The sequence below is a fragment of the Monodelphis domestica genome, chromosome 1 (assembly GCF_027887165.1).
Source record: "Monodelphis domestica isolate mMonDom1 chromosome 1, mMonDom1.pri, whole genome shotgun sequence".
Lineage (NCBI taxonomy): Eukaryota > Metazoa > Chordata > Mammalia > Didelphimorphia > Didelphidae > Monodelphis > Monodelphis domestica.
Window position 1 is genome coordinate 515,823,952 of NC_077227.1, and position 144,179 is coordinate 515,968,130.

General features: G+C 41.9%; 1 protein-coding gene across 1 annotated transcript; it reads left to right on the forward strand.

Moving 5' to 3' along the window:
• The first annotated feature begins 8,564 nt into the window (after positions 1-8,564).
• Positions 8,565-69,831, forward strand: KCNK3 (potassium two pore domain channel subfamily K member 3). The gene is made up of 2 exons (XM_001370929.4): positions 8,565-9,151; positions 65,654-69,831. The coding sequence occupies exons 1-2, from the start codon at positions 8,869-8,871 to the stop codon at positions 66,529-66,531; spliced, it is 1,161 nt and encodes a 386-aa protein (XP_001370966.1). The 5' UTR covers positions 8,565-8,868; the 3' UTR covers positions 66,532-69,831.
• The last annotated feature ends 74,348 nt before the right edge of the window (positions 69,832-144,179 follow it).

The following is a 144,179-nucleotide window of genomic DNA, read 5'->3' on the forward strand; positions in this document are numbered from 1 at the left end:
TTTCTAAGTCAATATGTGGCCCAAAGGGATCCTTATGTGCCCTTCCACACTTTGCATTTGAATTTAACACCACCGACAGCATAACAATAACAAAAATGATATGAAGTTCTTGTTTCAGAGGACCCTTCTAATATGAAAGGCACAGGAATGCTGGTGGAGTTGTGAACTGATCCAACCATTCTGGAGGGCAATTTGAAACTCTGCCCAAAGGGCTTTAACACAAAGAGTACCCTTTGATCCAGTAATACCACTATTAGGTCTATATCCCAAAGAGATTTTTTTAAAGGTGGGGGGGAGGGGGCTTACTTGTACAAAAATATTTATAGCAGCTCTTTTTGTTGGAAATTGAAGGGATGTCCATCAGTTGGAGAATGGTTGAACAAATTGTGGTATATGATGGTGATGGAATGGTACTGTAAGGAATGATGAACAGGATGATTTCAGAAAGGTCTGGACAGACATTCATGGTCTGATGCAAAGTAAAATAAACAGAACCAGGAGAACATTATGCACAGTAACAGCAATATTGTGGAATGATCAACCGTGACAGACTTCGCTACTCTCAGAAATACAAAGATTCAGGACAATTTTGAAGGACTTATGACAAAGAATGCTGTCCACCTCCAGAGAAAGAACTGTTAGAGTCAGATGCAGGACAAAACATACTATCTTTTGCAGTAGTTTATTTGGGTTTTTATTTTGGGGCTTTAGTTTTATATAATTATTTTCTTACAAAAATAAACAATATGGAAATATGTTTTGCATGATAATACATATACAGCTCAGATCAAATTGCTTGCCAGTTCTGGGAAGGGGAAGGGATAGAAGGAGATAATTTGGATCATATTACTTCAGAAAACTTACATGGAAATTTATTACATGTAATTTATAAAATAAAATATCTTTGCTATTAAAAAAAAAGCCATGAAGGATGTAGGTACACTTTATGGACTTGCAAGTTCACAGAGAATCAAGAGGCACCTCACTTAGGTAGACCACCATCCATACCCCCAATCTAGAATCCTTGTTACTACTATAAATGTGGCTACAATTAGGAGGAAGGTGCTTGGCTGCTACCTGTGTTTTCTTTATTCAGTAGTTCTCTGATCATTGTTCCCCAGTGTCTGGTGGTCCTTTAGCAGACTGTGCCAGTTCTCAAACAACTAGACCATGGAAGGGTTATAGTGGAGTTTCAACTGTTCTTTCCAATCTCTGCAAATAAATTGTCTATGGTCTATTTAAGCTTTCTTTTGGGTTACCATCACATGGTCCAACCCTTTCCACAAATGGTTGCTTTGGGTGTCAGTAGGAACACCTTTTTGGTCTGTTTCAAATGGTCCTCTGTTAACCCCTCCAGAGTAGCTCATGGTAATGCCATAGTCATTTATCTCCTCCCTCTTATAGTACCTGGACCATATCCTGATCATCTCTCAAATGAGTCAAAAGTTAGGAAGGCGCTCCTACTCCTCCACTTGCTTTTGCTGCCCACCCATCTTCCTCTAGGGCAGCTGGGTAGAAGTATGCAAATGATCCTGGGATACATCCCACAAGATCTCTAAAAGGGAAGAAAAAGAAGTAGAGCCAGTTCCTCACAAGATGAGTGTCTGTGCTTAGGGAAAAGGAGATTTTATCATCTTTGTTAGCTACATCAGAGGGTTGTTTTAGGTTTAAATGAGATAATATATGGAAAGCACTTTGTGGATTTTAGACATTACATAAATGCCAGTTACTTTCATTATTATTAGTAATGATGATAATAATGATTATTATTAGTTATATTTTTAAAAGAATATGTTATGATGTCATGGCAGTTAATAATATCGATAATTAACATTATTATAATTAATAATAAAGCTCCACCAAATTCCTACCCTCCAATGTCATTTCAAGAAAGAAAGGTGGTCTTGGGTTCATGAAGCAGTTAGGTGGCACAACATATTGAACTGGTGGTGAGGAAGTTGTTCTACAACTTTTTTTTTTCCTTGACAAAGATACCGAAGTGGCTTGCCATTTCCTTCTCTAGCTCATTTTCCAGATGAGGAAACCGGGGCAAACTGGGTAAAACAGTTTACCCAGGGTCTCACAGGTAGTAATTGTCTGAGACCAGATTTAAACTCAGGAAAGTGATCTTCATGATTTAGGCTCAGCATTGTGCCATCTAGCTGCCCAATGTAATCAGGAAGACCTAGGTTCTTAAGACCTAACTGCCTCATTTACTAGCTTACTAAGCTTACCTACTTACCTTTCTCAGCCTCCACATCCTCATATATAAAATGGGGTCAATAATAGCACCTACAGAGTCATTGTGAGGAGTGTATGAAATAATATGTAAAGTGCTTTGTAAACTTGAAGCATAAATATTAACTATTGTTGCTATTATTAGCAAAGTTAAAGCATGGAAGATGCTACAAAGATGGAAAGTGTAGTCTCAGTAATGGGTTGTGTATCTGTGGTCTAAGGATCAACCTAGCTAAAATTGAACAGGCTCCTTGCCAGAAGTCAGCTACTAAGAGAAAAGTAACATGGACCACTGATTAAAGAATGAATTTCGTCTCCTAAGATGCAAAGAGCGTTTGATCTGCAGCATTCACTGATGATCATGGATCTTTTGAAGTAAGTTAACCTTTTTTTGATGAACACCATCATTTAATTGGTGTAAAGAATTCCTGGTGAGCAAATTCCCACTGAGAACTCACATGGATAATTCTTAAGAACCTAACAATCCTAGAGAATTGCCTGGAAGCTTTGCAATATTAAATGCCTTGTCTAGAGTCATCATATACAGTCAGGATGTGGCAGGGGAGGGTTTGAACTCAGGTCTTGAGGAATCCAAGGTTCATTTTTTATCTCCTGATCCAACCTGACTCACTATAGGTAGTTGATATAAGATTGATCTTTTTTGTCATATTAACTTTAATTATATCTCTTGCTCCTTTCTTCCTAAGATCCCTTCAAACTATCAGAAGCTTTCATTCTCTGTTTTGAGGGAATTAGAGTTAATCCTCAGACTTACAGATGGAAGGTGACGAAAGTGAATAATCAGGGTCAATGACTACCAGAAAATGACCTCTGTCTCTCTCAGAGGCAAAGAAAGTTTGTTTACTTTCTCGTCAAACTTCTGTCTCCATAGGGTGGGTAACATCACACACACACACACACACACACACACACACACACACACACACACACACACTTTTCACCACTAGCTCTGGAAATAATCATCAAATCAACACTACCATTTCAGGAAATAAGGAGGCAATCAATTGCTCTATGACTCCACTCATCATCCCTTTGACTTCCCTGACAAAACATCTTTTCCTGGCCACCACTCTCCCCTACATGTGTTGTCTTCCCCTGATAAAATGTATGCTCCTCAAAGACAAGATGTATCTTGCTTTATATATCCCTGTTGGTCTTTAACAAATATCTGGGGCAAGTTAAGTGTTTAATAAATTCTTTGCCACTCATTCTTTCATGCTTAGGAATGGGGTCTAAAGAGAATAAGTCTAAACAGTGGTAACATATGAAAGATCTGAAAAGTCCTGCCTCCTCCAAAATCTTTCTCTCACCTGCCTAAAAATCCCATTACAGTTAATAATCATGGATTGGTTTGAAACAGCAGAGGTCTGGAAATGGTCAGTGTTCCATCCACTGCATCATCTAGTTACCTAGCAAAAAATGACTATCTTCTCCCAGTGAAACTGATATACTTTGAGGCTCAAGGAAATGAAAGAAGTCTCTGTATTGGATGATGATGACCACAAGGATGATGATAACAATGACAACAACAATGGCAATAACTAATGGTTTGCAAAGTGCTTCACAAATATAATCTTGTTTTATCCTTGCAATAGCCCTATAAGATAGGTGCTTTCATTATCTCTATTTTATTGAATGAGGAACTTGAGGCTGAAAGAAGTTACATAATTTGCCTAGAGTCTGATAGCTAGCAAGTGACCGAGGTAGGCTCTGGAATCAGGTCTTTTTGACCCCAGACCAGTATTCTCTCCTTGTCCTATACTACCTAGGAGAAAAGGAAAGAATTGGCTCTGGACCATAATAGAATAGGAGGGAGAATCCTACACTGTCAAGGGCAGGCCTTAGATGATAATCACGGAAGGGAAGAGACAATGAGTCTATTCCATTATACAGGGCCTGGGTTAGAAGTCATGTTGTCTCACCCTTACACTCAGGTCCATGTTGGAAGTACTAAGAAGATGCAAACAATGGCAAAGACCTTAGATTTGTAGAATCTTGGAATTACAAAGGATCTCAATAATCATATAATACAATCTATAGAGGAAACCCTCTCAGTTCCTGTGCCAAAACCACATCGAAAAGAATAATTTTTCAACATTTACAGCTAAAAGAAACTTTAGAGATCATCTAGCCTTGTTCCCTCACTTCACAGTCAAATAAAATAAACCCTGATTTGTCCTAAGTCACACAGCTAATTGATAGCAGAGAATCCAACTCAACTGAATGGCAATGGAGTATTTTTTCCTCTAAAACTATATTGCCTTTGAAGACAAAAGACCCAAGAGGATGGGAATAAACAGAGGGAATGGAGGCAAAGCTAAAGAGGAACAGGCAGTATTGACTGAAAGAAATTTCCCACTGAGTCCAGATTCACACTATATTTCCAAGAGTCTATTCCATTATACAGGGCCTGGGTTAGAAGTCATGTTGTCTCACCCTTACACTCAGGTCCATGTTGGAAGTACTAAGAAGATGCAAACAATGGCAAAGACCTTAGATTTGTAGAATCTTGGAATTACAAAGGATCTCAATAATCATATAATACAATCTATAGAGGAAACCCTCTCAGTTCCTGTGCCAAAACCACATCGAAAAGAATAATTTTTCAACATTTACAGCTAAAAGAAACTTTAGAGATCATCTAGCCTTGTTCCCTCACTTCACAGTCAAATAAAATAAACCCTGATTTGTCCTAAGTCACACAGCTAATTGATAGCAGAGAATCCAACTCAACTGAATGGCAATGGAGTATTTTTTCCTCTAAAACTATATTGCCTTTGAAGACAAAAGACCCAAGAGGATGGGAATAAACAGAGGGAATGGAGGCAAAGCTAAAGAGGAACAGGCAGTATTGACTGAAAGAAATTTCCCACTGAGTCCAGATTCACACTATATTTCCAAGATTAACCTGGTGAATATTAAGCATATAGTAAAGTCACTCTCCTTGGCCATTCCAGGAAGTTGGTTGGTGACCCACTGGTCTCTAGTGGAAGTCTGGTTATATTTGAAGCTGTTGCCTCTGGCCAGTATCCAAGTACTTCATTCACATAACCATCATAAAGGTTAATAAAATATTTTCACTAACATAGTCCTTTTCCTCAGCCAAAGTGCTTTCTCATATAATGTCTCATTTTCACCTCCCAGCAACCCTTTGAATCATAAATGGCATGGAAACCATGAGTTCATGACCTTTTCACACTGTACCATTTCTTCTAAACCAACTTCTTACCCTTTGCAAGTTTCAGGTAAGCCTGGCCTCTAGAGAGTGCTGCAGTAAGGAAACCATAAGTCTATGAGGGTGTGCAAAAAAAAAATTCCGTGTGCAGTTTTGCACACTTCTTGGACTCCCCTACACCCCATGGAGGAAATCATGTCTTTCTATATCCTGGAAGGAAATGGGTAGAGACCTTAGCAACTGGAAGATGGTATTATCTCCATGTTGGGGGGAAGGGAGATCATTGAATTACTGGCAGAAGGTGAAAGCCAAATATGATTGCCCAAGTAAATAAATCAGTCTGAGATATTCCTACAGTTGTGTAAATGGCTCTGAGTGGTGGGGAATAGTCTTTTAGAAACATTGTATAGCAGAGCTATATGGTACCTTAAAGATAGTCTCATCTAGTTAGAGCAGTTTATTTTTATAGATGAAGAACCCAAGTTCCAGAGAGAAGTAACTTACCCTAGATCACCTCAATAGTAATGAGATTTAGGGGCAGGTAGGTGGCTCGGTGGATTGAGAGCCAAATCTACAGACAGGAGATCCTGGGTTCAAATGTGACCTCATGCTCTTCCTGATTGTGTGACCCTGGGCAAATCACTTAACCCCAAATGCCTAGCCCTTATTCTTTTGCCTTAGAACCAATGTGCAGTATTGATTCTAAGATGGAAGGTAAGGTGTTGGGGCTTTTTTTATGGGACTTGGAATAAAAATCTTTTGATTCCTAATCTTGCCACTATACCAACATGACTTCAATTCTCAACCCTCTACCCAGACCAGTTCTTTTCTATGCCCCCTGGTAATGAGATATGGACAAGGGAAATCAGACTCACCTCATCTTTATTGCATTGGGTCATGGTCAGGGAGCTAGAACTCCAATGCTCTTTTGAATTTGCCCCTGTGCTCTACAAAATTGGGGATCGTTTGGTATAGAAACAAGAATATTGAGCTCTCTGAGTACTGAACCTTGGTTCCAGTCCCAGTTCTGGCACTTGCTTAGCTGTGTGACTTGGGACAAGTCACATCATCTCTCTGGTCTTCATTTTACTCATCTATACAGAAGATGTTGGACTTGATGGCCTAATAAGTGAATAAAGTTGGATCTGAACCCAGATCCTTTTCCTTCCAAATCCAGCACTCTATCTACTACATGGACTAGATGAACTCTAAGGTCTCTATGCTTAATGGTCTATGATTCATAATTGATAGAGTATCATGATCATAGTAGCAGATCTTGGATTTGGCTCTTCAATATCTGACTCCAAAACCACTCCTCTTTCCTCTTTTATGGAATATTCAAGGATCCCTGTAGCCTCTGTCTGCCCTGCTCCATGGGCCAGGACAGAGAGTTTTCTGAAAAAGTATGCTTCTTTACTCAGCACTATTCCTCCTCTGTGCACTTACCCTGTTAGCTTCCCAGGACCTTGCCTCATCCTCCCCAAACTCCCAGAAGCAGGGCTAACACTAGAGAAATTGTGAATATGGTATGTTTTTACTCCATGTCCCTTTACTCCCTTTAATCAGCTATGGTTTCAGAGTTCTCCTAGGTAAGTTAATCTGATAAACTAATTCTAATAATAAATAATAAACTAAACACAATAAGGTATTAATGGTAGATTTTTTTTAATTTTTATTCCCAAAAGATAGTTTCAAATACAGATCCATGTTGTTAACTCAAAGGAAATGTAGTAAATTTCAGTCAGTGGCTATAGACATCAGAAACAGAATGCATTGTTGATCAAGGGATCCATTTCCCTATCCCAGCTCCAAGGCAATGGAGTCAGTAGGTAAACTCATCTCTTTGACAAAGATGACAGATCATAGAGTTTAGAGTGGAAAAGATTCTTGGATATCATCTAGTCGAAACTCCTCATTTTACAAATGATGAAACTGAGGCACATGGAGAGGAAGTAAATTTCCCAAGGCCACACAAGTAAATAGTAGAATCCTGAGTCAAACTTGAGCTTTCTGACTTCAAAGCATATGTCTCTTCCACCATAATGCATTGCCTCTAAAAGTACCTAGAAAGTATTGTCCCCATCAGGGATACCTCAAACCCAAGTCTTCCTGGCAAGTTCTCCATCTGCCATACCAAACTGTCTCCATCTGCAAAATATCCCCATTTTACAGATCCTTAGAGTTCAAAGAGTAGTTTACTAAAGGTCATATGGTAAATTAAAAACTGGCACATCTGGACCTTGAACTACCTGACTCCAAGTCCATTTGAGTCTTTTCATAACATCATAGTAATTTTCAGTCGTTCTCTTAACACACAGCCCCAGGAAAAGCAAGTAAAGGGGAGACTATAGTGTTATATGCCCTACCTTCAGACATTTGAAGAAACTGAGACACAAGGAAGGGAAGAAGAAAAGCAAGAAATTCTTCAGGAGCCTTTTCAGGATGAGCAGTCCTGGTCCATGAGTTTCTCTTGCCTGTTGCTAAGTCGGCTATTCAAAGTTAACTTGGAACCTATCCCAGGCTCAAGTCTAGCTCTGCCCAGAAGCCCCAGACCAGTCCCATCTTCCACAGAACCTTTTGAACCAGTTATCCTGGTAAATGGTATATATACTCTTCCCACCAAGACAGGTTCAAGAGTAGAAAAAGAAACATGATTTGCTGGGAATGTGTCTAAAGGCTTGTTCTTGTCTAGGGTTCCTTTTCAGACTAATGGTTCTCGGTTATTTACTGACTGAGAGAAGCATAATTTTATAGAAACAGGGTTCTCTTTGGGTGCTGGCTTCTGTGTGCACAGGGCCATATATGCTAGTGTGCATGTACTTTCATAATTCCATGTGTATATGAAAGGGAATATCTCTCTCTCTCTCTCTCTCTCTCTCTCTCTCTCTCTCTCTCTCTCTCTCTCTCTCTCTCTCTCTCTCTCTCTCTCTCTCTCTCTCTCTCTCTCCCTCCCTCCTTCCCTCCCTCCCTCCCTTCCCTCCTCTCTCTCCTCTCCCTCTCTCTGCCTTCCCCTCACTCCCCTTCTCTCCCACTCTCCCTTTATCCTTCTTTCTCTCTCCCCCTGCCTCCCCCACCCCCCTCGCCTACCTCTGTGCGTCTCCCCAGTCCTTATTTGGCTGGACGGGAGGGCTGGCGGGAGCCAGGGGGGCAGGGCCGAGAAGGGAGGGTGGGTGGTGCTGAAGGGACAGCTCCGACGCGGCCGCGGCAGCAGCCACAGACAGATCGCCGAGCCCAGCAGCGGAGGAGCCACTGGTCCCCTCAGCGCTGGAGAAGCCTAGCGCAGCCATGCCCCAGGCCGCCAACGGGGCAGCGGCAGCAGCAGCAGCGGAAGCGGCAGCAGTGGTGGTGGCGGCGGCGGCGGCGGCGGCAGCGGCGGCTGGAGCCGGGGGAGCCCGGCGAGGCCAGGGCTCTGGGTCCGCTGCTCGGGCGGGACGATGAAGCGGCAGAACGTGCGCACGCTGGCGCTGATCGTCTGCACCTTCACCTACCTGCTGGTGGGCGCCGCTGTGTTCGACGCGCTCGAGTCGGAGCCCGAAACCACGGACCGGCAGCGACTGGAGCGAAAGCAGCTGGAGCTCCGGGCGCGCTACAACCTCAGCCAGGGCGGCTACGAGGAGCTGGAACGCGTGGTCCTGCTGCTCAAGCCGCACAAGGCCGGCGTGCAGTGGCGCTTTGCGGGCTCCTTCTACTTCGCCATCACCGTCATCACCACCATCGGTAACCCAGCCGCGAGGGGACGGGGCAGAGTGGGACAGAGCCCTGGGGGAACGGTCGGCTAAGGACACCGAGGGAAAGGAGGAGGGACCCGAGAACTAGCCGCTGGGGAGTAGAGGGAGGAAAGGAGAGAGGGACCCTGGGAACGGGAAGGGTGAAAGAGGCTGAAGACCTTTGGGGTCGTGGGGTACTAAGGAACTGAGACCCAGAAAGAGAGAAAACGAACAAGGAGAGGTGGCGCCGAGGGCAAAAGGGGTCTGTAGGCACTGAGTGCCGAGGCGAGAGAAGGCAAAAAAGCAGGGCCACTAGGATAGTTCAGTTCTTTCTGGACATAGGAAACCTCCAGTCCCAGGCAGGGAAGCTGAGAGTCCCTCCCTCAACAAACGCCTCTGCATAGCCAAGACCCTTCCCCTTTGGCGCACGCATAGTTTACCAGTATGCTCCCAGGGAGCCCTGCCTGCTGGGAGAGCAAAAAGGCAAACCCGCACGACTCTCGGTAGTCTGGAGAGAGCCGGGCAAGACTGTCCTCTTGGTCCTGGGCTCTGAGCTCTGCTGGAGGACTTCGAGAGCCTCACTTTTCGACCTCCCTGAACTTGGCTCAGGTCCAGCAAGGGAGTTCATGAGGCCCGGAATTGGGGTTGCAGAAAGAGAAAAACTGTCCCTGTGTTTGAGAGACACTATCCCAGTGTAGGTACCACCGTTAGGGGGTGTGAGTGAAAGTGAGCGTGTCATGGTGTGACTGTGTGGTTGTTTCTCTATATGTCACTCTATGTGTGTGTGTGTGTGAGTGTGTGTGTGTGTGTTGGGAGCTTGGAGTGGACGTGGGTTTCATTTATTTAGTGCTACTGAAGGTGTGGGAATGTCAGGGCTGTAACTAAAAAAAGCAAAGTGACAGGTTTCCCCTTAAGGTTTTGTAATCTTAGACATGGCACCCAGCGCATCTGGAAGAATAAGGGACTGCGTGGGACTCTGTATGTGCTAAAGGGTGTGTGACTGTATATGTATCTGCGTATGCATGTGTGTGAAGGAGAAATGGGTGGATTTTTTTTTGTTTTGTTTTGTTTTGTTTTTATCTCTCCTGGGATTGACAGCCTGGAGCTGGAATTCCCAACCCAACCCTACTCGCCTTTTTCTGCTGTCCCACAAGAGAATCACCTTGTAGGATTAATTAGAATTAGAATTCTACCCTTCTCAGCTAGTGCAGACTGACAGACCCACACCCACAGTCATTTCTCCCTCTTGGAGGTTGGTTCCAGAAAAATGTTCTTCAACAGGGCCAGACCTGCAAGATAGTGCAAGGGACTGTGATGGGAGAGAAGGGAGTTTTCTCTGTGGCAGGGATACTCTGAGGAACACACTGCATGCCCAGCCTTTTGCCAGCCCTTCAGCTCCCTCCACAAATCATAGAGAAAGAGTTTATGCTTGAAAGCAAAATCCAGGGGGGTTCCAGGCTAGAAAAAATAACCCCTGCAACTCCTCTTCCTACTAAACTCTCCAGTCCATCACCCTCATTCTCGTCTTTTATTACAGGTCCTTTTCCCTGCCAGATGTTGATCTTCCACTAACTCCCATGTCCAATTTCCCATTAGTTTGGCCAGAGGAGGGAGGTTGAGATATTTTCCTTGGAATCAAAAGGAAGGGGCAGTGTAATATGATGGGTAATTAGCAGGGCTCAGTAACTGATCACTGGTCTGTTTTCTGTTTTCAGCTTAGCTTTGGCCTGCTTAGGGACCACAGGCAAGTTCTGGTGCCCCAACATTTTCCCTTGTATAATGGGGCTTGGTAGTCCTTATTTTAGGGGAAAGATTGTTTATTTTGCTTCATTCTGGAGGCTATGGGTATGTCATCTGGAGCCAGTATAGTCATATGGGAAGTAAATACCATTCCACAATTCTGGCTAAATACTAGGGTAGGTTAAAATAACTAGTAGAGGTGTTATTTGGTAAGGAGGCCACCTCCATCAGAACTGATAAGGCCAGGTGGTCTAGGCCCCCAGCTTTTTATTCTTTTCCTTCTTTCTGCCCCCACCTATATTTGGAGACCACCCGGCCATCTGGTCCTAGGGAGTTTAAAATGTCTTTGAATCACCTCTAGATCTAATCATTTGTCATATCTGATCCATTTTTCCTTTCAAATGTCTCTCCTCTCTTCCCAGCCCCTCATTTTTTATTACTACTACTCCCACCCTGGTCTAGCCTTTCATTCTCTCACATCTATACTGCTGCAGTAGCTTCCATCTCCCTGGCTCCAATATCCCTCCCTCTGCCTTCCAATCCATCCTGCATATGGCTGCCAGATTAATCTTCCTAAAGCACCGCTCCCCTGTTCAGAATCCTTCAGTGGCATCCCACTGTCTCTGGATGATAAAGTTATAACTCTTTATCCTGGCATTCAGGATCTTCTGCTATTTGACCCAGACCAATCCTGTGAAGCTGTTTTCTCCTACTCTGCTTCAGAAATTCTCCACTCTAGTCTACTTAATGCTCATCTAACTAGCCATACAAATTCTCAGCCTACTGCTTATAGCTCATGCTGATTCCTATGCATAAATGTTCTTCTCTCCTCTCTTCCCATCTAAGTCTTACTCTACTTTGGAGGCCTAAATCAAATCTCAAATCTTCTTCCCAGAAGCCTTGTCTCTAGTTCACTGGAAAGATCTCCTCATTCATACTTCCATAGCTCATATCAGATAAACCATATTGTTTCTGTCCAATTCAACAAATATTTATTAAGCAATTGCTATATACAAGATATCATGCTTGGGGGTCCAAAAGCAAAAGCAAAAAAAAAATGCCCTGGCCTCAAGTAACCTTCATTCCTTCTACTAGGGAGATAGTATATGGAAACAAATAAGTCGATACCAAATACATACAGGGAGTCTCATAAGTCTTGATGCAGTTTTAAATTTTAATAGTTTAAATCTGCCTCAAGACTTTTGAGATATACAATATAAAACAGTTTCAAGGGGAAGGGGAAGCAGCATATTGTTGTGGATAGAGCTAGCCTATGACTCAAGAAGATCTTGGTTCAAGTTCTGCCTTTGGCACCAGCTGGCTATGTGACCCTAGGCAAATCACTTAACCTCTCAGTGCCCTAATATTATTATACAGTGCAGAGAAGATCCTGATTTTTGATAAGGGAAGTGTTTCCTGGAAGTTCCTTAAACCAATGTAATCACAAGTTCTGTCCCAAATTTACTTTCAGAGAGAGTATACATGTTAAATGGGAGGACTCAGGAAAGGTTGCATGTAGGAGGTTGGAACTAGGGCTGTGCTTTGAAGGAGCTAGGGATTTGATGAAGGCAGGGATGAAGAGTGAGTACATTGCAGAATCTGGGAACCACTTGGCAAAGGCACCTAGGCAAGAGATAAAAGGTGATAAACAAGTAACATCTGAAAGGTCAGTTTAACTGAAATGGAGAATACATGAAGGGGGAATAATAGATAGCAAGATGGGAAAGATATGTTGCATATACATGGTATATTAGGGAAGGGCTTTAAATTCCAAGCTGAAGGTCTTGTATTTTATCTAGAGACTATTGAGGGTCCTTGAAGACTGGTGCAGGTGACATATTTAGCTAGTTGTGGAGAGGATTGGAAAGAAAAGGAAAAGGAGGTGGGAAAACCAATTAGAAGACTTTTAAAATAGTGCAGACGAGAGCTAATGAGAGCCTAAACCAGGGTAGAGAATCTCTGATTGGAGAGAATGGAATGGATATGGGACAGAACTGACAAGACCTGCTAACTTAAGTGAAAATGTCAAGGATGCCTGAAGTAGGGAATCTGGATGACTAAAAGGATAGCCAGAGCTCATACTGACATTTGACCCTTAGCTTATGCTACTCAGCATTGTTATTTATATGTTGTGTTCCACAAGCTATACTATAAGCTTCTTGAAAATAGATTCATGTTTCTTGGCACACTCAAATCCTGGCTGACTATGTGGTATAACAGGAAGAATGCAAGATTTCAAGTCAGAGAGCCTGCATTTGAATCATGTCCTACAGTTTATTTTCCCAAGTAGCTTTACTTCTTCAAACTGCTGTTTCTTCATTTCTATAAAATAAAGGGGTTAAAATTTGGTCCCAGGATGAGAATGTATCTCTTTCCTGTCATTGGAGAGGTGGGTGTCCATGGGTGTGGTATATTGCTCTGCTGTTAGCTAAGGTTAATGCATCAGTTCTGTTTTAAAATCTTTGTTATAAGAGAAAAATTCACTGGACTAGGGGGGAAGGGGATGTATTTGGAAAAATACAACCCCCCCCAGAAGATATCAATGAAACTTTTAAAAAGAAGATGAAATGAGGGGATTGGATTAGATCACCACAAAGGTCCCATCTAGCTCTAATTCTATGATCCTATAACTTTACATATAATATGTGCCCATTTTAATTCAGCAAGAATTTATTAATAGCCTACTAAACACAAAGGACTGTGTTAAGTAATAGCAACAGAAAGACAAAAGTAAAACAGAATCTGCCCTCTAGAAGCTCGACTGATATGGAGGGAATACTCAGATAAATAAATACAAAACAAATATTAAAAATGAAAAGTAGTTCAAGACAAAGAGGAAGTTAACATGATGATAATGAGGAGGAGGAGATATTCACACATACCCTGAGACTAGATCCCCTTATTACTTTCCCCAAAAAACTTTGTACTCCAGGAAGTAAAAAGACTAAAAGCAGCCAAAGGGAGACAGACAATATGTGGTTCTGGTGATTATTAATTTATGATGCTTTTGGTAAGAAGAAAAACAGCATTAGGGCAGTGTGCCAGCACTGTGGTTGCCCCACGCTCCCCTTCTCAGTCTTTAGTACTTAGCTTTAGCCCCTTAATTATTCCTCCCCTTTCCCTATTGGATCACCAAGGCCCACTGCACCTGCCATCTTGGGTCCGATTAGGAGCTTCCTTTGTTGCATTAAACTCTCTCAGAGCACCTGCAGCTCTCTCTGAGGGAGAGGGGAGGAGGAGGTGGAAAGTCCCCTTCCTCAAAGGTACTGCTATTGAACGTTTGGATCCAGGAGCTCCACTTTTGACTGAGAGAAAACTCAGGAGCAGCAGCTGCTTCTGCTTCAGGGCCCCTTTGACAGCCTGGGTGGGCCACCTTCTAAAACAGCAGGAGTCAGATCTATGTAAAATGATCCTTCCCTTTTCCCTTCTGAGTGTCCCTTGGATGGCCCCAGCAGCCTTCTACATATACTACCACACCCAGATAGAGCCTGGGCTCACACATTGTGAGATGAAACTGTTTATGGATAGCCTTGTGGCTGGTAGAGACCGTAAGACCTGCACTAGCTACTCTTCAAGTTGTTCTTAGGGTTTTAGTCTAAAAAGAAAATTCCAAGAAAGAAATTTTCCTTTAGCCTCATCTATGGGCTTTCTTTACCCTGGGGAACCTTAATTCTATTATTTCTGAATTATTAAACTCCCTGAGGATAGTAACTATGTATAGAATAATCAACAGTTAGAAAGTGAAAATCATTACATCAAAACTCTTGATTTTCTGTAAAATAAAAAATCCTGTGGCCCATCCTCCTAATTTTGTAGGAGGGAACCTAAACTCAGAGAGAGGAAATTGCTAGACTGAAGACAAAAACCATTGCACTTTTGACTCTATCCGTTGGCATACAGTAGGCACTTCATAAATTCTGGTAAATTGGTTGCCCAGACTTATAGATCTCAATCTGGCAGAGCTCAGGCTAAAACCAGGGTCTCAATGGCTTTCTACCATACCAAGCTTCCTAGCTTGGAAAATTAGGCTGGCACCAGACCATAAAGCATGTTAAAACACCTAAAGGAGTTGGTCCAGTGGACCAAATGTCTGATCTGGAGTAAGAAAGACCTGAGTTCAAATCCCTCTTTAGACAGCTTACTAGTTGGGTGACTTACTTACCTCATTTGTAAAATTGGAGTGACTGATAATAATAACACTTCTTCATAGAGTTGTTGTGAGAACTGAATGAGATCATATGTGTAAAGAATTTTGAAAACCTTAGAGTGCTATAGAAATATTAGTTATTACTATTATTTTATCTTAAATGTGATAGGGGGCCACTGACACTTCTTTGGGGGGGGCAGCATGGTTAGATGTGTGCTTTTGTAAAGATCAGAGGCCCCAATTTCTAGCATATATATGGAGCCAGTCTCACTTGGGGCTGGTGGGCTATGAGGGGGAACTTTTCCTTTTTGTTTGTGCTTTTGCTGAGGAAATGAGGTCATTTGGCTAATCTGTTACCCAGTCACAGTATTTTTAAGGTCAAAGAGGAAGCTTAGAGATCCTCCAGACCAAGTTCTTCATCCAACTGTCTACAAAGTTCTTGCCTTACAACCACCCTGCAATGATAGTCAGCAAGTAAGACAGTGTAGTCAAGCAGTCAGGCTCCTACTCAATGGATCAGGAGAGATCTGGGTCCAAGCTCTTAAGTCCTGAGTGGCCTTAGGCAAGCCAAAGGACTTTGATGGGGCTCAGCTTTCACATTTATACAGTAAAGGTACAGGACTAGATGGCCTCTAAGCATTCCTTCCAGCTCCAGATTTATGATACTGGGGTATAGTTTCTATCCCTACATTTTCTCCCCTACAAGACCATTGAACAATGTCAGACTGGGAGGGCACTGGAGGATAATGAATTGTGGATGAGATCATAGGATTTAGAGCTGGCAAGTAACTTAGGATCAAAATCATAATATAGACGACATTCTTTTAGATTTTACAAAGTGTTCCACGTATGCTATCCCATTTAAGCCTCTGTATCCTCAGTACTGTGAGGTGTCTCCTAAAGGGGGTTCTATGGTCACCCCCATTTCACAGGGGCTGCCTTTTGACTGGTGGACAGTAAGACCTGTGTTAGCCATTCATTATGTTGGAAACTGAAAGCTCCAGAAACTGGAAGATCAGAGAAGGTCTCCGTGAAGTGATTGAATGAATGGCAAACTGGGAATCTGAATCTAGGCTCCCTGACTGAAAGTCCTATGCTCAATAACACATTGTCTCTTGTTCAGACCTTCTTCTGAATGGGTCAATAGAGTATCATCACTTGTTACTTCAAAAAACAAGCCAGTCTAGTGTTATGAATGGTATAGGCTCAATCAGTCAGTCAACAAGCATTTATGAAGCACCAGGCATGGTGTTAGGTGCTGGAGAGACAAAGATAAAAGTGTCAGACCCTGCTCTCAAGGAGTTTGCATTCCTATATATATACATATACATATATATGGATATATAGTTCCCTCCATATATATGGAGTTTATTGAGTGGGAAAATGGCATGATCAGATGTGCTTTAAGAAATTCTCTCTGGCACCTATGGGTTGAAGAGAAGAGAGCCTTGGCAGGGAAGCCAATTAAAAGGCTAATAGATTGTGAGATGGAAGGAATCTTCGTGCCCATCTAGTACAATCTCATTTTTCAGATGGAGGAACTGGAGCCTACAGAGGTAAAAGCTTGACTGTGGTTACCAAAAGAATCAGTGGGAAAGTTGGAATTTAAATCCAAGTTCTCTGACTCCAAATCCAGAGCTCTACCTCCCCTTCATACCAAGTTGCTTCTCAAAAAGGAACTACATGGTCAGAGGAGATACAGTCCCCAAGCCCAAAAGGGAGACAGGCAAAACACCAGACAGAGACATTAAAATGCTCACAAGGGAAACATAAACAAGTGCAGATGAATATAGAGTAAATTGCCACTAAAAATGGTGCTCAGCTGGCAGCTCGAATGGAAGATCTGGGTGTTGATTTATTTTAAAGAAAAAAAAATTTTTTTTCTCCAAACTCCAAAGCTCTTTCCCTGGACCACCCCTAGGTCAATCTCTAGCAGGCACCAGAAGAGGAACTTCTGGGGTGCTGTGGTTGTCACATTAGGCAAGATGATGTACTCCCCCATCCCTAGGGTCAGTTGTGGCTCTTGCCTTCTGGGCTCCTCTCTTCAATGACATCTCTGGAACAATAACCCTGGAACAGAGCAGTCATAAAATTTTACAGCTAGAGCAAGCTCCAGCCCAAGCCCAAGGTCGTACAGTGTTAGAGGTAGAGCTGAGACGTGAACCCAGCTTTCCTGACCCTAAGCTCTGCTCTACCACACTACCCTTAGAGAAGAAAGACAGCTATTTTCCTGGACTAATTTCTATCCCTACCTCTAACTCCCAAACCCTTTCTGGCATTGCTTGATACCATTGTCTACCATTCTGTCTGTGATCTCCAAACCACATGAGCCCATCTCAGGTTTGGAGCTGATCTTACTGGTACCTGATACCACCATCTCACCCAGCTTGTTCCAGGTTTTCTAGCCAATGCCACCATCCCCCTCAGAGGGACCCACCTGACTGCATCTTTCACTGTTTCTAGATGTAGCATCTGTTTCTGATGCCCAGAAGATGCTGCCTGAACTCTGCCAGATCTCCCTTCCCTTCCCCCCACCTGGGGTTGCTCCTGTCTTACTAATCCTTCCCTTTTCCACTTTGGGGCACACTGCAGCTGACCCTTTGCTTTCTTTCAGTGTAGAGGAGGAGATCATAAAGGGGGAGTCTAGTCCCTCAGCCCCTCTTCCAAAGGCACTCTTAGTGAGAATTGTGGGAGCTTCTAAGAAACCAGAGCAAGAGAAATGGTCTGGCTCTGAGCTACTGGGAAACAGGGTAAGCCAGAGTAGGAGTTACCCTAATTATCACCAGTGATCCTGGGCCCAGAGACATCTGGTTCATGTTTCGTGGTCATCCCCACCACAGCTGCTCTTGTTCCCAGGGCTCCATTCTGCACCTACCCCTGACCAGCCACCATATGATCACAAGATTTAGAACTAGAGAAAACCTTAGAGATCATATAAATGCAGCCTCCTTTTTTACAGATGAAAAACAAGCTAACTGGAGGAGGAACCAGGTTAAACCAGAGAAATGAAGTGACTTTCTCCCAGTCACACAGGTAGCCAAGTCAAGATTCAAACTAATGCCTACTGGTTCCAAACCCAGTGTTATTTTTCACATTCTGCTGCCTCCACCCCACTCTGGCACCCCTCACACCCTCCTAGGGCTGAAGCAGACAGGGTGGCTGAGAGTCTATCTATGATGCCAGCTCTGGTTTCATGAGGCTGCAGCAGTTGTTCTGAAGCTGGGGAGGAACAGTGGGAGTTCTAAAATGCCAGGAGCGAGAGAGTGAGGAAACACCAGGTTCCCAGTTGATACTTAAGCCAGAGTGTCCTGGCAAGGGATTTGCTGCTCTAACCAGAATGAGACCGAAGAAGCTGGAACTGGAGTGGAAGGGTGGGGCTGGGAGAGGAGGGGAGCCAGCCATATTGCAGGGGCTTTGCCCAGTCACTCAAATAAATCTGGGAGGCTTTACCACACCACAGGAAGAGAGGGAGAACAGAAGAAGAAACAAGGAGAAGGAGGGTATCAACCGGGTATACATATTTGCTAGAGGGCACAGAAATGTAATCCTTATGTCAGCTACTCTCGTGACATAAAAAGTCCATGATGTGCTCCAGGAAATGTTCTCATTCTCTTGGCTTATAGCTCCCACCTAGGAAAGCTGGAACAATCTATGAAGGTACCCCCCAGAAAAATGAGACCAACTCCTCACTCATGAACTGAAATCAATCAATCATTTTAGTCCTACTATGTGCCAAGAACTGTACCAAGTTCTGGTCATACAATTTCAAAAATGAAACAGTCTTCCCTCCAGGGGTTTATATTCTATCAACCTTTACAATATGAAAGTCAAAATTTTGCTAGAAGGAAGGAAATAAAATGAAACTAAAATGAGGATCACAGATTTAGAGATGGAAGGGGCCTCATTCCAGACTAAGATAGAAGAAAAATCTTCTGAGCCACAGACCCCAGGATGTAGACTCCCCAATCTGCTTAGTATCAGGTGAGTCTACTACTACCTGCTGTTTAGAGGAGAAGGAAGGTGCCCTTTCTTCTCTTCTCTTCTCTTCTCCTCATTTCTCTTCCCCTTTCTTCCTTTTCCTTTCTTTTCTCTCTCTTCTTTTCTCTTTTCCCCCTTTTTCTCTATATCTTTGTCTCTACTTCTGCCTCTCATTTCGTCTGTCTCTCTGTCTATTTTCCCCCCTCTCCCTCCCTTCATCTCCCCCCTCAATATCTCTCCTTGTCTCTGTCTCTGTGTGTCTGTCTATCTGTCTGTCTCTTTCTCCACATTGCCCCACTTCTGGCCATTACCTGTAACTATAACATAGCCAACCAGGTCTCCAGTTTCTCAGGCACAATTGATCACCAAGCATTTATTAAATTTATTGTGTGCCAAACAATAAGATCAAACACATTATATTTTTCCCCAGTTACCCAGACTAGAAAGATGGAAGAGAAAATATCCCAGCACTGACTATGGAGTCAACCAATAGTATAGATATCTCATAGAAGCTTAGAGATTATCAGATATACGTGAGGATACTAAGGACCAGGGATCTGAAATAACTTGCCCAAGATCAAGGTCACAGAGTGAGTCATGGGAGAGCCAGAGCTAGAATCGAAGATTTCTGACTCTCAGTACACTTGCCCCTACGTCAATGGGGTTTTATTGATGTCACTTCCCTGTGGAATATGCATAAGGTAGGGTGGGTTGAAATACTACCTACCTCTCTTCTAGAATTATAGGTTTGGGATTTAAGTAGCTTCTGGCTTAAGGAGAGAAGCTTCATGAACTAGTCCCTGAGTTAATTTACATTATCATAAATTTAGAGTTAAAAGAAACTTTAGCAGTCATCAAGTCCAAACTCTTAATTTAAAAGATAACAAAACAGAGAGACCCAAGAAATTAAATGACTTGTCCAAGGTCTCATAGGTAAGTAAATAGTATAACTCAAATTTTAACCTACATCCTCTAACTTCAGATCCATCTTTTTTTTTTTTTACATTTTATCTCACTGTCTCTTGGCCTTGGAAATGGTCCCTGGGTGGGGAAGGAGCAGAGGAGGTAGGTTGAGGAAGAGGAAAAGGAGAGGCAGTGAGATAGTCCAGATGTCCCTGGTAACAAACCTTGCAAGAAAGGCTGGTCAAAGTCTTCTCCAACTTGTTCTTTCATTTATTCATAGTATTATTACGATTATTATTTGAAAGAGCCTGGAGACCAGTTTACAACACTGGTATTTGTTAAGAATCCAAAGGATATCCTATCATATTTACATACCCCTTTAAGGTTTATTTAGTGTTGACAAGTACCCTGTGAGATATATGTAGAAGAAATATTATTATCCCCATTTCACAGAAAAGTAAAGAACTGAGACTAGAACCCAGACCCCTGGCTGGATCTGGATCTACCTGTGTGACTTTGGTGAGTCCCTTAATTGTTCTATATCTCACGTACTTCTGTAAAAGTACCTAATCTATAAGATGAGAAGGTTGGCCTATGTGGCCTCTGAGGCCTCATCCAGCTGTAAATCTTTGGCCCTGTGACAATATTAAGAATCCAATACTCTCTCTACTGCACCACAATAAAGAAAACCTGCCCTTCTTTTCTCTTTAAAACAATGTTTCTCAACTGTGGTTGGGGGAACCCTAGGACTCCTCAAGACCTTTTCAAGAGGTCTGAGAGGCCAAAACTATTTTCATAATACTGAAGCATTTTAATTTCTAATATGGTAAATACCAATAGTTAAGCCCTTTGGCTATTCCTCATACCTCTATAATATAGCCACTGAGTCCTCCAGGTTCTCAGGAACAATCAATCAGTAAGCAATTATTTTATTTTATTTTCAACCAACAGAATCAATACTGTGTTTTGGCTCCAAGGCAGAAGAGTAAAAAGGACTAGGCAATGGGGGCTAAGTGACTTGCCCAGGGTCACACAGCTAGGAAGTACAATCAGTCAGTAAGCATCTATAAACAAAAGCTCTTTGGGGTCCTGAGACAAAAAAGTTTAAGAACCACTAGACATAGGATTCAACCTAGCCCTGGGCGAGAGCCCCAGCCTGTCTGGAGTCCTCTTATCCTAGGAGGCTCCAGGACACCAGGCTGCTTTTATATTTGGTTCCAGGGTCCAGTTTGTTCCTTATATCCAAAGGTGACCTGGGGCTGGTCTAAACTGCTCCAAGAACACTGTTGCCTGGAATCAAAGGATACCTTCCATCTAGAATAGAGCCACACACAGTCCAGCCTCAGATGAATAAAAGAAACAAAGCCTTGAGAGGCAGCATAGAGTATTATAAGTGATTAAAGTTCTAGAGTTGGAGTAAAGAAGCCCTGATTTCGAATCTTGCTGCCTCTGACACTTAACAGTTGGGTGACACATTACCCACCTCTTTGAGTCGGTTTCTTCATTAAACTAACAGAGGTGAGGGGGCAGCTGGGTGGCTCAGTGGATTGAGAGCCAGACCTAGAGACGGGAGGTCCTAGGTTCAAATTTGGCCTCAGACAGGTCCCAGCTGTGTGACCCTGGGCAAGTCACTTGACCCCCACTGCCTAGCCCTTACCACTCTTCTGCCTTAGAGCCAATACACAGTATTGACTCCAAGAAGGAAGGTAAGGGTTTAAAAACAAACAAACAAACAAACAAACAAATAAATGAATAAATAAATAAATAAATAAACGAATAAATAAATAAATGAATAAATAAATAAATAAATAAATAAATAAATAAATAAATAAATAAATAAATAAAAAACTGACAGAGGTGGGCTAAATGCAGTGGCCTCTACAGTCCCTTCCAGCTCCAGATCTATACTGTCAATAGTAATAACAACTAGCATTTATATATCAATTTGAGGCTTGCAAAGTGCTTTGTCATATTATCTCCTTTAATCCTTATAATAATCTTATGGGGTAGATATGATTGTATGGCGTCCCAAAAGTCTTAGTACAGTTTTAAGCTATTGTTTAAAAATGCACCCTTTTTTGAAGCACCTTCTATTTATTCCCATTTTACAGAAGAGGAAACTGAAATAGGCAGAGGTTTAATAATATGCCTAAAGTTACAGAGCTAAGGAAATATCAGAAGCAGGGTTTGAACTGAGGTTCCCTAGATTGCAAGTCTAGAACTCTATTCACTGGGCTACCAAGCAGCCATACTCTTCATCTGATGCTTCTGCTGGCCTTCCTTCACATGTGCAGCAGAGTTGGGCCAAGCCTGAGTAAAGATCCGTCTCTTCCCCAACCCACCCCCTTGCCAACCTTCCCTCTCCCCATCCTGCCCCACCTCTGCCTCTTGGCATTTCCTCTTTTGGATGGAGGGTCACCGTGCAGCACCAAAACAAGAATATAAAGAGAAAAAGTATCTAAATAGTAGGTGTGTCTGTGCCATGCTTTCTTCAGGTACAATACCCCAGACCTTATGCTGGGAATCCAAGTGGTATTTACATGTGGTTTTCACTGTGGACATGCCTCTAGCCCTGCCCTCAGGCCTATGGGTGCCCCTCTCCCTATTTTGAGTATCTCTGCTCTAAACCCTTTGGCTCAGCTGGGGACACAGCATCCCTGCCCAGGGACGTACTTAATCACAACCTTCCTTCAGAAAGAAGTGGATCAATAAAGTTTAAGAGAGGCAGGTAGGTGACTCAATGGATAGAAAACCAAACCTTGATATGGGAGGACTTGGTTTCAAATCTCACTTCAGATACTTCCTAGATGTGTGACCCTGGGCAAGTCACTTAACCCACATTGCCTAGCCCTTACCACTCTTCTGCCTTGAAATAGATACTTGTATTGAATCCAAGACAGAAGGGAAGGGTTTTTTTAAATGGGTATAAGAAAAATCATTCTGGCTGTTTACCTGCTAGGTGAAGTTTGGGAAGGGAGTGGGCTGGGGAGGAGATAGGTCTTTGCTCAGGCTTGGTCCAACTCTATTCCAGGGCTCCCTTCAGACTTTGGCTTCTAGGCTCCAGGTGCCCCCAGGAGAAGGGAGAGGCTCAAAGAGAGCTGTCCAACTACAGAAAATGGAGGAGAAATTCTTCCTTCTAGGGACAAGGCTGTAGGTCTTCTCAACAGAATGATTACAGCCTCTAAGCTTCCCATCTTCTGGAGATCTGGACAGGTTTCAGCTTGAAGGAAAGTCTTCATCCTTTCTCCCCTGGGAGCAGGAAGAATGGGTGGGCAACTTCCAGACATAAGTACAAATGCCAGACTAAAACCATCAGATATTTATTAAAGAAAGTAAAGGGAACATCAACTCCATACGAAAAAGTCTGAGTACACCAGAGTCAACTCAGTTAATCAGGGAGCTGCTACTGGTCACTTACTGCTCCTCCATACCCCAAATTAGGGTGAGAAATGATAGAATCACACCTAGAACTGGATAGGATCTCGGGGGCCAGCTGGTCTAGCCCCACCTCATTTCAGAGGTAATGAAACTGGTCTGTGGAAGTTGAGTGATTTATTCATGGCCACACAGGTAAGATTTGAAGCTACATTCTTCAAGTCCAGAGGCAGTGTTCTTTCTACCACAGCAAAAGGTCTCCCTAGTCGCCCACCATAGTGATTCAGGTACTTCTGAATGCATTGGTTTCAGATACCAAAGCCAGCAGCCTTGAATTCAATAAATATTTATTAAACATCTGTAATGGGCCATGTGCTGTGTGCTAGGTGTTGAAGCATAAGCCCTAGAGGAGCTTACATTCTACTTGGGCACAGGAGGGAGCGCTCACAGATAAATATAAAATCCATACAAAATATATATAAAATATGACTGGAAGGGAAGGACCCTAACCAACAACTAGGAGGATCCCTGGAGGCTTCATGTAAGGAGCAGCTCTTGAGCTGGTACTTGAAAAAAATTAGAGATTCTAAAGAGGGAGGGGAAGGAAGAGGTTGTCTTCCATGCTAGGCATGGGAGACGACCTGCACAAAGTCTCAGAGACAGGAAATGGAAGGTTGTTTAGAGAGATAGGCTGGAGCCAGACTGTGAAGGGCAATAAATGGAGGGCAGAGGAGTCTACATTGGATCCAAGAGGCAATAGGGAGCCACTGGAGTTCATTGAGCATGGGTGGGGGTGGGAGGGTGACATGGTCAGATCCCTGCATTAGCTCTTGCCTACAGAGTGATCTGAATAGGATAAAGCTTCTCCCCCTGCCCCCCCCCCATTCCCCATCCCTGTCCTCCCTCCCACCCACCACCACCCCTAGCCCAAGCAGGAATCCCTCAGTATTCACTTCCTCACAACAGTCTCATGGGGTTGCTGCTGAGGAAAGGACTTTGTCACCTACAAAGAGCTCTGTAAACATGACCTCTGAAGCTCCCTGGGGGAAGAGACTGCCAAGCCATGGCTGCCCTTCCCCAGCTTCCAAAGGATTCTCTAGTGGCCTTGCTACAACACCTCTGTGCATCCTGGACATGGGCAGACCGTGTTTGGATGCCCATGGGAAACTTGCATGTTCTCGAGGGACTGATACTTGGGTTCTCGTTATCCTGAAGCTTGCCAGCTTCCTGGAAGAACTCTAAGTGAGGGACACATCCCACCCAGCCCTCCAGCCATCTCTCATCTCAGCCCTTGAGAGAGAGGAAGCTGGGAGCTGGTGACTAAACCCCAGACTGTGCTTCCTTTCCCATCTCACCCTCTTCATTGCAGAAGCTTACCGGAAGGGGAGCTAGGCTGGAGTTAGTATGGCACAGTGGTCAGAGGAACTGGGTTCAAATCCTGTCAAATCAATCTTACCAGCTCTGTGACTGACCCTGGGCAAATTATTTAATCAACCTGTGTGTCTCAGTTTCCTCTTCGGTAAGTAGTGTGGGTGGAGAGGGTGTATGGCACAGCCTCTAATGTCTCTTTCAGCTCTAGAGCTATTATCTTATGTACCTGCAGTTAGGAGACCTAGGCTGGAATCCCAAATCTATTACTGACTTTTGCCCCTGCCCTTAATGCCCCTTTTGCTATTGTGCTATTATGCACACATATTTCCTGACACCTCCCTTTTCCATCTTTAGCTTGGGAAAGAGAGGAAGGATGGCAGGAGAGAGGCCGGATAAAGTTCTGTTTGGCCCCGAATGTGAGACATGAGACTTGTTCACTCAGAACATAACAAATGGAAAGAAACTTGGCAAGGCACTGTTCAGTGTGACCCACTCACCCCATGGCTCTGATTCATAGATTTTCCATTATAAAGGGCAAACAGGAAGGGTCCTGAGCAGATCTTCCAAGGACTCTGTAATAAAGCAAGGGCTAGGCCCTGATCAACAATTCTCCTACATCCCACCCCCACTTCTACCCCAGGAAGGGTCAGGGAGAACCTAGGTCTGGGTGGAGCATGTCTAGTCTATGCTCCAGACACCTCTAAGCAGAATTTTAGCCGTAGATGTTCCCCTTGGCTCTCAGACTTGGTCTCTGAAGTCTGCTTAAGTATCTGCTCCTCACTAGGGTCTGAGCACCCCAAGAAAGCCCAGGAAAGACTGCCATGCATCCCTCTTGCCCTCTTTGGCACCTACCCCTTCTTTGTGTCCTCTCATTTTCCACCTCTCATACAGATTAAGGTCCATGTCCATATTTCCTTTTTTTTTTTTTTTAATCTAGAAAGTGAGCATATTTTACTGGGTGCTCTGTGGGCACTTCCCTCCCCTGTCGGCTTTACCAAGGTCAAGTCCTATGGTTGGGCTGGGCTACACAAGGCTAAGCTCAGTTGGATGCCTTCTGCTCTTACTGACTCTCCCTCCAGTCAATTATTATTTTTTAAACCTTGCCTTCTGTCTTGGAATTAATGCTGTGTATTTATACCAAGGCAGAAGAGTGGTAAGGGTTCATCAATGGGGGTAAAGTAACTTTTTCAGGGTCACCCAGCTAGGCATCATCTGAGGCCAGATTTCAAATGAGGACCTCCCATCTCTAGGAGGCTCTCAATCCACTGAGTCATCTAGTTGCCCCTGCAACAAACATTTATTAAAGGATTACAATGTTCCAGTTACTGTGCTAAGTGCTGAGGATACAAAGAAAGCCAAAAATAACTCCTGCCCTCAGCTAGATCACATTCTAAAGAAGGAGACTGACATAGAAATAAGTATATACAATATAATATACAGAATAGATGGAAAGTCATTTCAAAGGGAGAGAGCCAGGTGGTACAGTGGGTTGAGTTCCAAGCCTGGAGTCAAGAAAACCCATCTTCTTGAGTATAAATCTGGTCTCATATGCTTACTAACTGTATGACCCTGGGTGAGTCACTTTACCCTATTTGCCTCAGTTTCCTCATCTGTTAAATAAACTGGAGAAGGAAATGACAAACCAATCCATTATCTTTCCCAAGAAAATCCCAAATGGGGACATGAAAAATTGGACAGGACTCAAATGACTGAACAACAACAATCTCCAAGGGAAAGACACTAGTGGTTAGGGGATAGGACAGAAAGGAAAGGCCTCCAGAAGAAGGTAGTTCTTGAGCTAAGTCTTGAAGAAAGCCAAGGAAATTCAGAGGTGAAAGTGAGGAAAGAAAGCATTCCATGGATGCAGGACAGCCAGTCAAAGGTACAAAGAGATGGGAGCTGGAGTACTGTGTTCTAAGAACTACAGATTAACCATTTCTCATTATAGATCATAGAACACATGGAAGAGAGTAAAAAAGAAAAAGAAAAAAAAAAGAAATAAAAGAAAGCTATAAAGGTAGGAAGGAGCCAAGCAATAGAGCTTTAAATATGAAGCAGTGTATTTTCTATTCAATTCTGGAGCCATTGAAATTTATTGGAGGAGGAAGAAGAAATAACATGGTCAGACCATTTAAGAGAGTCACTGAAGAGGGCTTGGGGAGAAGATAGAAACAGGGAAACCAATTAGAAGTCTATTGCAATCGTTTTAGGTGAGAGGTGCTGAGGTCCTGAACTTAGATGGTGGCTGGGAGAGTGCAGAGAAAAGGACTTACTTATCCTAGAGATTTTATGAAGATGGAAACAAGAAGATCTGGCCTTCAGATTTTGGCAAGCCTGGCCCAAATGATGCTCTCCCCTGCTCTCCCCTTAAAGAAGTTTTCCTCATTCCCATTATCCTCCCACGGCCCCCAACCCCAGTCACAGGTCAGAACCAAAGTTTCTCAGTTCTTAACCCTGCACCCTTCTTCCAGGCCTTCCCAACCAACCTACAGTGGGCAATGTGCTGGAATTAGTTCGCATCAGAGGACAGAATTTAAATTCTGACTTGCCTTCTTACTGCCTGGGTGACCTTGGGTAAATCTTAAACACTTGGTGTCCTCATCCTTAAAAGGAAAGGGATGGACTAGGTCATGGATCACATGAACATAATTTTGATGCTTGAAGGGAACTTAGAAGCTATCCAGTGTTGACCTCTTCACTTTACAAATGAGGAAACTGAGGCCAGAAGAGGTTATCAAATGAGATAATCTAGAAGGTACTTTGCAAGCCTTAAAGGCTATATACATCCTAGCTATCTGTCTAGTCTAGTAGCAGAGCTTTAGCATTAATTCTTCACAGCTCCAAATTTATCATCCCATAACTTCTCCCTTTGTCCCCCTGCCCCCACAACCCCCCCCCCAAAGCATGTGGGCTTAAGAATAGCACTCAGGACCTCTGCCCAGAACCTCCTTCTGGAAGAAGTCATCCCTCTGGGGGGGGGGGGGGGAGTTTCTAATCTAGCCCAAGGTCCCATTAAATTAGCAGAACTGTTCCTCCCTTCCTCATATTCCTAGGATAGCCAGGATTCTATGATCTCCCACCCTGCAATGGCAGATCTCCTGGGGGAAGGCTGATCTCTTTGAGAGGGGCTCCTATGGTAATTCCAGAAAGGGAAAGCAGAGGCTGGGGGTGGGGGCAGAATGAGAGTCAAGTGACCCCAGGGCCATCTGTCAACTGTCTAACTTCCCTGGAAACAGGCTTGAGGCCAAGCTCTTTTCCCTAGTTGACTGATTCAGGACCGGACAAAATGTATCAAAAGCAGGCCCAGGAATCCTGAATCCATCCTGAGCTTCTGTTCCTGGGATTTCATAGACTGTTGCTTTCTGGGGCTCTGGGATTTGAAGGGCTGAATCAAAAAAATCATCCAATGTAGAGAGCAATAAGGTCCTTCAAAGTCATCTCATCCGAGCTCCTCAATTTACAAACAAGGAATCTCAGGGCCAAGAAAGTGAGGTGGCAAGGTCATTGAATGACAGAAGCAGGACCCAAATCCCAGGACTTCATAATCCCTAGCCCAGAGCTCTCTCAGTCTCACTGGGTCACTGAAATAATGAGAATTCTATATTCTGTCAACCCCCTAATTTAGCAGAAGAGCAAGGAAACTAGAATGGAAATCCTCATTCCTGCTCAGTCCCTGGGCCTGAACCTTACAAGAGCTAGGAAAATCTAGAGACAAGGGGTCTAGGACACCCAGGAGAACCATAGCTAAGAGCCCTAGGTCCCTAAATCCTAGCTGGCCTGTTGGTCGTGGGGTCTTCTGGCATACCTGCCAATGTTTAAAAAAAAAAAAAAGAAAGAAAAATGGAGGCTTTTACTTATGGAAGAGTGCCAACTGGGTACAAGAAATGGAAAGCTCCCTGAATCACTCTCTCAGGAACTGAAGTCTCTAATTTTAAATGTCTATACTTCCTATCTCTATTCTTCTGTCTCCATTTCCCACCTTTCTCCCCTGTCTTTCTCTCTACTTCCCTAGTTCCTCTCTTTCCCCTTTCTCCCCTATCCATATCCTATCATTTCCCCTTCTTGTTGCCCTTTTCCCTCATTCCTTTCTTGCTCCCTAGGGCACTGGAGTTAAGAGGATCTAGGTTCAACTGCTTCAGACATCTATTAGTCATGAGACACTTTCTGAACCTCAGTTTCCTTATGTGCAAAATGGGAGGAGGAGACTCCATGACTTCCAGGTGTAAGTCTTTGGAACTGCCTCTCTTGCTCCTCTTTTCTTTATAGTCTCTACTCTACTTTCTCTTTTTTCCCTTTCATTCCCTTTTCCCACTTTCTCCTCTTCTTTCTTGCCCTCAGGTCCCAGTCAACCTTCTTTTGATCTTTTTATTTAAGCTTACCAATAGCTCTGCCCTCTGCCCTCTCTACCTTCAGGGTCAGCTTTGCAGAACTTAACCCTCTTCTAGACCTGGTCTATGGTCCCTTTTTTAATGTGAATGAAGGACACTTTCCAGCTAGTAAGGGTATGAGACCAGATTTGAACTCAGAAAGATGAATCAGAGAAGAGATCTGTGATTGCTATGAGCAGCTCCATCCTCAGTCTGTTCTACCAGCTTCAAGTATTTGAAAAGTTCTCACTCCAAAGAGACATGAGATTTACAGGATCATAAATGTAGAGGTGGGAGTGGTCTTAGAAGTTGTAAAGTTCAACCCCACCCACACACCCCTCATTTTACAGAGGGGGAAAACTGTGACCCAGAAAGATCTTGCCTGAACTAACTTAGCTAGCAAGTGTCTGAGGCAGATTTGAACCCAGGACTTCCTGACTCCTAGACCAACACTATTGTCTCAGAAGTTCTATCTCTGTTCTCCTTGGCCCCAAAAGGAGCAGAACAAGAAATAAAGGATAGAAGCTAAAAGAGGGGAAGGAAGGGAGGAAGGAAGGAAGGGAGGAAGGAAGGGAGGAAGGGAGGAAGGAAGGGAGGAAGGAAGGGAGGAAGGGAGGAAGGAAGGAAGGAAGGAAGGAAGGAAGGAAGGAAGGAAGGAAGGAAGGAAGGAAGGAAGGAAGGAAGGGAGGAAGGAAGGGAGGAAGGGAGGAAGGAAGGGAGGAAGGAAGGAGGAAGGAAGGAAGGAAGGAAGGAAGGAAGGAAGGAAGGAAGGAAGGAAGGAAGGAAGGAAGGAAGGAAGGAAGGAAGGAAGGAAGGAAGGAAGGAAGGAAGGAAGGAAGGAAGGAAGGAAGGAAGGAGAAACAAGCTTTTATGTGTTAAGTGCTTTACAAATATTATCCCATTCATCCTGGGAACTCTGGAGGTAGTTGTTATTATCCCCATTTATAGTTGAAGAAACTGAGACAGCAACAGTTAAATGATTTGTCCAGAGTCACATAGCTAGTAAATGTCCAAGGCAGCATTTGAACTTCTATCTTTCTGACTCCAGGTTTCCCTCTCTTCATTGTGCCACCTAGCTGCCTTTCAGAAAGGGCTGGATGTCCACTTGTGTGTATTGTAGTTGGGATTTTTGTTCAAAGGGATTGAACTGGATAGATAGCCCTTCCTCCTCTGAAATTCTGTAATCCTGGATTCTCCTGGTGAAGAACACTGGATCCCCCAATCTAACCCATTGCACAGATGTGCAGGATCCTAGCCAGTCCCGTTCTTCCTGGATGAAAGCTTGAACTAGTTCTACATTCAATGACCTGCTCTGCCTTACTTTCTAGCTTCTTGTACTACAAATCCACATTATTATCCAAATGCCTCTAGTTCTACCATTTGATGGTGTAAAAGTTCTTAGCACAGTATAAGGCATGTAATAAGAATTTGAGAAATATGCTTCTTTCTTTCCTTCTCTCCTCTCCCAATTTCCCTCACTTCTTCCATCTTTCCCTCTTTTCCTCTCTGTCTCCTTTTTCTTTCCCTCACTACCTTCTTTCCTTTCTTCCTTTCTTCTTTTGCTTCTTCCCCCCTCCCTCCTTGTAGCTTTTGCTCTCTAACCTTCTTTCCATCCAACATGAGATAGATATAACTGTCAAGATATAAACATTACTTAGGGCACTCCCAAAAGTGACCACCTGATACCTGATTGGATCACTATCTAGCATTTATATGGTTTGCAAAATACTTTACAAATATTACTTCATTTGATCCTCACAATAACCCTGGAATTATACCCATTTTACAGATGAGAAAACTGAAACTCTGAAATACTAAGTGACTTGCCCAGGATTACACAGCTAGTAAATATTCAAGGCAGGATTTGAACTCAGGTCTTCCTGATTCCAGGTCTAGTACTCACTACCTACCTCAGTGTAGCAGGTTAGATAACTCACTTGATCATTATAAATTAAGTTTGATTCAGCAGGCAGTACAATGCAATAAGGAGGGCAAAATTTGGAGCAGAGACCTGAATTCAAATCCTTATTCTGGCACTCAAACTGTGTGATTTTGAGCAAATCACATATTGAGGTTTCAGTTTCCTCATCTGTAAAATGGGAATAATAACACATACACTGTCTATCCCATCAAGGCTGCTTCAAGGAAAATATTTAAAAACCTTAAGTTACTACCTCCATCATGTGAGTGATTACAAAGAAAGGGATTTTCTCCTTCTGGGGTTGTATTCTTGAGATGCTGCCTTCTTGACTTTCCTCTTTCCTGGTTAATATGCCAGGAACCCATTCCCACTTCCTAAGTACACACACACACACACACACACACACACACACACACACACACACACCCTTTTGTACACACAACCCAATACACACACAGTCAATTTGGCGCCAGGCTGAGCTTTGCTAGAAGGGAAAGAGAGATCAGGAAGCAGACAATATTCTCAGAGATGAGCAATATCCATCCAGGTCCATTCTTTAGATTAGTATTCAGGTTTATAGAACCAGCCAGTCTTTCCCTGGTCTAGCCATTTAGGGGCCTGTGCCCTCTGGAAGTGACCTTTGGCCTGGGACTTCCTCTGCTGGTCATCTCTCCCTCTCATTTTCCCAAGGCTCCCCAGGAGAGCATTACCCAGTTACCCTGTTACCTGGTAGCTGAATGAGAGGAGGCACCTTATCTCTGGGAAACGGGAGAGAGTCTAACCTCTCCCCACCCCCAGGATGCTGACAAAGGGTTTGCCATAGTAATTAACTTCTCACACATACCCACCCCCAACCCCTTCAGCCGCTGCTTTATTTTTAAGCTGCCTTCTATTCCCCTGGTTTATTTTTAAAGTGAAAGTACCACATGGTTGCCCTTTACAGGTGCCAGATCCAATTTGGATGGGTTAAAAAGAGTGTAAGTTCAAGGGATCCCCTTTGCTAGAGCCCGCTCTTCCATCCCACATGCTCTTAATGGGCAGGTGCCCCCAACATCGTAGGGCTAGTCCATGGAAGATGCTAGGGAAGAAATTAGGGATCAATGAGGGATGCAGGATTTCCATTACTTTCTTGTCAATCTCATGGAGCCCATATGCACATATCCCCAGCCAGGGTCAACATCTGTCTGCTCTAAATTAAAGATTATAGGATCACGGATTTGGAACCGGAAGGGATCTCAGAGGTCATCGAGTCCAACCCCCTCATTTTACAGACAAACCTCAGGAAACTGAGGCCCTGGGAAAATTAAGTGATATTTCCATGGCCACATGGGGAACAGAAGTAAGAGTTGAATCCAGGTCCTTTGAGTCTTGAGTCAGCACTCTTTCCATTGTGCCATTCTGTCTCCCTGTCAGTTGTTTCTGGAGAGTAGAGGGAGGCAAGAGTTGTCCAGTCCATACCAGGATAAGAATCCTCTGCAACATCTCTGACAAGTATTTATCTCAGGTTGGTTTGGAGATCTTCAGCAAGGGAAAATTCACTACCTTCTGAAGCAGCCCCTTACACTTCTGGATAGCTCTCATCATTAGAAAGTTTTCCTTTCATCAGGCTTAATACCTTTTTGCAGCTTCCACCCATCTATCATTCCTACATCTGCCCTTTAGGGCCAAGGAAAACAAGTATAATCCCCCTTCTGACTGACAGCTTTTCAAATACTTAAGGACAAATATCATCTCCCTCCTCCGCTTCTGTTCTCCAAGCTAAACATCTCCAGTTCCTTCAACTTTTCCTCATATGGCATGATCTCAAGGACCTTTACCTCACTGGCTATCCTCCTTTTGATGCGATCCAATGATAAATAGACTGTATGTCAGACTATGACTGGTTTTTCTCTTTCTCTAAAGTGAAATGATCTCTTCCCTCCCTCTTCTCTAGATCCAAAGTTCTCATCCTTTTTAAATCAGGAACCAGTTCCTAGTTATTCAGGATCATGTTCAGAATAGCAGTTCTCCTCATTGGTTCCAGAAGATGTCCAGATCATCAGAGTTTCTTATAACTACTCAATCATGTCTCAGTGCCAGGCTTGTGATGATATGTTTCTTAAATTCTTCATCTATTTCTTCTTTCTGTCCAAGTGGTCTGTAGTATATTAGAACATTATTCTGTTTCTGCCTCTATTAAACTTGATCTAAGTGTTCTCCAGTCATGCTTGTCTCCTCTTGCTTCTGTGTTTTGCCACACTTGTATGGCTTCTCAATATAAAATGCTACTCCAGACTCATACCTACCCCTTTAACTAGAGATAGTTTTACTTACACATTGTCCTACTAGTGACAACCTCTCTCCCTACAAATATTCTAATCACTTAGTCTCAGGATCCTACCTTTTGAGTTAGAAGTGTTGGAGATTAGCCACTTTGTTCCTGTCATCCTCATTTTATAGTTTGGAAGCTGAGACCCAGAAAGAGAAAATCATTTGCCAAAATGTACAGAATTATTTAGAGTTTTATAAAATAGTTTTTCATAATAATCCAGCATGATCAGTGGCTCTATTATTCATACAACCTGCCTCCCACCCCACTTTCCATTCTACAAATGGTTTAGAGGACTGAAGTAACATGCCCATGGTCATATAACTAAGAAGAACAAGAGCTGGGGCAAGAACCCAAAGCTCAAAGATCATATATTGAGTTAGTGGCAGAGCTAAGTCTCTGTTATGGGAGTTGAATTTTATGTGAAATAACAATAAGACTCTCAGATTCATTGAGTGGCAGATTTAGAGTGGAAGGGACTTTAAGATAATCTCTTTTAACTCCTTCACTTATGAATATGAGGAAACTAAGGCCTAGAGAGAATAAGTGATCAAGCCCAAAATCTGGGTTGGGATTTGAAACCATTCCATCTGGTTCTTGTCATTCCACTACCCTGACTGCCCAGGAATTAATCCAGATTGGGGTGACAGAATGGAAAACAAGGAAAGTAATAATTCCAGTGGATTCTATGCTGATCAGGATACAACTTGAGTTTTGTCTAGTCCTGGATACTTTACTTTTAAGAAAATTAAGAAGGTGAAATATATCCAGAAGAGGGCAATTAAGATCACCAGATGAGTCTGAAAGTCATGTCAAAAGAGAACCAGCTGAAAGAACTAGAGAAGATTAGCCTGAAGAAAACATTCACAGGTAATACGGTCAATGTCTAAATAGATGAAAAATTATCATGAGGAAGAAGGATTAGAATTTTTCTAGAGCTAAAGTTAGGACCAATGGTTGGAAGTTACAAGGAGATAAATGTATCGATTTAAGGAAGACTGTTCTAACAATTAAAACCGCCTAACATCACATAACTACAATTGCCTACCCCTTACCACTCTTCTGCCTTGGAACCAATACCTAGTACAGATTTTAAGGCAGAAGGTAAGGGTTTAAAAAAAAGAATGTTTCAACCCAGATAGAAGTTGCAAGAAATCAATACCACAATTTTAATGACCAATTCTGGTCCTGGAGAAGTGATGAAAGTGATATCTCTTGTTCTTTAATGGAAATGGGAGACCATCAGTATCCCACACTGATGGTTGGGATTTGGTTGTGTTTGCTTAACTTTTTTCTTTGTTATGAGGGAAAGAACAAAGAGTGAAAAGAGAGAATCATATCTAGAAGTCATTGCTATATAAAAACAAAAAACATCAATAAAAATGACTTTTTAAAAATAAACACATGCTTATACCAGGAGCCAGGCAAACAAAACAACAAACTGGAAAGAAAAACAAAGGAACTAAAAACTTTAGATTAATTTAAAATTTAAACTGAATTAATTAAATTAACACTTTAAACTAGAAATTTAAAACAAGGTTTAAGCAGGCATGTAACGAAAATCAATATATGTTTCAGAATTTATGAGTTTGTTCCCAAAGACAGATGACATTTTGAGCAATACAATGAGCGTGGATTTAATTTGTCAAACTAAAAGACTTTATGGGCAACATGACTTTTTTTTAACCCTTAATTTCTCTCTTAGTATCCATTCTAAGACAGAAGAGTGGCAAGGACAAGGCAGTTAGGGTTAAATTACTTGCCCAGGGTCACACAGCTAGGAGGTATCAAAGATCAGATTTGAATCCAGGTCCTCCCAACACCAGGCCTGGAAGTGTATCCATTGTGCTACCTCGATGCCCCAGCACATATGACTTTCAAGTCTGATTGAGGAACAAGCTCATCCTAGACTTCCATGTCTCTATCAGCTACGGGACTTTTTAGACTGAAATGACCTCTATGAATCTTCTTGGGATCTCATGGTGGGAGCCAAGGGAGGGAAGTGGTGGTGTTTAAGCTTGTCCATTCCAACCAATGAACCTGAAACATGGAAAAGAGGATTGACTCTGAGGTGGTAATGGAAGTAACCAGGAACAATTGCCCTTATGTTCCCACCATTTCCCCCATTTATAAAGGGAAAATAATTAATTCAGGTTTAAGCATGTTGCATGTGAAAAGAGGGTAGAACATCCAAGAAGAGATGTCTAGCAGCCAACTAGATGCAGACTACAGCTCAGGAAGCATTTCAGTTGGAGGTGTAGATTTGGGTGTTACTGCACAGAGGCAATAATGAAGAAGCTGGGCAAATAGATGAGATCTCCCAGGGAGAGAGTGTCAGTCAAGAAAACAGCCAAGAAATGATCCATGGCATATGCCCACAATGAAAGGAAGGGAGAAGGAAAGTGGACAAATAAAGGAAAAAGCAAGGGGCTAAAGAAGTAAGCCAGAAAAGTGGATGAATAAGCCAAAGGAGGAGTGCTTTCAAGAAATAAGAATGGATCAATAGCCTTAAATGTTAGATAAAGATAGAGGAGAAAGAAAGAAAGAAATAGAAGGGGGGAGGGAGAGGGAGAGAGGGGAGAAGGAAGGAAGGAAGGAAGGAAGGAAGGAAGGAAGGAAGGAAGGAAGGAAGGAAGGAAGGAAGGAAGGAAGGAAGGAAGGAAGGAAGGAAGGAGGGAGGGAGGAAGGAAGGAGGGAGGGAGGGAGGGAGGGAGGAGGTAAGGAGGGAGGGAGGGAGGAGGTAAGGAGGGAGGGAGGGAGGAGGGAAGGAAGCAAGGAAGCTATGCTGAAAACTTTTAGTAACTTGTCCCCAGGTACATTGATCTGGGACCCAACTATGGATCCCTTTGGGCAAGAAGATTCATAAAGGCAGTTTTTAGGAATTTGGCCAGGAAATTCTAGATATCCAAGGAACTTCATGGCCTACTGCTTTCAATCTCCTTACCAATGGCTTTCAGTGTGTGTGTGTGTGTGTTGTGTGTGTGTGTGTGTGTGTGTGTGTGTTGTGTGTGTGTGTGTTTCTGCCTGGACTTCTTTTCAAATTTCTTGACAAATGCTTCTATCTAAAGGTATATTTTTAGTAAAAGGATTGTTTGACTGGAGCCTCAGGCTATGAGTGATCTGTTGCATCAGATACTGAAGTCTTACCCCTGGAAAAGAGAAAAAATAGGATTGGCAACTCAAGGGACAGCAGGATCTAAACAGAGTACATGGGTCCCCCAGAAGGAGAGAGATGGAATATTCAAGAGAAAAAGAAGATATGCTGAGATCCCAGAATATATGGAAAAGGGATAAGATGGGAAAGGAGAAATCAATTTTAGAAAAGAACTATGGCAAAGAGAGAGAATTCTTGCTGGAGCAAAAGAGACATCTTTAGAGACATCTAAAGAGGCATCTTAGAGACATCCAGTAAATTTAAAAAGGTCCAGTGCCATGAAACCAAATTTCCCAAATGCAAATTTGAGCTACATTAAGTATAGTTATATATATATATATATAAAACCCTTACCTTCTGTCTTGGAGTCATACACAGTATTGGCTCCAAGGCAGAAGAGTGGTAAGAGCTAGGCAATGGGGGTTAAGTGACTTGCCCAGGGTCACACAGCTGGGAAGTGTCTGAGGTCAGATTTGAACCCTGAACCTCTCGTCCCATCTCTAGGCCTGGCTCACTATCCACTAAGATACCCAGCTGCCCCCCAGTTATATATATATATATATTTTTTTTTTCAAATGGTTTGGGGATTATGGTGGATGGCAAACTTGGTAAAAAGAGTTTCAATCTGGTTGAAAGAATTTGAAGTCACATTGTAAGGGATATAGAAGTAAATAACTACTTAGGAAATGGAATTCTCTCTCTAGGAGTTTGGAAGTAGAAAGAAAGAATATGGGACTATAGCTTAAGGAGTGGTTGGAGCAAGTGAACTTTTTTAAAGGATAAAGTAGATCTGCACATATCTAGACATCAATGAAAGGATCTGTAGATAGGATTGGATGAACATGAGAGGAAACTTATAAATTCCTGGAAGAGACAGAAAGGGGGAATGGAATAGAGGAAAGGGAAGGTACTATGGTGGGGCATGGTGTCCAAATCCAGAGAGTCAGAAGTAGACTGAGAGGGCATCGAGGCAGCACAGTGGATAGAGTGCCAGGCTTGGAGTCAGAAGAACCTCATTTCAAATTTGACCTCACATACTTCCTAGCTGTGTGATCCTGAGTAAGTCACTTAATCCCATTTGCCTGGGTTTCTGTCTTAGAGCCATTTCTAAGACAATAAGGGTTTAAAATTTTTTTAAAGAAACAGAGAATTAGAATGAGAGAAGAATGAAAGAAGTCTGGCTTACATCCCTCCTAAAAATGGAGCCACCGAGAGGAACTCACCAATGGAAGAAGAGAGTTGCAGGGTCAGAGGGATGTTACAGAGTAGGAAGCAGCTGAGACACAGTCCAGGTCAAGTCCAGAGAATCAGAATAGAAACTATTCAGGTCTATGAAGCATCCATTTGTTGTTGAGTTTTTTCCCTCAGCTCAGGTCCTTCTCCTCAGTGAAGCCTTCCTCCATCCCCCAAATTGTTCATGCTTTTTGGTTCTGCAGATTACTTTGAATTTATTTTTCTGTGAAAGCTCTGGTAGAATGGAAGCACCTTGAGGGTAGGTTGATTTGTTTGTGTCCTCAATGACTGGCTTGAGTTTGATAAATATTGGGATTCATTAAAATTCTTAGATAAGATACACTTTCATCCGCAGCATCACCTGATTTAACAACCCTTTATTTAACTTTTATTGGCTTTAGCTAGTATGGTTTAGAAGAGTCTTGGAGACCAGAAAATGTGATTTTAGGTCCTGCCTCTGACAAATACTGGTGCCAGCCTGGCCTGGTCACTCAACCTCCTCCTACTTTTAAGTTCCTCTCTAAGGCTATGGGTTACAGAGCAGGGATTTGTCTGCCTTCGTAGAAGGAATTTCTTTAGAAGTCTTTCCCCACAGCAGTGAAATCACAGATCCAGATTCCTCCCCCAAAAGCTGATATGTCTTTGTGAAAACTAATTTTTATGTTGATTTAAGAAATTAGTAACGTGTAATTTGCATTTTAAAGATATTTAGAATGGGGATCGGATTGGGAATTCTTCAGTTATGACCTGTCCCAGATGTCTTTTCCATTGTTCTATTAAATAGGCGATGGGAAGAAAATACATAATTTAAGTATCCTATCATTTCTCAATGGTGACAAGTTAAATTGTTCCTCTCCATGGATGGGAAAAATATAATTTAAGGATTCACTGTTTCTCATTGACAAATTCAATTGTTCCTTTCTACGTGTTCCAACTAGATGTCCTATGAGGGCAAAAGACATTTCACTGGGTTGCTACTTCAGTCTGCCAGACTCTTTCTCCTGGCCCAGACATGCCAGCTGTGTGACCCCACACCCACCCCAGCAAGTCATATAGCCACATTCAACCTCAGTTTTATCATCTGTAAAATGGGACTAATAATAGCAACTACTTCACAGCATGATTATGAGACTCAAATGAGATAACAAATGTCAAGAGCTTTGTAACCCTTAAAGTACTTACTACATGTTAGCTATCATCATTATCATAGTACCCACTGTACTCCTCCCAGCCCCACCATTTCTTCTTCCCATCACCAGCTGTACCTTGGCTTGACTAGGATAGCCTACTAAGACTTCCAGATAGGCTAAACTCTTTTGCCACCCACTCCTTTGTGCCCAGGGTTTTTTTTTTTTAACCCCTTACCTTCTGTCTTAGACTCAATACTGTGTCTTGGTTCCAAGGCAGAAGAGTGGTAAGGGCAAGGCAATGGGGGTTAAGTGACTTGCCCAGGGTCACCAGGCTAGGAAGTATCTAAGGTCACATTTGAACCCAGGACCTCTGAGCCTGGCTCTCAATTCCCTGAGCCACCCAGCTGCCCCCCCTCTTGCCAGAGTTCTTTAGATTCTCAGTTCACCCCTTCTTGACCAGCTATGGGCCTCCACCGAGACCCAGATGGATAGTTTTTTACCTCCCTCTCCCAGCTTCATGAGTTAGAGTTGGAGACCAGGGCAAGTGGAGCTGAGAACCAACATGTAAAAGCAAATACTCTTTACTTCTTCCAGCTGATGTAGACTTTAGCTGTACCAGCCAGAGGGCCAGTCTCTTTCATCACAGGAACCAGAATAAAAAGCCATCATGTTTCACCTGTGCAGTCATCCTTGACTCTTCCCTCTCTGCATTCAATCAGTTTACAGGTCTTGTCAGCCGGACTGCCACAACATCTGTCACACCCTTGGCCAGCCTCCACCTCTTTCCTGAATTCCTGCAACATCTTGCTGTTTTCTCTCTCTGCCTTCAGTCTCCTCCTTCTCCAATTCATCCTCTACAAAAGGATATTCATAAAAGCACAGGTCTGATGGCCTCCTCCTCTGCTCAAAAATCTCCCATGGCTCCCCATTGCTGCTAGGAACAAATATAAACGTTTGTGTTTGGCATTTAAAGCCTTTCACAGCTTGGTCTCAGTCTACCTATCCAAGATTCTTTTTTTTAAAATCCTTACCTTCCATCTTAGAATCAAAACTGGTATTGGTTCCAAGTGGGAATGGCTAGGCCATTGGGGGTTAAGTGACTTGCCCAGGGTCACACAACTGGGAAGAGTCTAAGGTCGGATTCGAACCCAAGGTGTCCCATGTTAAGGCCTGCTCTCAACCCACTGAGCCACCCAGCTGCCCCATGAAGGTTTCTTACACTTTACTCCCATTCATGCCTTGTAAGGCCCAGTCAGACCTACCTCTTTCCTCTTCCCCATAAGAAACACTCAATCTTTAATCTCTGAACCTTTGGTTGTGCACTCCTGCTTCACCTCTGCCTCTTAGAATCCCTATTTTTCTTCAATATTCAGTTCAAGAACCATCTAATTACTGCAAGAAAACGTTCCTGATCCCCTTGACTGCTAGAGCCCCCCATTAACTGTAAGTCCTTTTAAATATTTTGTATTTACTTATAGATGCACAAATTGTTTCCCCTCAAGGAGAGTATAAGGTCTTTGAGGGCAGAGACCATTTTTCTTTGTTGGATCAGTACCCAGCACAGTTCCTGGCAAGTGGAAGACGCTTAATCAGACAATTCACAAACATCTAGATTAAGTACCTACTGTGTGCCAGGAAATGTACTAGGTGCTGAACAAATGAATAAATGCTTGATTGACTGATTGAAATCAGTCCAAGAGTTGGCAGTGGTGTTACCAGAGTTGCTTGATTATATAAAAAGTCAGCACAGTACAAGATTCAAGAGTGCTATAAAAAAATAAATAGAAAAATCATGAAGTCATTCTCCCAATATATCCAGCGCTAGGGAAATCCAAGGTCCAATTCTGAGCTCTGCAGAGTGGTGCAAAGAACTCGGATGGATAGTTCGGGGTCACAGAGGTAATTAAAAGCCTGGAAATTAAAGCCTAACGGGAAAATGGAAGGAACTAAGGTTCTTCGGCTTATATAATAGCAGCTCATTTTTCCATGAACCAGATACGCAGTTGGAAGGGGCCTTTGTGGACATCTAGTCCAAAATCTTAGTTGTTTGGTTGATTTTTAGTCATGTCTGACTCTTCCTGATCCCATTTTGGGGTTTGGGGGGCAAAGATGCTATAGTGCTTTCCTTCTTCAGCTCATTCTACAGATGAGGAAAGTGAGACAAACAGGGTTAAATGATTTGCCCAGGGTCACATAGATAGTGTCTGAAGTCAGATTTGAACTCAGGAAGATGAGCTTTCTGACTTCAAGCCCCCTTGTGATAGATGACCAAACCAAAGCATAGAATTCAAGTGACTTGCTTGAAAAGACGTAGGTGGTAGAACCACAGAGGTGGATTTTGAACTCAGGACCTCTGATTCTGAGAGCTTTCTTCACAACAATTCTGTGAAGCAAGTAGTAGTGTTACCATATCCATTTTACAAATGAGGAAACTGAGGCTCTGAGACATTAATCTTGGCCAAGATCCCATCGCTAGTAAGTGCCTGGAAGAAGATTTCAATCCTCTGTGATCTCCTAACTCCTTTTTCATTCTACTATGGTATCCGACAAGAGGCAAATGTGTCAGTCTTCCCAATGGTTGAGTTGTCCCAACAGAGGTTGTTGACAAGCCATTTTCCACTTCAACTGAGGACAAAATAGCAAGGATTGAAGCCAAAGGGATCTTAATTTATATCACAGGAAGGGTTTCCTGATAGTGAGATTCAGTTAGTCAGTCAATAAACATTAATTAAGTGCCATATACCAAGACAAGTTATGGAAACCCGTTGATCTCTGAGTTCTTTTCATAAGATTATGAACTTAGAGCTGAACATGATCCCAGAAGTCACCTAGTTCCAACCCATTTTACAAATGAAGATCATAATAAAACTCAGGCCAAAGAAGCTTAGCAATCTCCCCAGGGTTACTCGGGTCTTAAATGCCCAATTCAGCTCTCTTACCACTGTACTACATTATGAATCCAAATTCTCTTCTGATTGCTATAATTTAGACACAGGATCACATTCCACACAGCTGGTGGGGAAGAGTTATTAGATGACTTCTCAAGGTTCCATTCGATATTATCTCTGTTCCTCTGATTTGGATTCCAGAACACCACGGCCTTGGGTTCACTGTGAGCCCAGAGTCTCCACCCACTAGGCCATGTAAAGGGCACTGTTTTGGGGGAGGGAATTAGGGGGCAAGGAATAGGAGGAGGTTGTTTTTCAGGGTTTTCTATGTTCTTTGGCACATCAGGCAGTCAAAAAAATTTATCTAGTACTTACTATGTGTAAGTGCTAGAGAGACAAAAAAAGGGGGAAAAAAGAAAAAAAGAAAACAGTCCCTGACTCCAAGAAGCTCACATTCTAATGGGAGAAGATGTGTAAATAACTCTTTCCCTGCAAGATGTACACAGGGTAAATAGAAGATAATCTCAAAACAAAATCCATTTGTAGCACGAGAAGACATGGAAAGGACTCCTACAGAAGGTAGAATTAATCTGAATCTTGTGGTCCAGTGTTTGTTCTACTGGTATCTTAGAGGTATCAAGAAAAACTGAGCAAGACTTGCAGCACATTGGGGGGTTCTTCCTATGTTGAACTTATGGGGGCAAATGGACAAGAACCGTACAAGATGGAGAGGAATAGATGAATTGTGATTTGCCGTGTTTTAGGGAATATCAAAACCATCATAGAACCACTTGCCAAAAACCCCCCCCAAAAAACTGAATCTTGAAGGAAGCCACAAAAGAAATGCAGAATGGGTGAGGGGACAGAGCAAATGCATGGAGGTCAGAGACAGACACAGTTCTGAGGCATTGGATTAGAGGAACAGAAAGTATGCAAGTAGAACTGGATGAAAGATTATAGAAAGGAGAATAAAGGATCAAAAACCCAAAAAGGTAGAAAGGGGACAGATTATAACGAGCTCTGAATACCAGAGGATTGTATATTTGATCCTACAGGTAATAGGGAGCCATTCTAGTTTATTGAGGGAAGAGAGGGGCAATGCCATGATCAAACCTTTGGTGGAGAAAAGTCAGTCTGGCAGTAGAGTGAAGGATGGATTGGAGTGGGAGAGAGTTAAGGCAATAAGATCATTTGGAAGTCTGAAACAATAGTCCTGTCAAGAGAAGATGAGTGCTTGAACCAGGATGGTAGCAGTGTAAATGAAGAGAACAAAATTTGGCAACAGATTGGATGTTGGGGTTGAGTGAGAGTGAGGAGTTAATAATGCCTTAGATTTCAAGCCTCAATGACCAGAATGATGGTGATGCTCTTGAAGAAGAGGGAAGGGTTTTGGGAAAAAGAGAGTGACAAGTTTGGGGCATGTTGATGTCCTACAGGACATCTAGTCTGAGATGTCCAAAAAGCAGCAGGCTAACCTGGTGATGTTCCCTCATTTATCTGCTATGTATGTGTACTCCTTGCCTTAAAACCTAGAAATAGCTTTGGGGTGTGTGTGTGTGTGTGTGTGTGTGTGTGTGTGAGTATGTGTGAGAGTGTGTGTGTGTTCTCATGCTCATATATTGTTAGAAACAAGAGGACCAAACCCTAAGTGCTGGCACAGAGGGAGAGAAGGTCCTGGTCCTCTAGGCTTGAATCCCTGTTGCCTGGAGTCCCTTTCATCCCAGGCACAGTGCCAGCCAACACCATCTGAGCTCCTGGGCCCTGGGGAGGGCACTGATCACAAGAAAAGCCTCCATTCACATCTCCTGGCATCTGCTCCCAAAATCCCTGCCAACACAGGGTTGTCTGGGCCACTGCCCATGACCAAAAGGGAAAGACAGAGGAGAACAGCAAGCAAAGGAACTCAACCAGTACGAGGGATCTTGATATTGCTAATTAACTGGGGAGAGAGGGGATAAAGGAGTTATAAGCTAAGGTAAGACAGGGGTGAAAAGATGGGAAGCAGGAGGGAATGGAGGGAATAAGGGGCAAAGAAGAGAAGGAGTGGATGTGGCAATGCATCTGTTAATGAGAGATAAAGCAATGGAGAGAGGATGAAGGGATGAAGAGAAGAGAATGAGGGTAAAGGACGAAGAGATTAGGGATATGGCAAGGGAGGGGGTAAGGCAATAGAGGGAGTAAGAGAATCAGGAAATGAAGGGAAGAGCAGGAAACAAATGACTTGGAGAAAAGAAAAATCCCCTTTTTCATATTTAAGGTTCCCTCTTTCTAGACTGTGCTTCTTTCTGGAGCTAAAACTCTTCTGGCATAGAGAATAGGTTCTGGCCTCAAGAATGCTCTGAGTATATCTCTCCATATTCTCTCCATAGACAGGGCCATAGCTCTCTTTCTCCACAATTTTTCTCAGACCCCCCTCTTCCCTATTCCTAGGAAACAGAGATGGACTCCCCAGAAAACAACCTGTTCCCTGGTTGACTAACCTGTGAGTCCTCAAAAATGTAGCTCTCCCTACAGAAAGCCTTGGCCTTAGTCTCCCCAAGAGGCCTATATCCGTAATCACTGCCTCTCCTCCAGCCCTGGAATTACCAACCTCCATGGAACTTTTGACAATACTGAGGGGTAAGAATGTTGGACTCTGACTATACCACCCCTTAAAACACACACACACACACACACAAAACAAAACTCTTTCACACTAAAAAGAGTTTTATTTGTTGAGGTATGAAGATAAAAATTAAAATAATTTGATCCTAGGTTCAAATGTAACCTCAGACACTTCCTAGCCGTGTGACCCTGGGCAAGTCACTTAAATCTATTTGCCTAGCCCTTCCCCTTCTGTCTTAGAGTTGTTACTAGGACAGAAAATAAGACTTTTTTTAAAAAGTGTTTTATACAGATCAGGTAAGGTTTCTGGGTCTGTTTTGCTGATTTATTTTTGTTACTGAGTAAGGTTCAGTGGAGTAGGAAATAGGATGAGGAGAATTTGAACAAAACTATGATTTTTAAAACAAAATGTATGAATGAAACTTTTTAAAAGAAGATTAATTAGGAACAATTTTAAAAGTAGGCCTAAAAAGAATGAAAATCAAAGGATTAGAGCTATAGGGCTCTAAGGGGCTTCAGTGTCCATCTTAGTCTACCCCTCCTTCATTTTACAGATGAAGAAACCAAGGCTTTAGAGGGACTAAATGATTTGCCCAAGGTTACTTGAGCAAAAAAGTATTGGTAGAATTTGGACTTGAATTGGCTCCACTGGCTCCAAATCCAAAACTCCAACCCAATCTCTTCATTCTATAGAGAAAGAAACTAAAAAAGCAACTGGCTTGTCCATCCCTCTTTTGGGAAAATGAGGACTGATGAAAAAGTATAGAAGGGTTAGCTCTGGACAAAGCACTCAGGGATGTCACGCCGTGCCCAGGGGTTGGGTCTTCTATCTGGTGATCTCCAGATGGACCCAAGAAATTCACTCTAAACTGAACTGCTAAGGCTAGCTCTGGAACCCAGCCACACGGGCACCTTCAGAGCAAGGATGCCCAACGCCATCTTCCTCTATCAGTCAAGAAGCATTTATTAAGCACTTACTATAGACCACATACTATGTGCCAGGCATCATGCGCCACATACTATGTTAAGTGCCCTGTTAACCTCACACTTTTGTGTCTGAAAATCAAGTCCGTCTTTGGCCTCTTTTTCTGTTTTCAACAGACAATTTCATGTCCCTCTGAAGTGTTTGCTAGCATGCCGCTGACTCCCAGATCACATGCAGGGCTGTTACACAGAGCTGTGACCTCAGCCCCTGCTCCTGCCCTGCCTGGACAGAAGGGCTGATGTCAGCCCTCCCCTGCCCTTGTTCCGGATGGTGACCTCACAAAGAGGCTGGCTATGGGGGGGCTGACTGACTGGCCTGGAGAATGGAGCTGCTGTCTTCATGATGGGTTCAGCCTTCTGTCCAGAGGAGGAAGAGTTCCCTCTGACCAGCCCCCCACCCTCCTAGCCAATTGGGACTGAGAGTTCCCACTGGGTGACCAAGCAGAGTTCCCTGGGGAGCAGAATTCACCCTGCCGGACCGTTTTTATTACAGTCTGGGACCTAACTTGTATTTTCTGTGCCCAGCACAAGCAGTCCTGAAGCTGGAGAAGCTGGAAGGGAAGGAACCTTTATGAGCTGGAGCTGCTTGTCCCACTTCCTCTGGGTTGGGCACAAGGAAAGAGTTTGCTCAAACATCAGGGCATTTACAGAATCTACTCACCACGACACCCACAAATCTACTTTAATGCTGGCTGTGCTACTACAAACTAGTTCTTCAGAGCTGAAACCTCCCCCCAAAAAATCTACCCCTCACCTCTCAGGATCTCAGGTCTCCCCTTTCCCCCTAGTTTCTCTTCATCCCCTGCCACTCTGTCAATGGCCCTGTCCCAGACCTCTGAGTCCCTTTTTAGTTCTCTGAGATCCTACTCTTTGGATTCCAGGCCCTCTCTTCATCCCCTTCCCCTCCATCCATCTCTCTTCACCTCCTTTCTCTAAGGCGTTGTTCCTCTAATCTGGGGTCTTCTCTGGCACTTCTGAGTCCCTCTCTATTTTTCTCAGCTCTTACCCCATCCTAGCACTTCAGAATCCCTAAACATCTCTCCCTGGGTCTCTCTCACCTCTAGTCCCTTCCCCATATTCTCTCTGATCCTCTTCCCCTAACTTCACTACTTACCCTCCCTGCCAGCTTGCAGGAAGACCCTGACCTTACTCATCAGTCAAACAAGCATTTATTAAGGGTTAACTATATGCAGGGCACAGTGCTAAGAGCTGGGGTTGCAAAGAAAGGCCAAAAAAACACCTCTTTTCCCTCAAGGAACATGCCTGCTAATGCAGGAGACAACAGATTGCAAGGTTGGAGATATCTAGAGCAGATACAAAGTCATCTTAAAAGATAAAAAATAAAAGATCAAAAGCCTTCTCAAAAGGGAAGGCTTCTGGCTGAAGGGTGGGATTTCAGCTGAATCTTAAAGGAAACTAGGGAAGCTGCGGCAGAGGAGGGAGAGCATTCCAGGGGTGGGGACCCATCAGGGCAAAAGTATAGGGTCTGGATATGGAGGTTCATGTTAGAGGAACAGCAAAAAGGCCAGTATTGCTTGTTCTGGGAAGAAAAGTGTAAGAAGACTGTTAAGTTTTGAAAGGGCCAAGATATGAAGAGCTAACCCCAAGAAGACTTCACAAATAATGATCCTGGGAAAATGGCCATTGAAGGCTAACTCCTATCTTAAGACCCTTGCGTATAGCTTTTGCCCTAGCCAAGCCTGGGAGTATTTCTGTTTTAGTTCAGTCATTTTGTAGTTTTGTAGTTTTTTTTGTTTTTGTTTTAGTTCAGTCATTTTGTAGTTTTGCAGTTTTTTGTTTTTGTTTTAGTTCATTTTGTAGTTTTGCAGTTTTTTGTTTTTGTTTTAGTTCAGTCATTTTGTAGTTTTATAGTTTTTTATTTTAGTTCAGTCATTTTGTAGTTTTTTTGTTTTTGTTTTAGTTCAGTCATTTTGTAGTTTTGCAGTTTTTTGTTTTTGTTTTAGTTCATTTTGTAGTTTTGCAGTTTTTTGTTTTTGTTTTAGTTTAGTCATTTTGTAGTTTTTTAGTTTGGTCGTTTTGCAGTCTGACTTGTCATGACACCATTTGGGAGGTTTTTGGCAGATACTGGAGTGGTTGGCCATTTTCTTCTCCAGTTCATTTTACAGATGAGGAAATGGAGGCAAACAGAGTGAAGTGACTTGCTCAGGCTCACACAGCCAGTAAACATCTGAGGTCAGATTTGAACTGATGAAGATGAGTCTTCCTGAATCCAAGCCCAGCGCTCCATCCGCTTCGCCCCTAACCAGCTGAAAGGGTTTAGGACCTCCCAAAGCATCCTCTAAAGAAGCAGCAGCCCCCAAACCAGGCTGCTGAGCTTTGGGGCACCCCCTAATGACCCAGCGGTACTGATTAAAAAAAAAAAAAAGACCACCGAGGAAGACAACCGGCTTCCGGGGCTCTACCGGACTGGACATCCGAGCAGTGGCAGGCTAGGTCTGGGGAGAAGCCAGTGAGAAGTTAGAATCTGATCTGAAACCAGGAAGAGCAGGTTGGTCTAATGGAAAGAAAGCTGGCCGGAGTTCTTGAGTGGGCTCAGCCCGGCTGACCCGGAGCACACTTTTCCTTCCCCATAAAATGAAGAGGGCTGTGTATCTCCAAGGGCCTCCTCCTGCTTTCATACTCTCAGACCCCTTCCCGTCATCCCCTGGGCAAAGTGGGCCGGCCGTCTGGATTGCCCTGAGGACTCCAGTGCAAATTGTGAATCCCAGACCAGGGGGAGGTTTTCTGAGCTCAGCCGGAAAAGAAAGGGCTTGGAAGGAGCTGGGTGGAGAGAGGCTGGGCCTGGCGCAGGGCCAGGCTATGTCTGCAAACACTGACCTTGGCTGCTGGAGGGATTTTCCATGACACCAGCACCGTCCCCTCACCCTCCCTCCGCAGCCCCACATGGGCTCGGGGAGGGTGGGTGATGGGGGGAAGGGCTAGCCTGCCCCCTAAGGCCCTGGCAGCCTGGGATTCGGGACACCTGTAGATGCTGGAGAGATCAGATCATTAAAGGGGGCAAGGGAGGAAGGGAGGGGGGAAGGGGCGCCACAGCCAGGAGAGGAGGGGAGCTGAGGACGATAAAAGATGAGAATGGAAAGAGAGAAGAAGAGGCCTTAGAAAGGGGTACTGTATTCACTGAGAAAGGGGGGAGAAGAAGGAGGGGGAAGGTCTCTGGTAATGAGCAGCCGATCCCAGAGGCTGGGGTGGGGAAGAAATATCAGGCTTGGGTTCTCTTGGGCCTTTCTTCTGGCCAGAACAATCACTAGCCCAAGGTTTCCCAGGGCATGGGAGGGAAGGGGTCAAAAGCCAAAGGGGTGGGGTTTCAGGGAAAGAATGTAGGCAGCCGGATAATTTAGGGGAGTTGAGCTCAGCACATAGTCCAGGGGCCTAGTTCAGGAGCCCATAGAATGAGGGCACAGCACCTCCCAAACAAAAAAGCTGCTCCGTTTCCATTTTGCCTTTAGAGCCCCAGTGCCTGGCACACAATGGGCACTGTGGAGGAAAAACTGTAGCCACCACCAGCATAGGACTCAAGGAATTCTCTACCAAAGCCTGCCTTGGGAAGTTCTACCTTCCTCCTTTATTCCTCACAAGGACCCTGGCTTCATATAAGTGGGGGGTGGGGTCCAGATCTAGATTGTTCTTTTCTTTTTTTCATTTGTGAATGGAACTCCCAGGTGGAGAATTCTCTTCCGCAATCCAGATGGCAATTCCTCTATAGTTTATGATCTTAGAGTGGGAGTGAGGCAGAGGAGGAGCCTAACTGGAGGATCCCACATGGAGTACCGTCCCAAGTAATATGACAAGGCAGAATCGTGCTATAATATATGATATAAAATACTATAATAGTAACTGCTAGTTTATAGTGCTTTGAGGCTTGCAGGCATCATCCAAACTTCACTAGCGATCCTAACAAGTAAATACTGTAAGGTATTATCATCCCTATTTTACAGAAAGGACTCTAAAAGATCAAGTGACTTGCCTTTCCTTGCCTACACAGCTATTAAGTGTCAGAAATGGAATTAGAATGCAAGTCTTGAGGCCACATCCAATGGTCTATGCCCTTTACCACTCTGCCATTCTTGGGAGTCAGCCTGGACAAGATGGCACCAGTTAGCCATGGAGGGTGCAGAGCTATTTTGTTGCCTTCTATGGAACTGACAGTGGGGAGGAGGGGCCCAGCCTTCCGTCCTAGATGAACCCCTCAATTGGGCATTTATAAACACCTCAACCTGCTTTTCCTTCTTCGCCTATGCTTCCCGACCTGTATAAATGGAAGTTTTTTCTAACAATTTCGTGTCATTCTCTTAATAGCAAACACTGTTGTCATATCTATAGACAAGAACATTGAGACTCAGAGAAATCAATGAACTCAGTTGTTGGAGGAAGAAGGCCTCAAAACCAGTTCTTATTTCAAATCTACTTCTCACCCAATTATACTACTATCTTCCACCCACAGCCTCTTTTTTTTCCAGAGAATTTCCTGTCTCCTGAAATAAATTTTAGATTTTATTCTAAAATTAGGTAGACAGGTGGCACAATGGATAAACCACTAGGCCTGCAGTCAGGAAGACCAGAGTTCAAATACAGTGTAAGCCACCTACTAGCTGTGTGACTTTGAACAAGTCACTTATTCTCTAATCTCAATTTCCTCTGCTATAAAATGGAAATAATAATAGTGCCTACCTTCTAAGGTTGTTATTAGCATAAAAAATAAAAGATATTTGCAAAGCTCAGTGTAAACTTTAAGATGGGCAGGGTGCCAGACCTAGAGTCCCGGGTTCCAATTTGGCCTCTGACACTGATTGTGTGACCCTGGGCAAATCACTTAACCTTATTGGTCTCAGTTTCCCTTGTCTGTAAAATGAGCTGGAGAAGGAAATAGTAAACCACTCCAGTGTCTTTGCCAAGAAAACCCTAAATAGGGTTACCAAGATTTGGTGAAAATGGCTGAACAACAGCAAAGCTTTAAGCACTTCATCATTGCTAACTGCTATCGTTATTGTACATTTCCCTGAGAGACGTCTTTTCTCACCTCTGATAAGTTAGTACCCTCTTTTCAACTGTTCCTGAAAACGAAGGAACCAGAGCAAGCCATCCTCATCCCAGCTCCCCCTTCTCACACCTCTTTCTAATTTGTCCTAATCAGGTTCCGTTTTCACTCAATCATGCCTCACACTCCACACCCCAGTCCACAAAAGCCAGTTAGCTCCTTGCTTTTCAGGTAGCTGCTAATCCCTCTTCACTTCTTAACTTGAACTGAGCTGAACACAAACATTGGCATATCTAAAGAGCACTTTTACATTTTATAAATTTATCTTACAAGTTAAGAGGTTACAGGACACAATCCCAAATGATAATAGCTACTGCTTTTATAGCATTTTTAGGATTGCAAAGCTTTTTACAAACATCTCGTTTTATCTTCACAGCAACCCTAGGAAGTGGGGGCTAGTATTATCCCTATTTTACAGATGAGGGAAGTGAAACTGAGAGGTAAAGTTGCTAGTCTAGTCACAGTATTCGAGGGGAGATTTGAACTCTGGTTTTTCTGCCGTCAGGTCCAACACTCATCACAGCACCACCTAGCTGCCCAGGACTGAGAGAGAGCTTTTTCAGAAGGGAATCCTAAAGAATCACCGGATTATAGAGCTAAAAAGAATCTTAGAGTTCTCAGTCCAGCCTCTTTATTTTTTGTATAGGAGGCCCAGAGAAGGAAAGAGATTTGTTGGGTCACCCAATCCATTCACGGCAGGCTGGAATTAGGGTCCTTGAGGTAGGATTGAAGGATTTCAGAAGTGATCTAGTGCAACCCTGATCTGAAAAGGAATCCCTTCATCATGCATCCAACCTCTGATGGTGTCAACCTTAAAATGGTAGATAGATGTCAGCCATGATTATCTAGGAGTTACTTGTTGTCAAATAGGATGCTCAGTAGTCCACTCGACCATCTACTTGATCTCTAGTGCAGGACCCACTATCAATCAATCAGTCAACACTTATTAAGCACCTTCTATGTGCCAGTTTCTGTGCTAGAGCACTAGGTTGCTACAAAAAGAGGCACAAACCAGGCACTGCCCTCAAGGAGCTTACAATTTTAGCCTTCCTAAGGTTTCCCATTCCAATTCTGGGCAACTTGGTTAGGAAAAGTTTGCTTTCACTGAGTCAAAATCTGCCTCTCTCCAATTTCCACCCCATTGCTCCTAGTTCGGCCCTCTCTGGGCTAGATTTCTCTGAGCTTTAATCTGATTCTGTTTTCTCCAAGATGACTCCTCCCCATCTCCAGCCCATCTTCTAAGGCTCCCTCAAAAAAAAATTTTTTTTCACTCACTAGCAGATAGCAGTAGCTAGATTCTTTCTCTGCACCATACATTTCTACAGGATGGGGCCACAGTTACCTTCTGTCTTAGTATAAGTTTTAAGAGAGAAGAGGGACAAGGGCTAGGCAATCAGGGTTAAGTGATTTGCCCAGGGACACACTGTCAGGAAGTACCTGAGACCACATTTGAACCCAGGTCCTTGCAACTCCAGGCCTGGTGTTCTATCCACTGCCTAGCTGGACCCCAGCTCATTTTACAGATGAGGAAACCAAGGCAAACGGAGCTAAGTGGCTTGCCCAGGGTCACACAGCCAATAAATATCTGAGACTAGATTTGAAATAAGAAAGATGGGTCTTCCTGACTCCAGACATAGCACTCTATACACGTCACCACTCAGCCACTCTATGATTCAGAATGAAACAACTGGAGTTTTGAACTTAGATAACCAGGTATCTTAATTGATTTATGAGAAATCACAACTTTTTTTTTTTAATATCAATATCCTCCTCTGTAAAATGAGGCTAATAGGATTGACTTTACAAGATTGTAAGTAAATCATTAATAGGTCTGGAGTGGAAGAGAAGGAAAAACACAGGACCTGGAGGCAGGAGATGGGTGGTCAAGCTCCAATTCTACCATTTAGAGTATGAACATGGATAATTCACATTATTTTTCTAAGCCTTACTTTCTTCATCTTCATCATGCTTCATGTCTCAAAGAACAATCCCTCTGACCCATTCCCAGAGCTTTGATCAAATGTCGTGGCATTTGGTTGCTAAACATTCCAAGAAATGAGTTTTCAAATGTAACAGTTTGAGAGAAATAATCATGCTAACTTCAGAAATACTTGTGCTACCTACAATACCATTGTATACATGTGAGCCATCCATAAGGAGCAAGAATGAGTACCAAGGTCAGGGGACAGAAGATCAGACAAGCTAGGCAGCAGAGAAGTGTTCCCTGGAGCTTGGCATGAAGGATGAAGATTCAGGATCATGAAGTCTGGAGAGAAAATCTCTTCACACCAGAGATCAGCCCCTGGGGTAAATTTGCTAGGTCCCCCTGAGCTTTTTACCCAATGGAATGTAGGAGTAGACAGGAAGGGAAAGGAGTGGGGGAAGTGCCCTGATCCCTGAGTGACCTTGACCCAAGCATCTGGTAGAATGTCCTGGGAGCCACTCCTCAAGCAGAGACCATGGACACCCTTCATTTGATTTGAGCTCATAAATCTCAGTTCTCTGTGTCAAGAGACCAAGGAGGCGTCCGTCCTGCTGGCAGTAGAGTGGGATTTGTCGCATTCCCAGTAACTTCCCAGAAGTTCCTGAGTCCCCACGGGAGTCACTCAGGCCCAGCTAGAGTCATTCTAGGCAGCAAATGGACGTCAGCAACTCCTCATGGCTCTCCCTCAGACTCTTCCCAAGTGACCTGCAGGGGCCCAGGAGGAGGGAATGTAGAACGCTGACCCTGACCCAGATCCCAGTTCTGGCAGCTGGTGGAATGTCCCAAGGGGGACTTTGTATCCAGCTACCACCATTTCTTTCTTTCCTGCCTAGAAGAGGAGGAAGCCAATGGTCCCTAAGTGAATGAGGCCCAGGGCTGGAAATCAGAAGTAGCTAGGGAGCTGAAGGGAAAGATCCTGTGATGCATGCCTAGCCACTGCCCCAACCTGTGATCCTGAATAAAAAGAATGTCCCATTTTGAAGACTCACTTTCTTGTGTGGGGAGACTTACATTTGAAAACTTCTTTCTTGGAATGTTTAGCAACCAAGTGTCATGACATTTGATCAAAGCTCTAGGATTTGGGTCAAAGGGACTTCTCTTTGGGGCATGAAGCATGATGCAATGGAAAGAACACTGGTCTAAGGGTCAGACAAAGACTAGGGTCCTAGCTTGCTGTCATTTTCCAGCTGTGTGACTTTGGGTAAATCACTTAACCTCTGAACTTGTTTCCTCAGCTATAAAATGAGGATAATAGTCCTTTCCGGGTTTACAAGGCTATTGTGATGATCAGAGGAGAGCACGGTTGGTGGGAGTGCTTTCTGAATGATAAAGAAATGTGTAAATATCTGTGAATAATACCACCAAGGAAAGTTGGCACCACATCCCAATTATACTTGGGAGAAAACTGAAGTCTTTGCTGAGGCATCTGCAGTAGCACTAGCTAAGGCTGAAGTTTATAGCTCCCACCCTCTCTACCCAGGGCACCCACTGGAACCCTGCCTCTGTTCACCTCTGAGGGGGTAGGTGCTCTAGAGTGGTCTGACGATTTTGTTCTTTTTCCTTTGTCATCCCAGAGCTGTTCTTTTCTCTGGAGAATGGCTCAAGGCCAAGGTCTGTGTTTAACACACAGAGAGAAGCCCTGCCAAGAGAAGGGAAGGATGGATATAGTGAGCAAGGGCAAGCACTGGTCTGAAGGATGAAGTAATTACAAAATGGGCTCTGAAGGTGAGGGACAGGTGTAGGGGGCACCATGGGCAGCAATAAGAGTAGCAGACAGAAAGTCTTTGAAGGTGATATGGTGAAGGGGGAGAGCCATTGGACCTAGAGTCAAAAGATAAGGGTTTTGAGGTGCAGCTCCCCATTTATCAGTGTGTGACCTTTGACAATTCACCTTACTGCTCCGAGCCTCAGTGTCCTTATCTATAGGACTATGGGGAGGATTAAGTAGGGTTTTGTGTGTGATTTGTTGTGTTGGTGTTCCATCATTTCAGTAGAATCTGACTTTCTGTGACCCCATTTAGGGTTTTTTTAAGCAAAGATACTGGAGTGGTTTTCCATTTTCTTCTCCAGCTCACTTTACAGAAGGGAAACTGAGGCAAATGGGGTTAAGTGACAAAGCTAGTAAGTGTCTGAGACCAGATTTGGGTTTTCCTTGTTCCAGGACCAATACTCTATCATGTGCCACCTAGCTACTTCAATGTATATAAAATGCTTTGTAATCATACACTGGTAAATAATTGAAAGTATAATGGTTTCTGCCAAAGAAAAATTATCTTCCCTATACTGCTACCATCTCTCTAATTTCTCATCCACCTTCACTTCAGCTATACACATACCCTCTGTCCATAGCTTCTTCCCTTATGTCCTCTGGAATCCCTTTTTTATTATTAGCACATTTCCCCATATCCTCAACCTCCTGTTGTTACACACTTTCCACCTTATTATATTCATGAAAATCTGGCTCTCTCTGGAAAACAGCATCCCTGGTTATACTGGTCCATACCAGGTATTGCTCTCATATAACACACTGGAGAAGGAGGAAACTGGCTTTCTGTTCTTCACTGACACTGCCAGACCCATCCTCTGGGGGCATCACTTAGCAATTTCTCCTTTGAGATTCACTTCAACCCTATATGTCACCCATCCAGAAGATAATAAAAAATCAAAAACTATGATGGTCTCAGTCCATAAATATTTATTAAATGCCAACTATGTTCCAGGCACTATGCCAAGTGGAAAGGAAGGAAGGAAGGAAGGAAGGAAGGAAGGAAGGAAGGAAGGAAGGAAGGAAGGAAGGAAGGAAGGAAGGAAGGAAGGAAGGAAGGAAGTTAGGAAGTTCTTGCCCTTAAGGAGTTTATGGTCTAATGAGGAAGACTAAGCACAAAAAGATGCTGAGAAGAGATCCCTGATACTATGATGGGGTTCAGCCCAAATGCATATAGGTAGGTAGAAAACGAAGAGAGCACTGGTCCAGGAAATTTCTTTAAATGGAGGCTTTGAGAAGTGTTCTTTGCTTTACCCTTCAACCCTTGGGGTCGACCAAGTTCGAAATATGGTACAGTTGCTTATTGTACTCCAGGTCACTCTCCCTCCATGCTCAAAGAGTTCAGCCCCTGGTTCAAGATCATCCTCTCCACCATAGCTCCTGCTGTCATACTCAAAGACTTTAATACATACTTCAACTCAACAGTCACCTACTGTGTGCCAGGGAGACAAAAAGACAAAAATGAAACCACCCTTCCCTTCAAGGAGCTTGGATCCTATTGGGAAGAAACCATATATACACATATAAGTAAATACAAAACATTTGAGAAGCAATTTCCCAGAAGAAGACACAGGCTAAGGTGAAGGGTAGTTCCCTGAAAACTCATTGGAAGCCTAGTTTATCAACTTCATCAACTCTGCTGACCTATATTTTTATTTTACCTCAGTTACCCACAGGAATTGCTTCAACTTATATCTTATTATCTACCATATGTGTTCTGTAAAATCTAAGAATCTCCACACTGATAAACTCTTGTTCTTCCTCATCCTTCTTGAACCTATTCTTTATGCTCCCTGGGACCTCCAGTCCCATCAGCCCTTTCACCTCTTCTAATCTATTACCTCTTCTTGGGGCTTAATTTCTTCCCTTCACAACTTCAGCCCTTTAGTTGGCCATTTCAACTATTCTGTCTTTTACCTCAAATCACTTGTCCCCTTGCATTATTGCAGCTTCTATTGCCAAACCTGAGCCCTGTATTATCCCCACCATCCACTTTCTCCAATTCTACTCAGTGTTGCTCAACACTACTAGAGGGAACCATGCCACTAAGCTAAATAAGCTACTACAAATTCATGTTATCTAATCTCCCCTGGGCCCTTGTTGCTGTTGTTCAGCCATTTCAGTCATGTCCAATTCTTCGTGACTCCATTTTGGGGGTTTTCTTGGCAAAGATACTGGAATGATTTATCATTTCCTTCTCCAGCTCATTTTACAGATCACAAAACTGAGGCAAATAGGATTGAGTGGCTTGCCCAGGGTCACAAAGCTAATAAGTGTCTAAGACCAGATTTAAACTTGGGAAGATGAATTTTCCTGACTTCAGGGCTGGCATTCTATCAACTGTGCCTTTTAACTGCCCCCCTGAGTCCTTAGCAAATCTTTTACTCTTCCCAGATTGATTCTATCATACTCCTAGTATCAGAAATCCTAAGGCTTATCTTCTTTCCTTATGTTTCCTATCCCATTTGCTCTTTGCTTCTCCTGTATTGGGGAGAGAACAATAATCATAACACTTCCATTAGTAGGGGAAGTTAGAGGGAGAAGTCACACAGAAGGGGGTTTGGTGGGTGCCTTATTTCCTGGGGGCTGCTTTGCAGTCTCCATTTCCCCTGACTGTGACTCTGTCAGATAGCAGGGGTGATGGCTCTCCACATTTGTTCCCATAATCCCATCTATCCCCTTCAGGAATTTACCTTTTCTTTTCTTGATTCTCCTTTTCTTCAATCTCTCTTTCTCTTTTGGCTGCCTACAAACATATCTGGTCAATTTTTAAAGATGGAGGTTGGGGGCAGGGGAGAGAAAGAAAAAATAAATACTTGTTAATTGAAAAAAATAAGCCTCTGCATTTCTACCATCCACTCCAGCTACTATCTGATATCTCTCCTACCTTTCACTGCCAAATTCTGAAAATTGTCTGCCCTCACTGCCTACTGTTTTCTCACCACCTACTCATTTCTCTATTTGGACTGGTTTCTGATGTCCCTCCTCTACAGAAACCACTCTCCAAAAGATTACCAGTGATCTCTTAGTTGATAAAAGCAAGTCTTTTCTCATTCTTCATCCTTCTTGACCTTTCTGCAGCTTTTAATTCTGCTGACGACCTCTTCACAGAAATACGCTATCTCTTGATTTCTAGAACACTGTTCTTTGATCATTTCAGTTGTGTCCACCTCTTTGTGACCCCATTGGGGTTTTCTTGGCAAAGATATTGGGGCAGTTTGCCATTTCCTTCTCTACCTCATTTTACAGACAAGGAAACTAAAGCAAACAAGGTTAAGTGATTTAAGATTTAAGTAAGTATTTGAGGCCACATTTGAACTCAAGATGTCTTCCTGACTCCAGGCCCAGCACTCTATCCATTACACTATCTAGCTGCTGCCCTCTCTCAGTTCTCCTTCTACCTATCTGACCTCTCATTGTTCACTCTTTGTTGAATCATTCATATTTCCTTTCCCTTAAATATGAATGTCCTTCAAGATACTATCCTGGGTTCTATCCTTGGTTTCTCCATGCTCTCTGGGTGATCTCATTAGCTCCCATGAGTTTAATTATCATCTCTATGTGAATGACTCTATATAGATGACAAATTTATCTAGTTATATATAAATATAGACCTCTCTACTAATATAGCTCCTGAATTCCAATCTTGTCATCTGTAACTGCCTGACGGACAGATTCACATGGATGTCCCTTAGTCAGCTCAATTTCAACATGTCCAAAATAGATCTAATTATCTTCCACTCCTAAACCTTCCCCTCCTCCAAACTTCCTTCTTACTCTCAAGAAGAGCACTATCATTCATTTAATCACCAAGGTTTGCAAATTCAGCGTCATCCTTGACTCTTCCCTCTCTCTCCCATCCTGTGTCCAATCAGTCTTCAAATGTTATTGACTCTGCCTTCACAATATCTCTTGCATTTTTGCCTCACTTTCTCCACTTACACAGCCCTTCCCCAATACAGACCTTCGTCACCTCTCATCTGGATTACTACAAGTCTTCTAACTATTTCCCTTCTTTCTTTTCCCCCTCATCTCTAATCCATACTCTACATGCCAAGATAATATTAAGAAGACACCTTGTCGCCCCCTTGCTCAAAAATCTTCAGAGGCTCTCTCTTGCCTTCAAGTACAAAATCCTCAAATTTGCATTTCAAACCTTCCCCAATATGGCTCTAATCTACCTTTCCAGACCTATTTTGCATCACTTCCTTTCACACACCATACATTTCAGCCAAGTTGGCATACGAGCTGTTCTGTCTCCCTCTTCTGTGGTCTGAAATCCATTCCTTCCTCACCTCCTCCTCTCAGAATCCTTAACTTCCTTGAAGTTGAAAACTTTCAATACAGGTGTCTCCTCCTACACAAAAGGCTTCCCTGATCCTACTCACTTGTTAATATTTTCCCTTTCAGATGTTTGAACATTAACTAATCTGGGATACATCGTATAGTTAGCTCCCCAAGGACGATGATTTTATCTGTCTTAGAAGCACCTAGCACAGTGTCTGGCACATGGGAATTGCTTAATAACTGCATGATGGTGATGCTGGCAAAGGGAAATAGAACTAAGAATGTAGATAGCACATGGGGAAGTAAGGAGCAAGAGGAGAATGGGAGTCAGGCATAAAGGCAGCTCAAATTTGCACTAGATTAGAGGAGAGATCATTCATGTAAAGGGAAGGTCTAGTGAACCAGGATGCTGTAGACAGAAAGGAAAACATGTCTTCTTGTCAACCTTGGTGCCGTCCTTGGAGGGGATGCTTTGGTTATGTGACTGACATCCAAGGACAAGGGGAAAAAAAAAAACCTACCTCCTTCCTCTGCTAATAGACTATCTAGCTATTACTGGTGAGTACTTCCTGTTTACTTCATCTATCTAGCCAATTTCTGAGTAGCCTGAGACACAAGAGGTTGAAAAGTAGACAAGCCCAGAATCTAAATGGTCTTTAGTTAATCAGCCTTTCCTAGGAAAGGGGAACTCTGCCCTTTTACCTGACCGATTCTGGGGTGAGGGACCATAGGGACCAGAGCCAGCTGCTGGACAGTTATCAAGCAGCAAATGTACTAGATTTGGCATGAGAGGCCCTGGTCTCAAATCCTAGCTTTCTCTCATTATGCCTGTTTGATCTTGGGCACACATCATGTATCTTCTCCAGGCTTCACTGTCCTCAAGAAAATGAAGGGCTCTCTTTGAGGACCCACTCAACTCTCAGTCCTATGAACTGGGCTCTTAATCATGGTCTTCTAGGTGAAAAGAGCCTTCAAATTCATCTTGTCTAAGAGGAAGGAAGTGTTATGCCTATGCCTAGTGTGAAACAGCTGAAGAGGCAAAGTTCATGAGACACAGAACCAGTTTTCTAGAGTTGGATTAGCCCCTGGAAAAGAGAGAAAAGGTCCTACAGGCAGAACTTTTCTGTCACTTTTCAAAATCAAGCTTTGCAAGACTAGTAGTCATAGGAATTTGTTGCACCTGGGGTACTACACCTGAAATTTGGGAGAGCTGCCACCACTGGGATAATAGTGACTAGACAATAAGTCTGAACATCAGACTTATTAACAGGTTAACAGAGCCTGAGACAATATCTTGTTTGCACTCAGCAATGTGTGTTTGTTTTTTAAATCAAAAATATTGAATTGAATCAACATAACTATTTTGCTTTTTATAAAAACCCTCACCTTCCACTTTGGAATCAAAACTATGTGTTGGTTCCAAGGCAGAAGAGTGGTGAGGGCTAGGCAATGGGGGCCAAGTGACTTGCCCAGGGTCACACAGCTAGGAAGTATCTGAGGCCAGATTTGAACTCTGAACCTCCTGTCCCATCTCTAGGCCTGGCTCACTATCCACTGAGATACCCAGCTGCCCCTAACACAGCATAATTATTAAAGGATAACAGTATTCTACAAGCTCTAAGAGAGCTGTGATCTCCTTGATTTGGGTATTACCTTCAATGATACAGATCACAACCTACCTATTCCTGCCCATCTTGTTTGACCCTTGTTTGTGTGTCCTATAAGTTAAGACACATGAAGCTCACCCAGGTGATTCCTGTTTATTTCATCCATCTCGCCAATGCATACCAGTAGAGTACATGGACTGTCTACCTGTTATCCCTTACTCCCATCTTCTTTTCCTATCATCTGTTTCCCTGGTTTTATCCTCCAATTTCTAGACCTCTTTGAAAGTTTTTGTTGTTTAGCTACTGCAGCCTGTTCACATCCACCCCATCATTCATTCACCTTTCCTTTGTCCTCTATGATACATTTTCTTAATTCTTTAGAGAATTTTTGACTCTCAGCCATAGAACAGTGCCAGCAGAATACTGGTATTAAAAACATGGCCCTTAATTTATGGGAGAAGCTTGGGATAGTCAAAGGAGTTCTGCCATCTCCTGAAGGCAAACCAAACCATTCTCTTCCTCCTTTCTCATTCTGGGTCCAACTCACCATCTATTTGCATTGTTTGTCCTAGATAACTATCATGATGGATAGACTCTATAGATTTTCCCTCTAACTTCATGGTAGAATCTAGACAATAGACAATGCAATGGGTAGAACACTGGCCTGAAATCTGGAAGGTCTGAGTTCAAATTCAACCTCAGACACTTACTATGTGACCCTAAGCAAGTGACTTAATCTTTTTCTGCCTCAGTTTCCTTATATATAAAAGAGGGATACTAATAATAGCATCTGTCTCTCAGAGTTGTTCTGAGGACCAAATGAGAGAATATTTGTAAAACACTTAGCATAGTACCTAGCACATAGCAGGCAACAAATGTCTGTTCCCTCATTGCACTCTCTGGTGGGGAAATGTTTGGTGTATCTGGATCTCTAACCATCAGAAATATTCTTGAATGTACTTCTCTATGCTTTCAAACAGGATGAGCCAAGTGATGAGTGATATATCTAATGGACAAAAAGGAAGTTTCCTTGTGACTGAGATTTGGGGTGGGGAGGAACTTCCCACATCATAGAAAGTATGGAGAAACAGTCAGGTATAGTGGGAAAGCTCTAAAAAGCTCTAGAAAAAGGGCTCAAAAACTTGGATTCCAGTCCAGCCCTACCACTGATTAACTTTGGGTAACTCACTTGACTACTTAGCCTCAGTGTCATCTGTAAAATGGGAATAACCATATTTGTACTACCTACCTTGGGAGAGTCATGAGAATACAACAAATGAGAGCCAGCTAAGTGAGCTGGGTGGATAGGGAACCAGGTCCTGGGTTCAAATCCAGCCTCAGGCACTTCCTAGCTCTGTGGCCCTGGGCAAATCATGTAATCCCAATTGCCTAGCCCTTACCACTCTTCTGCCTTAGAACTGATACTAGAAATATCAAGTCTAAGACAGAAGGGAAGGGTTGTTTTTTGTTTGAGAGACAGAGACAGAGACACAGAGAGAGAGAGAGAGAGAGAGAGAGAGAGAGAGAGAGAGAGAGAGAGAGAGAGAGAGAGGGATCGAGAGAGGGGAGAGAGAGAGAGAGAGAGAGAGAGAGAGAGAGAGAGAGAGAGAGAGAGAGAGAGAGAGAGAGAGAGAGAGAGAGAGAGAGAAAGAGAGCATAAAATGTACGTGGAGGATTGTGAACTAGCTTGCCATCCTAAATACTGGGTCTGGTTGCTGTCCAGCTTGCTTTGACCTATAAACCTGTAGGTGGCTTGGGATTACCCAGGAATCATCTAGTTGAGGAGCCCAAATACATATAAGCAAAAACCCAACAGTGCAAAGTAGCACTAGATAGAACTTATAAGTGCTACAAGGAGTTCAGCCAATACCAGAATTGAACCTTTTAATGCACATTTAAATAGAACCCCAAGTTTGTAAATAAAAAGAAGATAGATTCTTCACAGCATGACCAAAACACAGAGCTGGAACTATAGTGGAATAACCAGAGCTTTTTCCCATTAAGAAGTGATGAAATTAGAAGGCAGTCGATGACACTTGTACTCCTTTAGCAGGCAGAAGCAAGGGACCTTTGTACTTTAGCAAGAATTTCATAGACCTGCAATTTTATTGAGTTGGGAACTCTGGGTTAAGATGCTCCTTCTCCCTAAAGGCACCTTGGTTGTTCCATGGATAGAGTGAGAAGTCAAGAAAACCCGAGTTCTAATCTCATCTCAAACACTTTCAAGCTATATAACCCTGGGCAAGTCACTTAACTTCTGTGTGCCTCAGTTTCCTCAACTATAAAATACAGATAATAATAGTGCCTACCTCCCAGGGTTGTGCTGTGTATTTCCATCACTAAAGTGGCATCCTGGGGTCTTTCCCCCAGCAGGGCCTTATGTCTTGAGGTCTAAGCTCTCCTGTCTCCCTCAATTTGAATTCTCCCCAGACAACAGAACTGCTAGCTGCCAGCTCTGGGACAATGTAGAACCCTCCTAGTGCTAGTGCCCAGAACAAGGGGGAAGGCCAGGGCCAAGGGCAGGAACAAGCCAGTAGGCTTCTATCTTGCTCAGCCCAGCTGTCAAGGTAAATTGTAGTTTGGCTGATAGGGCCCAGAGTTGGGAGGCACAATATGTTCTCACTCCCCCCCACACTTCCCTGCTGCTGGGGAGCCAGACATTGCTGAGATTCTGAACTTTCCTGGGCTTGGCTATACCTAGGGAATGGAGGCTACAGAAGCCACCTGTTTCACAGGGCTTCCAATGTAGATGAAGCAGGCAGCTCACCACCTGCCTTGGGCCTCCCACACACAGGTGGGATTGCTGTCATGTTCCCTTTGATGTTCAGGATTCAAGAGAATCCTAGATTTAGAGAAGCTTGGCTTTCCCCAAGTCCAGAGGCTTTTGTGGTTGGGGGCCTCACTTAGGGAGGACAGAGATCCACTGGAGTATGTTTCGAGGACCACAAAGGCAGTAAGAGGACTAGAGATCATGCCAGATGAGCATCTGGGGAAGTTTAACTGGGAGAAGAGAAGGTTCTGGCAGGATGGCACCCAGAATTTGGAGTCAGAGAAAGTGGATTCAAATCCTGCCTCTTTCACCCAACTTCCTATGTAATTTTGGTCAACCATAGTCACTCTCTGGGCCTCAGTTTCCACATCTGTAAAATGATAGACTTAGATGGTCTCTAAGGTCTGTTTTAAATCTCTGATCTGTGGCACGTGCTATTTTACCTGCCTTCAAACCTGTCATATGGAACAGGGATTAGACTTGTTCGGCTTGGTCCCAGAAGGCTGAACTAGAAGCAATGACTAGATGCTTCAGAGAGTCAAATTCAGACCCTCTATAAGGTTGGCAGGGTGATAGAGGTCTTCTCAGGGAGCAAGAATATACAAAGGTGTTGGGGACAGCTGGTGGCTCAGCAGATTGAAAGCCAGGTCTGAAGATGGGAGGTCATGGTTTCAAATCTGGCCTCAGACACTTTCTAGCTGTGTGACCCTGGGAAAGTCACGTAACCCCCCATTACCAAGCCCTTCTTGTTCTTCTGACTTAGAACCAATATACAGGATTAATTTGAAAATAGAAGATAAGGTTTAAAAAATATTTTATTCACCCATGCAATCGTTTATAGAACATTAGTAGGGGAGCAACTTGTCTAGAACCATTTCTATATGAACCCCATCATAAAAACATGAGAATAAGGGCAGGTAGGTCAGTGGTTTGAGGGCCAGACCTAGAGATGGGAGGTTCTGGTTTCAAATCTGGCCTCAGACACTTCCCAGCTGTGTGACCCTGGGCAAGTCACTTGACCCCCATTGCCTAGCCCTTATCACTCTTCTGCCTTGGAGCCAATACACAGTATTGATTCTAAGATGGAAAGTAAGGGTTTAAAAAAAAAGACTGTATAAAGGTGAAATGGGTTGCTTCATAAGGTTACATCTCACTAGAGGTCTTTAAACCAAAACTCAGTGATCAGTTTGGGGGTGTCAAAGCCTGGTGTTCAGGTGTGGGCAGCCTTTCCAGCTCTGAGATTCGAGGAGTAGCCCCTTGAGAGCAGGGAATGTTCCATCTTTGCCTTTGTATTCCCGCTCCTAGCACACATTAAGCCCTTGATAAGTGTTTATTGATTGACTGATTTAGATATTTATTAAGCACCTACTATATGTGCATGGAAAATGTTAACATAATTAAGGTGCCTTTGGGGGAAGGACAATGGAGAATGATCACACCTCATCCTCTTGGCCTAACTTGCTGGCAGGGCAGGGCTCATCAGCTGTCTAGACTGGGATGGGGAAGTGGGAGCTGGAGATCTAGTGGGACAGAAAAGTATAATAGTAGTGGTAGTGAACATTTATACAGAATGCTCCAAAAGTCTTTGAAATACCTTACATTGGGCTTCAAAGTCTGCAGAGCCCTTTATGTGTTATCTCATTTGAACCTCACAATCAAGTGAGGTAGGTGCTATGATTATCCCTTTTTTTAGATGAGGAAACTATGTTTGAGAGAGTTTAAATGCCCTTACCAGAATCAAACTACCAGTAAGAAGAGTCCAAAGCAGGATTTGAACTCTTGACTCTAGTGCCTTTGCTCTGGTCGCTATGTCACCAAGATGCCTCGTGACAGTGTATCATAGAAAGCAGATGGAATAGTCCAAGGAGAGACCCTTAGATGCATCTGAATGCTTCTTTAAAGTAGAAGCATTTTGCAGCATTTTCATTTCTTCTCAACAAGGCTTGAAAAGCCAAAAACCAGACTTAAGAAATGGTATGAAATTAAGAAAGGCTTGGGAAGAGGCATGCTGGAAAAAATTCCCAAATTTCCTGTGAGTCAGGCAGAAATCTTGAGTATGACTATTGGCAATTGGCTGGAGCCCCAGTCACATAAGAAAGCTGGTACATCTTGAGCAGATCTCTGCTTTTAATGCTAGGGATAGAGTGGCACACGGGGCCCAGATCTTCCTGCAGAACCCAGGAAGTCACATAGGACTCTGGGATTCTGCCTCAGGACTGAAGTCTGTGGTCACCTCCCACGAGGGAACAGAAGCTGGGACTGGCCCTCAAAGTATGGGGAGAAGAATATAAATCAGGAGAGGGTGACTTCCCTGCTCTATAAGAAGACAGTTCCAGCAGCTCTCAAGTCTTCTCTCCCCACCTCTTAGAAAAGTCCCTGTTAAGCTTCACTAAAGTTTCCTGATGTGTCTTTTGTTAGATTTTTTTTAGAGACTCTCCCCAAATAGACTTTCCTTCTAAGGGTAGCTGTTAAGAAACAGGAAGAAAAATCAGCTTGAAACCAAAGAACTGAACTCAAATTCTGGTGTTGCTACTACTTATATGACCTGGGGAGAGTCATTTCTCTCTAGGGCCTCCGTTTCCTCCTCTGTAGAATGTAGTGATTGGAACATTCCTTCCAGATCTAAATCTATCATCCTATGAAACCCCCTGGGCATCAGTTTCCTCATCTGTAAAATGAGGGGGTTGCATTTGGTAACCCCTGAAGTCCTTTCTAGATCAAGGAATCTAGTAAGGAATTTCTCTTTTATTTCAATTCATCCACAAAAAGCTTTAGAGTCTATACAGAATAAAACTGGCGCTTCCTCTCGCTATTCCTCCCACCCATCCCAAGCCATTTCCTGCCCCAATGCTGGTGGGGAGCCCGCAGCTCAATGTGGGCAGAGTGGAGGACTCGGGAAAGAAAGGAAGGAACCACAGTCTGTCCTCTCTTTTCCCACAGGCTACGGTCATGCAGCCCCCAGCACAGATGGTGGGAAGGTGTTCTGTATGTTCTACGCCCTATTGGGCATCCCCCTCACGCTGGTTATGTTCCAGAGCCTGGGTGAGCGCATCAACACCTTTGTGAAGTACTTGCTGCACAGGGCCAAGAAGGGGCTGGGGATGCGGCGCTCAGACGTCTCCATGGCCAACATGGTCATCATCGGCTTCTTCTCCTGCATCAGCACCCTGTGCATCGGGGCGGCTGCCTTCTCCTACTATGAGCACTGGACTTTCTTCCAGGCCTACTATTACTGCTTCATCACCCTGACCACCATTGGTTTTGGGGATTACGTGGCCCTGCAGAAGGACCAGGCGCTGCAGACTCAGCCCCAGTACGTGGCTTTCAGCTTCGTGTACATCCTCACGGGGCTGACGGTCATTGGCGCCTTCCTCAACCTCGTGGTCCTACGCTTCATGACAATGAACGCGGAGGACGAGAAGCGGGACGCCGAGCACCGGGCTCTCCTGACGCGCAACGGGCAGGCGGGAGGCAGCATCCTCACCACAGACACCGCATCCTCCACCATCGCGGGGAGCGGGGGCTTCCGCAACGTCTATGCGGAGGTGCTTCATTTCCAATCCATGTGCTCCTGCCTGTGGTACAAGAGTCGGGAGAAGCTACAGTACTCCATCCCCATGATCATCCCCCGGGACCTGTCCACCTCCGACACCTGCGTGGAGCAGAGCCAGTCATCCCCCGGGGGTGGCCGCTACATCGAGACTCCTTCTCACCGTTGCCTCTGCACAGCCCAGCGCTCGGCCATCAGTTCTGTGTCCACTGGCCTGCACAGCCTGTCCACATTCCGTGGCCTCATGAAACGCCGCAGCTCAGTGTGACCCCGAGCTGGTTGTGGGTCAAGCTGAGGAGCCAGCCCACTCACACGGGCCTGGGGAAGGGGGCGGGGAGGGAGCAATAGGAAAAGGGGGACCCCACAAAGGTTTGGGCCAGATCTATTAAAAGAAATAAGCTCCATGTCTCTATGTGGGCTGAGAGGCAGAGGGATGGATGGGCCCACAGTCTGGGTGGCTCTGCAGCCATTGGCCCAGGGAAGGTCTACTCACCCACCATTGGTCAGTGTAGGAGTGTGGGGCATCTGGGTTTCTCCTAAGACCTCCAACTGTGCCTGCCCCACCAGCCTGCCCAGGGCCTAGGGGCTTCTTGCATCCAAGAGACCTTTCTATTCTCTCTCCATGCTCTGAAAAATTCCAAGAAATGTGAAACTTGGTGGGGGATGGGGATCAGAAGGAGTCTTAAAGGGGAAACCTTTGATAGCCTTGGAAATTTGAGGAGCTACCAGCCGAGAGGCTCAGCTGTTCTCAGAGCCCCATCCACCCACCCACCCACCCACCCTTCCCTTACCACCCCTCACCCCCCTGGAATGGGACTTCTCCGTGTTAAGTGTCTGTTTGCATCTCTATTTATACCTCTCAACATTGGTGTCCTACAGTTGTCCTATGTGAAGTTCTCCCTTCCCTCCTTGTAGGAGCAGGTGACTCTTTGCCCCCTCCTCCCCAGCTTGTCCAGCAACCCCTTATCTTCTCCCCTTTAGCCTCTCTCCTGCTCCAAGTTCTGCCTCACAATCTCCCCATCCCAACCTTTGGTTCCTATTGTTTTTGCATGGCTCTGCTGCAGCCCCTAAAAGATGGCAAGAAGAAGAACGTAGAGCAGAGAGGAGGCAGAAAAGGGAAAGCGAGTACAGAGAATGTCTTCCATTGCTTATTCTGAAACCCAGCCTGAGGTTTTTGAGTGAAAAGCTCAGTCACATTTCCCATAGAAGAAATAATTAGTGTATTTTCTTGGAGGTGGGGATGGATAAGGATCCCCATTTCAATACCTTACAACACCCCTACCCTGCCTGACCCTTACTGACACAGCCAGCCCTTTATCCCCAAACTCTCTGCCTGCCTCCTGCCCTACATCTCATGTCACTGAGGCAGTCTGGAGCAAAAGCCCAAAGATGTCATCCAGCTCGAAGGCTCTGGGACCTGCCACGGCGACCCCACCAAGAGCAGGCAGCTCCTGGGCCCTCCAGCAAAGGCTCCCACGGCCCACTGCCAGTCACAGCGGCACCTCTGTGGGCTCGGGACTCCTGGGACTGAAGCTGCTGGTGGATGGGAGAGCCCTCAGTGAGGAAGCTTGTTGTCTTCCGGCTATTCTAGAGGCAGAACTTCTGAAAGATCCCAAACCTGGCATGGAGGAAGCGGGCAAGGGGAGAGCAGAGAACACCAGAATATGAGTCAATTCCACCTTGGCCCTCTTCCTCAGCCCGAGTCCTTTATCCTTCCCCGACTACTTCCCACCCCCATTCCTGAGTCAAATCAATGAAGCTGAGCAGGTTGTGGCTGCTTTTGAGCAGGGACATGGTGCAGAGCCAGGAGATTTCCTGGTTAGGGAACCAGAGACCTGGGACTACATGAAGGGTAACAATGGAAACCTGAAAAGGAGGCCGATTCATCCTTCTGTTGATGGCGCCTCTGTCTGGCACACAAATGTGGCTCTGTCTTTGCCTAGGTGGGCACAGCTGCTCCCCATAGGTACAGAATAGATTGCCCGTCTGTCCAGTGACAGGGTAGGAAAAATTGTTAGAGCTCCAAACAGGGAGAAGAGCTGCCAACCAGGAAGGGGGTACACCACCCCAGCATGACTGGCCTCTCCACTGCCTCCGAGCACTGCAGGCTTTTTTCAGACATAGCTGTCCCAATCAGTACCTTACCCTTAGAATAGAACAAATCCCAGCAAATGACAGCTAAGCTGCATGGTGACTCAGGGCACCAGCAGGTAGGAGGAGACAGAGATGGAGCAGTCTGCTGGTGCCAGCAATGACCCAAGGCATTCCCATCCAAGCTGTACGTAACCACGTCCCTGCTGCTGCCCTTCCCCCCTCCCCAGGGCAGTAGGGATAAATCCGGCACTGCCTGCCTGGCAGTGAGGCTTTGTTCTTCCCTTTCTTCCACATTCACCCCTCAAGCTGTGTGCTCCCTCTCTGACTTCTCCCTTTCAGCTGCATGATGGTCTCTCTCCCCATCACTGCCCCCAGTGTCAGCTCTCGACATCACTGATCAAGGCCTCCAGCCTCCGTGTGCACTATCACTAGTATTCACCTCCGTGGAAATGTTAGGTGGGCCCCATCGGGATGGGCCTGATCAGACGCTGAGGACTTATTTCTTTAAGGTTTGGGCTAAATATCTTGGAGGAAGCTTCTGGTCTGCTTGCTTCCATAGCCTACAAACCAGAGCCCCAGGGAAAGGAAGAGGCAAAAGCGAGGCCACAAACTCCTGGCCTCAACACAGGCAATCTAGTACCGATAGGTGCCTCCAGATGTGTAGAGAGGCAGGAGGGGAACAGTAGTCAGAGAATAGAAGGAGGTCTACATGAGCCCCTCAGGTCCTTCTGTAGGGGAAAAATAAAGCCTCTGTCCCACCCCTCAGGGCAGGGCAGTCTCTGTGGGAGTGACCATATCAGACTGGCTGTCCAATGCCTGCAGAAGAAGCCATAATAAATGGAGACAAAAGACCTAAGTGTCTGAGGGCTATACAGGGAGATGCCCTTGCCTCCCAAGTAACCCTCCCTCTCCCTTTGCCTCATCTGTATATCTGGCTATGTCCATCCTGTGCACAATCCACAGACCCATCCTGTGAGATGCTGACTCAATCCTCCTCTGCAGCAAAGCAGACATAGGGAGCACCCTGCTTTTCTACAAGGACGGACAGGATACATAAGCCTGGTCAAATCAGGGAAATGTGGGGGCAAGAAAAAAAGAAGGGAATAGAAACAACTGCAGAATGCCAAGGGCTCCCAGGCAAGTACGAAAGTCACATGGATAAGTGATGGTGCCTCTCTCCTATCCCACTGCCCTACCCACTCCCACCCGTACCACCTCCCTGCCTCCCCCTCCTCAAGTTCCTCTCTTTTTGCAGGTAGCCTCTCTGCTTCCCTGATGCCTTATCCCTAGGCACACTGCCAATGAAATATGCAATACATGTGGGAGAACCCCTCTACCCTCCATCCTCACCCCACTCCCAGCCTCTGAAGCTCCAGAAGTGCTGGAGGCTCCAGAGGCATCCCCTCAACTCTTCCTGCCTATCTGTCTTCACACTAAGAATGGCAACTAATAAATTCTGTACCTTCAGACCAGGGACAGCCTCCGGCTACTTCTGTCACCTTTACCCCTTGATCTCAGACTAGACCTCCACTAGGGTTAAGCAGAGGACATGGAAATCCTAACCCTCATCCCATGGTCCAGTGCTCTCTTGCTGGCTAGCTTGGACTCATCGACAAAAGCAATGGATGGGACCGGGGAGGGCAAGTCTAACCCAACACAGGAGGACAACCAATTTGTTTTGAGGACTCCAGAGGACTCTCTAGGTCTTTCTCCTGGTATGTTTAATCTATTGATATGATCCTGACTGAGCATCTTCCCTTGCATGTTACCTGACAAGGTCCCTGCCATCTGGGATCTTCTCTTCTCCCTTGACTGGACTCCCACGGCAGAGGTGAGCTGCCTGGCAACTACTCCCATAAAAAATAAAATAAAAAACACATAGCAGGGTGACCAGGGAAAGCAGGAAGGTTCTCTATAGAGGAGAGACAGTGGGAACCTGTCATGTTTCCTCAGCTGTCCCCATTTGCTCTCAGGCCAGGATGTGGCATTCTAGATCAAGCTGCTACGTTGTCTCACTGGCAACTCTTAACCCCCAGGACTGTTCCTAACTTTTTTAAAACCTTTACATTTGATCTTGGAGTCAATATTGATTCCAAAGCGGAAGAGCAGTAAGGGCTTTCATTTAGGCAAGTTTTGGCAATTTAGGCCATTGGGCTTAAGTGACTTAAGAGTCACACATCTAGGCAATGACTGAGGCCAGATTTGAACCCAAGACCTCCCTTCTCTTCTCCTGACTCTCCATCAACTGAGCCACCTAGCTACCCCTGATTTCTAACTTTTTAAAAATTTAATTTTCAATTAACAAGTATTTATTCTCTCTCTCTCTCTCTCTCTCTCTCTCTCTCTCTCTCTCTCTCTCTCTCTCTCTCTCTCTCTCCTTCCTATTGGGGTGGGTTGGGGGCCCTTTTCACAAATATGCATAATCAAACATAATACATTTCTGCATTGACCACATCTGTATGTCTCTCTGTTGGGGGAGGGATGGCCTGCTTCATCATTACTCCTCTAGGATCATGGATGGCGATAGCATTAGTCAAAGTTCTCAAGTCTTTCAAAGTGGTTTGGTAGTTCCTATATTCTTCTACCTGCTCCTTCATCCATACCCAACCAGGAAATCATTCCAAATGTAGGCTTAGAATGACTTCTAGGTATCCCTCCCAAGTGGTCTTACTACCTCCAGATGGGCTATGGAGAAAGGCTAGGCAGGGCTCACAAAGCCTCCTGTAGAAGTTATGCTTTCAAGAAGTTCTTGGACTTTATCACTTTTCACATTTCTATAAGCTCGTTTTAGTTTACAAATTATCCCCACCCCCCACCCCCCACCAGATAAAGAAACCACGGCCCAGAGAGGTTGATTAACTTGCCCAAAGTCATACAGGTCATAAAGAATACTGCACAGCCTCAGACCTTCGGACAGCAAGGACAATTGACTCTTTCCACCATATCCCAATGTCCCTTATATGGATGCCTAGATTAACTTCCATACAATCTACCTCCCCACCAATAGACAGACACAAGCCAGGTAGAGAAGATAGTGGCCAGGGCCAACTAATTAGGATCATAGACTCAAAAATGAAAGAGATCTTGGAGGTCATCTAGTCCAACCTCCCTCATCTTAACAATGAGGAAACTGAGGCTTAAGGTGGTTAAATGACTTGCCTAGAGTTTATAGATAGTAAGCACCAGAAGTAGGATTTGAATCCAAGCCCTCTGCCTCTGGCCACAATGATCTTTCCACACTGCTACATTGCCTCCCAACTAGAATCCTTGAATTTTAGATTTGATTCATTTTATTTTTTAATCCTTTTCTACATATGCCTAGGAGATGGTCAGCCAGCCTCGGCCTAAATCCTTCCAGCAATGAATGAGTCATTCGCTACTTCCCAAAGCAGTCCAATCCATATTTTGACAGATCTCACTGCTTAGATGTTTCTTAATTACACTGAGCTGATCTGCCTCCATGTAACTTCCACCCCCATCATCCTGGTTCTGCCTTCTGGAACTAATCTATCAACAAACAGTTATTAAGTGCCTCCTGTGAGATAGAAATAAAAAGAAGGAAACCACCATACTATCAAGAAATTGATTCTATCAGGGGAGACAATCTGTATACAAAGAATAAACATAAAGAGAATGAATAAAGATAAGGCTAAATATTCTTCTGGACGGCAACCTTTTAAGCCCCCACCAGGTCTGGCCTCCTGGAAGTGTTTCCCAGCCTCTTACAATCCACCACATCCTGACACATCCATTCCCCTATCCCTTACCCCCAAATATAGACAATGCCCATCTGAATGCCAGCCATCCTCTCCACACTGAATTCACTAAGGACCTCCACCTTCCATGTCCCAAACTGGCCCCAAACAGGCAAGGGAGCCGGATGCGGAATCTGAGGACACCATGACCCACCAAGGGCCTCTCCTGCCACCTGCTTAAGGGGCAGTGTCTCAGGGATCCAGCGGGAAAGGTAGAGTTAATATTCTGCTCATTTATCCCCTTCTGCCCTACCAAAACCCAAAGCGGAACCGCTCCTTCCTTATTCCCTTCTTTTTCTCCGGCAGTTTTTCCTTATAGGATAATGATAATAATAAAAGCAGCTATATGGCACAGTGGATAGAGAGCCAGGCCTGGACTTGGGAGGACCTGGATTCAAATCTGGACTCAGATACTTCCTGACTATGTGACCCTGAGTCAGTCACTTAACCCCCATTTCTTGGCCTTACCACTCTTCCACCTTAGAACCAACACACGGTATTGATTCTAAGATGGAAGATAAGGTTTTTAAAAAAGACAGAAGGTAGGGTTGTTGTTGTTGTTTTTAATTAAAAAAATAAAATAATGGAGGGCAGCTGAGTAGTTCAGTGGATTGAGAGCCAGGCCAGAGATGGGAGGTCCTGGGTTCAAATCTGATCTCAGATCCCTCCTAGCTATGCAACCCTGAGCAAGTCACTTAACCCTGGTGGCCTTGGCCTAAAGTTGTAACTAGGGCAGAAAATAAAAAAAAATGTTTAAATAATAATAACTAGCATTTATATAGGGATTTAAGGTTTGCAAAATGCTTTACAAATACTATCTCATCTTATCCTCATGACAATCCTGGAAGGAAGGTATCACTATCATCCCCATTTTACAGAGGAGAAAAATGAGTCAGAGGTTAAGTAACTCACCCAGGGTCTCATAGTTCGCAAATATCTGAGGTAGGATTAGAACCTGGATCTTCCTGAGTCCAATTCCCCTTCTCAGTCCACTGTAGCACACAGGCTTTATATCAAAGCAACATGGCTCCCAGAAAAGACCCCAGCGGTTCTAGCCCTCCATGGCACAATTCATTAGGTGAATAATGCCTCATATTTGTGTCACACAACACCTCAATGCAAGGCAACCCCTCAGACTCTAAATTGAAGAGAAGATGCTTTGCTGTATCAGGAGAAGGGGTTTCCTCCCCTGGGAGTTCCCTCTACCCCTGAAATCACAGCTCCTGGCTCTCTCTGCCTACTCCTTTGTTGTGGTGAGCCCTTTTGCATACATTATTAAAAGGATGGAAGAGGCAGTGGGAATGATGGCGAGAGAGCCAGCTTTGGCACCCAGAAATCCTTGGTTTGACACCTAGTAATGAAGCGATTCTTAGAAAGTCACTGACCCGCTCAGCGTCCTGTGCACAGTACAGACTGGCCACGGGAGAGGGAGTTTCCTCCTTGGTAATTCTCTGGCCCAACAAAGTCAGAGGTCCAGCCCCGTCCCTTTGCAGTGTAAGGATTATTTTCCTCACCTTACAGGTCCCAAAGAGAGAAAATTATTTATCCGCCGTCACAAAATTTGTCAGTGGAAAAAAGGTGACCTGAACCAAGTTTTCCTGATTCTTTCTGCCAAACCATCGGAAGTGCCTTCCTCAATCCAAAGGCTGTGTGTGTCCTGTATGTGTTCCTAGCAGATGGTCTGACCTCGCTAAGCTTTCTGTTGCCATATGGAGACTGGGGAATCTAGCCTTTGGGTCCTCTCATCTTGGCCAAATTCCTGATGCTAATCAAGCTAAAAAAAGCACCTACTAGGTGCCAGGCGCTGTGCTGAGCGCTTTACAATTATTATTTCATTTGGTCCTCACAACAACGCTGGGAGGAAACTGAGGCAAACAGAAGGTAAATGAATTGCCCAGGATCTCACGGCCAGTAAGTGTCGGAGGCCAGATTGAAGCTCAGGTCTTCCTGACGCCAGGTGTCCAGCTCTATCCGAGTGATATCCTTCCCCATGGAGACTTTAAACACCTTTGCCTCACTGTCATTGCGTCATGGAACCCCGGGGCTGGAAGAGGCCAGTTTATACTTGAGAAGGAATCTTCACTGCCACATATCAGACAAGGGGCTGGCCATCCAGCCTCTCCTGGACCCTTCCCACAGAAGGGGGAAATCCATTACCCCAGGGACGCAGCCCCCTCCTTTTATGGGCGGCTCTTTAATGGTTAGGAATATTTTCCTGAACTCCAACCCAAATTTGCCTCTTTATAGCATCCATTTGCACAGGGCCTCCACTTGTGGCCACCAAATAGAAAGGGGTTTGTCCCCAAGTTCCGTTTCCTTCCTGGCCCTAGTCCCGTTGATCTTCCCTGAGATAAACTGCCCCTGGCATTTCTTGCCAGAGTCCGGGCTACAGCTCTTCCCCAGGTACCTTCCCCGGTGATTCTCCTCTGGAAAAGCAGCTAGGGGGGCATTCCTAGAACCACACTCACGCCAGTGGAGGCGGTCCTTAGTTTACCAAGATTCACATTCTGCCTCCTCAGAAATGGAAAGAGAGGAAGAACAGAGTAACAGTGAACATGGGTGCCCTATTGTCTCTAGACTGTAGATGACAAAAGATTCCTGGTCTTCCAACAAGAGCTGGATAAAGAGGGTCAATGATGAGGCCCTAGAGCAGGGACTGTGGTCTACTGGCCCTTTGAAGCCCCCTTTCCCTGCCCCCCAAGACCTCCGGGGAACCCCCTTCTCCCCACCAAGCCCAGATAGTACGAGGCTGTCATCAAGACTGGCATCTCACCCCCTCCTAGTTTTTTGCTTGTTTGTTTAATGAAAGGTAACAGCTTTATTTAGTCATGGAAAGCTTTATTGGTTAAAAAGAAAATCACCTCATGAACAATATTTCCAGAAGATCCTCCCTTCCTTGCTACGCTCCGGACTTGCCCTCCCTTTTGTGGCCCGTCTATAAAGCAGGGAAGGGAGACGTTGCTCCTGCTGCTGGGGCTGGAACTGGGAGATGGGTGTTCCTGTAGCCTTCACATAGCAAGCAGCGGCATTGTGGGCAGAAGGCTGTCTGGATTCAGTGGAGCTGGGTTCAGATACCAGCTCTTCTTTTTTTTTTTTTTTTTTTTTTTTTTTTTTTTTTTTTTTTTTTTTTTGTTTTAATATTATTTTATTTGGTCGTTTTCATACATTATTCACTGGAAACAAAGATCGTTTTCTTTTCCTCCCCTCCCCCCCCCCCCCCCCCCCCCCCCCCGCCTTTCCCTCTCCCATAGCCGACGCATGATTCCACTGGTTATCACATGTGTTCTTGACTCGAACCCTTTTCCCTGTTGTTGGAGTTTGCATTATAGTGTTCATTTAGAGTCTCTCCTCAGTCTTATCTCCTCCAACCCTGTGGTCGAGCAGTTGCTTTTCAGCGGTGTTTTTACTCCCACAGTTTATCCTCTGCTTGTGGGTAGTATTTTTTTTTTTAGATCCCTGCAAATTGTTCAGGGAAATTGCATTGATACTTATGGAGAAGTCCATCACCTTCGATTGTACCACAATGTATCAGTCTCTGTGTATAATGTTTTCCTGGTTCTGCTCCTTTCGCTCTGCATCACTTCCTGGAGGTTGTTCCAGTTCACATGGAATTCCTCCACTTTATTATTCCTTTTAGCACAATAATATTCCATCACCAACATATACCACAATTTGTTTAGCCATTCCCCAATTGAGGGGCATCCCCTCATTTTCCAATTTTTGGCCACCACAAAGAGCGCAGCTATGAATATTTTTGTACAAGTCTTTTTGTCCATTATCTCTTTGGGGTACAAGCCCAGCAGTGCTATGGCTGGATCAAAGGGCAGACAGTCTTTTATCGCCCTTTGGGCATAGTTCCAAATTGCCCTCCAGAATGGTTGGATCAATTCACAACTCCACCAGCAATGAATTAATGTCCCCACTTTGCCACATCCCCTCCAGCATTCATTACTTTGCATAGCTGTCATGTTAGCCAATCTGCTAGGTGTGAGATGATACCTCAGAGTTGTTTTGATTTGCATCTCTCTGATTATAAGAGATGTAGAGCACTTTTTCATGTGCTTATTAATAGTTTTGATTTCTTTGGCTGAGAATTGCCTGTTCATGTCCCTTGCCCATTTGTCAATTGGAGAATGGCTTGATTTTTTGTACAAGTGATTTAGTTCTTTATAAATTTTAGTAATTAAACCCTTGTCAGAGGTTTTTATGAAGATTGTTTCCCAATTTGTTGCTACCCTTCTGATTTTGGTTACATTGGTTTTGTTTGTACAAAAACTTTTTAATTTGATGTAATCCAGATTATTTATTTTGCATTTTGTAATTCTTTCTAATTCTTGCTTGGTTTTGAAGTATTTCCCTTCCCAAAGGTCTGACATGTATACTATTCTGTGTTCGCCTAATTTTCTTATAGTTTCTTTCTTTATGTTCAAGTCATTCATCCATTTTGAATTTATCTTGGTGTAGGGTGTGAGGTGTTGATCTAAGCCTAATCTTTCCCACACTGTCCTCCAATTTTCCCAACAGTTTTTATGAAATAGTGGGTTTTTGTCCCAAAAGCTGGGATCTTTGGGTTTGTCATATACTGTCTTGCTGAGGTTGCTTGCCCCCAGTCTATTCCACTGATCCTCCTTTCTGTCTCTTAGCCAGTACCAAATTGTTTTGATGACCGCTGCTTTATAATATAGTCTGAGATCTGGGACTGCAAGACCCCCTTCCTTTGTATTTTTTTTCATTAATTCCCTGGGTATCCTTGATCTTTTGTTTTTCCAAATGAACTTTGTTATGTTTTTTTCTAAATCAGTAAAAAAAATTTTTGGGAGTTCCATGGGTATGGCACTAAATAGATAGATGAGTTTGGGTAGGATGGTCATTTTTATTATATTGGCTCGTCCTACCCATGAGCAGTTAATGTTCTTCCAATTGTTCAAGTCTAGTTTTAGTTGTGTGGAAAGTGTTTTGTAGTTGTGTTCATATAGATCCTGTGTTTGTCTCGGGAGATAGATTCCTAAGTATTTTATTTTGTCTTGGGTAATTTTGAATGGGATTTCTCTTTCTAGTTCTTGCTGCTGAGCTGTGTTGGAATTATATAGAAATGCTGATGACTTATGTGGGTTTATTTTGTATCCTGCAACTTTGCTAAAGTTGTTGATTATTTCAATTAGCTTTTTGGTTGAATCTCTAGGATTCTTTAAGTAGACCATCATGTCATCTGCAAAGAGTGATAATTTGGTCTCCTCCTTGCCTATTTTGATGCCTTCAATTTCTTTTTCTTCTCTAATTGCTACTGCTAGTGTTTCTAATACAATGTCAAATAATAGAGGTGATAATGGGCATCCTTGTTTCACTCCTGATCTTAATGGGAATGGATTTAGTTTATCCCCATTGCAGATGATATTAGCTGATGGTTTTAGATATATACTGTTTATTATTTTTAGGAATGACCCTTCTATTCCTATGCTTTCTAGTGTTTTTAGTAGGAATGGGTGTTGTATTTTATCAAAGGCTTTTTCTGCATCTATTGAGATAATCATGTGATTCTTGTTGGTTTGCTTGTTGATGTGGTCAATTATGTGGATAGTTTTCCTAATGTTGAACCAGCCCTGCATCCCTGGTATGAATCCTACTTGATCATGGTGGATGACCCTTCTAATCACTTGCTGGAGTCTTTTTGCTAGTATCCTATTTAAGATTTTTGCATCTATATTCATTAGGGAGATTGGCCTATAGTTTTCTTTCTCTGTTTTTGGCCTGCCTGGCTTTGGAATTAGTACCATGCTTGTGTCATAAAAGGAGTTTGGTAGAACTCCCTCTTTGCTTATTATGTCGAATAGTTTGTGTAATATTGGGGTTAACTGTTCTCTGAATGTTTGATAGAATTCACTGGTGAATCCATCAGGCCCTGGGGATTTTTTCTTAGGCAGTTCTTTGATGGCTTGATGGATTTCAATTTCTGATATGGGATTATTTAAGAAAACTATTTCTTCTTCTGTTAGTCTAGGCAATTTATATTTTTGTAAATATTCATCCATATCACCTAGATTGGTAAATTTATTGCCATATAGTTGGGCAAAGTAGTTTTTAATGATTGCCTTAATTTCCTCTTCATTTGAGGTGAGATCCCCCTTTTCATCCTTGATGCTATTAATTTGCCTTTCTTCTTTCCTTTTTTTAATTAAATTAACCAGTACTTTGTCTATTTTGTCTGTTTTTTCAAAGTACCAGCTTCTAGTCTTGTTTATTAGCTCAATAGTTCTGTCACTTTCTATTTTATTAATTTCTCCCTTAATTTTTAGGATCTCTAGTATGGTTTTCTTCTGGGGGTTTTTAATTTGTTCATTCTCAAGTTTTTTGATTTGCATTTCCAATTCCTTGGTCTCTGTCCTCCCTAATTTGTTAATATATGCACTCAGGGATATGAATTTTCCTCTAAGTACTGCCTTGGCTGCATCCCATAAGGTTTGAAAGGATGTTTCGCCGTTGTCATTTTCTTCAACGAAATTGTTAATTGTTTCTATGATTTCTTCTCTAACTAAATGATTTTGGAGTATCATGTTATTTAATTTCCAATTAATTTTTGATTTGGGTCTCCATGTACCCTTGCCGATCAATATTTTAATTGCCTTGTGATCTGAAAAGGCTGCAGTTGATATTTCTGCTTTTCTGCATTTAAGTGCCATGTTTCTATGACCTAGTGTATGATCTATTTTTGTGAATGTGCCATGTGGTGCTGAAAAGAAGGTGTATTCTTTTTTGTCCCTATTTATTTTTCTCCATATGTCTATTAATTCTAATTTTTCTAAGATTTCATTCACCTCTTTTACCTCTTTCTTATTTATTTTTTGATTTGATTTATCTAAATTTGATAGTGGTTGGTTCAAGTCTCCCACTAATATGGTTTTACTGTCTAATTCCTCCTTCAATTCTCCTAGTTTCTCTATTAAAAATTTGGATGCTATACCATTTGGTGCATACATGTTGATTAGTGATATTTCCTCATTGTCTATACTTCCTTTTAGCAGAATATATTTACCTTCCCTGTCCCTTTTGATCAGGTCTATTTGTACTTTGGCTTTGTCAGATATCATGATTGCAACTCCTGCCTTCTTTCTATCGGTTGAGGCCCAAAAGGTCTTACTCCAACCTTTAATTCTAACCTTGTGAGTGTCAACCCGTCTCATATGTGTTTCTTGAAGGCAACATATGGTAGGGTTTTGTGTTCTAATCCAGTCTGCTATTTGTCTGCGTTTTATGGGTGAGTTCATCCCATTCACGTTCAAAGTTATGATTGTTATTTGTGGATTCGCTGGCATTTTGATGTCTTCCCCTAGTTCTGACCTTTCTTCTTTAGCTTTCTCCTTTTGAACCAGTGATTTACTTTAGGTCGGTCCCCCTAGTCCCCTCCCTTGAGATGCTTCCCTTTCTAGCCCGTCCCTTTTTATGCTCCCTTCCCCTCCCCCCTCTCCTTCCCTCCCTTTTTGTGCTCCCTCCCCCCTCCCCCTCCTTAATTTTCCTTTCTTTCTTGCCCTAATGGATAAGATAGAAATCAGGATCCCACTGGATCTAGATGTTCTTCCCTCTCAGATTTGATTTCACTGAGAGTAAGGTTTAAGTACTTCCACTTCACGCTCTCTTCCTCTCCTTCTCATATGAGAGTTCTTCCCCTCCCCTTCCCATGTGTATCTTTATATGGGAAAGTTTATTCTATTGATTCCCCCCCTATTTCTTGAAGTTAATCTTAGTATTATCACGGTTCCCCCCTCCCTTTTCCTTTTTTTTGCCCCAACTTTCCCCAAATCTTCTTAATTCCCCAATCTTTCCCTATGCATGTTTCTTCTAACTACTCTTATGATGATACAATTTATGAGAGTTACACAAAACATTTTCCCCACATATTAATATATATAATTAGATGTAAATGTAGTCCTTATAGAAGAGAGTTTGACTTAAAGAGAAAGATAAGATTTATCTCCTTTTCCCTTTCTTTCATATTTACCTTTTCATGTTTCTCTTGCTTTCTGTGCTTGGATATCGAACTTTCCACAGAGCTCTGGTCTTTTCTTAGCAAATGCTTGGAAATCTTCTATTTTGTTGAATGCCCATACTTTCCCCTGGAAGTATATAGTCAGTTTTGCTGGGTAGTTGATTCTTGGTTGGAGACCCAGCTCTCTTGCCTTTCTAAATATCGTGTTCCATGCTTTGCGGTCTCTTAGTGTGTTAGCCGCTAAGTCATGTGTGATCCTTATGGGAGCCCCCTTATATCTGAAGCTCTTCTTCTTGGCTTCTTGTAGGATTTTCTCCTTTACTTGGAAACTCTTGAATTTGGCAATTACATTCCTAGGCGTTGTCTTTTGGGGATTTAGTATAGAAGGTGTTCTATGAATCCTTTCTATTTCTATTTTGCCCCCTTGCTCCAGAACGTGGGGGCAATTTTCTTTTATAATCTCCTCTAGAATAAAATCCAATTTGTTGTTTACCTCTGGTTTTTCTGGGAGACCGATGATACGGAGATTTTCTCGTCTTCCTCTGTTCTCCAGGTCCGTGACCTTCTCAGTGAGATATTTTCTGTTTTCTTCCAATTCATTAATTGTTTGGGTTTGCTTTATTGATTCTTGCTGTTTTATCATCTCACTTTCTTCGAGGTCCTTAATTCTGGTCATTAGGGACTGGATTTGCTTTTCAGCCTTGTCTGCCCTTGTATTGGCTGCTTCGAGTTCTTTTTCCAATTGAGCAGTCTTATCTGTCAGACAGCTGATCTCTTTCTCCCATTTTTCTTTCCAGAAGGTTTCCATCTTTTGGATAAGTTCCAGTTTGAGATCTTCCAGAGCTTGTTGATAGTTTCCATTTTGGGAGGCGTGTTCTGAATTTTTTTGGATTTCCTCTTCATTCTCCTCTTTCCCTTGGGTACTTCCACCATAAAAGTTTTCAATAGTCACTTTTTTCCCTTTCTTCCTGGAGGCTTGATTTTGGGCCATGTGAGCCATCCCTTTGGTGGTTTTATTTCCCTTTCCTTTTTGGTCTGGGGTCTGGGTTATAAGAGTGGTTTTTCTGTGAATTTAGGTTGCTTCAGACTAGTTCTTCCCAGCCTCCGAGCCCAGGTATTCAGCTCCGCCCAGATAATCCGTGCGCCTTGTTCAGCGCAGCCCGCCCCAAGTCCAGGTCCGCTGGCTTCTCCAGTGAAAGCGCCCTGAGACGTTTTTTCCTGGCAGTCCCCAGATCCCAAGGACCCTGGAGTGTCCCCCCAGACAGAGACGCTCCCCACTCACTCGCTGTCCTGGTGAGCGCTCAGGTAGCTCACTCTGGTTTAGTGGGGGAGGTGGGGTGGGGGAAGGGCGGCTCAGTTCACTTTTCTGTGCAAGCTTTTCCTTCTTATTTTAGTGTGGAAATGTTCAAGCCCCACGTACCTTTGCCTCTGTGGGGTACTGGGGAGTCCTTCTGTTCCTCCAAAGGTGATTTTATGCTCCTTTGATGTAGTCTATTTCGTTCGGTGCCGGGGAGAGGAAGCGTGTGGCGTCTAGATTGCAGCCATGATTACCCGGAAGTCCTCGATACCAGCTCTTCTAATGACTACCCACGTGGCCTTAGGCACGTCATTTCCTCCTTCTATCCCTCAGTTTCTCTACCTATAAAATGGGAGTTTGGACTAGATGACCTCTTTCAATCTCTAAATCTCTGATTCTATAGAAGAGGTGTTGATGGTAGAAATCAAAGTCAAGGCTAAGGTTATGGATTTCAGAACTAAACTAGATAGTACAATGGATAGCCCTGGGCCTGGAGTCAGAAAGACCCAAGTTCGAGTCTGGCAGCAGACATTTACTAGCTGTGCAACCCTGGGTAAGGGATTTCACCTGTGTTTGCCTCTATTTCCTCAATTATAAAAATGAGGATAATACTGCCTACCTGGAGGGGTGTTGTGAGGCTCAAATGAGATACTATTTTTAAAGCACTTAGCACAGTACCTGGCACAGAGTTGGCATTAATAGATGCTTATTTCCTTCTTTTCTTCCTTCAATGGGCATGGGGCAGTAATGGCAGCCAAAGCAAATAGCTTTCGGTAAAGAGTTAATTCCTGAAATCTGAATGAGTCATCTGGATCTTCCTGGCCCTGAACAAAGTTGGCTTTCTGAGTTCAAAGATTTGTCACCTATGAATAATAATTATTTGCCCCCTTTTCTTTGCCACTATCATCCTTGAATATCTTTTGCTAGGATCTATTAAGGATGAAAAGGAACAAATACAACATATAAATAATGCAACATGGGGCAGCTACATGGTTCAGTGGATAGGGAGCCAAGCCCAGAAATGGGAAGTCCCGGGTTCAAATTTGGACTCAGACACTTCCTAACTGTGTGACCCTGAGCAAGTCACTTAATCCCCATTGCTTGACCTTACCACTCTTCCACCTTAGAACCAACACACAGTATTGATTCTAAGGTGGAAGACAAGGGTTTAAAGAAAAGACAGAAGGTAGGGTTGTTGGGTTTTTTATTAAAAAATAAAATAATGGGAGGAATCTGGGTAGGTCAGTGGATTGAGAGCCAGATCCAGAGATGGGAGGTCCTGGGTTCAAATCTGGCCTCAGACACTTCCTAGCTATGTGACCCTGGAAAAGTCACTTACCACTCTTCTGCCTTGGAACCAATACTCAGTGTTGATTCTAAGATGGAAGTTAAGGGGTTTTTAAAAATAATAATAATAATGCAACATATTAGTGTAACTAAAAGTATTTTTAAAAGAGAAGTCTACTTAGTTATCCTGGATTCCAGGACTAATTTCAAAGAGATGATCAGCCTCTACTACCATAGCTCAACATTTAGTAGCAAATGCTCTCTAAATAGATGGCTATGTACTAAATATTTTTGCCGTGCCATTAGAAAGTCAAAGCAGAAGGCAATACATACCTAACACATCCATTTGGGACTTAGTGAAGGATACTGAGGGAGGGAGCCCAGCTGTCTGGGACCCAAGATAAGGCAGGAGGATGTCGCAATACTATTCTTCCTCTTAGGCCTGTGATGAGTCCTCATTTCTCTACAACAGCATTAAATTCCTATATTTGGGAAGAGCAGGCAATAGTGAATTTTTAGCAATAGTGCCATTTAAGGCTGGATTGTTCTTTTTTATAGAAAGCAGGATTATCAACAAAATCTCATGCTAATCTAGTCTTAAATGTTTTGAGGGTGCTGCTTGGCCAGGGTGAGGTAGATGAGCTCACCAAGAGGCTAACTTCTTGCCTTTTGGACAGCTCAGTCTTGGTACACATTCAACAACCTTGGAAAGTGGCTATGATTTCATAACTGTCCAGCTAAGAATCTCATCGTTGTCTCGGGATGTCCTTGAAGAAGCTATTGTCATCTTGGAGCAGAAGGCAAATGCCACTCATAAGGCTTCTCACAGAAGTTACAAAAGAGAGAAAAGAAAATTGAACTTTTAATGGACAAGGCAAGAGATTAAAAGTGGTTAGGAAATACTTTTAAAAAACTACTCGTGTCTAAATGCAAATAGAAATGAGTACAAGGGGCATCTAGGTGATTCAGTGGATGGAAAGTCAGGCCTAGAGACAGGAGGTCCTGGGTTCAAATCCGAATTCAGACACTTCCTAGCCATGTGACCTGGGCCAAGTCACTTAACCCCCATTGCCTAACCCTTATGCCATTCTTCTGCCTTGGAACCAATGCACAGTATTGATTCTAAGACAGAAGGGAAGGGTTTTAAAAAAAAAAGAAAAAAAAATGAGTATGACACATTGTACTTAATTCAAGTGTTTCATTAAATAAAGAAGGAAACCTCCCAAAATGGGTATTGTACTAGCAATTTCAAAATTCAAAAGCATTCAAAGTATTTAATCCTATTCAGGGACTAGGGTCATCACTTAAATTTAATTCTATAGGCAGATATTCAGGGTGTCACCAGTGACACCTTGAAACAGGACAGGGCTACAGCACATATACCAAAAAAGACCGACCATAACACTAGTCCTAAATTAGATATCCTAAGCTATCCTATGCTTCTCTCCACCACCCAGGCCTACCCTAGCCACCCTGATTTCCTCTGGACCTGGAATAATTGAATATTCAACCTGCTTGCCTCATGGTACAAACCAAAAAAACATCTTTTCTTCAGAAACTCCCCCTCACTGAAAATGAGACTTGCCTACATGGGCACCCAGGACCAAGGTCTTTGGTCCATTCAATCCCACGTTCATCCTCAAGAGTTCATGGCTCTGGGACCCTTCACACATTATTATGAACTCTATAGATGCTTTCTCAGAATAACATATTCAGATGAGCAAAATAAAATAAATAGAATTACAAGGGAAAACAATTATGTTGAAATAAAAGTAGATTTTCCTACCCAAAGTTCATGGATCACTTGGGCACCCATGGAACCCAAACTAAAAAGCTCTGCTTTAGAGCACAGTGGTCTCATGGTATCAAAACCACAAGACTTCACTAAATAGGTATCTAACTTCACTTCTCTTCATCAAGAGATGAACAACAAAATGCTCAAGCATGGTCTTCTCTCCCCTAGTACAGATTACAATCCATCCTTTTTATCTTGGGTCATTCTCATCCATGACTCACAATAGAGAACTCTTCCAACATTCTTGATGCCTTTCTTCTTGATGTTTTAGTATTCTATGGGTACCAGTGCAATATCTGAGCTGTCCATCTGTTATCCTTCACTCTCACTTAATGATGTACTCACTTCCTTTTCCTGTCATATAAGTTGATATTTGCTTTGATGTATAATTACACATAAGTCATCTTTGATCAAGTGTTAGAGCTACTTAGAGACACAAAGAAATGTATGTAGTTAAAATAATTGGATTATAGTTCTAGAACTAGAAGAGAACTTTGAGGTCATCTAGTATAACTCCTTCATTTTACAGATGAGAAAACTGAAGTCAAAGATAAAGTCATGGATCCAAGGTCACACAAATAGGAAGGGTCAAAGTGGAGATTTGGACTGACATTCCTTTGATGCCAAGTTCACTGGATTTTGAAACACTATCATGTTGTTGTTCAGTCATTTCAGTTGTGTCCAACTCTTCATGACCCCATTTCGGGTTTTCTTGGAAAAGATACTGGAGTGGTTTGCTATTTTCTTCTCTAGCTTCTTTTACAGATGAAGAAAGTGAAGCAAACCAGGCTAAGTGACTTGGCCAGGGTCACTCAGCTAGAAAATGTCTGAAACCAGATTTGAACTCAGAAAAATGAGTCTTTCTGACTCCAGAACCAACTCTCTATCACTTGTTGCCCCTCCACAAGATCATGCTACCTTCCAAATTTTTATAGAGATGGGAAAGTAAGCCTATGGGTAGATGATCATTAGTATTCTTTCAGTTGCTCTTTTTATCCTTTTTTTTTTATAGAAAAGTTCCCAGGGACAGCTGGGTGGCTCAGTAGATTGAGAGCCAGGCCTAGAGATGGGAGGTCTTAGGTTTAAATCTGGCATCAGACACTTCCTATCTATGTGACTCTGGGCAAGTCACTTAATTCCCATTGCCTAGTCCTTATCACTCTTCTGTCTTGGAATCAATACACAATATTGATTCTAAGATGGGAGGTAAGGGTTTAAAAAAATTTTTTAATAAAGAAAAGTTCCCAATCACTTCACAGAATTCAATCCAGGCAAATGCCAGTTTAATTTAACTCAGTTCAGTATTTATTATGGATCAAGCACTGTTCTAGGTACTAAAAACACAAAGAGAAAAATTCCTGCCATCCAGGAGCTTGCATTCTGCTGAGAGCAACAACATATGCACAAATAAATAAATAAATAAATAAATACAAACCAAATATGTAGTCATCCTTCACACAGAACACCAAGTCCTAAGTTCCAGGCAGAGGGCCCAAGGTTGGCCATAGAACCTTAACTAGAAAACAACTTAGCAAAGTTTTTACTACCTAGTTTGTACTGAGTTGTCTCTTTTATTTGTTTCTCATTTCCTGACCCCATATGAACTCTGGCCTCCTACTCTTTTCTTTTGTGAATGAATAAACCCTAGAGAACATAGCATGTGATGGCAGGGGGGAGAAGGGAAAAGGAGTGTGGGTACAAAAACAAAGTTCTGAGATCATCAATTTAAAGCTGGAAGGGATCTCAATGGTCATTGAGTACAATGCCATTTTGTATATGTGGAACCTGAAACCCAATGAATAAAGTGACTTGCCCAAGGACACATAATGATTTGAATAGTTCCTATGGTTCCCCTTTCAACACTGATTCAACTGAATTCTGCTGCCTCTCCAAAAAGGAAGAATGGTAGAAGAAGGAAAATCAATCATCAGGGATCAGAAGAAAATGAGGAGGAATATAAAAGGTCAAGAGGAACAGTAATAAATAGTCAACATTTCTAGAGCACATACTATATGCCAAGGACTATGCTAAGTACTTTATGATTATTATATTAGTAATCATAATTTCTCAATTAATGATCCTCACAACAACCCTGAGAGGGAAATACTATTATAATTTGCCTTTTACAGATGAGGAAACTGAAATTAAGAGTGACTTGCCCAGAGTCACACAGCTGTCTGAAGCCAAAATTGAACTCAGGTCTTCCTGACTCTTGGCTCTGGTACTTTATCCACCACTCCATCTAGCAGCCTAGGTTATATAAAAATTAAAATTAATATATAATAACTCCAAATATTATGTTTTTGAGATTTATTAATAATCACTAGAAATAACAAAATAAAAAGATAACAAAATAAAACCATGTGCCCATGGCTAGCTACCTGTTAAAATAGCTTGCTCCACCAGTGTCCCAACCCCAGAAGGAAAAAGAGCTAGCCATAGAAGACCACCCTATTTCTCCCCTGTCTGCATCAATACATAATGATAGGAAGTCAGTGGGCTCCTGGGAAATGTAGTTCAAAAGCACAAGATTTCCAATTACTCAGTTAGAAGCCTTGGTATCTTGGTACCTCAAATGTGAAGGTCAGTAAGGCTTTCGTTTATGGAATAGACGTAGAGTTGAGAAAAGATTTTAGATGTCATCTAATCTACTGATCCCATTTTATAGATGAGGACATTGAGATCCAGAGAGGTAAAGACGCTCACCTTAAGTCACACAAAAAGTAAACAGCAAAGCAGAATTATAAATCAAGGTCTTCTGTCTACAGAGCCTGGGTTTGTTCCACTGCGCCATGATGTCTTGATCTTTTCTGAGCATTGGTCCCCTCTACAACTTTTCTCCAGCTTTTTACTGCCAGGAAACAGAAGGAAACAAGCCAGAGTTAAAAATAACAAGCAGGAGGATGGTACAAGGTTATAGGAATTCTTTTTTAAAAGCCTATTAGTAATAGCCAACTCAGGTCTTCATTGAAATGCAAATGGAGTAAAGCTGGCTTTTTCTTCCCTTGGCTCTTGCTCCTTTTGTGACTCATCTCTTGGTTCTTCTTTTGAGAGTCAGACCCCTCCCTTCCACCCTTCCTCTGTCTTGTTTTCATTCTTTTATTCTGATTCTTTTTGTTTGCTCTTCTCTCTCTCCTTCTTTTCCTCTCCTTTGGATCTCTCTCTCTCCTCTTTCTCTTCCTCTTCTCCCTCACTTTTACTTCCTCACTTTTTCTTCTTCTCCTTCTCTTCTCCCCCTCCCAGTTGTAATTATTCACCCAACTTGCAGATGTTCTCTTCTAGTACTCTCCAATTTCAAGCCCCTAAATTTCCATCCTTGACCATCTTCACAATTGCAAAACCATCTAAATTTCACCTATTCCTCCTCCTCCTCCCCTTGTCTTCACCCAGCTTCAGCTCCAAAAGCTAGATGCAAATTAATCAATTATGTTGTAGAAAGGATTCAAGTTCAGGCATCAGTTAGACTAGCTGGCCTCTGAAGTCCCTTCCAACTCAGATCATGTGATTTATCCATATTAAATTTCATCTTATTAGATCCATGCCAACATTCTAGCTTATTGAGATCTTTTTAGATACTGACTCTTGTCGTCCAGTGTGTTAGCTATTCCTCCCAGCTTTATGTCATATGCTAATATAATAAGCCTGGAATTTATGTTTTATCCAAGTCATTGATTAAAATATTAAACCACCCAAAGTCAAAGACAGATCCCTGGAGCCCTCAACTAGGCCTTTCCTTCTAAGCTGACATTGATCCATTAATGATTTATTCTTTGGGTCCAGCCATTCAACCAGTTTCAAAACCACCCAACTGCTATGATATAACCCACGTCCCTTCATCTCGTCCATAAAGAAAATATGAGAGGCTGTGTCTCCATGCCCATTCCCGCTCTGCCCATTCTTAACAGGTCAGGCCTAATAAATGGACAATATGTTCTAATTGTTGATATGCCAGCTGGTATAATAGATCCAAAGAAGCTCCCCATATGCCTTATTCCCTTGCTTCAAAATCCTCAGAGGATATTACCTGACAGAGTACAAAGACAAGGCCAAGGAACAAACACTGTCCTCCTTGGAAAAGATGTGCATGAAGAAATGAAGTTATAACAAGTATATAATACCTATATAAAAGGATTCCTGGGCTCTGGTAGAGTGGAGCATTTTCATAGAGGGCTTATGGCAAAGATTAAATTATTGAAGGATGTACAACGATAGAAGTTAGCATTCCCTAGATATCTTTATTTCATCACAGTCACTTTCATATACCTTCCAACATAGTCACAACCCAATCCGTCCTATAACCTGAGGAAGGGACATCCAGAACCAACACTAGAAATAATCTTGGTCTCAGGACCCCTGTATGTTCTAATAATTACTAAGAACCCCAAAGAACTTTCCTTCTGTGGATAATATCCAGCAGTGTGTTGAAGTCAGATCAATTGTTAAGTTTTCAGTGTGAGCATTTACACTTTGGAAATTAGTAAATTCAGGACTTGATTTTTTTTTTTTTGTTAATTTCCAAATTTAAAAAAAGTGATGGAGAAAATGTTAATGCAAATTAAACTTTGAAGTGCCATTTTTTTGAGAACAAGCTGTTAAACTTTTACCAGCACTCCTTTGGTTATATCTATCAATATTTACCATATTAGAAATTAGAACTGATAAACTTTAAAAATGTTTATTCATTCATCCATATAAAAATCTCAATAAGAAATCCATTATATGTTAACATAAGACATTTTTGGGAAAATATATTTTCTAAAACAAAGTAATTAGTGAAAAGAGTGGCATTGTTTTACATACTTTTGCAAATCTCTGATGTCTAGATTAATAGCAGATTGCTAGATTCTTATATCTGTTTTTGTATTCAATCTACTGTGATATGTTATTTTGATTAAAAGATATGAAGAAAATTCAGCCTCCCACATATGTAGTGGGAAAAGAAAGGAGTATTTTAATAGACAAACAACAATTTAGTGTTATTAGGAAAATAGTTTTGATCCTGAAAACCCCCAAAACCCTGGATCTCAGGGACCTCTAGGTTCACAGTTTGAGAACCACTGGGTTCTCTCTAAGTAAATGATCATATGCTCAAGGGACTTGGTTCAATGTCAGTTCATCCAAGATGGTACTTAGGGCACCTAGTGCTTTTTCTGGGTCAAATAACCCAGCATTTTCCCTCCCAGCCACTCCCTAACAGAGGGTACCTATCTGATACAATCACAGAGGCAACCCATTCCTAGAATAAGGTCCCCTCTTTCCTCTATTTTATTTCTGTCTCCACTAGTGAAGTTTCTAACCAGGAAGTCTGTCACTAATGCAACGTAACCCATAGCACCTTTGCTCTTAGAGAGAGTACTGAAACAAGTTCCCTCAGTCATCAGGTAAGAAAGCTTTTAAGCATTAGGATATGGTATCACATACTGGGTAGAGTGCTAATCTTGAGTCAGGAAGACCTAGGCTCAAATCTCTACTCAGGGATTTACTAGCTATGAGACCCTGGGCAAGTCACTTATCCCTCTTGTGAAGTTTCCTCATCTATAAAATGGAGATAATCCATAGCACCAACCTCACACAATAGTTGTGAAGCTCCAGTGAGATGTAAAGTATTCTGTAGACCTTAAGGCCCTCTTTAACAGTCCCTCTGGGCAAGTCACTTAACCTTGGTTGCCTCAGTTTCCTCATCTGTCAAATGAGCTGGAGAAGGAAATGGCAAACCATTCCACTATCTTTGACAAGAAAACTCCAAGATGGGGTCAAGAAGAGTGTGAACCTTAAAAATTCCCAGACCCTACTTCATAAGATTGGATTAAGACCATTCCCCATTTGGGCAGTGAACTCTACTTAGATCAGGAATGTGAGAACTCTACTTCACCTACTTAAGTCTGCCCTAGGGGAAGATAAAGTTGTAAACTCTTTTCTGAACAATGAAAAGTACTTAAACCCATACTTATAATAAGGCAAAAAGTTCTTAAGATAAGTACCTATAAAGGTCAAGCAACTTGTGAATTTACAAGGAACCTTTGTTCCTTATAGGAGCTGAGAAACTTACTCAGAGCTTTCCTGGTGTGAATTACTCAGAAATTTACACCTTCTTAGGTGTGGACTAAGAATGGTCTGTCCTTTGAAAACCGTCTACTGTGATTGGTAGATGGAAGAACTTAGGGGAGGTGACATAGGAGAAAATTCCCTATATAAGGACAGGACCAGTCTCTTGAAAAAACAGTCTCGAAGGAGGCTGTTGAGATGAAGAGTCTCTAAGGAGGCTCTGAAAACAGTCTCGAAGGAGGCTGTTGGGAGAGAGCTCTGGAAACAGGCTCTTGGGACAGTCTCTGGCTGGAACTCCCTTTGAGGAGGACTCTGGCTAGAACTCCCTCTGAGGAGACTCTGTCTCTCTCGGGGCTCTCTTGAAACAGTCAGCTGGGAAAGGCTGCCTTGAAGGGTCTCTCTGGGGACTTTCTTGGGGACATTCGAATTCACATTCAGATTCAGATTCAGGATTGAGCTGGTGAAGTCAGCTGAGATGAAGCTGGCCTGGTGTCACTAGAATCCTTGCTTGGACAGATCTTGTGGTGAGTGATTAAGGACTGACTGATCTCTCTCTCTCTTAAGACTCAGGTCTAGGCCATGTTGGCTTAAGGCCCTTCATACTTATTCCTTTCTTACTCTTTCTTTCTTTTCCTCATTGTATTAATTAATTAAAATCCCTGTAAAACCTAGTTGACTTGGGTATATACTTGTGTGTGTATATATATATATATATATATATATTATATATACACCCAAGTCATATATATATATATATATATACATATATATATATATATATATATATGACTTGGGTGTATATATAATTGGGAATCTTTCCCTGGTGACCACCTTATATTTGATTTAAAAACAAAATACTGTAATGAAAACATATTTCCTGTGGTCACAACTTACTCATCCGCTCTTATATCTACAATAATTTATATCTTCCACTATTTTAATTATTACAATTTATGGCCTCAACCATTTTAAACCTTACAAGAGTCGGACACAACCAAAATGACTCAACAACAATAAATGTAGTGCCCACCCAAGTGAGGCAGGAGGACAACCAATGACAGGTGGAGGGAATGCTTGAGTTCATTCCTGCCTCCCTATGGAAGGGACTTACTAATCCGTTCCAGAGCTTCTTTAGAGAGACATGGATGGAGGATACTCCAAGGAGGAAAGAGAAACACTTTGGAATAACAGCCTCATCATGTCTCTGGACTGCTTTGAAATTCTGGAGACTGGCTGAATGGCCCTCCTCTGGGGGAGACTGTTCTTTCTCCCCTGGTTTGACCAGAGGTCTTCACTCCCTCCCAGCTAATGAACTCACCCACTCTTGTGTATTCTTTGGGACACGATGTGTATAACTTCTCTGATTTCTCTTTGCTGTTTGATTAGATAAATGAGTCTTCTTGATATTTACTCTTGTGATGATATTTTGTGTGACTGGCCTTTGGTGAGAAAGAGCTAAACTGCTGAGGTAACCCAAGGGCTTCTCTCTTGCCTTCACGGTGACCAGGACTAAATCCAGGCTCGCACCCCGACCCCAGACACACAGATAGATAGGTATAATTCTAACTCGATAACCCTCTCGGAGTCTGAGAAAAAAAGCAGCCAGTCTGGAAGTATACTTGTGGACTGACTTCCCCCTCTCCCCGGGAAGGGATGCCAGCAATGGCAGCCATTGCCCTTGGCTCTTTCCCCCTCTGCAGAGGCTGGCCAATCTATTCCTGACACCCATGAGCCACATCTGTACATTTAGACAACTCAGGTGGGTCTACCTGTCTTATGCCTTATATAAATGTGAGTGGCTGGTTTTATGCATGGCATATACTAAGTGCTGGCATTCGATGAGTTTTTTCATTCATTCATTCATTCATTCATTCATTCATTTCATGCCCTGGCTCAATTCCATTCCTGCCCCTATATTAAAAAAAAGATTACTTTAGGACCCCAGTTATCACCTGTGGTGTGAGAAGAAAGGAATCTTGGAAGCTGAGCTTATCCCACTGGGGTTGCTTGGAAGAGACGCATTTCCCACTCTCAGCATGGGCACATTGACAAAAACACAAAGAGCTTTAAATGACAAGACCGGCCAGGGACCAGCCCTGAATTATTGATCTTTTTGCCATTGCAGCAAGCCGGGTGTCTCTCCCACTGTTGCTCCCAGCTCCATCCTTCACTGTCTCAGCTTCCCAGAATACATCCTCAGTAAATTGATTTTCAAATCATGACTTTCTCACCCCAAATACTGAGTTAAATTTAGTGAGGACAAGTGACAGAAAGAGGTTTCTGCTTATCTCAAATGGCCCATAACAGCGTTTTTACAGGGATACACACTACTCCCCAGCAGCCATTCCCACTCATATCTCTCTCAACCTCCTATCTCCTAGAGTCAAAAGCTTTGAGGGCATTTGAGCAATGGCTATGATCAGTAGTTTGTTTGTTTGTTTGTTTGTTTTTCATCAGATTGGGTCAATCACTCAATTAATAAGTATTTATTAAGCACCTACTATGTGCCAGATACTATGCTGAGTATTATCTCATATGATCACAACAACCTTGAGAGGTAGGTGCCATTCTTGTCCCCATTTTACAATTGAGGAAACTGAGGCAGAAAGCAGTTAAGTGACTTTCTCAGGATTATACAGCTAGTATGAATCTGAAGTCAAATTTGAACTTGGGTCTCTCCTGATTCCAGACTGCTTTCAATTCACTGAGCTTCCTAGCTTCCTCTACAAGTACCAAAAAGAAAATAATCCCTGATTACAATGCATTTACATTCTTTTAAAAATGAACTATTTTAAGCTTTGAACAATGACCCATGTAAAACCCAGTGGAATTGCTCATTGGTTATGGGAGTGGGGAGGGAGAAGGCGAGGGAAAGAATATGAATCATGTAACCGTGGGAAAATATTCTTAATAAATCAAATAAATTTTCAATTTCAAAATTTTTTAAATGAACTATTTGGGGGCAGCTGGATGGCTCAATGGATTGGGAGTCAGGCCTAGAAGCAAGAGGTCCTGGGCTCAAATATGACCTGAGACACTTCCTAACTATATGACTCTGGGCAAGTTCCTAGACCTTATTTGCTCTTCTGCCTTCTAACCAATATACAGTATTGATTCCATGATGGAAAGTAAGGATTTTTTTAAAAATGAACTGCTTTATTTGTTGGCTATCTCTTTGGCAACTTAATTTCTTTTTTTTTATTTTTACATAGATTTCTATTCTGTCCTTCCTTTTGAATCAAAAACAAATAAAACAAGAAAAAGAAATTCATCATAAACATTCCTAGTTCAGCAAAAGAAATCCTTACATGGTTATGCCTGAAAACATAAGTCTCTCTTTGCATTTTTAGTTCATTATCTCTTTAGAAGCAGGAGAATATTATATTCCATCTTCAGTTTTCTGGACTTGTATCATTGATTTGATAGTCCTAAATTAGTCTTTCAAAGTTATTTTTCTCTATAATGCCATTGTCATTGCATACATTTTTCTCTAGTTCTGCTCCCTTCATTACAGAGTTTAATAAAGCTCAGTTCATAAAGGTCTTCCTAGTTTCCTCTGAAGTCATTTTGCTACTTCTTAGGGCACAATAATATTCCACCACATGTACATTTTCTGACCATTTCCCAATAGGAAGACAGTCCTCTCATTTCCAACTTGGAGATACGACAAAAAGAGGTTCTATAAATGTTTTGTACATTTAGGACCTTAGCTTTTTTTAATCTCTTTTAGGGGTACGAATCTCATAATGGCATAGCCGGGACAAGGAATATAGACAGTCTAGTCATTTTTTGTGCATGTCCCCAAAGGGCTTCTCCAAATGGCTAGAAGCAGTTAATCATTCTGTGAAGAATACATATTTGTCATTTCCTTCTTTTGTCATCTTTATTAATCTCATGAGACTGAAGTGAGACCTCAAATTGCTTTAATTTACATTTCTCTATTTGTGATAAAGAACATTTTTTCAGATGATTGTTGATAGTTGGATTTTCCCTTTGAAAACTGGCTATTCAGATGTATTGATCATATATCAACGACTTTCAGTTTTACAAGTTTGAATGGATTTCTATATAACTTGGTTATATGACCTTTATCAAAGAAACTTTATATAAAGATTCTTTCCCATTTACTTGTTTCCCTTGTGAGTTTAAGTAGATTAGATTTGTTTGAGCAAAAATGTTAATTTTATGTAATCAAAATTATCCATTTTATTTTGTGAGATTCTCCCTAATGCTTGCCTATTTATGAGCTCTTTGCCACAATGAGCTGATACTCTGATAGGAAAGACAGTAAGTTCATCTAAAGATATATACAGTATAAATACAAAGTTAATAAAAACAAATATATTTTGATGCTGTTGTTCAGTTGTTTTCAGTCATGTCCAACTCTCTGTGATCCCATTTAGATTTTCTCAGCAAAGACACTAGAGTAGTTTTCCATCTCCTTCTCCAGCTCATTTTGTAGATGAGGAAACTGAAGCAAACAAGGTAAAATGACTTGCCCAGGATCATAGAGTTAGTAAGTATCTGAGGCCAGATTGAACTCAAGAAGTTGAGTCTTCCTAACTCCAGGACTGGCACTTTATCCACTGAGCCACCTAAACACAAAGTAGTTTGGGAAGGAGTGTGAGTACTTGCAGTTGGGGGAATCGGGCAAAGCTTCATGAAAGAGATAGTGCTGTTGTCAATGTATAAATTTGGAAAGCAGTGGCTGGGTGACCCATGACTTTCTCTGATTTTTGTTTTGCTACCAAATTGAATAAATGAGTTTCTTGGCTGTGTAACATGTATTCCTTGTGGAATTGGTATTTGGTCCAAAAGGTGTCAAAAAATTTGGGGTTCAGTTTCTCCCATTTATTAATAAAACAGCAATTGGAAGTTAGCCTGAGAAGCAGGCTCAGTGGATTGAGAGCCAGGCCTAGAAATGGGAAGTCCTAGGTCCAAATGTGGCCCCAGACACTTCCTAGTTGTGTGACCCTGGGCAAGCCATTTAACCCCCATTGCCTAGCTCTTGCCACTTTTCTGCCTTGGAACCAATACACAATATTGATTCTAAGATGGAAGGTAAGAAATTTTTAAAGAAAGAAAATTCCAAATGGGATCCAGAAGAATCAGACGAATTGATTAATCGACAAAACAACAACAGCAACAAAACTGCATCATCCTGGGCAAGTCACTTACCTGTTACTATTTCCTTACCTTATAAAAATGAGGAGGTGAGACTCAATGGCCTCTCCTCTCTATCTTCCAACTCTAAATTTATAATCCTCTGACTCTCTTATCAACTGTCCCATTTAATAGTTTGTCAGAGTTCCTGAGAAAATCAAAAGCCTAAGTTTTGCTCAGAAAGCCCAAGCCAGGATCAAACCCTATTTTGGACTGTTTCATACCAGTAGCCAGTTTAGTTCTACTAGAGCAGTTGTACTAGGGCTCTCCTTTAGATCATCCCTCCATTGCATCCCCTGTACCTATAGGGTAGCGGTTTTAGATGAAAACATCAAGAATTAGGAAAAATTCAAGGAACAGAGAAATTGGGTAGGGAATGTTTTGCCAGTTGCAGACACAAGGGAAGGGAGGAAGGGATCCAAGCCTTTATTGTCCTTTCAGAGATCTCAGAAAAGGACAATAGTCAGCAGCTTCCATCTGTAGTGGCCACACCCATCAAGTTTTGGGTGGTTGTTGTTGGTTTGTTTTTTTTAATGAAAGGTCAAGGCACTTGAGCCAAGCCTGCAACGCCCAGATTCTAGGCTCTGAATTCTCACTGCAAAATGTCTGCAGGAGCTTTTCTCTCCCTAATTGCCTCTGCTCAGCTGCTGTTCTGTTTGCCCTTCTCCAAAGCCTAACTAAACTGATGCTGGAGCTCAGCTATCTTCTGAGTAAGGGGAACTCACACGGTCCCAAACAACTATTGGTCCCACCAAACCCTACCACTGAGTCTGGGAGCTTCTTCCTGCCTGTGAGGAAAATGGGTCCAATCGGTCACTTACCCATGGTTGAGTCATTCCAATGCAGGGCAGTTACTCTGCCTGGCCAAACAATCTGAGGCTCCCCAGAGAGACTCTCCAAAGGACCTTCACTCTCCGTTCTCCAAATCCATTCAGCCATGGTTGGGAGGGGCAAGGAAATGGCTTCTAAGAAATAAGAAATTCATTCCTTAAGAGGAAAGGGGTCAGAGCACAATTAGGAGTCAATGCATCATAGAGGGGCCACTGTGGAGCTCCCAATCTCCATGTTTTCATAAACACAACCACCCACTCCTGTGTCCCCTCCCCAGCCTTCAGCCTCTTCCTCTTCAAGCCAATCACAATTTAACACACACTCCCTTACATAGATGCACACAGAGGAATGTTATCCCTGTACCAAAGCCCATTGGTATGGGACTCTCTCCTTATTGGTAGAGATGCAACAAACAGGTCCAGTTGGTAAGAGTTGAGAGCCAAACTCGGTTCTCAGCCTGTCTTCCTTTTAAAGCCTATTCAAGGGCAAGTCCCCCTTTGGGATTCTCCTAGGGAAAGATCCCTTTGAATCTTTTGTGGGGCTTTCCAAATGAGAATTCTCTCTGGGATCCCCCTTTTGGGACCCTCGAAGGGACAATCCCCTGTCAATGCCCTTTGGAAGCTTTGAGTCTTCTTTAGGATGTTAAGCAGCCTTCCAGCTTTGAGAGAGAAGATCAAAGAGGCCAACTCCACTTCAATAAGCTGAAGGAAAAGACTGGGAAGACATGAAAAGAGTTAGCAGTCTCCATCATGTCCCATTTCCAGGAGTATGGGAGAACCAGCATCTCTGGTGTGAGGGCTTTCTGAGTCCTTTTCAGGGCTGCTCATCCACCTTTAGCTTCCTCCTCTCACTTAATGTTCACCTGTGGCTCCAAGAGTAGCCAGTGTGGCAGCCTAGCATACTCTAGAAAACCATCTTGGCAGACCAGGTTGAGGGTAACCTATAGGCTTTAAACCCATCAGAGAGTCAGGGGGATGTCTATCCCCAAAATGTGAAAACTTCCCTAGCAGAATGGGTAGATAAGAACGATTTGTACCAACAGCCATGAAGATGGCTGAAGCCATGAAGGTGTTGAACTCTTAGAGCCTGGTCAGACATCAAAGATGCCAAGGTCATCCACTGTATCCCAAACCATCACTCATCATCCTGACTTTTGTCTTGCCACTGGAAATGAATGATTCTGGAAGAGAGATTAGAGCTGACAACTTTGTGTAGCTCTGCCTCACTTAAATCCAATTCACATAAAAGTCAAGACATCATTCCATGATGTCTTTGATACTCTTCAGAACAAAGGACAAAAGGGGCAGCTGGGTAGATCAGTGGATTGAGAGCCAGGCCTAGAGATGGGAGGTCCTATGTTCAAATCTGGCCTCAGACACTTCCCAGTTGTATGACCCTGGGCAAGTCACTGGACCCCCATAGCCTAGCCCTTACCACTCTTCTGCCTTGGAACCAATATACAGTATTGATTCCAAGACATAAGGTAAGGGTTTTAAAAAAAGAAAAAAAGGACAAATATGGATTTCCAGCTTGCTACTCCAAGGAGTTCCCCCTTTGGCAAGATCCCAGATCCTTTGTCTTGGCTGAGTTGAGTTATCTCACTCCCACTGAGAAAGCTCCTTCATTCAGTGTTGTCTGGTATATATTCTTCTATGTACACCTTCTCAGATTTCTGTTTTTCTACTCTTTTGGATAAATATGCTTCACTGCTATTTACTATGTGTGCTATTATAGAACTGGTATTAGATGGGAGAGGAGCCAAGCCTTGGATGTAGAGCTTGGAGTCCTTCCCCTCAAAATGGCACAGTAAAAAAAGTGAGTCGAAACTCAATCATTTTGCCTAGATGAGCAATATTTAAGGAAGTAGATGGATACACTTCTAGCCAGGTACCCTCTTTCTCTAAGATGGGCAGAGCAGCCTCCATCTTGAACATCCTCCTTCCCCTCCTGGCAGGAAAGCAAGTACCATTGGGAGTAGCGGGGAGGGAGAAGAGGCAAGAGATGCTTATTGTGCCACATACATTGATAGCCTTTGTCACAGGTGTTCCTCACTACACTGGGGGGGGGGGCCCTCCACCCTCTGTTGCTACACACATGGATGTGATCATGGATGGGGGGGCAAGGGGGGGAGAGACAGAGAATGTGCAATAAGCCTTGAGTCTTCCCATTCTGCAAATGGGACTGATCAACTAACTGGCTACCCTAAGGTATTGAAGGGAGATGTCTATACTTCTATTTTCGCTAGATCTTTAAATAAAAACTCCTTTGTAAAAGTTAACAGATGGTAATTGGTTAAATGGAACTAGAACATTAATTGCTGGCAGCCAACCATGAGAGGAAGGAACATCAAAATGAGAGTTATTACTAATACTATTATGAGCCAAACATTGTGGTAAACACTTTGTAAAAATATTATTTAATTTGACCCTCACAACAACCCTATGGAAGTATTATTATTTTTCCTGTTTTGCAGATGAGGAAACTGAGGAAAACAGAGGTTAAGTGACTTACACAAAGTCATACAGCTAGTAAAAGTCTGAAGCCAAATTTGAATTCAAGTCTTCCTGACGCCAACCCCAGAGTGGATAACATTAGAGAAAGTCTCTGCTGTCTGGGAGAGTGAAGCCAGGAAATAGCTACACAAACATAGGTAAATACACATATCCTTGCTTGTTGAATTCCAACTGTTCTTTAAAACAAACTAGCTGAAATGGCACCTCCTAGAAAAAGCTTTCTCTAATTCTCCCCAGTTAATCATGCCCTTTCCCAGCTTTTCCTAAGGTATTTACCATGTTTTATTTTGTTATACTAATTTGTATATAGTACAAACCCTACTAGACAAACCAAGCTCTGCCTATCCCAAACTTTCTCTCTCCCAGTGCCAAGAACAAAATTCTGCATGCAGAAAACACTTGAGTTTATATGTTGAATTTGGTGCACATAAATATCACCTCTGAGGTCCATAAAACAGAATCATTAAAAAAAAAAAGCACTATATTTGGAATCAGGTTCAAATCCAAGTTTCATTATGTAAAACTGAAAATTGATTTTTAATTCTATTTTGTTCAGATTTAATCAAGCTAGGTTTAGTATTCCCTCTTGCTATTTCTTGTCCTTGCAAGTTTACTCAGGTAATGTCAAGCCAGTCAGGTCACAATTCTATTTAGAGGCAGGTAGGTAGCATGGTAGATAGAGAGCCAAACTTGGAGTTGGGAGGATCTCAGTTCAAATGTTGTCTTAGACACTTTCTAGCAGTTTTGTGTCTTTGGGCAAGTCATTTAACCCTGACTCTCTAGCCCTTGCTACTTTTCTGTCTTAGAATTGGTTCTAAGGCAGAAGGTAAGGATTGGTTGGTTTGTTTTTAATTCTATTCTGGTGATTCAGGTCACTTGGGTCATAATTCCATACTTGTCACTTGTACCTCTACCTTTGTTTGTTGACTTGTATCTCCACCCTTGTAACTTCACCCCTCACCCACATTCCTTGAATGACATGTCTTGTTTGTGTTTAAGGGGGTTTGGGATGGAGAGGTTCAAATGTAATATCATGCTGATGTGAGAGGTTTTTACTTTCTAACCAATCAGAAGCTGCTTGAGATTTGGCTCACTTGTCTTGTTAATCACTGTCAAAGATCCTGTCAGCCCCATGCTTGGGATCTTTGGCCACTAAAAGGATATTGACCCCATTTATTAGCAATTTCAAGCCTCACTAATACATGGATTGTTCTTGGAACTTTGTCTCTCGGAATTCCTCAGTTGGCAACCATGAAGGGATTCAAGAACCCTGGAGCAGCCCTCCCAAACTGAGGAACTTCTCTCCAGGAGATCACACCTGGAATTTGGACTTCCCCTTGAATTTGATACAAATTCTTCCAAGTCAAAATAAAACTATAATAGGTGGGCCCAGGAAATTCTCTTCAAAGTAAGGAATTAGGTAGACTGTCTTGATCAGTGGTCTGGAAACTAGTAGAACCTGAATGTAAGTCCCAGGAAGTTTCTACAAGAATAAGTAGGCTTCCCCTCTGGTCAATGATAGAGCCAGAGGACCCAGAAAAAGACCAGTTTATAAGAGGATCTTAAACTCCAGAGATTGTTCACAAAGTGAAAGTAAATTCTATAGCTCTTAAACTAATGAGAAAATAACCACTAAAAGGTCCCAAATTTGACCTGAAAAAGAGACTCCCAATTGGTATCGTTTGTGCCCTTCAGCAAAGAACCAGTTGGGGTGAGTTTGCCAAATAGCTCTTCCTACTAGGATAGACATAACTCTTAACATTGCTGAGGGTTAAGGAGGGTTAAGGGTTTGCCATTGAGTGCTTCTATTTATCTGTTTTTGTATCTTGGCATCAGGAAGTATTTGTCTGTCTAGCTTGCATTCAGTTTCAGTTTGTTAGTCTCTAAACCTGCTCTTATACCAATATCATTTTTCATAAATGGGTCACCTATCCCAATACTACGTCCTGGTACTATGATTAGTAGCAGCCACCCAAGGCTGACTTGAGCATGGTGCTATGATAGCAGTCTTGATGGCAAGAGCTATTCATTGGAACACCATGGACTCCCCCAGAGGAAATCCCTGTTAAGATTTCCTAGGTTTCATTTAGATCTATAAGCCAAGGGTCACGTCCCCACTTGGCCAGCTTGACTGAGCCTCAGTGGAAAGCTGAGAAGTTCAATCAAACCACATGACTCTTTGGGCAGAAACCCCAGAGCAGAACTAGACTACATCTGTGCAAAGTCCGTCTATAAAATATCACTGTTCCTTTCCCTGACATCTCTGGTTAGTCCATGGGCTTGTCAAACCTTAGACATAAACTGGGTACCCAGATGAGTACTTAGCCTTTTGATAGCCACACCTACATGGAGAGAATCTAGAATGTGAGCCAAGTCATAGAAAGGGAAATAGGAGAACTCTATGTCCTCCCAGGAGGGATTCCTTATGCCAGAGAGCTGTTGCAAAGCATCCCACCTGTCTTGTCTGTCTTATTTAAAATCAACTGGCAAATGTGCCAGCAAGTATCATCTGTGTTTTTGTGTGTCCTGGTAAATTAAACTAACTTCCTTTTCCATGGCCTGAATTCAATGATGTTCAGAGCATAAAAGAAATATAGCACATTTTTGAAGTTCTTTGTTGTAACTGAAAGATTAAAAACAAACAGCAAAAGTACAAAAGTCTCATTCTCATTCCTGGAGGATGATGAATATATATCATTCTGGTAAACTACATAGGCATATATATATTCTCCATATGTGTATCTATACACATACTTTTTTTTTTTAAACCCTTATCTTCCGTCTTGGAGTCAATACTGTGTATTGGCTCCAAGGCAGAAGAGTGGTAAAGGCTAGGCAATGGGGGTCAAGTGACTTGCCCAGGGTCACACAGCTGGGATGTGTCTGAGGCCAGATTTGAACCTAGGACCTCCCGTCTCCAGGCCTGGCTCTCAATCCACTGAGCTACCCAGCTGCCCCCTATACACATACTTTTTAATGTATATTCACACATATGTTTTTCTTTATGCAAATGCATAGAGACACTTTTTTTTTCTTTACATATATATGGAAGAAAAAAATTTTAAACAAGTTGAGGTGAGAATTGATAGAATGCTAAAGAAAGGCAGAGCCATGGGAGTTGTGGTTAACATGAAGGAAAAGATTTGAAGTGGTTTGGAAAGGGTTGATTAAATTTTTAGAAATGCCTTTTTCATAAATACTGAATGTCTTCTTTAGTACCTCCCATCCTCCAGTAAATTTAAGATTATAAAAGAAAACTCTGGGACTTTGAATAGTCCAGAAACTCACCTCTTTCTCTTTTTCTTGCAAGATACTTTGTAAGAGCCTAACAAATGCTAGTTGACTAACTGATTAATGAAGAAGATATTATTTTCTTTGATCTGGTAAAACTAATTATACTAAAGATCTGTGTAAAAAAAATCATCTTTGGTCTTCTCAGAGTTACAATTGAAAAGCCTAGGCATAAGGGAAATGGACTCATTATCAGACCTCTTAAGGTATCTGGGTGGGGATAGGTTGAGGAAATAAAAGAAATTGATTTGACTCTTTGGGTGATTTTTTTTTCTTTGTATGAGTTTCTCTAATCAGTAGTGATTTAGATCATTTTTTCATATACCTATATATGGTTTTGATTTCTTCATCTGAAGATTGTCTGTTCATATCTTTTACTTATTTATCAATTGGAGATGACTCTTATTCTTATAAATTTGACAAAGTTCTCTATTTTAGATATGAGACCTTTATCTGAGAGGTTGTTCATAAAAGTTTTTTCCTCAACTTTGTTTTCTTTCTGATATTAGAAGTATTTGTTCTATTTATACAAAACCTTTTTAATTTAATATACTGAAAAATAATCCATTTTACATTTCACACTGCTCTCCATCTCTTGTTGACTAATAAATTCCTCTCCTATCCATAAATCTGATAGATAACATGTTCCCTGTTTTGTTTTTTTTTTGTGATATCTCCTTTAGTGAATGGTGTAAGACATTAGTCTATACCTGGTTTCTGCCAAACTAGCTTCCAGTTGTCCCAGCAATTTTTACCAAATAGTGATTTCTCATTTGAATCTATGCTTTTGTCAAATACAAGAATACTATGATCTTTTACTACTATTTGTTGTGAGTCTGTTCTGTTCCACTGATCTACCTTTCTATTTCTTAGGCACTTTATAGAACAATTTAAAATCTGGTACTGCTAAACTGCCTTCCTTTATGGGTTTTTTTTTTCACTAATTCTTTTGATATTCTTGATCTTGTGTTCTTCCAAATGAATTTTATTATTTTTTCTAACTCAATAAAATAATTTTTTGGTCATTTAATTGGGATGTTGCTAAATAAATAGATTCATTTAGGTAGGATTGGCATTTTAATTTTGTTGGCTCTGCCCATCCATGGACAATGAATATTTATCCAATTATTTAGATCCAGCTGTATTTGCCTAGAATTGTTTTATAATTATGTTTATGTAGTTTCTGGGTTTGTTTTGGCAGATATACTCCCAGGTATTTTGTTCTGACTATGATTATCTTCAATGGACTCTCTATCTCATAGCAGAATTTTGTCAGTAATATACAAAAATACTAATGATTTATGTGGGTATATTTTGTATCTTTATGCTTTGCTAAAAATATAATTTCAACTAATGTTTTAGTTGAATATCTAGAATTTTCCACACTTAAGATCGTGGTGTCTGCAAATAAAGATAGTTTTATTACCTCTTTATCCATTCTGATTCCTTCCATTTCTTTTTCTTCTCTTATTGCTATTGCTAGCATTTCTAATACTATGTTATATAATATTCATGATAATGGTGATCCCTGTTTCACTCCTGATCTTATTGGAAAGGCATCTAACTTATCCCCATTACAAATGATACTTGCTGATGGTTTTATGTAAGTGCTTGATATAATATTAAGAAAAAAAATCCATTTCCCCCCTTTCCAATGTTTTTTAATAGGAATGAGTGTTGTATTTTGTCAAAATTTTTTCTGCATCTATTGATATAATCATATGATTTTTGTCAATGTAAAAATTAAAATTAATACATAATAATTTCATATTTATATTTCATAAGATTTAGTAATAATCACTAGAAGTAACAGAATAAAAAGGTAACAAAATAAAACCACGTGCCCATGTCTAATCTACCTGTGCTAAAATCTTTTCTTATATTGTGAAATCTGATAAATCTTTGTGTAGGATATGCTATTAGAAAAATAATTTCTCTAATGAACTGAAGGAATTCCATATGAACTGAAACAACCTCCAGGAATTGATGCAGAATGAAAGGACCAGAACCAGAGAACATTGTACACAGAGACTGATACACTGTGGCACAATAGAATGTAATGGACTTCTCTACTAGCAGCAATGCAATGATCCAGAAAAGTTCTGAGGGACTTAGAGAAAGAACTGTGGGAGTAGAAACACAGAAGAAAAAGAACTGTTTGATCACATGGGTCAATGGGGATATGATTGGGAATGTAGACTCTAAATGATCACCCTAGGGCAAATATCAATAATATGGAAATAGGTCTTGATCAATGACACATGTAAAACCCAATGGAATTGTGGGTTGGCGGTGGGGGAGGAGTGGGAAAGAATATGAATCTTGTAACCATGGGAAAATATTCTAAATTAATTAATTAAATAAAATTTTCCAAATTAAAAAAAAAGTAATTTCTCTTTTAATCTAGATGTTGTTAGATTTTGAATTGAGCTGTTAAAGGAATGTGGTCAAAGTATTTTTAAACTGTTAAATATTTAATTGGATATATTTTGCTTTTAAATGGATAGTAATAAATTACCATTGGGAGAAACAAGTAACAAAGTTCCTTTTAAGTTATCATTATCTGTGGGTTCCTTGGGGCTTTCTGCTTAAGCTAAGTCATAAAATCTTAAGGTCATCCCTGCTGACCACATGTTGGCATTTGAAAAAGCAAAGACCACTCTCAGTCAGATCAGGAAAACTTACTTGGTTCTCATATAGTGAGTTTTATCTGATAGATTATTTAGTTACCAATTATGAAATTGTCTGGGTTAATAAAAATAGTATATTTTGAAGTTACATCTTTGAACCAACTTAGTAACAATAGACTTCAGATTCAGAGTTTTTATCTTACCTTGGAGGGTCTCAGACAATATGGATATCCATTAGTTTGGAGATTACAATAATCAACATTTTTTCTGGGGTTTTCACTATATATATGCTCAGAATGTGATTATTCATTTTTATATGAAAGACAAATGAAATGTCCTTATTTATACACATTGTTGTCTGTTATTACCTACTCCTATGTTGTAATTGGTAAAATTTTGCTATTAGAGGTAAAATCTCTTTGGACTATAATTTGATGTTCTTATGAGTTTTATTTCAGGTATGATTGTCTGAAGTATTATTAAACCACTGTTATCAAATTCACTATTGAAGGGAAATGCCCTGTACTGCAATCTGTGAACTGCTACAAGTGGATGTCTGTCCCTAGGAAAAGTTGAGGGAATACCCTTGATATGGATAAAGATAGGATCCTTCTGACTCAGTTTCCCAAAAATATGATTTCCTTTCTAAACAGGAAAACTTCCCAACTTGTTCATTCTGAACCTGGCTATAATATCCTGTGAATCTACATGGAACTTTACTACAAGTTCAGCTGTTAAATCTGACCCATGCCTAAGAATCAAACAGAACTAAGAGTTTTTCCCCATTATGGCTTATTATAAAGTCAGTCTGTACCCTTTTCCCTTTCATAGTAAATTTTGACACTCAAGGCAGGTGACCCAGAGCTCCTATTTATAAAAGTGCTAAATTTATGGGAATATTTATTAAAATGGAAACATCTGCATATTGTTAAAGTTCTTCTGTTCGATATTTACTTGCTAAGGTAACTGTTGACCCTCTCTCAGTAAAGCCCTTTTCAATATGTGCCAAAATCTACTGTTATTTTACGCTATTTCATGTTTCTCTGTTAGCTCTTTGTCCCTAGAGATTCCTGAGGACTCCCTTCCTTGTCTACAAAGCCTCTGAGATCTTGAAACTTTTGTTCCCAGTTAACCTACTCCTCTGCAGGGTTTCTCTCCCCAAGGAGCACCTATTAGGTATTTAAATAACATGCCTTCCAAACTGTTGCCTTTGATAGTTGTTCTTTAGCTTATACTTCATTAATTGGTACTATATAAATCTCATTATTTTTATAATATAGGGATGATTTCCTCCTAAGGCGAGGATTGAGGATCACTGTCTTTAAAATTAGTTGGCCAATTGAGGTAAAATTTTATTCGTAAGTATTGAAGATATAAAGAAATATGAGTTACTTTGGACTCATGTTAAAAACACTAAGCTGCCAATCAATAACAATAATTCTGTATCCTAACCAACTACATAAAAGAGCTTTTGAGCTTGCCACCCCATTAAGAATTGTGTGTTCATATATAAGAACAGGTTTTTGAAATATCTCATTTTTTCAAGATTATAGTGATCATATCCTATGGGGAAATTAGATTCAGATAAAGATGCAATGTAAACATTTTCAGAATTGAATGGAGTAGAAGATCTATCTTTAAAGCTTAACTTTAAGTTTTAGAGCCCTGCCTTCTTTTTAAATGTTTAGTTTTTTATTTCCCAAAATCATGACAATTTGCTAACATATCACAGGGTAGTTATAAGTAATGAAACTAAAGGTTTTCCTTTTATTCATCTTAACTTACAAGTCTACCTTGATAAATATTAATTTTTACTCAGAAGGACTCATCTTGCTAGTCAGGCTCTCATGGATTTCCTTTTAATATTTTCTCTTTAGTCTGTTGATATCACTGACTATATTAGGGACAAGATTTAAGTAACAGCAAGCGAAATATAAAATCCTAAATTCTCTGTAGTTTGAGGTGAATTATGGGTTCCCAATACTTAAGCTGGATATTGGAAAACCAAATTTATGAGGTCTTTTTGTATTTGTATTGTACTAAATTGTATTAAGGTCTTTTTTTTTTTTTTTGCAAAATGTTATAGCAAAAACATCTAAGAATCTCCGCAAGTAACCTGAACCAGAGAAACAATCTTCTAGGAGAAGCCTTCCTCTTCAGAGCTGCTTGGAACATAGACCATTCCAGAATGCTCAAAAGAAGATGCTTTTAGAAACCAGAGGCCTCCATGAAACATCTGAGACCTATTTGAAATAGATTACTGGGAAGGAGGCTTAATGTTTGTCCTTCCTTAAGCACCACTGCCTCTGTAAAACCTTCTTATCAGTTCATTAATGTGTCAGTCATTGGTGAGCTCAAAGATCAAGGGACAAATTCTTGTAAGATTAGATATCATGATTTTGGGACAAACATCTCTAAAATTAGTCCCATTAAAGTAGAATATCTGGGATATAATTTCTTTAGCCCCTATTCCCATATCCTGGGGTCATGGTATTAGCATAAAAAGGGTATACACAAGTCCATCAAGGGGCCTGTGACCTGTTATAGTGCTTTCCTAGTCCAAGACCTCATAATTGCCTTTGGGCTTGGATAAATTTATTCCTGAGAAATGATAGTTCACAATGATTCAGATTTCTTATTCATGACATTTTTGTTTCTGTAATCATTATTTCACCTTAACTAAACATTATGGAGTGATAGACATGTGATTTTTTACTATATTTTGATTTTTAACTTAAACATTATGTGATTCATGGGACCCTTGGTCTTCCAAGAATCAAAGGGGGGTAATTTAAAATTAAAAATTGGTTTTTAATTCCATCTTGTTCAAACATAATCAAACTAGATTTTCTACTTGCCCTAGCTGTTCTATATTCAAGTCAATTAGATCTTGATTCTATTTTTGCAACTTGTATCCTTGTACCTTTACCTCTCATCGGCATTTCATGAATCATACATCTTGTTTGTGGCTATGAGGGTTTCAGAAGGAAGGGTCCAAATGTTGTGATATAAAGCAGATGTGAGAGATTTTTACTTTCTAGCCAGTCAGAAGAAGATACATCTAACTACTCAAGATTTTGCTCTGTCATCTTAGTTATCACCATAAAAGACCCTGTCTGTCCTGACTCAGGGTTTGGGGCCATTGAGAGGCCCTTGATTCCATTTATTGGCAATTGCTAGCCTTACTGGTAATGGATCCTGCTTAGAACATTCTATTCTCAGAATTTCTCTTGCAACAATCATATGCTTTACCTGTGTGACCTTGGTCAAATTTCTCTGAACTCTAATTTCCTCAACCATAACATGAAGGGAGTGGGACTCAATGATCTTTAAGATCTCTAAATTATGATGCTACGGTTCTGGTTTTTAGATCAGGCAATGGCAGTGGTCTCTGATTTACTCAGAAAATGTAGAAATACCTGTAATGACACATCATGGCCAACAAAGGATACTGGGCAGATTTCCTGCTGGCTAGCTCCTGTTCTCAGGGTCAGCTGGGAGGCTCAGTGGATAGAGTGCCAGGTTTGGACTCAGGAAAACTCATCTTCCCAAGTTCAAATCTAGCCTCAGACATTTACTAGCTGTGTGATCTTGAGCAAGTCACTTAACACCTGTTGGTCTCAGTTTCCTCATCTGTCAAATGAGCTAGAGAAGAAAATGGCAAACCACTCCAGTGTCTCTTCCAATAAAACCCAAATAGGGTCACAGAGTCAGATATGCCTGAAAAATGCCTGAACATCAGCTCCTGTTCTCACCTAGGAAGGAAGAAACATGCAAACAGAAACACTTATCCTTCTGATTTTGAAGTATATCTCCTATATTCCGTTCTTTGTTCCAATCTTGTCCTTCCTTATAAGTTCAGGTTGGATTTCTCTAGATCTACAGAATGAAGTTGCATATATTGACTCCCTAGAACTGGCTTCCCAAGCTGATTTATATTTCTGGCTAGTTGAGGTACTCCATTCTCCACCTTTCTAAGGATGTTTAAACTCTAGAAAAGAAGACAAATTGTGAAGCACTGGAAGGAAGGGCATGCAAATGATAACTGTCTCTTGGTCTGAGACTGATTTAAATCATAAGTAGCAACCTTTTATATATTATTTTGGGGAGGGGAGTTATACCTAATTGGGGTTCATAACTACTCCCATCCATGATCTAAGCCCCGTTTTTCTCCTCTGAATCTCCCATAGATCAGCTAATATTAATCACAGGACATATATCATGGTAGTTTGAAAAGAACAAAAATAGAAATGCAAGGAATGCAATAAACAAATTATGATAAACAGTATCATTTCTTAAAACCATTGCCCCCTTCCCACATTTCTCAGTGAGTGATGGTCTCAGCACTTGAGTGGTAACTCTGAGTTCATCCTGCTACCCTCAAGGGTCTCTTAGGAGGACAAATCAAATCCCTGCTGAATCTGCCACCCTCTCCACAAGCTATCAGTTGTAGGTATTGCCAGTGAGCATTGGCAGCAGCAATCTCTCTGAGGCACTCTCTTTCCCAACTGGAGTGCATCATCTTAAAAGTACCAGAATTCCTCCATGCCTAGCATGCAAAGTCTATCAGGAGAGAGAAGACTCCGTGTAGCTGTCTGGAGCACATGGTCTAATAGGCATAATCCATTTTAGTTCCACCACTTACCCCTCAGCTTCCAGCTCCTTCTGCATCTTCAGTCTTATCTAAATGCTGATGCTGCTTCTCCCCATCTTTCCCTCTCTCTTGTGATATGTTTTTGAATCTCTTCTAGTGCTCATTTTAAATCCTCCTGCATTTCAGAGGAGTTTTCAAGATGTACCCATACATAGATCTCTCTCTCTCTCTCTTCAAACAAACAATGGAACCAAAAAGGTTATGGGACTTGGGCAATTCTCCAATAAGAGTTCTCCTTATTCAGAGAATTAGACCATCATAGAATTGATAGGAATCCTATAGATCATCTAGTTCAAGGGATTTCTTAACCATATTTATGTCATCTATCCTTTTGACAGACTGGTGAAACTTCTGGATCTCTTCTCTGAATATTGTATTACCTAGATTTGTAATTCAAGAAAATGTGAAGTCTTAGAGTTAGAAGTTAGTGAAAATAAAGATATAATCTTATCCAAGTTCATGGACCACCTGAAATCTATCCATGTACTCTTTGGGAAATCATGGACCTTAGGATAAACAACCCAAATCTAGTCTGTTATTTTACATAGGAGGAAAGGAACTTTCATTAAACAAGGAACAATATTGACTGGGTGGTTAAGAGCCCTAAGAAGTCCAAGCATCAAATACTGTCTTTGACACTTACTACCTGTATGACCTTGGGTAATTGATTTAACTTACCTGGACTTTAGTTTCCTCATCGCTGAAATGAAATTGTACTAGAGAACTTCAGAAGCTCCCCCTAGCTTTTATGGTACCATTTTCATGCTCATTTAACTTTTGTATTTGTTATCTTATGAGATACAAATATTACATAATATGATTTCTGATTGAGATCCACAAAAACTAAGATTAGAGGCAAGTCCAAAATATGAGAGTCCAGAAAACCCAAATCCCCTTCACTTCCAAAGAGAACCCCAGAATTTCCTAGCATATGAATGATGGCCAGACACGGAGAAAGACACTGGTGTGTGTTTTCAGCAAAGGCCCAAACCCCAGAGGATCCCAGGGTCTTATGAGATGCAGGTCAGGATTTGCAAAGGCCAGAGATCCTGCTCTAGGCTTTAAACATCCGCAGGAGAGCAATGCAAGGGCTTTCTGGTGCTACCCATATTTATGTATCACAGTAAATAAATCAGAGTTTCCTCTGAAAGGGTCAGAATTCCAGGGGGAAGATTCTTGGAGACAAACCAATAGGCAACTGTCCAGACCAGGAACCCTGGTCTGTTCCATTCTGGTCCCCAATGGCCGTAAAGGCATTTCATGCAAATCAGAAGGGTATGAGTCCTGGAAGCGCCAATTGATTTTACAGCAGAGCTAGAAATAGCCTATTTTTTATGTCAGCAAAAAAAGGAGCCCAGTGACCTAGTCCCTCCCTCCTTTCTTCAATCCCCAGTTCCAGAAAGACAGAATATGTGGAAAGGCCAGGAAAGCAATTTTTCTTTCTATAAATCAGAACCAGAAAGTTCATTCTGATCAGGCCTTCTTGCTTTTGGAGTAGCCTGGGTCAGTCAGCCCCAAGCCTCCTCAGGAGAAACTAGCTCAGTGGCCCCACCATTCCCCACTCCCTGACCAGTGTCAATGCTTCTTATTCAAAACATCTCCTCCCCCCATCCCAACTGCTAGTAACATCATCTGGCTCACTCTATTCAGGCCCATGAAAGGGACAGAAGTTTTCTCCTGCAGATAGAATCCTACAATCACTGAATATTAAAGCTGGGGGTGAGGGGAAGCCTTAGATATTATCTAGTTTAACTTCTTCATTTTTACAAATAAGAAAACTGAGACCCAGACAGGTCAGCATTTACCCAAAGTCACACAATGACAAAACCAGAAGTAGAAGTCAAGTTCATGGACAGAGCCTGGAGAGCTCAGAGGATATCTGGTCCACCCCCGCATTTTACAGATAAGAAAATTGAGACCCAGACAAGCAAAATGATTAACCCAAGGTCACAGAAGTAGAAAGCAACCAGAGACAATATTTGAACTGAGGTCCTCTGAACCAGGGCTCTTCACTCTAAGCTAGGTCCCTCAGCCTGGTGACCTCTCTGAATGTTGACTACAAACTGAGGCTATTGAGTTATTTTGGCTATTTTTTCAGTCTGGACCTCCTGAGATTGTGAATTGGATCTAGGAGAGCCCTTTGTCTTCCTCAAGATAAGCTTCTGACTATATCTAATAGCCTTCCATAGCTTCAGCTGCCCAATGGAGCACCTCACTGAAAGTAAGTTGGGAAAAAAGGCATCAGAAAGGTTCCTTTATCATTAAGTCGCTGCATTCAAGTCAGAAGCACTCCCTTCACCTCCAAAATACTTCCCTTTCCTAGAGATATGGCATGATACAATGAAATGAACACTGGCTCTAAGGTCAGAAGGCATAGGTTCAGATCCCACCTCTAACACTATATGACCTTGGATAAGTCACTGGCTCAGTTTCCCCATATGTTAAATGAGAGGTTAGACTAGTTGGCTTCTGAGATCCCTTCCAGTTTTCGGTCTATAAATCTATGATTCTTGAGTAGAATGACAAAGTGGAAACTCTTTTCCCTTGCCACTGTTCCCTCCTTCCTCATATTTATCCATGTCAGCTATACCTCTCCCATTTCCCTTTCCACTGTGCCCTATGAAATTCCTGTTCCATTTAACAAAATTACCTTAATAGTAGACTCGTGTCTTTTGGTCTTTCCATTCTTGCAAATAAGGAAGCCTGCCTCTTCCCAGAACACACTACATCTCTGGCCATTCTCTCTAGCACCAAGTGTACCATTACTCATGACCCCTAATACACTAGGCAAAAAGGAAGAGTAAGCAGTCTTCATTCCATGCTGACACTTCCAGATTCTCCCTTTACCTGTACCTGTACTCATTCAGCAGTCTGACCTCTGTTCAGGTTCATCCACATTTATCATGAGATATGTCTATATATATATATAACATATATGTGTGTATATATGTATATATATACATATATATGGATGGATGCATACATACATAAATTCATACACATACACCCATACATATTGATATTATATATATTGATCCTAGTGGTTGTGTTCTCTTTCTCTTTCCTTCCTCAAAGAGTTCACTACATGATATTCACAGCCTTCCTCTCCATTCCATTCCCTGTCTTATTCTTGGGAACTTCAAATAATAAGTCAATATTTGCTCAAATACTCTTGATTCCCAGTTCATTGACCTCAAATCCCATATCTAGACCACTTCAATCACAATGTTTGAATGGCCATACTCTTCATCTTGTAATCACCCACAGATGTTTCATTATCTCTGACTGATACTCTACTATCTTAATACAGCCACCTTCTCTAAGCTTCCATTTTGGCCCCAAAAGAACCTATTCTCCATCCTCAGCCAGAACTCCAATCATTCCATTCCTCCCTGCTTTCCCAGGTCATCATCCTTGCTCTGGCCTCCCTTTCTTCCCTTCAAAGTCTTTACTCCAATGCTATGCAGTTCGTCTGTCCTCTAACTTTGGGTCACTTGCTTCCTTACCCTAATACTACTCATTACTTTCCAAACTTTAGCTCTGGATCACTCCCATTATTTGTCTTCTTGAGAAGGAGAAGGAAGAGGAAGGAGATTGGAAGATGTCCCATAACCACACTGACTGAGTCCACTATGAATTTATGTTCTATAATATCAACTGGGCAGTCACTGATACAACCCAATCCTTACTCTTCTCTCACTGCCTCTTTACCACATTTCATAGGTAGAGAGAATTTCAAAATTTAAAAGCAAGAATGTGTGATAGGGAACCCACCACTTTTGAGGTAGTCCATTTCCCTCTGGAGCAATTCAAAATGAAAGGTTTTTCCCTAAACACCTTCTCTACACCCATTTAGTTGTGGGGCAAATAGAGCAAGTAGAATCTCTGCTCCACATCAGACATTCAAATGTTTGAAAACAACTATCACATAAGCCCTGAGCCTTCTTTTCTACAGGCTAAATCGACTCAGTTCCTTCTGATCCACATATGTCATGTGTTCAAGGCCTTTCATCATCCAGGTACCTTCCCCTGGACATCTGCCAGTTTCTCAATGTCCTTCTTTTCATGATATACAGAAATGAACACAATGTTCAAGGTGATGTCTAATGAGGGCATAGTACACTATTACCTCCTTATTCTTGGAAGCTTCTCCCCTCCTAATGGAGCCCAAGATCACATTAGCTTTCTTCTGGCTGCCACATCATGCCACTGACTCATGTTGAGCTTGCAGCCGACTAAAACCCAGATCTTTTTCAGAAAAACTAGTGCTTAGCCACACCTCCCCCATCTTAGACTTTTGAAGTTAATTTTTTTTGTGTGCCAAAGTGTAAGACTTTACATTTACCCCTGTTGAATTTCTTCTTATTAGATTCAGCCCAATGCTCTGGCTTGTCAAGGTTTATTTGAATCCTGATCCCATCATCCATTGGGTTCATGAACTTTCTGGTATCTACAGATTTGATGAACACACCATATATGCCTTTATCTAAGTAATGGATGCATATGTTAAAAGTGAAGACAGGGTCAAGCAACGGCAAGAGAAAAATAGACGAGCAGTTTGGGAAATGGATCCCAAGCCTGACCCAAAGGTATAACATGAAGTGATGGGGGCTTCAATTATCTAAGCATCTGCCAGGAACTGAGCACCTAACAACTTTGTGGCTCGCCTTAGTAAAAATGTGATCCTTCAGAAGGGAACTACAAGGGAAAATTCTGTTCTGGATTTGATTCTGAATTGAACATTAATTTATGAAATTATGAAATAGAGGCAGGCATGCCCAGTTCTTTGGGTACTCACAAGGAAAGGCCATGACTGGCAGTGGAAATAAATGAGGCAGCAATCATACATTAATAAAGCACAGACACAAGTACTGAAAATAGTACAGAGGCAAATGGTGGCATGAGGACAGGGACTGAGATGATGAAGGAAGGCAAAATGAGGAAGAGGATAGTGAGAGTGAAGGACACAAAGAATCACTCATATAACCCTGGATTAGAATTGAAAGCACTCAGCAGCAGCAGGCCCTGACGGAAATGGAAGAAGACTGAGCAGGACTAGAATTTGAGGTCTGATTTTTATAGTTGAGGGGGGAGAAACAGACAGAATCCCATCTGTGCCACAGATTAGGGGTTAGTTCATTAACATACCCAAATCACTCCAAAGTTATCAATAAAATTTTGAAGTCATCATCTCAAAGTTATCAGTGCTTTTAGATGTTCTGCTGGTCTGGATTTGGTCTTCAATTTAAATATCAGAGGACCAGAAGCCTTTGCAAATAGCACCTGGGTGATTTCCCCTGATCTAGCACATTACTAGGATATGAATTTTAGTTAATATCTGATCTGATATGTAAATTATACTCTTTAGAACAGTTCATATGTGATTTCTAGATTCCTTTTGCAAGCTTATTTCCTGCTGAAACTTACTAAGTAGAGAAGAAGGGGATGGCCAAAGGGGACCAGAATAAAATACAATTTTAACACAGATTCTGACTAACCTAGAGAGGTACCAGATGCAGGAGTTGAAATCATAAGATCACTGAAGGGAAGTGAACACTTCTTCCTAGAATATGTAATAGAGACAGGAAATCCAGGTGTAATCTAGACAGGCACCCAAGATTTTAGGGGAGGATAGCCCTACTATGAACTCATCTGACTTCACCTTGAATATTGTGTTCATCTCTGTGCACCATAAAGATGTGGGGAAACAGGCAAATGTCCAGAGGATGACAAATAGAAGACTGAAGAGTCTTGAATTGAGTCCATGATATATGTAGATTGATTGAAGAATTGAGCCTACTTAGCCTGCTGTTAAAAAAAAATGTTTTTTCAAGTATCTAAAGAGCTGTCATGTGGAGAAGAGATTGTTGTTGTTCAGTTGTTTCAGTCATATCTGACTCTTCCTCACCCCATTTGGAGTTTTCTTGGCAAAAATACTTGAGGGGTCTGCAATTTCCTTCTCCAATTCATTTTACATATGAGGTAACTGAGGCAAACAGGGTTAAGTGACTTATTCAGGGTCACACAGCTAGTGTCTGAGATCAGATATGAATTCAGGAAGATGACTCCAGGTACCATATTCTATTCACTACAATACCTAGCTGGCTTACAAAGAAGGGATTAAGCTTGTTCTACTTACCCCCCTATGGTAGAATCAATAATAGAGGGGCACCCAAGAACTCATTATAGTATATTCTATTTTTTTCCTTCAAAGAAACTAAGGACAAGAAAGAGTTTTAACTATTTTAGGAGAAAATGAAGCCCAAAGAAAGATAGGTCTTTGTTTGGTGTGGATGTCCACTGAGGGGTGGCTCAGAGGATAGAGAGCCAGACCTAGAGATGGAAGGTCCCAGGTTCAAATCTGGCTTCATACTTTCTAACTGTGTGACCCTGGGCAAATCACTTAACCCCAATTGCCTAGCCCTTCCCTCTCTTCTGCCTTGAAATGAATACTTAGTATTGATTCTAAGACAGAAAGTAGAAGGTAAGGGTTGGTTGGTTGGTTGGTTGGTTGGTTGGTTTGTGGGTAGAAGAGGCAAAATTTCCTAATGATTCAAGCCACCAAAAAATAGAATAGATTGTCTCAGGAGGTAGTGTATTCTCCCTCCACTGGAGATCTTAATGGAGGGTAGATGTCCACTTGTCAGGCATGCTCCAACAGGGATTCCTTTCATGTACAAGTTGAACTAGAGAGCCCTTAGAAGGGAAGGGAAGGTTAGGGAAATTATGATTTTTTGGAAATTATTGATAGTGACTCAGCAATCACAGCTGCATGGGTTGTTTTTTTGTTTTTGTTTTTCAGGATCAGAGGACAGAGTTTGTCTGGGCAAAGTGACTTGAGTTCTTACTCTGACTATACTAATCTTAGGTATCAATTCCTGTTTATTATTTTTTATCTGTCCTTGACAGTGCAAAGTCATTCTCCTTGGCAGAGAAAACAAAAGCAAGATAAAAATTGAGCAGTTCCACTTTATCTTTTTTGTCCAGTTATCATTGTTTCATCTACACCAAAGTCCTATCCTTTCTTTGATCTTCATTTTTCTCCCATTATAGCTAAAACTTTTTGTCATCCTTAGCTTCTCTGAAGAGAATATACCATGATGAGATCCTGGGTGCCTCAATAAAGAGTTTTCTTACCAGTTAGGCGTGAAGGACTCTAGGGCAGGAGATGAAGTACCTGGTCTTTGGCAGAGGGTGAAAGGAATTCTTGCCAGCTATCTTCTCCTTTATCCTTTTGAGACTTCCTCTTCAATTTCTACTCTCTAATCCTTTTTGATCCTTATTAATCCTGATTAATCCTTTTATATCCTCCTTAACTGTCTTTTGATACTGCTTCTCTTTCAATTCAGAAGTAGAATTTGGACCTGGATCTGGGTCAGGATTCTCCTTCAATTTTTCACTAAATTTTTCCAAATTTCATCAAATTTCTCTTCCCCAAATTCCAGTTCTTATTCCTTCTCATGGTTCAAACCCCTCCAGTTCAACTAATTTCCTTCTCATTCCTTCCTATTCAGTTCTTATTCTCTCATCTTTTTTTATCCTACAGAAACCAGGAGAATCCCCTCATCATTTCTTTCAAGCCTTCACTTCTCAAGCCACCAACTCCACGCCTTCTCCCCCTATCCCACTTCTGCTGGAGTTCTACTGGCAGTTCTACTGGAGTAGAGAATAATTCTTCACACAGAAGAGTGCTGACTGGACCTGTTTTTCCTGGTGACCCTGTTCCTTTGAACTGACACATGTTGAGTGTAAAGGCTGACTCCCTTTCCTTAGCCTTCCTGGAGGTACCAGCCTCTGGAGACGCCTATCATCTTGATATTCCTTTCCCTCAGCTGGGACCTCTGAATTCCTGCCTGGCTCAGAGAAGGCCAGAGTAGCTACCTCTCTCCTTTCATCTCTTTCTCTCTTCCTTAATATCTTCCCTCTTTATTGTAAAATTAACTACCATAAATTCCATTCTGATTTTAGTAATTCATTTGGGATTTAGTAATTAAATCCCTGGCGACCAACTAAAATATTATTCAGTCCAACCATAAATTTAACAATCTAAGTATCTCACTAATTACTTCAATGAAAAAAATTAGGTCATCATTCCAAAGTTCTTTCTTCTCAACTCTTCTTAATCATTTCAGCATCACTCACTCCTCCTTTGCTTCAGTCTTAGAAGAAGAGGTGGCCTTTTTTCTTCCAAAAATCAACCCCTCATGTTGTTCTCTCCAGTTTTCCCCTTGTGTGGTAGGAATAATAATCTAATTCTACATTATAATAAATTCTAAATATTCAATCTCCCATGTAAGTTAGGCTGCTTTTTCTTTTCTTTTCTTTTAAAAATCCTTGCTTTCTATTTTAAAATCAATACTAAGTATTAATTCCAAGACACAAGAGCAGTAAATGCTAGGCAATTGGGCTTAAGTTTCTTGACCAAGGAACACAGCTAGGAAATATCTGAAGTTAAATTTGAACCCAGGACCTGTCATCCCTGGACTTGGCTCTCAATCCTCTGAGCCACCTCACTGCCCCTATCTCAATATCTTTTTAATAAAAACCAAACTAAGGGTCTGTGAATTGAGAGTCAGATTCAAAGATGGGAAGTCCTAGGTTGAAATCTGACCTCAGATACTTCCTAGCTGTGTGACCCTGGACAAGTCACTAAACCTCCCTTGCCTAGCCCTTACTGCTCTTCTGCCTTAGAATCAATAAACACCAGTGATACTAAGACTGAAAGTAAAGTTTTCAAAAATAAAAGCTTCTGAGACTTCCTGGAGCCTGGCTCAGATTGTTGACTTCCTCATTGCCAGAGTAAAAAGCAACCAGAAGATCCAGAGATGCTCTTATGCTTGCCTGCTGGACCATAATGGGTCAACCAAGTAAATGAACTTTCCTCAGATAATCAGACTGAGAAGTCCTCAAAACCTATCCTTGCTGAATATTTTTCTCTTGCTATGGCTAAGTAAACCTCTTTTTGGTTAACTACTGAATGACTTATGAATGTCTTATTATGTTCTAATATCAAACTTAAACCACCAGAACACTATTGTATTAGGCCCAGGCTAGAATACTTTGGATCATCCCCTCTCCCTAATTTTCAGTCTTTCCTTTTCCATTGGCTTCTTTTCTACTGGCTCAGATTTCCCTTATCCTCAAAAAACCTTCACTGGAGCCCAGCATCCCCTTATGGAACATTGGATATTTCCTCCTTTTCTCAGCCAGACTCCAAGGAAACAGCTATCTACATTCAGTTCCTCCACGCCAATCCAGGAAGATTTGAATTAAAACCCCCCTTGGATGGTTAGTAGCTTTGTGACCTTGGGCAAACCACTTAACATCTCTGTGATTCAGTTTCCACTTTGACCCCTGTAAAATGAGAGCACTGGACAAATAATTCTCTAAGGGTCCTTCAACTCTAAATCTATGATCCTGTGATCTCTTTAAATTGGTTTCAGAGACTAATGGGACAGAGAAGTTGGAAGACACTGTCCATTTTGCAGGCCACATAGGAAGAAGTCATCAGAAAGGGATGAATCTGATCAGTTTACCTGCCCCTTCCTCTGGGACTCGGCTGGGCTACTATTGCAGGACAGTGGTCATTAGAACAGGTCATTCACTATAGCCCCCAACCTGCTTCCTTAGAGGAAGAAGAAAACAAAGAAGATACAAAGGTCTGACCCTTCTGGCTACTAACCCCAGGCCGTCCGTTGTTTATTTCAATCTGCCTTTGTGTATGATTATAAACAAAAATTCTGTGGCTGCTAGCATCCTTGTCATGTGATTAAAGTCAGAATGAATAAAAACTTGAGAAGAAATGTTCAAACCTTTGAAAGAGGCAAGAGACATTATCTCTGTTTCAGCAGGACATGATGACACAGGGTGAGGGGCAAATGCTCATCCCACTTGGATTTTACGCCAACAAGAGAGATACACTATAATCATATGTCTGGACAAAAATAAGTTTCCCATAAATAATGGAGCAAATAAGCACATCCCATAATTTATATCACCCTAAAACTAATGTAGATAAGCCCACGGGCAGTACAAGCCTCAAGAGGGGATTATTTTGAGTCAATCTTTCTTTGACCAGCATCATAAGTGGTGGAAGAGAACCAAAGGCCACCCTCTTCATCCTTAATCCCTCTTGGAGCTCCAAAAAATGTCTGCTACATATATTCTGAATTTAATTTTCCAGGTTCATGCTCTTTCCCCCAGTAGAATGGAATCTCCTTGAGGGCACAGACCTGAGTGAATTCTGGACCTTCTACTCACTCCTTCAGTGCCCTTTAAGGAGTCATCATCCATTCTGGCTCTCCTTTCCTTCATTTCTCCCACATAGAGAAGCCATATACAGGCATTAAACACCTATCTGTGTACAGAGCATTTTTCCAGATATCTATATATACATATACATGCATATATATGTGTGTGTGCATGTATGTAAATATATGTATATACATATACATATATAATGTACAGTATATACTCATAATAAAAACATATACATACCATATATACTCATTGTATATATACAGGATATATAATTATATAAACTTAATGTATAAATAGTCATACTATATATCATTTATATTACATAGAGCATTTTTACCATATAAATTATATATACACTGTGTACTCTATATACTCACTATATATACTAATGATATAATATATATCTACATATAATATGTGACAGAGGTTTTGCATTCAAGGAAGAGTGACAGGCTGAAGTGCTGCTGAATCTGCTCACCTTGACGGGGGAGGGTCCTCAAGAGGTTTGGAATGTTGAGAAGCCAGAAGATTCTGACTGAGATTCAGTTAGATCTCTCAGCCTTGAGAAGCCTAGGAAGGAGGTCTGGCCAAAACCTTCGCCTGAGGAGATACCCACATTTTTCCTCTCCTGGTGACAGGCCACCTTTCCCCCCACCAATTCCCAATTGAAGTAACAGCTGAAGAAGACACTGAACCTCTGTCAAACTTAGCTCATAGCTCCTGATGCCCTGGGTCTGAACTGTGCCAGCTGGGCCAAGACCAGGGCAAGCCAAGCCTGAATCTCTCTCAGGGGGCCCAAGGCTGCCCTGACTTATATTCCCCAACTCGAGGAGGGAGAGAAAAGGGGTAGTTAGAGCAGGGACACCTCCCCCCCCCCACTTTCCTCACCAATTCCCTTCCTGCCAGCCATTTGTTGTGTTACCCTAGCTGACTTAGTTTATAATAAAGTTGTTGTCTTTTCCCAAAGTGACTCAAGGGTGAGTGGGACAGCTTGTGGGAGAGAGTAATCCCCCTGAGAAGAAACCTTTAGGCTCTAGTAGTGGAGGAAGTCAAGAGCCAGTTTAAGGAAGCAGCCATCGCTGAAACGGGAAGGCTGAAGGGGGAAACTACTCACTCCCTCTCTCCTCTCTCTGGGCCAGCTTCAAATACCCTGCTTTGAGGGGGTTACTTAAAGTAGAGGAAAGAAAGCCTTCAGTAAAGAAGAGGCTTTCCCAGACTGCACATGCAGAAGAGAGTGAGAGGAGGAATTACACACAACTATATACAATAGGCAAGCACACAAGGTGAGGATGAAAGAGGAAAGGGATGCTGGGAGATGTAGTTCAAAGGTACAAAATTTTCTAATTACACAAACCTTTTCAAGATGGAGTGCCATGCCAGCTCCCTACCAGAGACTGAGTGCTGCACCCACACACACCTTACCCCAGACAGGGAAGGGAGGAAGTGCTCCCTTGGGCTGCTGGGCAGAGGGGTGGGTGATGAGAGGTGCTGTGGAGAGGGGGAGGGGAGTAGCCCTGCTACACTCTGCTCCAGCTCTACCACTTGTGAGCCACCCACCTTACCTGTTGTGGTCTCCCATTGGCTGCTGGGCAGAAGGGTGGGTGATGTGGAAAAAATGTCCTCAGGTACAGTGGAGAAGGGGAGGGGAGCAGCACTGCCTGAGTCCCTCTAACTTCCTAGTAATGAACTGGGGGAAGGGGGGTGGCCAGAAGGGTAGCTTCATGTCCACAGAAAATGCTCTGTGAGCAATCTTTGGCACCTGTGTCATAGGTTCACCATCACTGGTATATATCATATACACCTATATTACTATATCAATATATGTACTATGTATATTATATATACTCATTACATAAATGTATACACTATGTATTCTATATACTCACTATGTAAATATATATACCATATGTGTTTATGATATAATATATATCAATATGTAATATAAGCACTTATTTGTGAGCAAAACATTTTCCATATTTATATACACATATATATAAAAAGTATATGCTCATAATAATACTATATATTATATATATTCACTGTATAAATGTATATAAACTTATATAAATATATACACTATATATACTTGCTATGTAAATATATAATATATATATTATAGATGTTCACTCTATAACTATATTTATGCGATATATGTGTATAGAAATATATATACTATATAGTGTTGTTATTCATCCTTTATTTTCAAAGAGGACCAGTGACACCACAGGATGATGTTTTGACTTGTGAGTAAATTGGATTTAAGTGAGAGGGTTGCAGAAACCATCAGTCTCATTCTTTCTTCCAAAGTCATTGAAGTCCAGTGATAAGACATGACTAGTGATGGCCCAGGATGGCATCTTTGATGTCTGACCAAGCTTTACACTTTACAAAGTCATTTTCATGACCACTGGGACAAATTGTTCTCATCCATTCATTCCAATGGTGAACCAAGGGAGATAGATATACTCACTATATAAATATTTACACACTATATACACTCACTATATGCACACACACATTTCTAATCTACTCTATTTGCTTGCATTTTATGGATGAATTCATTCCATTCACATTCAGAGTTATGATTACCATCTGTGTATTTCCCAGCATTTTGATTTCTACTCCTAGTCCTACCTTTTCTTCTTTCACTATTTCCTTCTACACCAATGTTTTGTTTTTAATCAGTGCCCCTAATTCCCATCCTTATTTTACTTCCCTTTCTACCCCTCCTCCCTTCTTATTCCCCTCTTATTTTCTTTACAGTCTTTTTAAACTACACCCCCCCCCCCGCCCTCTCCCTCTCTTGTACTACTTCCCTCCCCACCAATGCATTTGATACCCTTCTACTTCCCTATAGGGCTCAAATCAATTCTCTGCCCCAGTGCATTTGATTGTTCTTCCCTCTTTTGAGTCAATTTCAATGCATGTAAGATTTGAGTATTTCCTATCTCCAACCTCTTTATCCTTCCAGTGTATTGATGTTCTCCCCTTCCTGCCATGTGCTTCTTCGTGACATATAAATTTACCCCCTTTTGTTTCTTTTCCCATTTCTTTGAGTATTAACCTCTTTTTTATCTCTAGTTGTATGTGTATATATATATATATATATATATATATATATATATATATATATATATATACACACACAGAGATATGTATTTCTGCATACATATATCTATATACATATTTATGTCTTGGCATTTCATCCTATATAATTTGTCACTGTTCCCTCTAAGTGTAATTGTTCTAGATGCCCAGGTGATAATAACAATTTTTAAGAGTTACCAGTGACCTCTTTTTCTTATAGGGATACATACCATTTTGACTTATTGGGTCTCTTTAAAAAAAAGTTTTGTTTTGTTTTTCTTTTTTCCCTCTTTCTTAATTACCTTTTGATGATTCTCTTGAGTTCTGTGCTTGGACATCAAATTTTCTGTTCAGGTCTGGTCTTTTCCTTACAAATTCTTGGAATTCTTCTATTTTGTTAAATGATCATACTTTCCCCTGTAAGAATATAGTCAGTTTTGCTGGGTAGTTGATTCTTAGTTGTAGATCTAGTTCCCTTGCTTTCCAGAACATCATATTCCATGCCTTTTGGTCCTTAAGTATAGATGCAGCCAGATCCTGTGTTATCCTCACTGTGGTTCCATGGTATCTGAATGACTTCTTAGCAGCTTGTAATACTTTTTCCTTGGTCTGATAGTTCTTGAATTTGGCTATAACATTCCTGGGTGTTGTCAGTTGGGGACTGAGTACAGGAGGTGATCTGTGAATTCTTTCAATCTCCACTTTTCCCTCTTGTTCTGGAATATTGGGGCAGTTTTCTTAAATAATTTCCTATAGTATGATGTCCAGGCTTTTTCTTTTGTCATGGTCTTCTGGTAGACCAATGATTCTGAAGTTGTCTCTCCTGGAATGATTTTCTAAATCTTCTGTTTTGTGAATGAGGCGCTTCATATTTTCCTCAATTTTTTCATTCTTTTGATTTTGTTTTATAGTGTCTGACTGCCTTGTGAAGTCGCTTGCTTCTAGTTGTTTTATTCTGGTTCTTAAAGACTGGATTTCATCCCTGGCTTTTTGGTCATCCTTCTCCTTCTGGTCTGATTTTCTTTGGAGGTCATCTTTCATCTCCTTTACCTCATCTTTCATCTCCTTTGCTTCATTTCCAAGCCAATTAATTTTGGCTTTCAAGACACTGTTTTCTGTTTCCAGATGACTTATCTTGCTTTTAAAGTTGTCTTCAGTCTCTCTTAATTGTGTTTTGAATTGTATTTTGAGTTCTTCCAAAGCCTGTATACAATTTGCTGGAGTTTCTATTTTTTTTTTTTTGGCTTGGTGTTCCCTCATCCTTCTCTGTTCCATTTGCTCTTTGTTCATTGCCTGTATAGAAGCTGTCAATTGTAACTTCTTTTTTTCTTTTTCTGTTGTTTGCTCACATTTACCCCTTCTTTACTCCCTGCAATTGCCTATACTCTTGCTCCTCTCATTTTTTGGTTGGATCTGTGGGCTTTTCTGTCAGGCTTCACCCTTGGAACTTAGTCAGCAAATCTCTCAGCCCAATCTGTGGGGGAGGGGTGTTGGAGTTTCAGCTTCCCTGCCCTCTAAAGAATTTGATGGGATTAAGTCCAGCTGAGTTGAGCTGGATGTACCCTGAGGCCAAAACCTGGGGGGGGGGGGGGCAATATGGAGTGTCTACGCTGCTGCAACTAGGCTGCCGGCTCTGTATTCTGTGCTCTGCGTTTCTTCTTCAACTGATTCCCCAACGTCTGTGTTCAACACTCTAAGCCTGGCACAGCTTTGCCTGCAAGGTACTCCCTCCAGACCACCACCCTTGCCCACCCAGAGGTTCCAGCTGCCCTGGAAGCTTTGCGCTCTAGGTGGGGGTGGGGGGACCTGGGACCTTCCTTCTTCCTTCCCCTTAAACCAGAGTGTTTTCAAATTCAGGCTTTGGGGGGCATACCTTTTAAGTTGAGTCCTGTAGGAGGGTTCCTTGGCTCTGTCTTGTTGTTAGGTTTGATTTTTCAGTCCCCTAGGAGCATTTAGTTTGTAATCGGTAAGGAAGGGTTTTCAAAGGTGTGAACTTTCGCTGCCTCTGTGCCGCCATCTTGACTCCACCTCCCCATACACACATTTCTGATGTTATTGTTGAGTCATTTCAGTCATGTCTGACTTTTTGTGATTCCATGAGGGTTTTTCTTGGCAAAGACCCTGAATGGTTTGTACTTCTCTTCTCCAGCTCATTTAAAGATGAAGAATGGAGCCAAACAGAGTTAAATGATTTGCCCAGTGTCACACAGCTAGGAAGAGTCTAAAGCCAGAGTTGAAGATAAGTCTTCCTGACTTCAAGCCCAGTGTTCTATCCACTTCACCACCTAGCTCACACACACACACATACTATATATGCTGTTCAGTCATTGTCATGTTCAATTCTACATTACTCTAGGGACTTTGTCTATGTGGTTATCTTTTACAAAGATACTGGAGTGGTTTACCATTTCCTTCTCCAGTGTGTCCCCATTTTACAGAGGAGGAACTCAAGAAAATAGTGGTTAAATGATGTGCTAGTAAGTATCTGAGGCTACATTTGAACTAGGATCTTCCTGAATCCAGGCCTGGTGCTCTATCCACTCTACCACCTAGATGCCCCCATACTATATATACTCACTATATAAATATATAAACACATTCTATATGCACTCATTATATGATATATTGTATATAACATAAACACCTATTTTTTGCAGCTCCTTTTCCCATATATATGTACACACACACACACATACAGGATATACTCACAGTATGCTCTAAGACCATATATTAATTTATAATTCTTATTAGGCAATAAAGGTTGGAGAGAGAGAGAGAGAGAGAAGTAGTCACATAATCACTTGGCTGTGTTTAACTAATCTCTGTTTGCCATACTTGTTTCTGTTCACTTGCCAAAAGTCACAGCACCAGGAAGTCTCCAAACCAAGAACCAAAAAAAAAAAAAAAGACCTTTTCCCTTCCTCAGTCTCCTCTTTTACAAAGCCATTGACATCACTTCTTCTGGGTCTCCCTGGTTAGACAGACTTGACCTCCATCCTGGTCATAGACCAGTCTTCCCATAGTACATATGCACCTAGTCAAAGAGTGGACTGATAGCAAACAAAATGGATTTTCAGAACCTTTCTTTTTTTAAAAACATGGAAAGGATACAACTTATGTTCATTTCACACAATACAAATATATATTATATATACTTATATGTTTATATGATATATATACACTCCAATAATATATTTATATGTAATATAAATGCCTATTTATATTTAGAGTACTTTTCCAAGTATATTTTAATATATACATGCATGTATACATACCCACATAAATACACAATATGTTTTAGATAGAACAGTGCTAGGTCTAGAGTTGAGAAGACTTGAGTTCAAATGTGATCACAAACACTAGCTTATTTAACCCTGGGCAAGTTACCTAACTTCTGTTTGCCTCATGGGATTGATAATAGCATTTACCTTGCAGGTTGTTGTTACCTTGAGGATCAAATGAGATTATTTGTTCAAAGTGCTTGGCACATGCTGTGGTTCAGTCACTTCAGATGTGTCCAACTCTTTGTGGTTCCATTTGGAGTCTTCTTGGCAAAGATACAGGAGTATTTTCCATTTCCTTCTCCAACTCCTCTTACAGATGAGAAAACTGAGGCAAACACAGTGAAGTGACTTACCCAGAGTCACACAGCCAGTGTCTGAGGCCAGATTTGAAGTCAAGAAAATGAGTCTTCTTAACTTCAGGTCCATAATTCTAACCACTGCACCATTTAGCTGCCCCAAAATAAAAGGTATATAAATGTTGGGCCTATATAACTAGGGTCTGGAATGTGTGCAGACTCTTGAAGCTGACTTTCTTCTTCAAGTCAAACTCCCCAGTCCTAGAAATCCAGGGCCTTTTATAGTGGCTTCTTGTCCCTTCCCCTCTTCACAGGGGAGAGGGGGAGAGAATGTCTGTGGGATCCACTTCTCACCTTCTGGAGGTGTGAATTCTCATCAGAAGGGTTCACAGTTTCCTGGTTTATTGAGTTTCTGAGAGTGTGAATTCACGAAGTGGTTTGCAAGCTCTACCTAGTTCAAGCTTGTGTTGATTCAATCAAAAGGTAAATAAAGGATTGTTAACCCTGTCTTCACAATCTAGTGAGGTACTAAGTAGGGGTACTTAAGTTATTGTTAACCAAAATGTTAACTCCAACTAGGCTAAGAAAATAAAGGATTCCCTTTTTACAAGTGTAAACTCAGAATAGATAAAGAAAACCAAGAATTTCCTTTCACAATTCCCCTGTGTTTCTTGGGAGACTAGTCTCTCCAATAGATCATTTAAACATAACTATCTTATACCTCTAAAGATCTCCTAGCTAAAGGTGCATACAATATTGTACTTTCTAAGAGGAAACTACAATAGTTAGAGATAAGAGGGAAACAGAAGAGAAAGAGAGAGAGAGAGCAAAACCAATGTTTACTAGGCACATTGACAAAAATTAGGGGGCAATCCCCTTTGGCATAAGAGTCTACATTTAGAATCAATGTGTTCAACACCCACATAGTTCAATCAATTATACTCCAGAGTTCATTCTGGGTCTTCTGATGCAGTGGAGGTTTCTTCAGGCATCTTCATGGTGCCTTCTTCAAATAATTCATCTTCTAGATTCAAAGAGTTATTGAGCTCCTTTTCCTGAAATGTTTTTTTCTTGAAAAAATTTTTTTAATCTTGGGTTTTATGAGAATTATACAAGATCCCATAATTTTGCTAAGGAGATACACTTTTCCCACATGGACAAGCTAGGAAGCCTGCTTTCAGCAGAGTCATGATGGCATGTGAGTGTTTTAATGAGACTATGAAATCTGCCCAGACATTTCTAAAACTGATTCTAGTCAACTAACTATGTGTTGAAGGAGAGGCTCCTTGATTGGCTGTGAAGGTATTCCAAAAGGCCCATGAATTTCAGCTATTTCCTCTTTGCCCTGGAACCAATATATAGTATTGCTTCTAAGGCTGAAGGGAAGGAAGGAAGGAAGGAAGGAAGGAAGGAAGGAAGGAAGGAAGGAAGGAAGGAAGGAAGGAAGGAAGGAAGGAAGGAAGGAAGGAAGGAAGGAAGGAAGAAAAAAAGAAGGAAAGAAGGAAGAAAAAAGAAGGAAAGAAGGAAAGAAAAAAGAGAGGGGGGAGGGAGGGAGAGGAAGGGAGGAAGAACCTCTTCCTGATTCTATAAGACCTATATTCTATTCACTGTGCCACCTAGCTGCTTTCTCTAAGCCCATTTGATATATCCTTCGGGATTTAGGGGAGTAGTAAATAAAATTTAGGATTCAAAAGTGTTTTGAAAGCTGTTTTTTTTTTTTAAGTTAACACTTTTACACCCTTGAAGAAGAGAGCCCAGATCAGTTTATCAGATTAGATAGGTGTGACCTAATAGAAAGCTTGATTTGGGAGGCTGGGAAATCCAGTACTTTCAGGAATGGAGAAGAGTGTCATATTTTGCCTAGAAAGGGTCCTGCAGAACAGACCCTTGAGGAGCAGAGAAGAAGCTTGATACTGGCACCTCAGGGAAGGGAGGACAGAAAGGGAGGAATGGGTCCCAGAAAGGGAAGGAGGTAGGATAAAGGAAGGAGATGGTAGACAGCTAAAAATAAATCTGGCTTAATTCACAGCTCTGCTAGCTGGGGCCCTATTAAAGGGCCAAGGCCCAGCAGCTGCAGCATGGAGAGATGGGTGGGGGCAGAAGGGAGAGAGCAGATGAGAAAAATGAGAAGGCAGAGCAAAACTGAATCATTAGAAGCCTACCACTAAGGGCTGAAAGGGACCTGATTTTTTCTGTGTCCATTTTTTAACTAAGTAATGGGGCTAAAGGACCCCCACCCTGTTCCACAGGACTGAAGTAATTTCTGGAGTCCAGGTCCATAACCTGAAGAGGCACTAAGGTACTTAGACTCTGATCTCAGGTCAATCAGTTCAGTCCTGAGGAATCCTGACCCCAGAGAGAAAAGATCAGACTTTTCTCAAACTCTCTGGTTCAGTACACTCATCTTGAAAGAGGATGCCAGGGAAAACCTCTTACAAAGTTTAGAGAGGGCTAGAATCTAAGATCTCCCTAAAAGGGATTCATAGGATTCTTTTTGGAAGGGAATCCTGAATGAGACTTCATTGTTCTAAGCCTAAATTTCTTCATTTGCAGGATGGGTTTAATAATGGAGTAACTTGGGCAGCTAGGTGGCTTGGAGAGTAGAGATTTCTTGACAAACTTGAAAATGGGAGGTCCTGGATTCAAATCTGAACTCAAATACTTCAAAGCTGAGTGAGCCAGGGCAAATCACTTGACCACTTTTCTACCTTAAAATCAATACTTAGTAAGGGTTTAAAAAGAAAAGTTGTGTAACTTGCCTTATGGTATTGTACTGAAGAAAGTGCTTTAGCCATTGCTGTAAAAGTATGAGCTATAGATGATGGTGATGGTGGTGGCATAATAATAATAGCAAGAGGATAATGGATGGAGTCCTTGGAATCAGGAAGACTCCTGCCTCTGACCTATGCTAGTCACTTGAACCCTCAGTGTCCTGGACAACTAAGACTATAAATTATAGGTCAGGTGCCAATCTGTATTAATACACTAAGTTCCAACAAGGATAAAATAATGTGTGTTAGGAGCAATATGAGTCTCAGGCCATTCAATTGGGATAGTTTTTTTTTTCCTTAAAAGGTGTTAAAAACTTTTCTGAAGATTTAATTGGCTAAGAGACTAAGATTCAAGCCCATTAGCAAAACTTCCTGATCACCTGAGTAGGAAAATGGCCAGAACATGAAGGAGAAATGTGTAGAGAAGGAAAGAATCATGTCAACCTGTAAATAAATCAGAACCACTAAAGTAGTTACAACAAGGGTCTTTAATCTGAGCAGACAGATTAGAATTGGAGCAACCACAGTCCTGAGAATTCCAGTGAACTACACAAAGTGGAGTATTTATACAGAAAGGGAAGCCATTAATCTGTTTAACCTGAATGATTAAGACATGTGAGATTTGATTGTCCTCAGCTGAGTTCTGGCTTGAGTGATTGACAGGTACTTGAGGATTTGGTGTTTGATCCCAGATGAGGGTCAATCTGGGGATTTCTTGCAGTTGAGGTCATGACTACTATGTGCTAGGTGCTTTACAAATATCCCATTTTATCTTCATAAAAACCTTGTGGAGGTAGGTACTACTAGGATCTCTATTACATTTGATGAAACTAAAGCAAATAGAGGTTAATTGACTTATCTAGGATCACACCAACAGGAAGTATCTGAGGCCACATTTGAACTCAGATCTTCCTGGCTCCAAACCTAGCATTCTAACCACTACTTCACCTTGGTGTTCTTTAGTCATTTTCTGTCTTATCTAATTCTTTGTTGACCCCATTTGGGGTTTTCTTGGCAAAGATACTAGAGGGATTTGCCATTTCCTTCTCCAGCTCATTTTATCGATGAGGAAACAGACAAATATTTTAAGTGACTTGGCCAGGGTCACACAGATAAGTGTCTGAGGTCAGCTTTGAAATCAGATCTATCGGCCTCCAGGCCCATCACTCTATTTACCTCATCACAAGCTTCCTCCTAAGACTTGAAAAGCTCTAGCTGTTTACTCAGTCTTGACCAGGGGATGTGACAAGGAAATCACTTTAAAAAACTGATATATATTAATTTAAGGTCGCCAAGGAATTCAGCTATGTAATTCCTAAATGAAAACTCAAGTCAGCCGTCAACCTTTTATAGAGTTTAATTACAAACAGGAGGAAGAAAGGAATTAGAGATAAAGAGATAGAGGGAGAGAGAGAGAAAGGGGAGAGAAGGGAATAGGGCTTAAATACCCCTTCTGTTTAGGCTGGGCCAAAAGGCCCAAGCCCTTAGATAGCTGGGGCAAAGAAAAGAGATCAGTCCCTATTACTCACGTGACCAAAATGGAGAAACAGTCTCAGAGCCCCCACCTTCAGCTTCCTTCAGAGCAAGCTTCTCAGAGCACCACCTCTCAGACCAAAAACCTCTCCAACCACCCCCAGTCCTCAGCCCCCTCTATCTTTAAGGAAACCATCCAAGTTCCCTCCCCTCAGTTCTCACATCTACCAATCACTGTCCATGTCTTCCCTGTGCAAATGGTGGCTCTAGCTTAACCCAGGACCGCCCAGAGGTCTGTGGCTTTGCACATGTCTGTTGGAGGTCATATTTTCAAATAATTAAATCTTGATCCTTTGCTGCAGCCCTTCCTAAATCCTGTTAGGACTGAGTGGGGTGGAAATTGTATTTTCCAAGACCTGGTTCTGTCATTCCAAGTATCTCTATTGTATCAATTCTAAAATCAATCATGACTCAAAGAAATTCCTGTTCTCTGCTTAAGCATAGGTCAAAGCCCTTTCCATTGTTCAGCAAAAGATTTCTGTCCTAAAGTAATCTTAAGAAGGGAGGAGGAGGAACCTCCCATGCCAATGGGGTTCACATTCCAATAGAGTTCCCACTATCAATAGGAAATTTTTCAAATATGAAATTTCCCAATGGTGAAATTTCCAACATTTATAAGTCTAAGAAATTTTAAGGTTTACAGGGACAATCAAAGGAAAACCAGAAAAAGGAAAGTTAAGCTCAAATAAATCAGTCCTATATCCTCAACAGGATGCATCCTTCCCCTGCTCTCATCATCCTTCTCCTCCTACGGCCTTTTGCTAAGTGTTAGATAAACTACAAATGTCATTGCACTCCAATCTCAACTTGAGGTACCAGCCCAGTCTGGGCCAAGCCTGGCCACTGCATTTGGCAATAGTCACGCAGAAATGAAAAAGAACGAGCTCACTGAAGGGAATAGCAAAAGGGTGGACAATGCAGAGCCCTTTGTGACTCGAGTGGTGCTTCTGGTGATGTTGACCACTTATTGTGGGCATTCTCCCACAGACAGACACTCACCTTGTTTCTAGTCTGTGCTGTTGTTCAGGCATCTCCATCCTCTCTGATTCTTCATGATCCCATTGGGGATTTTCTTGGCAAAGATACCGAAGTATCTTGGCCATTTCTTTCTCCAGTGTGAGTCCCTATTTTATGGATAAAACAATAAAGAAAACAGGTTTAAGGGGCTTGCCCAAGGTCACACAGTCAGTAGTCTGAGACAGGATTTGAACTCTAGTCTTTACTTTCACAAAAATAAAAGTGCATTGATGAATTTTTTTGGTATATTTCTGCTGATCTAGAACTTCTGATTTTCTCACCTAAAATAAGGATCACAATCTTCCATGCAAGACTGCAACATGAAGAGTACTCTCAGTTGGGGTATATAAGGAAGGCATCCATCACCCTATAGAGAGGAACAGAAACCCCAGTACACCACAGAGTCACTGCTAGTGAGGTTGCACTCTTCCCTGCTAAAGACTCAGAATATTTAGTTGCTTCCTATTTAAACCAGTTCCTGACAACTTGGCCTAAAGTCAATTCCTTCTTCACATTCTGTATTCAAGAAGCCAGATGACCAAGAGGCTGGGCTGGAGGTGGGGAAGGCTGTAAAGCTGTAAGCCTTGCAGAAAATGGAGAGATTCTTTAGGGGAGGGACCCCAAAAAAGCTAGAAGCCAACCTCTCCTTCTCCTCCCCAAAACCCTCTAAATATGCAAGAACCAGAAAGACTTAAGGTCGTCTAGTCCAATTCCTTAATTTTACAGAGAAAGAAACTTGGGGCCCAGAGAGAAATAGTTATTTTTGTAATGTTTACTGTATATTGCCAGCTTATTCTCAAAAAATAATCTATAAATTTGCAATTAGGCAGAATCAGGTGGAGCCCATGTCTCACAGACTATTAGAGCTGCAAGGTACCTTAGAGAACAGCTTGTATAACATTCTCATTTCATAAAAGAGAAAGGAAAAAGAGACCTAAAGCTAGTGCCACACCAAGACCTAGAACTCTCAGTCCAGAGCTCTTTCAGAGGTCAGGAACTGTTGGGTTTTTCTCTACCTCCAGCACCTAGCACCTTAGTACTGCTTAGTACATATGAAGCCCTTGATAAATGCCGATTGAAGTTCAGTTAGATGAGACAGTGGACAGAGGGCCAAGTCTGGAGATGGGAGGTCCTAGATTCAAATCTGACCTCAGACACTTCCTAGTTGAGTGACCCTGGGCAAGTCACTTAACCTCAATTATCTAGCCCTTACCACTCTTTTGCCTTGGAGTCAGAAAGGTTTTTTTAACAAATAAAAATAAATGCTGATTGAATTGAATTTAAGTGGAGATTCAAGATTTCATAAAGAATCCTTTTTTGTTGTTGTTGGTATTCTGCTGTGTATGGAAATGCTCTCTTCCTAGTGTCTAAGTTAAAAATATTTTTTTAATTTAAATTAAATTTTAAAAACGGGAATTAAATTTCAGCTGGGTTTTTGAAATTTGGCTCCCCCTGAAGCACATATGGAGGCATTAGTCCTTCCAGAGCAAAACTATTCCCGTAACTAAGGAAAAGGCAATTCAATACGCATTTATTAAGTGCTGACTGTGTGCCAGACACTGTATTAAGCAATGGAAATACAAAGAAAGGAGTTCTAAAGGAGTTCATGGTCTAATGGGAGAGAAAACATGCAAACAACTGTGTGCAAATAAGACACAGACATATATGTGTGTGTGTGTGTGTGTGTGTGTGTGTAGAGAGAGATGGATGGATGGATGGATGGATGGATGGATGGATGGATGGAGAGAAAGACAGAGACAGACAGACAGACAGACAGAGACAGAGACAGAAAGACAAAGAGACAGAGACAGAGAGAGATGGATGGAGAGAGAGAAAGACAGAGAGAGAGAGAGAGAGAGAGAGAGGTACAGATAGACAAAGAGAGAGAGATAATAAATAACGGGCAAGCCTCAGAGGGAAAATACTAAGATTAAGTATGACCAGAAGAGAGTTCTTGCAGAAGAAAGCCAACAGGAGGGGGAGATGATGGAAAGAGGGGGGGTGGGAGTACTTTCAGGCATGGGAGATAGGCCATGAAAATGCCTTATATGAGGAGCAGCAAAGAAGCCAGTGGCTGGATCTCAGAGTATGGGAAGGAGAGGAAAGTATAAGAAATCTGGCGAAGTAGGAAGGACCAGGTTACAAAGGACTTTGAAAACTGAAAAAGGATTTTGCACATGATCCTCGAGTTAATCAGGAGACAATGGAGCACACTGAATGGGGACCATAATGTGGTCAGTTCGGTTCTTTAGGAAGATCAATTTGACTCAGTGGAGGATAGATTGGAGCCCAGAGACACTTGAAGCAGGAAAACCAATTAGCACACTATTGCAGTCATTCAATAATACAATAGTTTGAGGTGATAAGGGGATTCTGATGGGGAAAGACAATATAGAAGGGATCCTGGGCAAGAGGGAGGCCACACTCATGGGCACATGGCAAAGACACACTGGGAAAGTTGTGTAGAGGCCTGTACCCTAGCAACATGAGGTGAAAGCTCATCTGCTAGAGCCAGGTTTCCCAAGGACAGTCTAAATTTCAGGTGGTGTGGAGAAAGTCAGAGAGTGGAGCCATGGAATAGAAACGATGGAAAAATGGCATGAAGGAGTTATAACAATCTGTGTGTGCATCCTTATCTAGCTTAATTGCACACAGTGTGTCTACAGGTTCGTAAGAGTTTTCTTACCTGAGAATTGTGTGTGTCTCAGTTCCCTCCACTTACTCCAAAGCATGAAGCAATGTGTAGCATATGCATTTTGAGTTAACTCCGGACTTACACTTGCAGGTTTCATATCTTAGTGTAAGTGCTATGTACTATGTTTGCCTTTGTAGTTTAAGTGTATCCATCTGGCTCTGTCTACACTTGGCTCAAAAGGAGACAAGAAGAGATATTTCTAGAGTCTCCTCCTCCTTCCCTTCTCTAAGGGAGATTCTGATTTGTGCCAAGTGGGAGAAGCAAGAGATTGGTCAAAGGCTGGCCATTTGGCTCTCCGCAGATAGAGAGAATTTTATCTATCTTCTTCATTAGTCTAGGAGGGGAAAATGTTTTAGGTTCAAGCTGCCTTCCTGGTTGCTATCCATTAATGAGGAAGGCATGCCTCAAGTTATATATTCAAGACTTGGCTCCCTTCTCACGAAATGCCAGTTCCACGGTGAACACATGTAGCAAATAGCAAATAAACTCATTTGTCCAAGTCAATAGCAAAACAGAAATCAGAGAAAGTATACATATGAGAATACAGAGAGTGAATGCATTGGGAACAAGATAACTCAGCTCAACCTAAGGAGAAAGAGGGTCTCAGATCTCATCCAAGAGGAAATTGCCTGAAGTCTAGTGTGGTAAGCTGGAGATAAGGGGTATAATTGATTCATCAGATCTTCTATCTGTTGGCTACTTTCAGAGTCTTTCTCTCCCTTCAGGGACCTGGAAAAGATCTAGAAATGTGTAACATCTCTTGAGACTGAAAGGCAAAAGGCCAGGATTTCTCTTCTCTCAAGCTCTGACCAACTCTACCCATCAATGAAACGTGATCCATTGAAAGAGTCAATCCTCACCAATGAGGAGGGTCTTATGCAATTGACCTTTGAACCCCAAGAATGATCACTGGCAATGACTACCACTGGTTCAAGGTATTCTGTGGATCCCAACTCCTAAATTCTAGTTCATGATCTCCTACCTTTAATGGTCATCCTGTTGGCATAATTAGCTCAAAAATAAAGCATTAACTGAAATAGAATAGCATAAGCAGTAATAATAATACAACCCCCCATAAATCAGAGACACACTCTCCACAAATACACACAGCATCAGCAGAAAGAATGAGCACATACATAAAGTACACTAATAGAAACACACTCATGCACCAGGAACATATATCCAAGGCAACTTATTGTACCATTAACTGAAGGAAGATCCCAATGTTTTTTCTCTTTTCTGAGGACCCCAAATAAGGGAAATTAGACTAGAAAGCCTCTGAGATCCCCTTAAGTTCTAGATTTATGATCTTATGATCCTACTGGGAAATTGAAACTATTTAACATGAGGTTCCCTTTCTTTTCATCTCAAAACTGGACACCATTTTTCTCCCTCTTTTCTTTTCCCTCAGTCTCTGACAATAAAGTATACCTTGCCTTTCCAAGGCCAATCCCTTTATATGTCAACTTGGTCCCATTCCTTCCTATCTTCTTCAATATATTACAACCTCAATCATCTTCTGTCTCCTTCTCTCTCTTCCTCCCTCCCTCTCTCACTCTCCCCCTATCTATTACTGCCTTCTAACATATCCAGGTCCCTAAACCCTATCATTCCCTCAAGGTCTCACCTTCTCTATCTTCTCTTTCTCAGACTCTAAGAAAAAGCTCTCTGCTCTCCTTGCCTCTGCTCTCTTTTCACTCATTTTTCAATCCTTTGTAGTTTGACTTGTAACGTCATCACTCAACTGAAAGTGCTCTTTCCAAAGTTACTAATTATGTTTCAATTGTCAGATCTTATGATCTTTTCTCATGCATCATCCTTGCAAATCTACCTGCAGCTCTTAACCAGCCTCTCCTCCTGGATACTTCCTCCTCTCTGGAAAGAGATACCCAGAAGAGATATCGCTTCTGGTTCTCCTCCTACCCATCTAATCACTCATCATCCTCCTTTGCTTTCATATCATCACAACTGAGTATTCTAATAGGTCCAATATCTGGACCCCCTGCCCTTCTCTCTAGATACTTTCTCTCTTGGTGACCTCATTAGCTCCCATAGGTTTAATTATCATCTCTATGTAGATGACTTACAGACCTATATATCTATCCCTGTTCTCTTCCCTGAGCTTTGGACTCACATCACCAATTAGCTTTTGGACATTTTAAACTGAATATCCCAGAGATCTAATAACTCAATATGTCCCAAACAGGACTCATTATCTATTCCCAGCCCACTCCTCTTCCAAACACCCCATTTCTACCAGAGGCCCAACCATCGTTCCAGTGTCCCATGTAAATCATTTCAATGTTATCCTCTACTCCTCACTCTCCCTTATCTACGTGAACTCTTGCCATTTTTAACTCTACGGCATCTCTGATATTTGAGTCATTTTCTCTACTCATACAGTTTACTACCTTATTAAGCCCTTATCACCTCTGGGCAAGACTATTGCAATAGCCTTCTAATTAGTTTCTCTGTTCCAATACTCTCTTCAGTCCAGGCTGTCCTCCACATGGCTGCCAAAGTGATTTCCCTTAAACACAAATCTGGCCATATCACTTCTCTAATTCAATAACTTCCAGTGGCTCCCTATTGACAAACTCTCCTGCATGTCTTTTAAGGACCTTCACAACCTTGCCCCAGTCTATCTGTCTCCTCTCGTGGTGCATTCCTTCTCTCACTCTGATGAACCCACTGTAGTTCAGGTCCTAGAGGCCATAGCTATCTATGGGGTTTTCTTGGCAAAGATCCTAGAATGGTTTTCTATTTCTTTTTCCAGTGGATCCCTTTGTCAGGTAAACAGAGAATAAATTACTTTGTCAAGGTCATTCAGCTAGTAAGTGTCTGAGGCTGGATTTGAACTTGGCATTTGACTGATCCAACGCTCTATCCACTGAGCCACCCAGCTGCCTCCTAGGCATACAGAGGTTAAGTGACTTGATCAAGGTCATACTGAGGCTAGATTTGAACCTCTGTCTTCCTGACTTCAGGTCCCATGCACATAACACCTGAGTCACACAGAGCTGCCTCTAGCCCTATTTCCTACGTCAGATACTCAGTCTCCCTTCTCCACACTTTTGCTATAGCTGTCTTCCATGCTTTTGTATTCAGTCTCTTCTCACTTCTCTTTCACAGAATCCTCATCTTTATTCAAGACAAAACTCCAGCAACCTTCTCCCTAAAGCCTTTACTGAACCTTTCAACTGCCAGTGCCTTTCCTCTATACTTTCCTGACATTGAACTACTTTTTGTATTTATTATCTTTACACTTATTCTATACATCCTTTGGGGGCTCCTTCTGGTCTCCCTTATTGCAATGTCTACTCCTTGTGAGCAGAGACTGTTTCATTCTTTTTATGTACACCCCCTAGCCATATTGTCTGACATACAGTCAGTGCTTAATAAATGCTTGTGGTTTGTCCTCACACCATTTCCCTCAGACACAGAGTATCTGCTGGGTATTTTAGTCTACTCGGTTTCCTGAGCCCACTCTCTACTGAATGTATTGTCTCCCTGATGGTGCAGTTCCATTGCAAGAAACTATATTGAATAGAGCAAGGGGGAACAGAGATAAATCCTATCCTCTCCACTTCCAAGAAGGTCTAGACTCAAATGTCACCTCTGGGGACTGACTGTGTGGCCCTGGACAAGTCATTTACTTCATCTCTTAGTGCCCTGAGGCAACTTTATAAAACTAAAAATTGCAGAATGGTTGCTAATCTTCAGTGGTAGAAGGGATCCCAGTCAAAACCTTTTTCTTTGGCAGAACTATTTCCGTTCCCTAAACCCAGAATCCCACTGGCACAAGTAGTTAATGTATCTATAGCACTTCAGATTCATTATTCAGGGGCATAATCTCCTTGGAAAAGGGACTGCTTCACTTCTGATTTTGTATCCTTGGTGCCCAGCACTTGCTGTCCAGTTATTTCAGTTGTATCCGACTCTCCATGACCCCATTTGGGGTTTTCTTGGCAAAGATACTGGAGTGGTTTGCCATTCCCTTCTCCAGCTCATTTTAAAGATGAGAAAACTGAAACAAGCAGGGTTAAGTGGCTTGCCCAGGGTCACACAGCTAACACGTGTCTGAGGTCAGGTTCGAAATCAGGAAGGGGAGTTCCTGACTCCAGGCTTGGCACTCTATCCACTGCACCCCTCGCTTCAAGTACCCAGCCCAGTATCTGACAAACAGTAGGTGCTTAATACATGATGGTTGAACATGATGGATGATCTCTATTGATCCTTGCAACAACTTCACGACAGGCCCATTTTCCAGACACATTGATTAAAGTTTTTAAAGTGCCAAAATTCACAATTCACTTTCCCTCTCAGGAGCTCAGTTTTATCACTATAAAGTGAGATAATTTAGTTAAAAGAGCTCTCTAAAGTTCTTTCAGGCTCTAGAATTTAAGACAATTATGGCAAAGCCAAGACTTGAACTCAAATCCTGGACTCCCACCATCAAAAGAAATTATAATCTAATAGTTGAGGAGGGAGGAAAAGGGAGTGGTGATTTCATGGTAAGAATGGTAGCTATGGAATCCAAAGGCACATTCTGATTCTGCCATTTCTTAACTGTGGTCCTTGAACAAATGACTTAACATCTCATTTTCAGTTTATTCATTAGCAAAATGAGTATAATCATTAATACCTATCTCATAATAAGGTTATGGTGAAGAAAAACCAAGATAATGTATTAAAATGCTATGATAAAATAATATGTAGATATCAATTATTAGTATTACACCAGCAGATAAATAAGAATAAAAGGGGATATTATAAGCACAGGAACAGACAAAAGCCAGTGCAGTTCAGAGGAGAAGGAGGAAGAAACTGAAGGCAAGGGTACTAGTAAGACTTTCTAGAGGACGTGAGCCTAAAGTTGAGCCTTGAATAAGGAAGGACCAAGAGGAAAGATGAAAGAAGAGAAGATATGCCAGGTGATTGATATGGTATAAGCAAAGGCTTGGGGGTGGGAAAGTCAATAGATCAATTTGGATAAGAAACAGGTATAGAAAAATAGGTAGGTTAAGATGGGAAAGGTCAGATTGGAGAAAGTCTCCAGGCAGGTTAAGGAATTCAGAAAGGCCAGCCTTTTTTCTGGAAATAATGAGAAGCTATTGAAGGTTTTTCACTTGGGAAGGAAAAGAGGAAGATGGCCCTGGCAATGATGTACACAGGATGGGTTGTCCGGAAGAAGTTGAATATTAGAGACAGGGGAACCATTATTAGGATATTTTACCATCTGTGGAATGTTAATAAGAAAGAAAATCCCACTTCCCTGAGGTGGTGGAGCTAGTGGCCTCCATTAGGCTAGGGCTGCAGTTCTAATGCAAAAGGAAAATGAGTTATTCCCCCAGCCTAAGCAAGACCATGGACGTGGAAGGCGAGCCATAGTAAATGGGAGAGATTGGGGGGCAGGGAGGGGAACAGCACTGGAATGGGATGGAAAATCTCCAGTTCCCTTTTAATCTCTTGTCTGGCCCAGCTGCCTTCAACTGACAAATCAGATTAACCAGCAGCTGTTCCCTGGGCCTGGGGACAGAGATGGGGACAGTGTGGGGGAGGAGCCAAGCAGGATTGAATGATATATTTAGGAGGGCTGCTACTGGACTATGGCAGAGCCAGATTGTCCAGCTACTGCTCTAGTCCAAGGGAAAGGGTCTCAAAGAATCTTAGTCTGTATGAACTGGAAGGGACCTTAGATATCATCTGATCCACTTCCCTCATTTTATAAATGAGGAAACAGAGCCCTGGACAGGTAAAGTAACTGGGCCTCATTCAACATAAATCCCAGATTGGGAATAATAAGAGGGAGCCATACCACCAGTGGGGAGCAGTCAGGACTCTATGTGGGGCCTTTTCAGTTTTAAAGATGTGTAGAAGAGGGGAGAAAAAGAGCCCAGGGCTAGCTCTTTCTAAAGGCAGATCTAAATAATATAATAGGAAACCTGCCTTCAAATTTACCACCAAATTTATCCCAACCTAAAATTTCCAACATTACTGAAGTGGTTCTGAATTTGAGGCCCTGGAATGTGCAATAATCACCTGGGGTCCAGGAATCCATATATCCGCCAAATAATATCACTTTGGTCTTTAACTTCAACAAAATAGTCGACATGACATATCTATCAGTCAATCAACAAGTATTTATTTAAAATTAACAGGCACAAACTAATGCAACCAAAATTAGAAGGAAAGCAACAAACTGTGAAAAAAATTATAACAAAACTCTTTGACAAAGGTTTCATTTCCAAATATATAAGGAATTAAGTCAAATTTACAAAAAATCAAGCCATTCCCCAATCGACAAATGGGTCAAGGAATATAAATAGGCAGTTTTCAGATGAAGGGGGAAAAAAAGTATCAATAATCACATGAAAAAGTGTTCTAAATCCCTCCTGATTAGAGAAATGCAAAATCAAAACAACTCTGAGGTATCACCTCACACCTAGCAGATTGGCTAACATGACAGCAAAGGAAAGTAATGAATGCTGGAGGGGATGTGGCAAAGTGGGGACACTAATGCATTGCTGGTAGAGTTATGAATTGGCCCAGCCATTCTGGAGGGCAATCTGGAACTTTGCCCAAAGGGCGATAAAAGACTGTCTGCCCTTTGATCCAGCCATAGCACTGCTGGGCTTGTACTCCAAAGAGATGATAAGGAAAAAGACTTGTACAAGAATATTCATAGCTGCGCTCTTTGTGGTGGCAAAAAATTGGAAAATGAGGGGATGCCCTTCAATTGGGGAATGGCTGAACAAATGGTGGTATATGTTGGTGATGGAATACTATTGTGCTAAAAGGAATAATAAAGTAGAAGAATTCCATGTGAACTGGAACAACCTCCAGGAAGTGATGCAGAGTGAAAGGAGCAGAGCCAGGAGAACATTGTACACAGAGACGGATACACTGTGGTACAATCGAATGTCATGGATTTCTCTACTAGCAGCAATGCAATGACCCAGGACAATTCTGAGGGACTTATGAGAAAGAAGCTATCCACATCCAGAGAAGGAACTGTGGGAGTAGAAACCTTACAGAAGAAAAACATATCATATCACATAATCATGTGGTTCAGTGAGGATATGAATAGGGTTTTGGTGTTAAAAAAATCACTCTACTACAAATATGAATAATATATAAATAGATTTTGAATAATGATACATGCATAATAACCCCGTAGAATTAATTGTCAGCTCCAAGAGGGGGGAAGAAAGGGCATTGGGAAAAATCAGAAATCATGTAACCATGGAAAATATTCTAAATAAATAAATAATAAATCTAAAAATTAAAAAATTAAATTAATAGGGCAAATATATCCTCTGTAAAATGAATAGATTGTTAGATTACCTTTTATATAGATATTTTTATTATCATAGCTCTAAAACTGGAAGGATTTTTAGAGATCATCTAGTCCAACACTCTCATTTTACAGATGAGGAATCTAAGCCAAAAGAGTTTAACGTCACAAAGTTAAGTGGTAGAGGCTGAACACAAATTTATTTATTGATTATTAGTCACTTTTTGTTAGTAAACTAGAATTTATTAATTACCTACTATGAGCCAGGCACTGTGCTAAAAATTGAGAATACAGAAAAGAAAAAAAAAGTGAATCTCTGGTTTCAAGGATCTTACATGGAAGAGACAACATGCAAACAATAGTGTCCAAATAAAATATAGACAGAATAAATTAATTGGAATTAAGATTAAGGAGAGGGAGCAGCTGGGTAGCTCAGTGGACTGAGAGCCAGGCCTAGAGATGGGAGGTCCTAGGTTCAAATCTGGCCTCAGACACTTCCCAGATGTGTGACCCTGGGCAAGTCACTTGACCCCCATTGCCTAGCCCTTACCACTCTTCTGCCTTGGAGTCAAAAGACAGAAGGTAAGGGTTTTAAAAAATTAAATTAAATTAAATTAAATTAAAAAAAAGATTAAGGAGAACCAGGAAAGTTTTCTTGCAGAAAGTAGGACTTGAAGGGAATTAGGGAAGCCAGGAGATAGAAATGAAGAAAGGAAGAGCTTCCAGGAATGGGGGAGAGCCAGTGAAAATGCCCAGATTCCAGAGATAGAAGGTGGGGTACAAGAAACAGCAAAGAGGCAAGTGTCATTGAATCACAGAGTATGTGGAAGAAAGAAAGGTGTAAGAAAGATAGATAAGGTAGGAAGGGATCAAGTCATGAATGGCTTTAAAAACCAAACAAGATTTTTTTAATTGATCCTGGAGGAAATAGAGAGCCACTGGAGTTTATTGAATAGGGATATTAGACGGTCAGACTTACATATCAGGAAATAATTTGATAGCTGAATGGAGTGTGGAAAGACATGAGCCTGGGAGACCAATAAGGAAGCTAATGTAATAATATAGATATAAGATAAGGGCCTGCATCAGGATGGTGACAATGTCAGAGAAGGAAAAAGGCATGTATGAGAGATGTAAAACAACAGGTTGTTCCTTTTTTGTTGTATCTGATTCTTCATGACCCCATATGAGATTTTCTTGGCAAAAATACTAAAATGGTTTGCCATTTCCTTCTCCAAAGCATTTTACAGCTGAGGAAACTGAGTCAAACTGGATTAAGCATCCTGCCTCAAGGTCACACAACTAGTAAGTGTCTAAGACTTGATTTGAATTCCGGAAGATGAGTCTTTCTGACTTCAGGCTTGGTACTCCATCCACTATACCATCTAGCTGTCCTAAACAACAGAACTTGACAATTGGTTATGGGGCAGTGAAAAAAAAGTGAAGAGACTAGGATGACACCTAGATTGTGAGCTTGAGTGACCAGGAGGGTAGTTGGGATCCTCAACAGTAATCCAATTCCTCCACCATGACTAGAATGAGTAAAAGTATAAATTTTGCAGGAAAGAGTCACCAGGGAAGCTATGTCATCAGGAGGGAGCCATGTCTCAGTGAATAAAAGATAGAGGGAATAAGAAAGGGAAAGATTTAGGATATAATCTAGTGTGTTACTTATGGAACAGACATTCCAGAGAACATGGTAAAAAACAATAAAAGATAATAAAGCCTGCCTTACCTTCAAATAACTTGATTCAGTTCAACAAACATATGTTAACTTCTTACTATGTACAAACTACAATGACAAGAAGAAGGAGGAAAAATCCCTTCCCTAAAGGTCTAGGTCAGATGAAATAATGGAGGTAAAAAAATCTTTGGAAACCGTGAAGAGCTCTACAAAGTTATTATCTCATTATTGCTAAATTACCAGTCTGCCTCAGACATGACTCGTGTATAGTGATCAAATGTCTGTGATAGTCTCTTTCCAAATCTCCAAAGCTTCTGTGGTTTCTTGGAGGCAGCTGTCATATAGCAGGAAAAGCACAAGTTTTGGCTCCCAAAGCCCATGTTTGAAGTCATCTCTGTCACTTGCTAAATGGATGACTCTGGACAAGTCACTCTTCCTCTCACAGCTTTAGTCTCTTCATCTATAAAAGAGATACTTGATTTGTGAAAAATCAAATGAAACAGTGTATAAAGTGCTTAAGAAGCCCTAGATCAATATCAACTAATATTATCATCATCATTACTATTAGGATCATGGATCTAGAAGTATAAGGGGCCTCAAAGCCCATCTAGGAGCCTTGAAGGAGCTTACATTCTAAGGGAGGGGAAGACAACTCA

Bases quoted from the DNA above. Each gene is read 5' to 3' on its own strand.
- KCNK3 (XM_001370929.4), top strand. From the start codon at position 8,869: ATGAAGCGGCAGAACGTGCGCACGCTGGCGCTGATCGTCTGCACCTTC. The intron at 9,152-65,653 runs GTAACCCAGCCG...CTTTTCCCACAG, and splicing joins CACCGTCATCACCACCATCG to GCTACGGTCATGCAGCCCCC.